Raw genomic sequence first — 109,382 nt, forward strand, 5'->3', positions numbered from 1 at the left:
GTTTTGGTTTTCTCTTTTTTTCCTGGATAATAATGTAACAAGCTAAAATATGGGATTCCATCACTAAAGTTAAGAGGGGTAGAATGGATATTCAGGGATAAATAGCAGTCTCTAAAATTATATTACCCAGGAATGTCTTGTTTTTTTTGAGACAGAGTCTTACTCTATCACCCAGGCTGGAGTGCAGTGGCACAGTCTCAGCTCACTGCAACCTCTGCCTCCCGGTTCAGGCGATTCTTGTGCCTCAGCCTCCCAAGTAGCTGGGACTACAGGCGCCTGCCACTGCACCTGGCTAATTTTTGTATTTTTAGTAGAGACGGGGTTTTGCCGTGTTGGCAAGGCTGTTCTCGAACTCCTGACCTCAAGTGACCTGCCTGCCTCGGCCTCCCAAAGTGCTGGAATTACAGGCATAGCCACCACGCCCGGCCCCAGAAATGTTTTGATTCCATGTTAATGCAAGATGTCTACGTTCCAGAGGTGAAAATGGAGACATAAAAAGACATATTCCCAAATCATTTAATATATCTTTTCATTCCCCAAAAAATTAAAAGGAAAAACAAAATTAGAAGAATGCAATTACTTTTTCTTTACAAACCTACATATTTTCAGTCCTCTATTTAATGCAGCAAATAAACATGCATTTATGCCCACCAAAAACCCATCAAAGTCAACAGACAGAAGCATAAAGTTTATTTACTTAAATCATTTCACAACTATTATATTGATAATGGACAATCATTTATTTAAAATAATATCCTAAATACTTACAAAAATAAATCAAATATTGGTTTAATTTTTCAAGTGTCAAAGTCTTTGCCATAGAAAATAGAAAGGACCTTTTATAAGCTAAACATTGCATTTGTGCTACATCATTTAATAACTCCACACTCTTTTATGGTTTGTGCTTTACAAATTTCCAAACTACTTCTTCACAATGTACAGGTGCACAATAAGAATGTATGCATACATTCATATACACACATTTTTACATAGGAATGTTTCTCATTAAATACACATTTAGTGAACTTAACACAGACACTACTGTGGCCTAAAAGCCATCCCCAAGCCCCAGGGTCAGATGTGCCCTGGAAAGAAATAGGTATAGATGTGGAAACATTATCTAACATTCAAATTAGCACTCTAATTATCAGAAATGATGACATAATGAGGAATACTCACTTTAATATTTCTAAAAAAGATGTCATTAATCTATACTAAATCATTTGACAGCCTTATTCATTGAAAAAATAAACTTCAAATTTTCCTCAATATGTAAGTTAATCTCAACATAGACATCACTGCCATACGTACACACCCTTAACCTTAAAAAGAAAAGGAATTTTAATCTTAGAGCAAGTGCTTAACATTGAAGATCATTTGCAAATTGGTCTGTGGTTTTACTTTATAATCACTAGGACATTTAATTCCTTATCAAATAGACAAATGCTGAATATCTCTTCATTGGTATATGTACTCAAGCCTCCCTTATAACACAGATGTGTATAAATCATGGTTCAAGATGAAATGTTTATAATGCTTTACCACCCACAGGGTGTCAACTCACTACATTAACCAGATGTGGAAAAGAATCTCACTTCTGATCAGTTCCTGAATTTCTGTATGATTAATCACAATAATACAGAACTTTAAATTACATTAGTCTTATATAAATACTTACATATCAAACGTTTTGAATCCTACTTATCAACTAGAAAAGTGATAAATCAGAAATTTCCTTTTTCTCTATTAAGAAAAATGAATCTAGCCTTATGTCCTTATTCAGAAATTGCATGATTTAGAAATTCCAGGTATAATGATCTGATCTGTGAAAACACTAATTTATTAAAGTTAATGTTTTACAATAAATTCCTTTAAAACGGAGTTTGAAGGGCTTGTAAAATCTCAATCATAAGCAAGTAGAAACACCAAAGGGGCAGATGTCTTCACTGACTAAAATATGTCAAAATGCCATAATATTTAGAAAATGTTAAATACCATGCTAAAATATTTTCAAAGGCTTATTTTATTTTACCAGAAGTCACAGGCAAGCAGACACTATAAGAATATATGAAAATGAAACTCAACAATATAACTGTATCAAAATCTAAGAGGTAGTCAACAGAAGTAACCCTGATAGAACAAAATATCCTGACAGGTGCTCCCTAATCTCGGAGATGCAAATGCAGTATGAAATTCTTGTATTTTCAGTAAAAAGTTACCAGGCAAGAATCTAAAAACCAGGTATCTAAAAAATAATAATACTGTAAATGGAACAATACTCACACTGTATTTGCAAAGAAAGTCTATGAATAAAATTTAGACCACAGCTCTACGGCATGCAAGCCAAATCTGGCCTACCGCCTGTCTTTGTAAATAAAGTTTTACTGAAATACAGCTATGCCCATTTTGTTTATATATTGTGTATGGCTGCTTTAACTCTATAATGGCAGAGTTGAGTACTTGCAACAAAGATCATGTAGGCCACAAAGCCTAAGACATTTACTAAAGCATTTACTCTTTGTCCATTCACAGAAAGTTTGCTGACCCCTGGTCTAAACACACTGCTGATAGGTATGTATGTTGAACAGCATTGAAATGATTAACTATGGTTGTCACAGCATAAGGTATTCAACTGTATGGAATGTAAGATGCTAATTATGTCACAATTCAGTTCCTTTTTATATCTGAAATAGTCCTAACATTTTTCTTCTTTTTGTGGTCTAACATCTAATATCAAATAGTATTTCCAAGTTACTATAAAAAGATTATGGTGCTATCCAATAGAACTTTCTGCAATGATGGAAATATTCTATAGCTGCCCTGTCCAATATGGTACCCACTAGCCACATGTAGCTATTGAGCATCTGAAATGTGGCTGGTGCAACCAAGAGACTGAGTTTATAATTAATTAAATTTAAATTGTCATATATGGCTCATGGCTATGATATACGACAGCACATATTTAACACAACTAAAATTCAAAAGTGCTAACTTTTAAAAATGACCCCAAAAGTTCAAAAGTAACACCTTTGAAAACAAGAGCTTTGGGCAGAAACGAACTGAATACCACAAACTGAGCCCAAGATAAACTCCTTAATAAGTAAACAAAATCAAACTGATCCCACCTTGTTTCATCACTGCAACATCCCTTTTCAATGAAGCAAAATTATTATATGATACAATTTTTCAGCAGAAGCTAAATACAATTTTATGCTTAAAAGCAATAACTGAAATCTTCATTAATTACCTTAAAAAGTATATAGACATTTCACAAAAAGTGTATATATATATATATATTTTGCTTGCTTTCCATCAGAAAGTCACCTATTACAAATGTCAGTTTATTTCTTATGCTTAACATTTTAAACATGATGTCCAGAAGCCCTTATTTGCCATAGGTACAAATTAGAACTATGAGATTAGATTTTCAGAATATGCAAAATTTCCAATTAGTCAATTTTATTACTCCAAAGTCATTCCAATTGTCAGATCTTCCAAATGTTGTATCTTCCATGACATGACAAGGTAGAGGTACACATTCAATGGAAGAATTAGGGGACAGAAGTAAAGCCTTGTATATATTAAGTCAAAGAAATCACCCTTGCATAGTTCTCCATGTCCCTGCCTCAAGACTGTTTTCATATAAATCAACAAAAAACAAAAAAAGATTAAACAAATCCAGTTAATGTTCTAAGATTAAGTATTACTGAATAGCTATTGAAAATTAATTAAGTTACTAATACAACTGAAAACATTTAACTAAAATATACAAGGCCAATTTGAAATTATAATACTCTCAAAAGACAAATGTTTGTTTGAAATGTGTGTATAACTGCATCTTCAATTATTCAAATGTGCTCCCTCAGAGAGATGGCTAATTCTATAATTTGTTTTTAAAGTCAACTGGCAAGATTAATTTGATGCATGTTGATTTTAAAATACCTGATATCCCACATCATAAACTCTTTTTCAATCTGGTAGTTAGTTGAAAGGTACAAAATATTTTAAGGACACTTCTATTTTATGTGGTTTTTTTTGTTTTTGTTTTTGTTTTTTTTGCAGTTTAATCAGATGTTGTAGCAGGGACTTTAACAGAGAGATTTCTTCTGGTGTTGGTGATGTGCCGTTGCTGTGCTAAGAAAGACCGCGCAGGAGTGCATGCACCAGTGTCACTGCAGGCACCACCACCGCTCACAAGTCTAGATTCCATCCCCAGTTTCTGGAATGCTAGACTCTGAAAAAAAAATACATATATTTTTTATTTAACATGACTAAACAGAGTTTGCCAAGTGCTTCTCACATAAAGACACTTAATCCTTAAAACCAACCTATAAAGCTAAGGCTTTCCTCATTTTTATAGAAAATAAGGGTTCAGAAGCTGATTAATCTATGAAATGGTAATGCTAGTAAGAAGGCACAAAATCCATTTTCTCTATTTAATCCACTAAATTTAAAATTATTTAAAACAGTAACTTAAAAGAATGGCCTGGAATTAGACTTAATTGTAACAAATTTTTGTGTTTGGGCCATCACTGTACCACCTATGAGCAGACATGTCACAATAGAATGGCTTAGATCAAAGGTTCTTGAAGGGTGGTCCCCGGATTAACAAGATTAGCATCCCTGGGAATTTGTTAAAAATACAAATTTAGGGGCCTTACCCAGACCTACTGAATCAGAAGTTCTGCCAGTGCGTCTAGCAATTTGTGTTTTAACAAGTCTTCTGAGGCAAGTTAATGTTTAAGAACCACCAGTATAGATTAAATTTACTATAGTCTATCTCAATATTGATACCTGATAAATTACCATATTTTGGCTGTTGAGTTTCTTATAAGGGAAGTCATTACTCTCCCACTAGACCACATAACACAATTTTACTGAACTTAGCATCACTAGTAACTAGTACAGTACATGGATATTAGATGCTCAACAAATATAGGCTGAAAAAAATGAATCAATCATGGACTACCTGGCTACAATATCTTCACTGATTTATGTATCAAGAGGTCATGGAAGAACAAATAAATAATACACAGTCACTGATCTCAACTAGGATGACTGACTCATGAGAGAAAGTTCTGAGAATACCTCACACATAATTTCCTTCAGGGCCCTTTAAGCAATATTTTACCCAACAGAAGAAAGGAAAGAGCTCAGATGAAAAGCATGGTGTCATGAAAGCATGAGCCATGTTTCAGGAAGAATAACTAGTGCTTTCTGGTGGAGCACAGCATTCACACATGGGAAGTTTATAAAGTGATATGCCTTTGTATAAATAAGAGATAAAAGTAGATAATAGCCTATTCTGGCTGACTAGAATAATGCAAAAGAACCATATACATCATGAAATGCTACTCTTGAAAATATCCTACTGATACTACCAATGACAAAATAAAACACATTTCAAACTATGCTATTTTCTCCTTGGTAGGACAAAGAGACAAATAGGAAGAGTAACCCCTGGATAAAAAAAATAAAGTAATAAATACAGTAAAGGACACACTGAGGCTTTAGAGGATGTTAAAATAAATACTGAGTAACTAGAAGCATTTAATTTTGCATTACACAGATCTTCATATTTCTTCAGAAACCTTTTATGGGCAAAAATTGAATTTTCCAGCTCAAATAAGGCAATTTTAAAAAGGTTTATGAATTATTACACCTGTGCTTCATACGTATCAGCTAAAGGCTGATGAGTCACAATATCAAGTTAGTGGATTAGAATCAACATTAAAGGAGAATATGACAAAATATCTGAGTGCAATACACAGGGTAACTTTTGTTTCAGTCATATACATAAACATGCTATGTCTTGGTTTATGGTATAAAATAAAATATATTTTCTTATGTTGTACTTGGTCAAAAAAAAGTTTGCTTAAACACCATTCTCATCCAATCATTTGCTGAACTTCAGCTCACCTTATTATACCAGGCAGAAACAATGAGTTTTTCTTCATAATCACGGAATTTTGCTACTTTGCATTCACTCTGGAAAAAAGATATGAGAACAATTAAAATCCCAGAAATTACCCCAAATTACTAAAGATAGAATAATTTCTTCACTATGTTCATTATTGAGAGAATCTAAAGATTGCACTTGTGAGGCACACAATGTAGTCAAATGTAAACTGAATCAAGCACAAATGCATGCCCAACACCTTTAGGAAAGAATAAGGTTTGTGACTAATAAACCTTTATTTCAAGAAATTTACAGGTAGAAGAGAATGATTTAAACATACGTATACACAACTAGTGATTTTAAGGCTACTGCCCACCATATCTAGAGAAAAAAGTAACAAGTGGCTTAGGTAAACGAAACAGAGCTGCACCTGTGGAGGGGTCAAACCTAAGGAGAAAGAGGACATAGTCAAAAATACCTGGAAAAATCTTTTTAAGTTGCCTATAAAGTTTAATACAAGTTTTTCTCTCTTAATTGTTGGTGGCCTGTGTACTAGATTCCATAGCCATATTTATGTGCCATCACAGAGACTGACATACTTTTCTTGAGTACCAGATATAGTTTGGTTTATATAAGTACTATTATCTTGATACATAGGATGTTCATGATACAAAAAGTATATATGAACCAAGCCCAAAAGAGAGGTGATGCCCTTCTTCAGACTCACATTCACTCCAGGCACAGAATTCCCAAGAGGGATGGCAGATAGAACAGCCTCTGCTATTTACATTACATTTCTCCTTTTTACTTTTTGCAGTGTGTGTCTAGATGAATACACACAAATTAAATGCCCATGTGCTGTGACTTAACCTAAGCTTTTCCTCAGAGTCTTATAGTTACAGGGACTATTTTCGCATCATATCTGTTGGGGATGTACATTTCAAACATCAACGATGGTGTATATTTTCACTGACTTTCACTGGGACGTAAACAGAGTAACTTAGATGTCAGCGATTATCCAATCCCAGTCTCACCATTTTATAGATGAGAAGATGGCGAGCCAGAGAGGAGAAGTAACTATTTAAAGACAAGAAGTTACTAATAATGCTGCAACCCTGGCCTCTGATTTATGTAATATTTAATGTTAGGGGTACAGAGATAAAAGATAGGCTTTGCCCTCAAGACACGTCCACATGTACCAAAAAGAAAACCAATGCTGTTGTGGAATAAATTCATGAGTTTGAAGTACATGGACTCAGTGTGGAGAGTGAGACAGTATTAAACTTCCCCTAAGGAATACAGGGAAAGTTTAATAAAGAGATATTTGACTTAGAATTTCAAGAATAGCATTTCTTCAGACAGATCTCCCTACCCAGTGCTTTTGAGAACACACAACATAGCCTGGACAAGCATTGATAGCAAGGGCGTATCGGGTTGGTGTCGTACTATGGATGTAGGAAGAATGGTGTTGTACTATGGATGTAGGGAGGAGGGGGTGTTAAAGTCTTTAAGTCTTTAAATAAAAATATTTCTACCACAGTTCATACCTACTTGCTCAAATACCAAGAAAAAGGCACATAAATAGAGTGCATTTCTTTGAAATATAACATTCCTAGATGATTTAAAAAGAAACTGAATACAGCTAGGTGCGGTGGCTTATGTCTGTAATCCCAGCATTTTGGAAGGCTGAGGAGAGCGGATCACTTGAGGTGAGGAGTTCCAGACCAGCCTGGCCAACGTGGCAAAACCCTATCTCTACAAAAAATACAAAAATTAGCTGGGCGTGGTGGCATGCACCTGTAATCCCAGCTACTAGGGAGGCTGAGGCAAGAGAATTGCTTGAACCTGGGAGGCGGAGGTTGCAGTGAGCCGAGATTACGCCACTGCACCCCAGCCTGGGCGACAGAGCAAGACTCCATATCAAAAGAAAAAAAAAAAAGAAACTGAGTACCATTTATGAGAATTTCAAGGCCAGTATGTAGAATTCAATATGGCTCTGCAATTATGCATATGTTATTAAAAGGAAGTATATATTTACTTCAAGAATAGCATCAAATCTCACTACAGTATTAAATACAGTAGCTTTGTAAAACACTTTGCAAAGGAAACCAGAACGTGCTCAATTATAAATCTAAGAATACAGAATTCCATAGTGACATACTTACCTAAGGCTCATAAAAATAATATAACCACTAACACAAAAATATATTTAAAATGTAAAGACTCAGCTAATTAATGAGAGCCTGCCATTACTAATATAATTTTGCATGATTAATAACTAAGAATTCCACTTTAGTTCAGGAGTTCACTGGAATTCTGTGAGTACTTCCTTCTCCCAGAAATTCCACTATTAATAAGTTTGTTTAGGTTCAGGTGAGAAACGGCTGAAGACAAGAAAAATGTGATTGACTGAATCAACAGAGTATCTTTTTTAAACGGTAAAGGTCAGGTTTATATCCCCCAGATGAAATCATATTTGCATAATTTTAAAAGAAACATTATAGCAGGTCTCTATTAGAAAGTCAGGGATAGCCATATAATGCCTGTTATTGACAAGAAGAGCTACAACTACAACGCTTCATATAAACAGGGTATATGAGCTACACACAGAGCATCTATTGGGCGGCCAGTGAGATGCTTTGTAATAAACACACTGGGTGCTAAAACATGACATTTTTAACTTATTGCAAAACTTGATCATTAATGACAAATATATGACAGCAGTTAATTACCAGGATTCTACAAAATAATTAAGAGATGAGTAAATATAAAAGTTTTACCTCCAGAATCTCAATTCTTCTCTCTTTCTCTGCCAACTGCTTTCTTAGTAGCATTATTTCAGCTGATGCTGGATTTAACTTGGGATCCAAAGTTTTTATTACCTGTTTAAAGAAAAAAATACTATGTTCACTTTATATTTTAAAGTATTAAAACATATAGAACATATCTTACAAAAACTGTGTAAGTAAGGTGGAAAATAATCCACAAAGTCATCCAAGAGCTAACTGTAGCTTGTTTTACAATCCTAATTGGGATAACAAAAATAACTCATTCTATATACAAGAAACAGTACAAAAATTCAGTACAAAAATATAAATGTCCCCATTCCAAAAACAAATTTCCCTTCTCCAAGGCTCAGTACATGGAAATAGTTATTTAGCCTTTTCAATACTCAAACTTTAGGCATTAAAGTCTTGAAATAATCCTTTCTATATTTATTTGACTTGAGAATTTTTAAAAAAATCAAAATGAATTCAATAACTCTAAGGAAACATTGATTTTATAAAGTAAGAACAACACACAGAAGAAATTCTTAGCAATAATCTTTTTTACTATTATTATCCAGTCAAGTGTAATTCAATATATAAGATCAATATAATAAATGCTGGTGATTTTATTTGCAAAAGGTAGGGTGCTGAATCGCATTTATGTTATTACTAAAAGTTGAGATATGTTTGACCAGAATGTAGTAAAGAGATTCAGCTAAACTATGGAGATAGCAATCTGTTAGAAAACCAATTCAGAAATGTCAAGAATATATTTCAAGCAAAAACCATAAATTTCAAACAGGGACATCTGCATGATGTAATTATAAAACTATTAAAAATATTTAAAATTATTTAATGAGTTAGGAAAATTTCATCTACATTTATAGAGGAAAAAGAAGAAGACTGGATGGTAAAATACCAAAATACTATTGTGGCTCCTTCATTCATCCAAAAATCATTTATTGAGTGACAACTGTGTGGTAGATACTGGCAGATGAGGATTCAGCAATTTATGGGAGACATGGTGCCTGCCCTCATGGAATGCACACCATAAAAGCAGAATACATTGAATAATTTATATCAATTTAATTACAAAGAGCAAATCATAGTTTATTATCTCTAAGTGATAAATGGTTGTGATTTGTATATTTTCTGAATTTTCTACAAGGACATGTTATTACTTTAGCCAGTATCTTAACCATTATTTAAACCTCTTGCCCCAAATAAGGTAATGGGAAAAAAAATCATATTTATGAAAGCAAGCAACTGTCTTTTAAATGATATTAATCAATGGTGGCAAAAATGTGGTATTCATTGTCATGGTTTTGTTCAATTAGTTATAGTCCTCTTAAAATGTCATTTAGAAATACATATCAAGCATCTTATGGTCTTATCCTATGACCCAATACTTCCATTTCTAGGAAATAAGGTTAAGATAATAAACCAAAATAAAGAGAAAGCTTTCTGTATAATTATGTTGACTATAGTCTTATTTATAGGAGCAAAAAAGGAAAAGGAAATGAATACAGATTATTTCCAATAGTAGGATAATGCTTAAGTAAACTCTGTTATATCCCACACAACTAAGTATTATGTAGGCATTATTTTACTTTTGCAAAGTCTGTTCCATAAATGTAGTGTGGTCACATGCCTGCGCTCCAAAGTGGGAGTGAAAGTGATTTATGCTGTTTTCAGGCCTCGCCCATTACATATCTCCTATGCAATCTAGGCTGTCTTTCTTCATTTGACCTAGTTGGACAAGGTCAAGTGAACCTGGGATCCCTATGCTGAAGAAGGCAGAGCCTCTGTCAGCTTAGGACTCTGAATGACTACATGGAGAAGTGCCCCTTCCCCATTTATGATTGGACTCAATGTGACTATGAAGTAAACCTCTACCTTTTTAAACCTTGAGTGTGATGAACATTTGAAAAGCGTTTAACTATCTAATCTCAAACTAAATGCTACAACAATTTCAAATACATTTAAAAAGCTAAAGTTTTACAAAAGATAAAATATCCATTTTGCTGTTTCTAGAAAAATTGTATTCTTAGAGAATTTGCAAAGATTCTAGCAAATAAGAATTCTGGGCTTATTTTGCCAAGAACTAAAGATTCCATACATTATAGCCATCACTCTCTCTGACATCACAACAGTCTGTCTAAACAGTCCCTATTAGCTATGGCCTATTTTATCTGACACTGATGAGTGAGACTAAGAGTATGAGAACTGATTGGGAAATACTACGGAAACCTGACAGGTAAGGCAATACAGTTAAGAGAGAAGTGATTAGATACAGATACAAGAATGGCAGAAAAATCTGGTGAAATGAGCCTTGCTAAAACACAGGCCACAAAGTCTTGACCTCCGAAAGATAAGTCACTCACATTTCTGGCTTTCTCCAAGTACATTTTATATCTTTCCTCCATTGCTTTCATATCTTCATCTTTCTTCTGAAGAGCAGCTTCAAGTTCATTGATCTTTTGTACTATTAGTAAAAATAAAATGAAACATAATCAGTTATTAATATTTACTACCTATTAAAATACTTCATCCTCACACAAAATTATATTTATAATATTTATTTTCTAAAGACTGATAAGATAACTTAAAAGAAAAGCCTGTTATTTATTCTTTGTAGTGAATTCTTATCTAAAAGTTTTGAAATACAACCAACACATTCTCAATCATTTATTATTTGACCCTTAAAAATATCTACAATCTGCTTTATTTAGTTCTTTTTCTCCTTTCTATCAAGTATAAATAGCAAATATACCTTACAGTAAGCACAACCACAAGAAAAATAAAGCATTTCTACACAATGTTTTAAAGTTTATATCAATCTGATTTGAAATCATTTTTACCCACATTTCCAGATTAATCTTATTTTTTAATGTTTGATACTCCCATATATCCACCAATTCATTTTATTAGATTTTTTGCTTTAATAATATATCATTTATTAATGACTTCAGCACTAAAAATTATCATAGTCCTTATTTACAATATATGTATCTACACATTGTGCAAAAACTTACACATAGACCTTGCATCCTTCAATAAAAAAGGGTAAGTCCTTAGATATACTGTTGTCTGATCCAAGTTTTCACAGATACCTACCATTTTGATTTATATCTGGCTGAAGATCTTCAATGAGTTCTTGTTTCTTCTGTAATTCTTCATGAACCTCTGTGAGTTTTTCCCTAAGTGGTAGAAAAAGCATGGAGACTGGTCTCTGCCATATAACATTTGTGGACCTTGGGCAAGTTGCTTTCTGACCCTTGGTTCCTCATCTGTGAAATGGGAATACTATCTGCCTGACTGCAGGGGTTGTCATGAGGATGTAAACAGTCAGGCAACATGGCAGGTGCCAAAAAGGTTAAATTGTTTCCCTTGCCACCCTTGCTTCCTAAGAAAGTAAAATATTTTATAGGTTTAACATCCCATATAATCTAGTTGTGATAGTTAATCTGTTTTTTTTAAACTTTTCAAATGATATTAACAACGGAAAGATGTAGGAGTTTGGGATGGGGGTAGTAGGGAGGCTGAATCTTTAGCATGCTTTTCACTTTTGCAGCAGGTGTATCAATTAGCATCAGGATATTTGCTTTTCTAGACAAAATCCGAAAAGGAGATTAACTTTAGAGGCTTTTACAACCCCTCCCTTCTCATATTTGAAAAGAAATATCAGTTTTACTTACATATGAGCTTCCAACTTCTGCTTTAATTTGCTGGACTATAAAATTTAAAAAAAAATGCTGTAAGATGACTATCTTGACAAAGGTCAATTTTCCAGACATCGAAATCTCTTTACCTCCTTTTGAAGGTGTACCAGGCAAAATTATAAATATTTTTAAAATTTGTATTTCCAATAACACACTTTAAGAAGCATAAACTTTTTAGGTTCTTTTTTTACTTCAAAAAGGAAAGGAAAAATAGAAAATGAAATATAAAAAGGTACAAAAACAGAAAGAAAAATGCCTCATGTTTCTGAATGTAATAAAAATTAAATCTGAACTTGAAAAACACCAAATGCAAGCTGAATGTGATATACTGAGGAGTATCAAACATTAAAATATTTTAAAAATCATTTATTCAGAATAAAAATTTTAAGATTTTGGGCCTCTTATGAGGAACAAACTTAAAGATCTAAAATAATTATCTTTATAATAAAATTTTATTATAGTTGTAAATACTTTAATAACACCAAAATGAAGCAACTGAATATTGTTAAAAAGCAAAATTTTAAACATACAATTTCCTCTTTTAAAAAACAGTACTTTAAATTGCAATAGTCGTTCTGCATCTATTGTATAGGTGAAGTATTTAAAATATATACTCTGAAATACAAGTTGGATACCAATATATTAAAATAATAAAGACATTTATCTTTAAAACACTGCCAGCCAAAATGTGCTCCCCGCAAAATACCTCATTTTAAAAGTATTCTCTAGTATGGCTTAAAATAATATTTGTATTAGAGAAGTTACAATACCGTATATATGCACATATGAGATGCCGCCATGCATGAGACGATTTCTATTTTCCAAGCCCCCAGGGAAAAAAAAAGAAAATAATATAAAGCACATAAAAGACAGAAAGAAAATGCAACTCTTTCAATTTTCCTTTTCATCGCTTTACTCTGCAAAGTTTCCTCCCCCATCAACACAGGTATAATCACCTAGCATTTTATCTAATCTCAATCAATCAAGATATCCCTAACACATATCTAGTCCTTTTTTCTTGTTATTTTTAATTAAGTACAACAACCCCTCAATCATTACTTCTTTTTCTCTTCACATAAAAAGATCAAACTATAGAAAAGTTGCTAGGTATAGTCAGATTTTGGCTAAGTTTGATCTCTTTTAAATCCTCTTATCTCTGCTCTCACAATAGCTGCTGTCAAAATCCATCAGAAAACGGTAAGGCCATGAATCATTAAGGAAGGAGAAAGAAATGAGTGATGCCTCCAAGGCTGCATTAAAGTTTCTGTCCTTCAGAGACGGGTATAATCCATTTTTGGCATGCTCTTTAGGTAGAAATCATTTTCCCATTCTCTCTTTTCCTATTAGAAGGTTTCCTCAATTCTGACTGCTAATTACTCTCATTTGGATTTTTCTCAGGCCAGCCCTGTTGGAATTCCAGCAGAACTATGAAGGCCTCAATTGTAGTATGCTCTCAATCAAGAATCATCATGAACTTTGGTATAGCTGCTAAATGATGTTGAATGATGATTAAGAATCATCACAAACTTTGGTATAGCTGTTGAAGCAGGACAGACAGAAATCACCTTCCAATGTAGATGATCAACTGACAGGCTCCAAGTTGGCAAAATCACTGCATCTATTATGCAGATATATACGGTATTTAAGGGTATTCTCAATGATAAGGGCTGTACTTTCCAATACAAGATTAATTTGGGCATCATGATCTATTAAAGAAAAGCCATACACAGCAGAATTATTATAATTTCTAAGTTACTTACACTTTCGCCTTCAGACTTGGAACCTTGTTCCTGTAAAGATTTCTGGAGGTCCTCAATCTGCTGCTGCAATTCTCTAATACGCTCTTTGCTCAGCCTATTGTAAGATGGGTCATAAGCATTTACTTGTATTGAAAGTCAAAGCAGTTAAGGATCTACAAAGGTACATTCAGTTAGCAATTTAAGTAAAAAATATTTTTATAGCAATGACAAATGTGGAATAATTATCTGTGCCTAGGTACAATATGAAGTAGGGCAGGCTACTTCTAAGAAAATACTTTTTAAAAGAAAACTTTTTTCCTGAAAGTATATATGCCTACATTTAAAATTTTAAGGAACTTAAATGTCGGTGGCAAAAACATTTCTACACTGTACTCACTGGTAGAAAAATCAGAAAACCAGCTCAATTTTTCTACAGTTGTATTTTTAATGAATGAAAACTAGATTTCCATCTTCTGTTTCAGATTTCACAGCGTATTGGAAGAGGAAGGTCACCATTTTCCAATCATTTCCACAAGTTTTTTTAAATTTAAATTAAAGGGACTGCCACTAGCAACTAACTCAGATTCTAACGTGGCAAAATCTCATTCTTTAAAACTGTGCTTAAGAGTTACTTCCACTGGAAGTTACTAGCAAGAGTTAGTATCTCCCTCTCCCTCTATGTGTATCCACACATACACACTCACCTGCCTGCTATAATATTCCACTGTTGCAGTTATCACATAATATAGCAATTATCTATTTACATGTCTGCTTTCCTATGTTAATTCCTTAAAAGCTTAAATGATTTCCCCAGTGCTAACAACTTGTATTGAACTGAATAAGATAGTAATATGTAATGGTCTCTTCAGAAAAGTGTTAACAACTGGTATTGAACTGAGTAAGATGATAATATTTAATGGTCTCTTCAGAAACGTGCTAACAACTGGTATTGAACTGAATAAAATAGTAATATTTAATGGTCTCTTTAGAAAACTAAATTGTTATTCTTCTTTTAACCACCGTTTATGTAACCTTATACACACAAGTTACACACAAGTTTGAGAAAGGTAAGATTCAAGTATGTCTAAAATTTCTGTTGGTGTCTAGGATTCAATAAAGGTTAAATAAATCCAAATACCCTTAGAGTAAGTACACCATTTATAACAGGGAAGTTACCATAGTAGTTAGGAGTAAAGACTCAGTAATCAGATTGACAGAGAGTTCATTATGGAGGATCCAGAACTACTAGGTGTATAACTTTAGGTATGTTATTTAACTTCTCTGTATCCATATTCCTTATCCATAGAAAAAGAGCTATTGGTTACTACATGGTTACTACATGGTTACTATTTCATAGAGTTATGAGGATTTACTGAGTTAATAGCAAAAAAGTACTTAGAAAAGCATATTATAATAAGTTTTGAGCACTTCATTGATACCACATAAGCACATCATTTGCTTTAAGCTCATTATCTGTAGTCTTCCTAACAACTTGTATTTACACCTGAAGACACTGAGTGTAAGTTTAAGTAACTTGTCCAGAAACAGTTAATAAGTTAAATTAGAAGTGGGATTTAAATTTGATTCCACAATCTAGATCTTATCTATGCACTAGACTTCAGTAGAAAGCCAAACTGTCATTTATTCATTTGTCAAACTTTCTGAATTGTGAACATATCTAAATGAAATTCAAGAATAAGTAGCCTGGTGGGCCAGACACAGTGGCTCATGTTTGTAATCCCAGCAACTTTGGAAGGCTGAGGCAGGTGGATTACATGAGGTCAGGAGTTTGAGACCAGCCCAGCCAACATGGTGAAGCCCCATCTCTACTAACAGTACAAAAATTGGCCAGGCATGGTGGCTCACGCCTGTAATCCCAGCACTTTGGGAGGCCAGGGTGGGTGGATCATGAGGTCAGGAGATTGAGACGAGCCTGGTCAACATGGTGAAACCCCATCTCTACTAAAAATACAAAAAAAAATTAGCCAGGTGTAGTGGCGTGTGCCTATAGTCCCATCTACTTGGGAGGGTGAGGCAGGAGAATCGCTTGAACCCGTGAGACGGAAGTTGCAGTGTGCCGAGATCGCGCTACTGCACTCTAGCCTGGGTGACAGAGCAAGACTCTGTCTCAAAAAAAAAAAGAAAGAGAAGAAAACAAATACAAAAACCATCGAAGCATGGTGGTGCATGTCTCTAATTGCAGCTATTCAGGAGGCTGAGGCATGAGAATCACTTGAACTGGGAAGGTGGAAGCTGCAATGAACAAAGATCGCGCCACTGTACTCCAGCCTGGGCGACAGAGGGAGACCCTGTCTCAAAAAGAATAAAAAGAATAAGTAGCCTGGTTAACCAAGAATGCTGAAATTAATGGATTATCCATATATTTTATAAATATAACTGAAATGAATCACCTGACTTCTTTCACAGAGTGAAGCTTATAGTGATGAAAGACTACTAACAAAAATATTAAACTATTTCTAGGTAATTCTAATTACTTTAGCTACAATAATATTTTCCATTTCTGTGAATCAAGATTTTATGGCTCGGTAATAAAATCACCAAGATTTTCAATTACTAAGGAGCATATCACCTCTGCTCAGTTTCCAGTTCATTCATTTTACGGTGTTTCTGTTCTAGCTGCTCCTGAAGTTCCTCAATACGTTCATTCTCAGAGCCTTCTTGCTGTAAGCGAAGCATCTTATTTTCATGTTGCAGTCGAATAAACACCTCCCTGATGTTACAAAGCAAAATCTTTTTAATTTTTAAAAATATGAGTCATTATATTCTTTAGTTAAAAAAAGGAAATTCCTGTCCACTCAATAGCTACCAATAGCAGGACCAGCTAGCACAGCAGGTAGGGTATGAAACTCTTAAACTCCAATAAAAGCTTCTGAAAGTGTTTAAGAAAAAATTATGTAAACTGCAAGACTGTGCCTTTAAAAAAAAAGCAGTCAAATTTTATAGGTACCATATAGGATTATGCTATAAATCATTAAATTGTTATTATGCCATTCCTGAAGAGATAATAGAAATTATATTACTTTGGTAATTTAGAAACTATTTGCTAAAGGAAACAAATAGTATATGCTTAGAAAACACATAAAAGAAAAGCAATAGATTTAAGAAACTATAGTTTGAGCAAAATTTTTATATCTTATAATGGCAATAAGGAAGTTTCTAGATCTTTTGTTTCTGAAAAAAATTTTATTAAAGATTTACATGTACTTTTAAAAAATGCAACTTTTTATTAATATTATTGATGTTAATATTATTTGTATTAAATAGGGAAGTAATACTCTCCCTTAGTTGTTCCCCTGCCAAATCCCATTCTTCAAAAGCAACTAATTTCAATTAATCTCAATTTTTGTTCTTCTGAATGCCAATAGTATAACTCTAAAAAAAAAGCTCATATAGCTATTTTTTAAATTACTAATTTTAAGTTAATGATTGACTCCCCACTAAGCAAGATAAGTAACTTTTCTCCCTTTATACATTTACCACTTCTCCCATCAAAGGCTTGTGAAATCATATTGATTTTTGTTTTCTAATAATTTCCTAACTTTAAAGTATATACTTAAATCTCCCTAGTTAAAGCAATTATAACATAGCACATGGGGGTCATGTCATATTATAAAAACTAAAATATGTTATTCAACGGGTTTGTGAAATTTTACTTCTGATAAAATTTTAAATTGTTGTGGTAGCAATAATAATCTGATTTAGAAAGTTTAAGTAGATCAAACAGTAATTTTCAGCTCTATGAGTCATAAAATAAGTTTTTAAAGGCCAAGACATTTACAAAAAACAAAAAAAATATAATATTAAATATATTTCTATCAAATTATGAAACAAATTTACCTATATTCCACTGGCATAATCTCAGCAGCAAGATTCTCATAACTTTTTGTAGCAGATGCATCTAAAAAATAACAAAAAATAAATTAGCATTTCAGTATTTCAACTATTTTAAAAAACCCTCCCTCCTTCCCCCTCTCCCTCCCTTTGTTTTTCTTTCTTTCGATAGGGTCCCTCTCTGTCCAAAAACCCAATCCGCCGCTCCCCTCCCCTCCCCTCCCCCCTCCTCTCCTTTCCTTTCCTTCCTTTCCCTCCCTCCCGTGCTCCTTCCTTCCTTCCTTCCTTCCCTCCTTCTTTCTTTCCTTTCTCTCTTTCTCTCTTTTTCTCTTTCACACCAAGCCTGGAGTGCAGCGGTACAATCATAGCTCACTGCAACTTCAAACTCCTAGGCTCAAGTGATCCTCCTGCCTCAGCCTCCCAGAGCTAGGACTATAGGCATGCGCCACCATGACAGGTTAAGTTTTTATTTTTTGTCGAATGGAGTCCCACTATGCTGCCCAAGCTGAAACTTTTCTAAATCTAACAAAATTAACCTGTTTGGTTTAGGTGGTCCTGTTGTACTTGTGAACATCGAAGCTCTTCATTCGTTTCTTTCAAAGTATCACGCTGCTCAATTAGTCTCTGAAAAGAATTGTTGATATCAGCAAAGTATTTAATTCTGCCTATAAACAATGTACTTTATGCTTACAATTTATCTTAACTAGTTTAATAGTTGTTGCTTAATTTTAAGTGACAATGTTTTAGTTTTAAGAAGCTCATTTTCTATTAAGTTACATAAATAGTATGTGTCTTTATACATGGTTTTGACTTCCCCATCAGATAGCTTATCTTTGAACAAAATGAATGCAATTATGTAACAAAGGACAGATATGCAACGGGTAATAAAAAAGCATGGACTTTGGAGGCATAAAGACCATGGTTTGAATACCAATTTCACCACTTCCTAGCTATATTGTCTTAGGCAACTTATATAACTCTTCGGCTTTAGTATCCATAACTTCAAAATAGGAATACCGATACATAAACTGTTGCAAAGGTGTTCTGAATAACAAAGGTGGTATTAGTCAAGGATCTAGAATATAGGTTGGTGTGTAAGAGACGCTGGAGACTAGTTACTACTTTTTACCACTGTTGTGAAACTCAACTGGAAGAAGTGGTAAGTAGTATCCTCGAGATACACATTGGCGGAAAAACACCATTTCCCAAGGACAGCAAGCTGGTACTTCATATCATTGACTATTTTATTTTAGAGCCTACACCAATGACAAACTTCTAGGTTACGAACAGAACGCTCATGTTTAAATCATTTTCCCAGAACTTGAAAAGTACTACTGAATATAAAATCATGTGTTAAATGCTGTTATGTTCCAAGTCAATAAACAAAGCCCTAATTAGTCCATTACGTGTTTCAAATCAATTTAGCAGTAAACTGGTAACTGATTCAAGGGGTCCGTAGGTGCCTTAAGGATCTCTGAACCCTAAAGTTGGAAATCTAGCAGGAGCAGGCACAAAGACCTCTGTAAATCTGTTCCTCCGTTAACGTAATGCACACACTAGCACATTTGTCATTATCAACTATTTCAGAATTCTGGGAATAAACCAAAGGCCTACAACAGTCTGGTGAGCATTTATTAAAGTAAACCTGCTAAACCTTGGTTAGAAGAGCAAGCTTTTTGCTCTTTTAACTTTTCTAACTACGATTCCCGTCTCCCCAGCTCTGCAGTAACCTTGAAAACAAGCAGCCTTTCAATTGCTGTAGCTGTGAAAACCAGCAGCTCTAGCAGCCACCAGAATGGGCACAGACTGGATGGATATGGGGCTCCCTTAAAAAGCCCCATCCACAGAGAATTGTCACTGTTTAACCTGTCTTGCAGCTTCCTAAATCCCATTTGTAGGGACTCTTCATGATTTGACCTGATTCACTGCTTGCTCTGCAGGAAATATTTCCGAGACATTTGGCAAATAGAATCATCAGCAACTGTTTGCCACCACAGGTACTGAAGGCTGTGATAATGGCTATGGTACACAAGAGCCTGGCCAAAAATTTGCAAGAAAGATCTGAGAAATAAGACGCCCATAGGAATCTTTAAAAAGCTCTGACATGTTCCCGGAGATCTCGAAGGTCAGCCAAGTACAGCCAAGCACATGCCCAGAAAAGACATGAGAGGGCCCGCATTGTCTCAGCACTGGATAAACATGAGGCCCTGAGCAAACAAGAAGGCAAAGGCAGAATTTCAAACTGCCTAAGCACTGAAGGTGTTTTATAACACACATAATGTCACAGCCTTTACCAAAGACTCAAGGCATCTATGGTAATCTCTGACCAATCATGAACTAACCACTGTGGTAACTGAGCAGAGACTTCAGTGGCTACACAACATAAAGAATGTGGGCTTTACAGAATTAGTCCCAAAAAGTCACTTAAAAAAACAAACAGCAACAACAATAAACCCTAAGAATGGAAAAAGTCTGATTTCCGATTTGAAATTTTATATTATTTTAAATGTCAGATTTTCAACAAAAATACAAAATATACAAACAGAATAGCCTATACACAGGGTGAAAAAAAAAAAGTCAACAGAAACAGCCAGTGAGAGTGCCAGTGGGTAGACAGACTAGACTAAGACAGAGAGAGCTATTCTAAGTATGTTCAAAGAACTAAAGCAAACCATTTGTAAAGAATTAAATTATAGCAATGTCTCACCAAAGAGAGTATAAGAGAATTTATTAAAAAGAAATAACTAGAAATTTTGAGTTGAAAAGAACAATAAATGATATGAAAAATTCACTATAGGGGCTGGTTGTGGTAGCTCATGCCTGGAATCCCAGTACTTTAAGAGCTAAGGTAAAAGGATTGTTTGAGGCAAGGAGTTCAAGACCAACCTGGCCAACATAGTGAGTCCCCATGTCTAAAAAAAAAAAAAGCAAAGCAAAACAAACAAACAAACAAACAATTCACTATGGGAGGCTGAGGTGGGCAGATTCCCAGAAGCTTGACCAGCTTGGGCAACATGGCAAACCCTGTCTCTACAAAAAAAAATATATATATATATATAAAAATTAGCTAGGTATGGTGGAGTGTGCTTATAGTCCCAACTACTAGGGAGACTGAGGCAAGAAGACTGCTTGATGCCCAAGGGGTTGAGGCTTCAATGAGCCGTGACTGCGCCACTGCACTCCAGCCTGGATGACAGAGCGAGACCATGTCTCAAAAAAAATAAACTAAAATAACTAGATGGGCTCAGTGCAGACTTCAGCAGAGGAGTATCAGAGAGCTGTAGGACTCCACCAAGTATGCCAATATACACATAACAGGAAACCCAGAAGAAGAGAAAAATTGCTAAAAACTTGCCAAATTTTATGAAAAGTTATAAAATTTCCTTATTCTTTAAAAGTAGCACATGCATGCAAATGTTTACTGCAGAACTATTCATAAGAGCAAAATCATGGAATCAGTCTAAATGCCCATTAATGACAGATTGGATAAAGAAAATGTGGTACATATACACCATGGAATACTACGCAGCCATAAAAAAGAGCAAGATCATGTCTTTTGCAGGAACATGGATGGAGGTGGAGGCTATTATCCTTAGCAAACTAACACAGGAACAGAAAACCAAATACCACGTGTTCTCACAAGTGGAAGCTAAATGATGAGAACTCAAGAACACAAAGAAGGGAGCAATAGACACTGGGGTTTACTTGAGAGCAGAGGGTTGGTGGAGAGAGAGGAGCAGAAAAGATAACTATTGGGTACTGGGCTTAATACCTGGTTGAGGAAACAATCTTTACAACAAATCCCCATGGCATGAGTTGACCTACATAACAAAACTTCATATGTATCCCTGAACCTAAAATAAAGTTGTTTTTTTGTTTTTGTTTAAAAGAAAAATAAAAGGTTTGCTTTAGTTCTTAGAACATACTTAGAATAGCTCTCTCTGTGTTAGTCTAGTATATCCACCCATTAGGACACCTCACTGTCTGTTTCTGTTGACTGCTTGTTGTCGTTGTTTTACCATGTATAGGCTACCCTGTTTCTTTGTATATCTTGCATTTTTGTTGAAAACCTGACATTTAAATAATATAATATTTCAAATCTGGAAATCAAATTTTTTCCAACCTTGGATCATCAATCTACAGTTCTAAGAAATTCAACAAATTCAAAGTACAATGAACTAAAAAGGATCCACACACCTGGATATATCAAAGTCAAACTGCTGAAAGCCAAGGGCAAAGCGAAAATCTTGAAAGCAGCAAAAGAAAAAGGATTCATCATATAAAAGGAGCCTTAATAAGATTAACAGCAGATTTCTCATCAAATAATGGAGGCCATAACACAGTAGGATGACATAAAATGCTAAAAGAAAAAGACTGTCAAACAAGAATTTTATATCTAGCAATACATCTTTTGAATATGAAAGATGAACTGAAATTTTTCCAAGAGTAAAAAAAAAAAAAACAGAGAATGTATCATTAGCAGACTTTCTCTATAGAAAAATACTAAAAGGAGTCCTTCAGGTTGAAATAAAAGGACACTACTGAGAAATTGCCAAAGAAACACCACCAACAGAGGTAACTATATACACAAATATATTTTAATGGCTGGGCGCGGTGGCTTATGCCTGTAATCCCAGCACTTTGGGAGGTCGAGGCAGGTGGGTCACAAGGTCAGGAGTTTGAGACCAGCCTGACCAACATGGTGAAACCCCGTCTCTATTAAAAATACAAAAATTAGTCAGGCATGGTGGCATGCGCCTGTAATCCCAGCTACTCAGGAGACTCACGCAGGAGAATCGCTTGAACCCAGGAGGCAGAGGTTGTAGTGAGCCAAAATCGTGTCACTGCACTCCAGCCTGGGCAACAGAGGGAGACTCCGTCTCAAAAAAAAAAAAAAAAAAATATATATATATATATATATATATTTAAGATTAATGTATTTTTAACTCTTTTAGTCTACAATTTGATTTAAAAGACAATAGTATAAAGCATTAATTATAAAACAGTATTAATGAGTTTATAATGTATAAAGATGTAACAGCATAAAGCAGAGGGGAGGAAAAGTTTTTATTTTGGAGTAGTTTTCAGTATACTATTGAAATTAGGTTTACCATTTACTCTAAATGGATTGTTTCAAGGTAAGATGCTAATTGTAATCCCCCATAACAACCATCAGAAAATAGCTTTTAAAAACTTGTAAAAGAAACTAAGGAACTAAACTGGTGTATTGAAAATGTCTAACACAAAAGGCAGTAGTAGAAAAATGGAGGAGAAAAAAAGACATACAGAAAACAAAATAAAATGGTAGACCTAAATGCTATTTTTATCGGTAATTACATTAAATGTAAATGGATTCCAAACTCCAATTGAAAAGCAAATACTGGCAGAATCGATTAAAAATGATCCAAGTAAATGCTAGGTGAAAGAAATAGATCTTAGTATAAAAGACACAAATATAGTTTGAAAATAAAAGGGTGAAAAAAATGATGCAAACAGTAACCAAAAGAAAGATACAGGGCTATACTAATATTAAACAAAACAGACTTTAAGATAAATATTGTAACCAGAAAAAAGACAGACATTAGAAAAATCAATCTATCAGGAAGATATAACAATTACAAACATAAATGAACCTCACAGACCTAAAATACATGAGGTAAAAACTGACGGAATTAAAGGGAAAAAGAGATGATATAACAACAATTGGAAATATCAGTATCCTACTTTCAATAATAGATAGAACTATACACAACGATTCAAGGTAGAATACTTGAACAATACTATAAACCAACTAGACCTAACTGACATATATAGAATACTTTACCCAACAGTAGAATACACATTTTTAAAAAATCCACATGGAACACTCTGCAGAACAGACCATATGCTAGGCCATAATACAGGGCTCAATAAATTTAAAAGGACTGAATGCACACAAAGTATGTTCTCTGACCACAACGGAATTAAATAAATCAATGACACAAGGAGATTTAGGATATTCACAAATATGTGAAAACTGAGCAAGATACTCATAAGTAACCAATGTGTCAAAGAAGAAATCATAAGGGAAAAAAATTCAAAAAGAATTAAACGAAAATGCAATATGCCAAAACACAGGATGTAGCAAAATAAATCCTGAGGTAAATTTACAGCTGTATCTATATTTAAAAAAATCAAGAAAAATTCCAAATCAATAACTTAACTTTCTATCTTAACTAGGAAAAAAAAAACTTATATACAAAGGAATTTGTGTTCCTTTACCAATGAATTATTAAAGATTAGAGTAAAAATAAATAAAATAGAGAATAGAAAACAAATTTTAAAACCACAAGTTAGTTATTTGAAAAGATCAACAAAATTGACAAATCTTTAGCTAAACTAACCAAGAAAAAAAAAACAGAGAAATTCAAATTACAAAAATCACAAATAAAGGAGAGGATATCACTACTTAGCAAAATTCTCTTGTTTCTCACAGAAATAAAGAAGAAACAACAATAAACAACTGTATGCCAATAAATTAAATAAATTGACAAATCTCTAGAAAGAAACAAACTAGTAACGCTAGCTCAAGAAGTCATAGAATAGCTGAATAGACCTAGAGCAACTAAAAAGATTGGATTAGTAATTTATTAACTTCCTACAAATAAAGCTCAGGCCCAGAAAACTGAACTCCACAAAACATTTAAAGAAGAATTAATACCAATTTTCATGAACTTTCCCAAAACGTAAAAAAGCAGGGAAAATTTCTCAACTCACTCTATGTGGCCAGTGATACCAAAACCAGGTATGACCTCACAAGAACATTACAAACCAATATCCCTTATAATACCAATGGAAAAATCTTCAATGAAATATTTGCAAACTGAATCTGGCAATATACTTTTTAAAGTATATATTATGAACAAGTAGAATTTATCTCAATAATGCAAGATCGGTTTAACATGAAAAAAATCAATGTAATACATCATATTAATATAATAAAGTACAAATACTACATATCATCTCACTGATCCAGAAAAAGCATCTGACAAAATCCGATACTCTTTTAGGATAACAGCATGCAACAAACTACGAATAGAAGGAAAATTCTTCAAACTTGTAGAGGGCATCCAAAAACAAAAACGAAAACAAAGAACTCACAGCTAGTATCATACATAATGGTGAAAAATTCAATGTTTTTCCCCTAAGATCAGAACCTAAAGAATGATATCTGTTCATGCCACTTTTATTTAACATTGTACTGACAATTCTAGCCAGTACAACTTAGCAAGAAAAATAAAAATTATCAGAATTGCAAATAAAGAAGTAAAATCAATTCTATTTGCAGAGGTCGTAATCTTACACATAGATAATCCTGAGAAACTTACCAAAAAACTATAACTAGTAAACAAATTCAAAAAGGCTGGAAGATTCATGATCAATGCACAAAACTCCATCAAATTTCTACATATTAGCAGTTAACAAATCTAAAAATTATATTGATAATTTTATTTAAAATAACAACAAAAAGAATGAAACACTTAGGAATACATGTTTAAAAGGTGCTAGTCTTGCACACTGAAAACTACAAAACATTGTTGAAAGACACTTAAGATCTAAATAAATGAAATGATAGCCCACATTCATGGATCAGAAAATTAATACTGTTAAGTGGCAACATTTCTAAATTAATCTATAGATCAAGAAGTTCTTATAAAAATCTCAGCTGCCTTTTTTTTTGCAAGAATTGACAAGCTGATTTCAAGATTCACATGAAAATGCTAGGGAATCAGAATAACAAAAACAGCCTTGAAGAAGAATAAAGTTTGAAAACTCACCCTTTCCAATTTCAAAACTTAACTACAAAACTACAGTAATCAATAATCAATATATAAGTGTGGTACTAGCATAAGATTAGACATAGAGACCAGTAGTAAACCATTAAAAGACCACAAATAAACCCTTGCATTTATGGTCAAATGAATTTTTAAACCTTTTTAATTATTAATGGAGGTTATTTTCTGAGCAGTTTTAGGTTTTTGGAAAAACTGAGCAGAAAATACAGAGTTCTTTTACATTCCTCCTACCCTCTTCTCACTCTCAGTCTCCCCTATTATTACTATCTTGCATTTGTGTGGTAATTTGTTAGAATTGATGAGCCAATGCTGATACACTGTTATTAACTAAAGTCCATCATTTATATTGCAGTTTACTCTTTTTGTTATACACCCTATGGATTTTCACGAATGTATAATGACATGTATACACCATTAAAGTATCATGGCCAAGTGATTTTTAATAAGAATACCAAATAATTCAATGTAGTAAGAATAGTTTTATCAACTGGTGGTACTAGTACAACTGGATATCAACATACAAAAGAATAAAGCCAGATGCCTACCTCACACCATATACAAAATGGATCACAGACTAAATATATGAGCTAAAACCATAAAACTGTTTAAATGAAAAACACAGGGTAAATCTTTGTACCTTAGGTTACACAGTGGTTTTTTTAGAAACATCACCAAAAAAAGACAAGCAACAAAAGGAAAAACAAGTAACTCTGATCTCATCAAAATGTAATACTTGGTGCTGCAAACTATTTCATCAAGAAAGTGAGATGATAACACACAGAATAGAAAAAAAAACTGCAAATCATATACCTGACAAGGAACTTGTATCTAGAATATATAAAAAACTATTCCAATTCAATAATTAAAAAGCATATAACCTAAGTAAAACATTGGCAAAGGATTTGAAGAGACATTTTTCCAAGGAAGATATACAAATGGCTAATAAGTACATAAAAGATGCTCAACAACATTAGTCAGTAGACAAACGCTAATCAAAAACACAATGACATGCCAATTTATATCCACTAGGATAGCTAAAATCAAAAAGATAATAGGTGATGATAAGGATGTGAAGTTAAACATGGTTACCATATGAACCATCAATACCATTTCTGCATATATGCTCAAGAAAAATGAAAACATATCTAAATAAAAATTTGTACATAAACATTCATAGCATTATTCATAACAGCCAAAAAGTAGAAACAACCCAAATGTTCATAAACTGGTGAATGGATAAACAAAATGCCGTATATCCATACAATGGGGCATTATTCGGCAATAAAAAGGATACAGCACTGATATATGCTACAACACGGATGAACCCTGCAACAGTCAGTCACAAAAATCACCAAGTGTATGATTACATATTGCAGAAAGACTAGGAAAATCTGTAGATAGCAAGTAGATTACCAGTTATTAAGAGTAGGGCTGAGAGGATTAGAGTGCAGGGTAAACGGTGATGGGCATGAGGTTTCTTTTTAGAGTGATGGCAGTGTTCTAAAGTATGATTATGATGATGGTAGTATAACTCTGTGAATATATTAAAAACCAATGACTTGTGAAAACCACCTTAGGTGAAATTTACGGTAAGTAAATTAAATCTTAATAAAGCCATCGCAAAATTATTATCTATGGTCCTTGATCCCAAGCAACTGACAGTCTAGAATTAGAAAATATTCATTGAGACTTATGACCTTGGCTCTACCATTTCATCTAACATTGTGAAGAAAACTAAAAAAATTGAAAGAAGATGTAAGTCATTTTTACAAGACACTTTTATGTCAAAAAATTCAATCTGGAGGAAGAGAGAACTGGTAGACATCACCACGATTATAGAAACAGCAAGGGCATTACAAAACTAAAAGAACAATGAAATATTCCTTATCAATTATATCTATGTTTACCTCTTTTTCCTTAAGTAAAGCTTCGTGTTTTTCTTCAAGCCGCTTCATTTCAAACGCTAGTGTGTCTGCCCTCTTGGATTCGGAGGAAAGTTTAACATGAAGATCTTGAACCTAATGTCAGAAACAAAAGGAAAAAAAGTCCTTAAAAGTATGTAAGTGTATAAATCTCAATAGTCTTTCAGAATTGAGTAAATGAAAAACTGATTAGGAATAAATATCTACACTAAAATTGCAGTCTAATTCTAAATACTTGTGGAAAATAACATATAGATAAGAATTAACATAAAATTAAAAATATTCAAATAATAGTTTTGCCAAAGAAATTAAAAGTCAGCCTCCTAATGCTATTTAGTAAACAGCAAAACAGAATTTAGGTTACGGCTCCATTCTCTAAGGCATTACCCTGCTTACCAGAAATGCTAATAAACAATAAAATCTCAAAAGAAAAAATAATTTCAGGAGGCAGTAAAAAGGTAAAAGACCCAGATAACTCAAACTCAATTATCAATTCTTGAATTAAAATTAAAGAAAGAAATTCATCAGAATAAGTTCATAGCTTATTACATGCAATGCTTCTCAATTTCTTTACCATCCTTAAGAAATCAAAAGGAATAACAAAGTTAAACTCTTACAATTTTATCAATTAAAAATTAAGATGTTTCTTACCTGCCTTTTGTATGTTTCTAATTGTGTACGTGCTGCATTTGCTTTTTTTAATTCTTCTTCTAAGCTGACTGTATTATGCATATACATCATGTTGGTTTCCTGTAAAGTTTTCACCTGCTTGCGAAGGTCATTCAGATCTTGTAGCTTCTGACGATATATCTCAACTGTTGACTCCAGTTTATTTGCTTTATCAGAGGTAGCCCTATAATCATAAAGACTAAGCATTACTGTATAAAAACCAGTATATACTCATAATTTTACTCTGGCTATAAAATGAATCTTCCAAACTATCACAAAAAAGAAAAAAGAAAAGTAAATGTGAGTGAGTGAGAAGAGGAAATTGTAAACTTTGTAAGAACTTTGGAAACAGACTCTAGCCTAAATCCATTTAAAGTTCAACCTATTTGGTATAAAGCCATCAAAATAAAAATGCTTCAAATCTGACACACTAATTTATCAAACTGTTTCATATATTAGCACAATGAATAAAAAATAATGATTTGTACATAAAATTAAACAACTCAGCTGCTCTGCAGCTTACAGGCCAACCTTCCTTTGTGTATAACATTCAGCATAGTTTCCTTCCAAGTATTTGACTCAACTGTATTTAGGACGTTGATTAAATTTATAAACTTGTCAGGCAAAGCACTTCCCTTTGGAGTTGTGCTTACCTGACTTAAATATATAAATAAACGAACAAACAAATAAACCAAATCACTTCGCTATCGCAAGCAGATCCAAATTAATGGTTACACAAATTTTGTTTCAAATGAGTATTAAGAACTACAAAAAATAATTAAGAAAAATTAACAAAAAAATAAAGATCACGTGGACAGACTGTTCACTGAGTAACATTTCACATGAAAAAAGTAAATATAAACTTTATATTGCCAAATGACAATCCTCCCCCCAAAGAAGTTAGGATTCTTGCCTATATTTGATCTATAGTTTATCAAATGTCAAAATATGGATTGACATTTCCTTACACAAAAATTTCCTTACACAAACATTTCACAAAATATGATAGGTACAGGGAGGTCAAGTTAAATGTATCTATAAGTACTCCATTTATAAAATTTTAATTAAAGGTATCATTTTGGGTTTATGGGTTCTAATGTGAAAATGTCCTAATAAAAATTGAGTATTATCCATGAACTGCAAGCCCAAACAACAAACATAAAAGAAGTTAAAACTATCAGCCTGGATTAAAAACTGATCAATACTTGATATACAGGAATAATCCTATGAATCCCTGATTAAAATATGAAATACTCAAATTGACTAAATAGCTCAGAAATGGCATAATTATATTTTTTAAGACATGCCATACCTAAGAACATCTATTTCATCTTTCAGGGCTCTTGTTTCTTCTGCAAGACTAGTCAATTCATCGTTCCTATGCTGGAATTCGATTAGCTGCTTTTCAAGTTCTTCACAGTGAACACGGTAATCATCTTTTGCAGCTTCAAGCCTTGAACAAATAAAAAAGTAAGTATTTATAACTTCCATGATTTGTTATAATTATATAATTATAACTTGCATGACTATATATGCAAATGCATATATAACACTCAACACAATAAAATATATGATGAATAAAATATGTATCAATAAATGCCAAAAGACTGAAATATCATGGAACATGTTCTCTAATAATAAAGGTTAATTAAATTAGAAATCAGTCGCAATAAGAAGTCTAGAAAAGCTTTAAATCTTTGTAAATTAAACAACACATTCCTAAATAACCCACAAGTCAAGAAAAAAAATCACAACAGAATTTAGAAAAAGTTTCAAACTAAACAATAACAAAAAGACAAGCAATCAAATTTGGGGGACAACAGTAAACCAGTGCCTCTCAGTTTTAAAGGTTTATGTTAGAAAGAAAGAAAGAATGAGAGAGAGAGAGGGAGGGAGGGAGGAGGGAGGGAGGGAGGGAGGAAGGAAGGAAGGAAGGAAGGGAGGAAGGAAGGGAGGAAGGAAGGAAGGAAAAGGAAGGAAGGAAGAAAGGGAGGGAGGGGAAGGAAGGATTAAAATCAATGATCTAAGTTTCAACTTTAAGAGGCTAGAAAAAGAAGAGAAATTTAAATCCAAAGTTAAGTATAAAGAAAGAAATCTAAAACTAATAATATAGAAGGCCAATAAAGGATGTTTGAAAAGATTAAGAAAACTGATGAACCTCTAGCAAGAGTGATCAAGAAAAATGAAAGAAAACCCAAGCAATATCAGGAATGTAAAAGGGTATATCATCACATCTGCCAGAATCATTATAACGATAAAAAAAGAATATTATGAACAACTTCATGTCGATAAATTCAACAACTTAAATAACCATAGACACTGAGTTTTAAGGATAAGAAGAGAATATTATGAACAACTTCATGTCAATAAGTTCAACAACTTAAATAAACATATACACTGAAAAATACAACTTACCAAACTGAACACAAGATGAAATAGGAAATCTGAAAAGCCCTATGACCATTAAAGAAATTAAATTTGTCAGGAAAAACCCACTCACAAAGAAAACCATAGGTCCAAACTGTGTTACTGATAAACTGTATCAAAATTTAAGAAAGAAATAACATTTTTACATAAACTCTTTCAGAAAACAGAAGAACAGAGAATATGCCTCAGTTATTCTATGAGACTAGTAGAACTCCGATAACAAATCCTGAACAAGACATTACAAGAGACAAAATTTAGACCAATATCTATTATAAAGACAGTTATAAAAATTCTTTCAAATTATTAACTGAATCTAGTCACATATACAGGATAATAAAGTATGAACAAAGTGGTTTATCTCCAGAATGTAGGTTTTTAACATTCAAAAATCAATCAATATATTACAAGAATGAAAAAGAAAAGCTACACCATCTTTTCAAGATGCAGAAAAATCATCTGACAAAAATCAACAGCTAATCATGATTGAAAAAAAAACAAAAACAAAAAACTTTTAGCAGGGTGGAAACAAGGGGAATTTCCTCAATCTGACAGAAAGCACATCGAACAACTCTACAGCTAGCATCATACTTGATGGATCCTAATTGCACATGATCCCTCTAAGACCAGGAAAAAAGCAATGACAGCTGCTCTTGCAACAAGGCAAGGAAAATAAATACAAGACAGAAATAATGAAAGGAAGATGTAAAGTTCTATTAATAGATGAAATGACTGTAGATTCCATAGTCTGTGTTCCTCTAAAATTCATGTTGAAACCTAATCCCCATTGTGGTGGTATTAAGAGGTGGGGCCGTTTGGGAAGTGATTAAGTTATGAGGGCTCTGTCCCCTTGAATGGGATTAGTGCTCTTATGAAAGAGGTTAAAGGGACCCAAGGATTCAGCAAGAGGAAGCCATCTTGGAGGCAGACAGCAATCCCTCAAACAGACACTGAATCTGCTGGTACCTTGATTTTGGAGTTCCCAGTCTTCAGAATTGTGAGTGGTAGATTTCTATTGTTCATAAATTACCCTGTCTAAGGTATTTTGTTAAAGCAGCAGGAATGGACTACGGATTTCTTTTTTAAATCTAAACAAACTACCAGCTCAATAAGTGAATTTAGAAACTTTGCAAGATATAAAAGTTTCAATATATTTAAGAATCAAGTTTCAAGGTGTAAGATCAAAGTTTCAATATATAATTGTAAATCTATCTACAGATTAGCAGCAAATTTTCACAATAATTCTGAATTTGCATTTGCAATAGCATCAAAAACAAAATACTTGGGTAAAAAATTAACAAAAGACATACAAGACTTCTATGCTAGAAACAATACAGCACTGCCGAGTGAAATTAAATATTTAAATAAATGAGACTACATTCATAGATAGGAATTCTCTATATAGTTAAGATATCAATTATACAATCCAAATCATAATCCTGAAAAGGTTTTTAATAGAAACTGATCAGCTGATTCTCAATTTTATGGGAAAATGCTAAAGACTTAGAATAGCCAAAACAAATTTTGAAAAAGAAAGAACAAAATTGGAATACTTACACTACCAGATCTCAAGAGTCATACTCTAAAACCATAGTAATTACTATAGTGTCATACAGGCATAAATTTACTAACAGAAATGAAATGAGAGTCCAGAAAAAGATCCCAATTTTAATGGTTATATCATTTTTCACAATAATGTGAAAATAACGTGGCTTATAAGAGAATGTCCTCATTCTTAGGAAATATGCACTGAAATATACAGGAGTAAAGAGACATGTGTCCAACTTTCTCTCAAATGGTTCAGATAAAAATATGAAAATTATATGACTATATACAGAGACTGCTAAAGCAAATGGAGAAAACTGTAAAATAATTGTTGAATCTGAGTAAAAGGTGTAAAGAAGTTCCTTGTAGTATTCTTGCAACATTCTTAGGGAGTTTGAAGTTATATCAAAATTAAGTAACAAAAAAATATGTATAGTACAATTAGAGTGCCTGTCCTCAAGGTCTTATAGTTCATGGCTGAGTGGTAAGCACACAAAAGATAATCAATGTTTATTAAAGGTAAGAATACATGACTTTGTTAAAGAAATATACAAGTTAAAATGAAAAGCACCTACTTGGCTTACGATTTACATTTTTTTCCATTTATTACAGGGTTACCTATCTTATTTGAGAAACTCCTTGTTCTCCCCAGGTTTCAGCAATCACTGCCTTGAACTCCTATTGGCTGTCCTATGGCCTTGATTTGGTCCTTAACACATATTTAAATGGTTTTGTTTTTATGTGTATCTCCCACTTCCTAACTGGATGTTAGCCCTGTGATAACAGGAACCACTTATACCATCTGGTATTTTCAGGAGCTTAATCAGTATCCTAAAGATGCTTAACAATGCTTAGTAATTAGCTGTTAATACTGTGACTTTTTGCTACTGGTGTAATAGACAGAACTCCATAAAATGATTTCCATTAAAAATGCTACCTGAAGTTTTCTTCCTGTAATTGTTCTAGTTGTAATTGTGCATGAAAATACTTTTTTGCAACCACTGTGTTTGGATCATCAAAAGAGCCATCCAACTGGTCAAGTTTTTCATTCATCATCTCATTTTCAGAAACCAGTGAATTCTTTTCATCTTGAAGTGTAGTCACCTAAGAAACAAATACACATACATAAGCACCAGTAGAAAAAAACAAAAAAATAAAAATTCTTATTAGAGTCTAGAGTTCTGGATTCTAGATCTGACTAAGCCATTAAATAGCTTGGTCTGTCATACTAGATGAGTTCTAAGGATCCTTCCGAATGCAGAATTCAGAGTCTAGGAGATGTAAGTCAAAGAAAAGAAATCAAATCAATACACATATGGAGAAAATAGAGTAACTATATCTTTAAAATGCTATGCCTGCCTTTGTTTGGGGAAGAAAATGTTTTCAAGTCTCTAAAATTTGATGCACAAATGAAACTTCAAAAAATTAATTTGTCTCCTCTTTCAGGTATAAACTAATTTTTAGAATGATGTCACCTGCTAAGCCAAAATATACACACATATGTTCAAAGTTATCATGATAGGTTGAGAGTATAAAATTATCAGTCACATATCACATACTCAAGAAATAAGCACATTTGGTTAATGAATCAATAACAAAAAGCTAAGCTGTTTCCATTTGTACATTTAAACTATTTGCTTATGATTTAAAACAAATAAAAACATGTTAGTGTAGAACCACATCATTATCAGTACCTGGAGCAATTTTTTTTACTCATATTTTTAAAACATGCATGATTTTCTCTCCTGGTTCTACTTCTTTTCCATTTAAAAACATCTTTAAAAATGTATAGGTAAGGCTGTGTCTTTTGATAAGGCCAGAACTTTTACATATGATTAAGAATTAGTTTGAAAAACCGTTGATTAACCTATTCTGATTTCCAGTGCATTACTGAGTAAGTTTGCTATCCATATTTTCAAAACATGTAATTCAATCCAGTTATGTAAATATGACTACACATTGACACAAAGAACTAATAGGAAATTAACATCAAGTGATTGCCCTGAACACGGTATATAGGCAAGTTACTGTCTTCTAAATGAGAACTACAAAGTCTGGGAAACTGTCCCTGGGCAGACAATATAATGAAATAACTTTCTATTCCCAAATTCAATGCATGCATCCATGCCTATTATGTAAGCTGTTTAGTGACTACTATTACCTGTCATGCATAATAATTCTAAGTGATTCAGATACAAAAAAGAATAAAGAGTTTCTGCCCCCAAGACCCTTACAGTAGAAATGTAAACAATTATGTAAAAGATGTTGAAGGTGCTTTGATAGAAGTACACTATAGGGTAAGGGTAGGGCACAAAGAAAAGAATATCTCATTCTAGCTTGAGTGTAGGGGCTGTCAAAAAATGACAGAGGAAAAACAACACCCTCAGGCATCAAAACTGGGTAGGATTCCTCTAAAAAAGAATAGGACCAAGGGCAAATTTTAGTTTTGAACACCTGGTGAATAACCAATCTTGCTCCTATCCATATGCTTCAACGTGGCTTCAGAGCCATCTCTGGCACAGACATGAGTAAGAAGGGTGCGAGACAGGCACATTCCTTGTTCCCACCCCAGAACCGTGACTTGGAACACTGGGTGGTGGTTCCAGGCATCTCCTTCAACAAGCTCTCATGGTGATAAGTTCAATCTGCACCTGTCTCTGTCTCTCTCTGTTTGGGATTTCTGCACTTTTCACCTAAAACCAGATCATATATCCTTTATTATTTGTTACAAACACATAAATCTTTAAATGTAGAATTTTGTGTTCTTTATTGAATAAGAGTTTCTCAGAAGACTGCACCTAGATCCTACAAGAGAATGGTAATACCTGAATGGCTCAATCTTCTGTTTTTCCTACAAGGTATTTTACAGGGTGAATATGATCCCATTTAAAATGAACACATTTCAGGTACTTTGCATGTGTCTGAAGGTGTATGTTACAATATGTAGTTAGGAAAGGTACGAAGGAGAACAGATTAAATTTCCCTTACTTGAGACACTTACTTCGTTCAAATACAGAGGACTGGTTTTTACAGATGAAGTTAGAAGACCTGAATTCTAGTGCTCCCACTGCCCTAAGCGACTAGTCACCCTAACCAAGTCTTTTCCTTTTCTTTATTTCCAAATGCTTAAGGGTTAGAAGCATTATCTAGCCCTGTCATTTTAGATATTTACTTCCTCTAGCAAGGATAATGCTACCACACCTTTGCTCCTTGCCCTTACACTTTTCAGAGAATCAACTACAAATTTAGCTCATTATTCAAACAAAAAAATGCCATTTACATACAGCATATTATGAAGGTACACTTAACCTTCTGTACACCTTTTTCTAGACTAATTGCATAATATGCACATTTGTATTTTGATGTAACAGTAACATCATATGCAAACAATAAACACAGCACTTCTGTGCCAGGCTCTAAGTGCTATATATATGAACTCATTTAACCCTCACGACCACTCTGGGAGATATATGCTATCATCACTCCATTTCTCAAAAGAGAAAACTGAAGTAAAGGATAATTAAGTAATGTGCCTGGAGCATATAACCAGCTAGTAATATGCCAGGTTCTGAATGTAGGTAGCCTGGTTTAACAATCTAACCTCTTAACCATTAACTATTGTTGCTCATGCCAAGTTCATTTTAACATACATGTGCATATGAATACAAGACTATATACACACGTTTATATATACATACATGTTAGCAAAAATTTGCCATAAGAGACTACATACATAAATATGAACATGTACTTGAATTTATTGGGGGGGAAGTGTCAGGTACCACTTAATAATTCCATAAATTACCTCTATTTAATATTCACATACACAATATGAAGTAGAAACTTTAACTTTCCCATTTTACAAAAATGAAAATTGAGTTCTTATCTAAATAATTGAAATTTTAAAATTAGTAGAGTGATTTTCTCAAAGAAAGTTAAGCCAGCAAATTTCAACTATCAGAGAAAAATATTTATGAAATTCATACTTGAATATTCAAGCCTATAAGAAATCCTTTTAATGTTACCTCCATGAAGTTAAACCTAATCTACAAAACGTAGTGCTAACTAATTAATTACAATAAAAATCTTCTGTAAACTTAAAGAGGAAGTTTTTCTCAGCTCAGGGTTTTTTCCCGTACCTGCATATCCAATTCTTCACATCTTTGCCTCAGCTCTTCTTTTTCTGCTAGTGCTTCCTGAAGTTCTTCCAAGGCTCTTTTAAGCTGAAATACAAAATGTCCTAAATCTTAGTAAATCGTGTTTTGACACAAATATAGAAAAATAGAAAAATATACTCTTCTCACAACACACATATACACTGATATGGGAAATTATTTTTTGAATTTACCTAATAAGAAATGAGTCTTACAACCAAAAAAAGAGAATTTTAGGCCAATATCCCTGAACATCGATGTGAGAATCCCCAATAAAATACTGGCAAACCGAATCCAGCAGCACTCAAAAAGCTTATCCACCACGATCAAGTTGGCTTCATCCCTGGGATGCAAGGCTGGTTCAACATACACAAATCAATAAATGTAATCCATCACATAAACAGAACCAATGACAAAAACCACATGATTATCTCAATAGATGCAGCAAAGTCCTTCGACAAAATTCAACAGCCTTTCATGCTAAAAACTCTCAAAAAACTAGGTATCAATGGAACGTATCTAAACATAATAAGAGCTATTTATGACAAAACCACAGCCAATATCATACTGAATGGGCAAAAACTGGAAGCATTCCCTTTGAAAACTGGCACAAGACAAGGATGCCCTCTCTCACCGCTCCTATTCAATACAGTATTGGAAGTTCTGGCCAGGGCAATTAGGCAAGAGAAAGCAATAAAGCCTATTCAAATAGGAAGAGAGGAAGCCAAATTGTCTGTTTGCAGATGACATGATTGTATATTTAGAAAACCCCATCATACCAGCCCAAAATCTCCTTAAGCTGATAAACAACTTCAGCAAAGTCTCAGGATACAAAATCAATGTGCAAAAATCACAAGCATTCCTATACACCAATAACAGACAGAGAGCCAAATCATGGGTGAACTCCCATTCACAATTGCTACTAAGAGAACAAAATACTAAGAATACAACTTACAAGGGATGTGAAGGACCTCTTCAAGGGGAACTACAAACCACTGCTCAATGAAATAAAAGAGGACACAAACAAATGGAGGAACATTCCATGCTCATGGGTAGGAAGAATCAATATTGTGAAAATGGCCATACTGCCCAAGGTAATTTATAGATTCAATGCTATCCCCATCAAGCTACCACTGACTTTCTTCACAGAATTGGAAACAACTACTTTAATCTTCATATGGAACCAAAAAAGAGCCCACATAGCCAAGGCAATTGTGTGCAAGAAGAACAAAGCTGGAGGCATCACATTACCTGACTTCAAACTTTACTACAAGGCTACAGTAACAAAAACAGCGTGGTACTGGTACCAAAACAGACATATAGACCAATGGAACAGAACAGAGTCCTCAGAAATAACACCACACATCTACCACCATCTGATCTTTGATAAACCTGACACACACAAGTAATGGGGAAAAGATTCCCTACTTAATAAATGGTGTTGGGAAAACTGGCTAGCCATATGCAGAAAACTGAAACTGGACCCCTTCCTCACACCTTATACAAAAATCAACTCAAGATGGATCAAAGACTTAAATGTAAGACGTAGGACCATAAAAATCCTAGAAGAAAACCTGGGCAATGCCATTCAGGACAGAAGCATGGGCAAAGACTTCATGTCTAAAACCCAAAAGCAATGGCAACAAAAGCCAAAATTGACAAATGGGATCTAATTAAACTAAAGAGCTTCTGCACAGCAAAAGAAACTATCATCAGAGTGAACAGGCAACCTACAGAATGGGAAAAAAATTTTGCAATCTATCCATCTGACAAAGGGCTAATATCCAGAATCTACAAAGAACTTAAACAAATTTACAAGAAAAAAGCAAAAAACCCCATCAAAAAACGGGCAAAGTGTCTCAAAAGAAGACACTTCTCAAAAGAAGACATTTATGCAGCGAATGGACATATGAAAAAATGCTCATCATCACAGGTCATTAGAGAAATGCAAATCAAAACCACAATGAGATACTATCTCACACCAGTTAGAATGGCGAACATTAAAAAGTCAGGAAACAACAGTACTGGAGAGGCTGTGGAAAAATAGGAACGCTTTTACACTGTTGTTGGGAGCATAAATTAGTTCAACCATTGTGGAAGACAGTGTGGCAATTCCTCAAGGATCTAGAACTAGAAATACCATTTGACCCAGCAATCCCATTACTGGGCATATACCCAAAGGATTATAAATCATTCTACTACAAAGACAAATGCACACATATTTTTATTACAGCACTATTCACAATAGCAAAGACTTGGAACCAACCCAAATGTCCATCAAAGATGGACTGGATTAAGAAAATGTGGCACATATACACCATGGAATACTATGCAGCCATAAAAAAGGATGAGTTCATGTCCTTTGCAGGGACATGGATGAAGCTGGAAACAATCATTCTCAGCAAACTATCTCAAGACCAGAAAACCAACCACCACATGTTCTCACTCATAAGTGGGAGTTGAACAATAAGAATACATGGACACAAGGAGGGGAGCATCACACACCAGGGCCTGTGGGGGGTGGGGGGCTAGGAAAGGGATAACATTAGGAGAAATACCTAATGTAGGTAACGGGTTGACGGGTGCAGCAAACCATCATGCCACGTGTATACCTATGTAACAAAACTTCATGTTCTGCACATGTAACCCAGAACTTAAAGTATAATAATAATAAAAAAAATTGCTGTCTTTGTTTTACATGACCTCATTAACATTGAAGGCTACAGTCCCACAGAACTACATTTTATGTAAATCCCTGCAAAATATTTTTACAAGTATTAGAGAAGGCATTGTTTAGTTTTATTACAGAAGAATGTTTAGGAAAAAACACAGCATGTTTACATTTAAATAAATTATTTCTTTAAACATTTTCTTTTGAAATACTTCTTGAGATGACTGGCGACACTCATAAAAGAAGAAGTGTTTAAAAATATAACAGAAAAAGTACTTAATGCATTTGCCTCTCCTTTTACCCTTTACTCTATAACCCAGATTGGGTTATAAATGGGAGAAGAGTGTCTTTTCCCCCTGTAAAACAGTCCTGAAGGAAAGGAGCCTTGAGTACAGGGCCTTTGAGCTATTTCTTCAATATCAAGTGAGAGGATAGCAACAGTGAAAAAAATTACATTATTAAATAAATTAAAACTTAGCAGAGTTTGTTTTTAATTGTCCTCTATTTCACTGTGTTACCATACAGCATGGTCCAAATATACAAGTGTCAGAAGGAATGTTCAATGCCACTCAACTCTTTCAACATGATCACAGAAATCTCTGGAGACCAACACCGCTGCCATTCAATTGGGATCATGCAGAAGAATAAACCAAATTTCACGGAAAAAAATATTATTGTATATGCTATCTTTGTAAGCCTTATGAGAGTAATTGGCAAAGAAACCCTAACATTGCTTTCAACATTTTTCTTCCATACTAAAATACTCACCTGTTGCTCCAATTCTCCAACAGCATCATTTGGAGGAGAGCTCAATATTTCTTTACTCATCAACTAGGAAATTAAAATAATAAAATTAAGTATAACAATGTGATGTTTATGAAGTAAAATATATTTTCTTGAAAGGACAGTAAAATGATTTATATTTAGCTTTTCCTTGCCTTAATTTGAGGATCCTTAGAACACTATTCAGATAAAAACTTTATTAGAGCCTTAACTTAATAACACAAATTCAAGCATATTAGTGAGGACACTATAAGTAAATTGTGCTTTAAATACATAGATATATTCAAAATACTTGTGTACTGACAAATTTCAATACAAGTCCTAAAAGACATATTACTGATGAAGAGTGAACACATTAAATAATTTTCAAAGGGATTTGTATACATTATAAGTTAATACTTTTTTAATGCAGCCTTTTTGAGAAGTCATTTTAAAAGTAGGAGTTACGATTATATGAAAAAAAGATCCTGTAAAATAACTCTGAGATGAAAGGCAGATTTACTTATGTACAGGGATGCTCTGAATCCAAACCAACAATGCAAACTCAGGGAGTACAGACTACAAAAGTCCTGTATGATGTCTCCCTCTAAGTCATGCCCCTTCCAAAGTCTGCTTTTCCTGAAGTCTCCTCTGCAATCCATCTCAGCCTTTTAGGCTGATATTAAGAATCAACACTGCACCACATTAATTCTGAATCCTTCCTGGCTCAACTTAGATAACTAGACTAGCTTTAATCCAACTTACCTGGTAAAACTAAACCTAAGTACCACCATATTTGCTCACAGATCTAACATTTTGAAAATGCATATGGTATATATAAATGAAAAATTCAGGAAAGATTGTTATAACTGGAAGAAAAAAAAGAAAAAAGAAAAACTCCTGTCTGGTCAGAGACTGTTCTGGTCAGAGACTGTTTATCCTGCGTTTCCTGCTTAGTTGAAGTTATTTAAAGGAAGGGTCCCCAACCCCCAGGCCATGGACTGGCACCAGTCCATGGCCTGTTAAAACTGGGCTGCACAGAAGCAAGTGAGTGGCAGGCAAGAGAGCATTATCACCTGGACTCCACCTGCTGACAGATCAGCGGCAGCATTAGATTCTCATAGGAGCAAAAACCCCACTGTGAACGCTTCTTACGTGAATCTAATGCCTGATTATCTGAGGTGGAACAGTTTCATCCCAAAACCTTCCCCCTGCCCGCCACCCCGGGTCTGTGGAAAAATTGTCTTCCACAAAACTGGTCCCTGGTGCCAAAAAGGTTGAGGACCACTGATTTAAAGAGACTTGATAATATTAATTTATTAACCAGCTTTTAAAATGCAGAGGTACTAAAATTGGGCTTAAAGGCCTTTTAAAATATTTTTGGGGGTAAAAAAGGAAGACCCACTAGCTAAGGGGAAGTAAACTTACAACAAAGAGCAAGTTTTTAAAAAAGAAAAGCATAAAGTATGAAAAGTTTTGTATAATTTGGCTTAGGATTTTTATACTCATAGGAACATGATATAACTTACCTCTTGAATAGCAGTCATGACCACATGTTGAACAGACTCTTCCAGTGTCATTATATTTTGAATATGTTCTATGATTTAAAAAAATCAAATCTGAAAAAAATCTACTCTTTACACATAGTACCTTAGCCATCAAATTAATAGACTATAAAAATTCATTTACCCACAGATAATCCTTTATGTAAATACATTATTTGTCCACCAGTATGTCTTCCTTCCTCACCAAGATAAACTGAGTATTGTTAAGCAAATGAATTCATTCTTTCAAGATTGAGATTGTTGCAGTCAGTACCTTGAAATCATTTTAAAAATCAATTCATACAGCAAAATACAAAAGTGTGAAAGCTTTTAAAAAGTTATGTATCTAGGAATTGAATTCCTTTTAAAGCTGGACAAAATTGCTCAATAGTGCTTAGAAGTAAATTATGAAAATATTACATATAATATTAAAATTTTTAGGATGCAACGAAATAATCACTTTAAGGCAAAATTACCACTTAAAATGTAAATTATAGCTTAGAAAAGGAACAGCTGATTAATTCACAAGAAAAACGTATGAGATAAAAGAGGACAACAAAACTAAATAGTAAAAACAAAATAGAATCAAAGCCAAAAGTTGGCTCTTTAAAAAAGACTAACGAAACTTACAAACCTGGTTAAGATTAATTAAGCAAAAATAAGTTACAAATAACCAGCAATGAAAATATTAACAAAGCATTAATCAATGAAAAAATAAAAATAATCATGATTACAACAAAAAATTACTAGATTTATAAATAAATTACTACTTGTCAATTTGTGATTAAATATTTAGAGAAGTTTTAACCTTCCATGAGCAAATGTCCCTGCTTTTATGAAAAACCCAATATACAGATCTTTAACTTTATTTATAACTGAGAAATAAAAGCCTACAGAGAAGTACTGGCTTGTCCTAGAAAAAAACTTCTAGTAAATAGTAGAGATGGACTAATATAAAAATTCTCTGACACCTAGTCACTGTCCTTTTATAATTGATAAACTACAATTAATTTCATGTATTTTGTTTTATTTTTCTCCTTTCAGAGTTTGTAGGTAAATTTATCCCAGCTTATATCCTTTCTTCATTAGTTAGACAATGTTGAATGTTTTCCAAGGCCCTGGCTTGAAGTATTTGCATTTTGCAAACTTAAGCACTCAACATTATTCTTTCATAAAGTTGGTGTACTAAGAACAAGTTTGGATGAATCATGCAAAAAAACATCAGCGTCAAAAGTCTCACCACCCAAACCGATTAAAGCCCTCAAGGGAAGGAGGTCTGGGCCTGTTCAGTTCATCATTCATCATTACATGCAACCAAATATGATCCTTTTGTACTCAGCAAAATATGGATCACTGTGTTTGGATATACCAATATAATGCATCAATTCCATTTATATCATTAGACCACTTATCTGGAGGATATATTGGACAGATATGCTTCTGAAAGGAGCAGAATATTATCTGAAGAAACTTGAATTATAAATTAGTAGCTGAATATTTATTTATGAAAACTGAATCCACATAAGGTTCTTACATGTAAAATAGACATAATGTATCAAATGAATAAGTACAATTTTTATTGAATATCCACTAAATCTTATGTACTGGTTATATTAAACTAATTAAACTAAAATACATTTAATTTAGCCACTGAATATGAATATCAGAATCCAGGTACAAATAGGACACTCAAGGTATGCCACTTTTCAACGACAGAGTTGGGCTAGAATTCAGATCTTCTGGTTTACGTTTCAGGGTGCTTTCTGCCAAGCTTTAATAGTACGATTTAATGCTAGCTTATATAGCAATGTAGAAAGTTTCTAGAAAGTAGAAATCCTCAAATGATTGAAATTCACTTACCTTGCTTCTTTTCACAGTTGATCGCACAACCTAAAATAAGCTGGAGCAACCTCCCAAGCTCCACTGGATCTGAACATTCGGTTATTTGGTTTAAATCAGGGATAAGTGCTTCTGAAATCTGCTGCCCCAAAAACTACAATATTAAAATAAATTAGATCACTCATTTATGTCGGCTGCAAAGAATTTGCTACATTTAATATTACAATGAAAATAAATTATAAATTCACGAAACAACTCAGATAAAATAACAAATGACAAATAAATAATTATTAAAACCAGTTAGCAATGTTCAGGCAACATTCCAAAATTCTGAGTAACCAACCAAAAGCACTATATTTCCTTTTGGTTTCACATCAAATATCCTTTGATTTCACTGTCAGAGAGAAGAATTTAACTTAAGAAGCACTTGGCCTAGTCTACTATGATAAAACTTATGCCTGTCCATTAAATAATAAGCATATGTTAAGCCAAAGAATATTCATAATATTTTCATATATAATCAATTAACAGAGCAACACAATGTAAATCACTGTACTTTTACAAATGAGCAACAAATCTAATGGATTAATTTTTTTTCCTGGTCTTATCTTTCTTTTTCTTATTTTTTAGCTGATTAAAAGGGTTCTTGGCATTAAAACAGCTTCAGAATTAGTTTTAGGTATTGAATAAATTGAAAAATTTTAGAGAATATTAAACATTTTGGGAAGAAATTACAAGTTTAATTGTGTGACGACTTTAAAAAATAGAAACAAAAATTCTTTAATGGAAAAGTCATTCAAAAGCTGCCAATCGTTCAGCAATAAACTCTCTTATATCAAAAACCCTACTAGAGAACTTGTTATGATGCTGAATAAGAAAAAACAAAACTATTTGACTAATGTACTATCTAAAGTGACTTCATAATACTACTTTTATTTTGCATTTTTTCCAATTTACTTGTATGAGCATAATCTCATTTATGTCTTTGCTACTGTTTACGCTGGGAAGAAATGTCAAAATATTGCTTTAAATAGAAAATTATTTCAATTAATTATAAAGTCTACTTTATAGTATTGCACAAAATCAAATATATTAAAGGTGAAGGTAATTCTACTTGAAAATCAATTCGGAGAGTATCAATACCTAAGCAATGTTATCTTACAAATCAATATATCCAAGCTTATTTTCACAAATGAGCATTCTATAAAAATGACAATAAAACATGTTCTAATTATGACTTACATTCCAGTAAAATATTATAAACAAAAAACCAAGTGATTTTTCAGTCTTAAAGTAATTTTCATATCACATGATGCATTTAAACAAAGTCAGATGGTTTTCATACCTCATGATAATAACTCATAATTCCTTGAAGGACCTTCTTTACATTACTGGCCTAATGTGAAAAAAATAAGAGATTCTTATTTCAGATTAATAATGAAAGAAAAGTTATGTCAGCATGAAAGACAATAAAAACTTTCCCCTAATTAAAAAGAACAACAAAAACATTATAATACAGTTCTATAAATACAAACACATGATGCTTTTTAACCATCAGAGATTTAATCAGTGTTTAGTTAAGTAGGGTGATTCTATTTAAAGTGGGTCACAATGAACTCAAGGGCCCACTTTAAAAATTTATACACGGGCATGTCCAGCTGCAGTCATGAGCAAGTTAACTGGGTTTTGATTTTCTCTCCTGTCACTAATAACTAGAAAATAAGACAAAATACATTAAACAATTCTTTGCAAGCTTTAGACAACAAGTAAGTAGTACAGAACTCTGCTTTCTGAAAGAATGAAAACAAACAGAAAATGGGCCCTACACTAGTACAAGCTTTCTGTCTTGAGGCAATTTTCAGACTACAGCATAGGGAGGTGGAAACCAAACACCAAGCCTGATGTTCTCACCGATTGAAGAGATAAGACATTAGAAGTTCAGGAAGGCCTGGGCAGTTTGAATTTGCAGGGCAGACGATGAAAAGATGGGAGCTATGGAATGAGCAAGCTCTGGAGATTTGTGTAAAATGGTTCCTTTGACTCTTTGGCTAAATACCAGTTTGAATGTGGATGGGTGAAACTGAATGTTCTTTCCAAAGAAATAACAATCCAGGGAACTATAAACTGAACCATTCCCAAAGATTATACAGGCCAAAAAATTTTTGAAATTCTCATGAGCCAGAATGAAGACACCATGCTACATGCACAAAACATTCACTAAAGACCCCCAAAAAGGTCACAGCTTAGTAATGAGTCTACCTTAGTCCTAAAGGAAAGAATAACTTTAGTTCTGCCCCCCCACAACAGCCAAAAATAGGCCTTTAAAGGATCAAACTGATTCCAAGTACCTTAACTGCTTGCAAGAAGAAAATTCAACACTCCTCAAAAGAATATACTTAATTGGGAGGCTGAGGCAGTTGGATCACCTGAGGTCAGGAGTTCAAGACCAGCCTGGCCAACATGGCGAAACCCCGCCTCTACTCAAAATACAAAAATTAGCCAGGCATGGTGGCGGGCACCTGTAATCCCAGCTACTTGGGAGGCTGAGGCAGAAGAATCGCTTGAACCTGGGGGGCAGAGGTTGCAGTGAGCTGAGATTGCACCACTTCACTCCAGCCTGGGCGTAAGAGCGAAATTCTGTCTCAGGAAAAAAAAAAAAAAATCAGCATTCAATAATAAAATTCATAATGTTTAGCATCCAATTAAAAAATTACTACACATGTGAAGAAGCAGGAAAATGGGAACCAAAATTAGGAGAAAACTCAGTCAATACACATGGGTTCAGAAATGAAAGATAAAAGAATTGAGACAATGTTAAAACTTCTAGTTTAAAGACATTCAAGGATTTGAACAAAAACATGAATGTAAGAAATAGAAGGTTTTTTACAATAAAGAATCAAATACAGATTGTCAAACTGGATAAAAATGTAAGACCCAACTATTAGGTGTCTACATGAAACACTTTCAATAAAAAGACATAGGCAGATTAAAAGAATGGAAAAAGAAATACTAATGAAAAATACAATCATAAAAAATCTGTAGTGGCTACATTAATATTAGAGCTAATTTGATTTCAAATAAAAGAATATTACCAGGGATAAAGAAAAGCATTTCATAATAAGTGAATCCATTCAAGAACACACAAGAAATATAGTGTGTAATAAACTTAATAACAGAAATTCAAAATACATGAAGTAAAAAGCAAAAAAATGCAAAGGAGAAATCAACAAAATCGAAATCATCATTAGAGATTTAAGGGCTCTCTACAGAGTCTATACTACACTATACACATAGTATAATAAGACAAAATATCAATAAAGATATGGAAAATACCACTATCAACAAATTTAACAAAATCCATATTTATATAACAACTGTAGAATGCATGCTGTTTTCATATACACATGGAACATTCACCAAGACAGACTATAGGTTCGGTCATAAAATAAGACTCAATAAATGTAAAATAACTTCTCAATATAGAGTATTGTCTCAGATCTATTAGAAACCAATAAATAAAAGAAAGGCAACTAGAAAATCCTCAAATATTTTGAATTTGAATTACCTACTTCTAATTTACTCATAGGTCAAAGGAGAAAACTTTACAAGGGAAATTACCAAATATTTTGAACTGAATGAAAATAAAGCAACAGTCTGTCAAAATATGTCAGATGTGGCTAAGATGGTGGTTAATATTAGGGGAAAAAAGGGTTTAAAGTTGATTATTTAAGCTTCCACCTTAAGAAGCAAGAAAAAGAAGAACAGGTTAAGTGAGAGAAAGGAAATAATAAAAATCAGAAAAATCAATGGAATAGAAAACATAAGCTAATTCTTTAAAAAATAAATAAGTAAAATTGAAAAACATCTAGCCAGACTTATCAAGGAAAATAAATTCAAAAGACACAAATAACCAATAGCAGGAAAAGAAAACATCATTAAAGATCAGTTATTAGCACATTATTAGCACAGTAATTCAGTTAAGGACTGTGTATCAACAAATCACACATCCTATATGAAACAAATGTCGTACAAGACACAACAAAACTGACTTAAAAACAGAAAATCAGTTTGGCAGTTTCTTATAAGGTTAAGCACATACTTACACAACTTAGCAATTCCACCCAGAAATTCACCCAAGAGAAATTAAATATGCATCTATCCAAAGATTCATATATGAATGTTTGTAGCTGTTGTATTCATAATAGTCAAAAATGATAAAAATTCAAACATCCATCAACAAGTGAACAGCTAAACAAACCACAAAATATCAGTCTAATGAAATACTACTTAGCAAAAAAAAAATAACTACTAATGCAGGCAACATGAATGAGACTGAAAAATTATACTGAGTGAATGAAGTTAGATAAAAAGAGTACATATTATATGATTCAATTTATACAGAGTTCCAGAAATGAACTCCATAGTAACATAAAACAGATCTATAGCTACCTAGGGCAAGGCTGGGGGTAGGGATTAATAGAGAATGGGCCTGAAGTGCATATTTTTGGTTAATAGGAATATTTTCTATTTAATTATGATGGTAGTTACATGAGAGAATACATGTGTTAAAACTCAAACTGTACACAACAAAAAGTACTATAAGTTAATTTGAAAAACAGATTTGGTTAACTTAGTGCTAACTTTAGGACCACTGTTTGGATCAAGTGCTTCTCCCATTTGTTCTGCATACCTTTATTCTCCAGTTGTCCCCAACATCCTCTTTAATTCGGCTTAACCAAGATTCGTTAAACCAAGCTGCATCACTGAAACAACAACAAAAAAAATACTAAAGATGAAAATGTTTTTATTACACAAAAAATTAAATAGAGCCAACAGAGAAAGTTACTTTATGTCTTAAAGCCTATCCTTAATAACAATACTGAATATTACTTATATAGCAATAATTTATCATATTAAGTTATTTAAGTTATTTGCACCTTCAATTTAACAAACATTTACTAAATATTTAATACTAGGTGCCCTGCTACCAGGAAGATGCAAAAGTCACAACCGTGAAGAGGTAAAAAACCAACGTTTTAATGAGTGTCTACTCTGTATCAAGCACTGTGCTTGATATTGTTCCAAGTTATTTCATTTAAATATGATGGTAACTTGGCAAATACTCCATTATTATTTCCAGTCTTACTATTTAGGGAATTGAGGATGAGAGAGTCTAAGTAATTTGTCCTGAGTGATACTATTAATAGCACATGGCAAGGCCCAAAACTAATCTATTCAACTGAGTAGAATTAAGCAGAATGAGTTTAAATGAGAAGTCTACAAAGACAAGTTTAGTTTTAATGAAAAGCAAAGTCCCATATTGATACTGATGGCCAAGACAAAGAATTGCTATACTAAATTTTTGTGTATTTAATAAGGTTTTGAAGAACAACATTTGACTATATATAGTGAACTACATTAATAAACTTTATTCTAAACAAATATCTAGATGCTTTCTCTGAGTAAGGAATTGAGCAAGATTAATATGAAGATAATTTACCCTTTTGACTCTTAGAGAAGTAGTTATTAAAGGAGAAAAGTAAAAAGCACAAATAACTATACTCGAAGGAGAATGTGATAAATGTTCTAAGGGTAAAACAACTTCAAAATCACAGAATGTTTATGCTGGAAGAGGTCTTAAAGGTCTCATCTAAATTCTTACTTTACAGGTATGCCAACTAAAATACGGGAAAAATTAAAGAGCTTCTTTTCCAAGGTTGTAACTTGAATTTAAGAACGCAAAACTGAAACCTTTCTGCTCATATGTTCTAAAACCGGAAGATAACTCTTCTGGCTATGATAACCAAAAAAAAAAATGGCTTCACTATTTTCAATTCATTTATTTGGAATTTGTAATCATTTTATTTTTATTCATAATCAACATATAATAATTGTACATAACCATTTTCTTTTGAGCAGATTAATATTAGTTGTGCTCAACTATTCCCAGATGCCAAGTCTGCAATTACCGAAACAATTTATCTAAATGTGTAAATGCTACACTGCTAACCAGGTATTTACTTGAAATGACTGAATGAATCGAGTTAATGAGTCAAAACTGTCCAATTCACTTTCTTTTTATATCAGATTAAGTAATAAAAACTCCTAACCAAAAGAGTCACGCCAGTTGTGATGTTTAATGTTATGTGTCAACTTGGCTAGGCCACAGTAACCAGATATTTGGTAAAAACCCATCTGGATGTTGCTGGGAAGATATTTTCTAGATGATATTAACATTTAAATCAGTAGACTTTGAATAAAGCAAACTACCCTCCATAATGTGGGTGGGTCTCATCCAATCAGTTGAAGGCCTTAAGAAAAAGGCTCAACTCCCCCAAAGAAAGAGCAAATTGTGCCAGCAGATGGCTTTCCAACTCTAGCTGCCCTTTGAGTCTCTAGCCTGCTGGCTTACTCTGCAGAATTTAGACTTGTCATCCTCCACAATCACATGAGCCAATTCCTTAAAAAAAAAAATCTTGGGCCAGGTGCATGGCTCATGCCTGTAATCCCAGCGCTTTGGGAGGCCGAGGCAGCCAGATCACCTGAGGTCAGGAGTTTGAGACCAGGCTGACCAACATGGAGAAGCCCGTTCTCTACTGAAAATACAAAAAAATTAGCCAGGCATGGTGGCACATGCCTGTAATCCCAGCTACTCGGGAGGCTGAGGCAGGAGCATCGCTTGAACTCGGGAGACAGAAGTTGCAGTGAGCCAAGATCATGCCTTTGCACTCCAGCCTGGGCAACAAGAGCGAAACTCCGTCTCAAAAAAAGAAAAAGAATCTGCATGTGTGTGCACATGTGTGTATATTGAGACAAAGATTACACACACACTCACCCTCTACTGGTTCTGTTTCTCTGGACAACCCTGACTACCACCCCAGTCTTCTAACTGACCCTAAAAAAATCCAAGTATGTGATTCTATGCTATAATTACCTTTAGAAATTGGATCTAGATGTATTTTTCTCTAGTTTTTCCAAGATAATTCCTTTTGTCTTACATTCCTCCTCATCTTCCTTTCTATCTCAAATCAACTTTAGCCCAGAGAAATACTTTCTAACTTAGTAAAAATGTATCTCCTGCTTTCTTATACACAAATTCACCCTTCTCAAACAACTATAATGGCAGTCAACCTTTTCCACTATTAAACTTGATCTCCAACCTCAGAAATCTCAGGGCATCTCTTTTTTTTTTTCCTTTTGTGCTGCAACCTCTACAACCTCTACATGCCTTAGAGTCTTGGCCCCCAATAATTAGCTCCTTTTCTTATATTTCCCAGAACTTCAATAACACTCAAGGGATATTAGATAAGAAAGGGGACACAGGACTAATGAACCAAAATACGGTCCAATTATTTTCTAATAAAACTAAGTAAGAATTACTACGTTTTAACTCCATCCAGTGTATTTATCTTCCACAGTTTTACCAACTGAATTCAGGTAGTAAGAAATACCTACTAGTTACTATAAACAATATAGTTGTGTCACTTCAATGTATACCCAGAGCCTATTCTTCTTGAAATATCCAGAAATCTTCTCTATTAACCCATTAAACTGTGGTCTATATTTTGGACAGTTGTATATAAAGTATAGATAGATGTTCATGTAAGCATGTCCATGGATAGATGTCCATAGATGGATGTCCATACTTACATGGACATCTATCTATACTGTACACATAACTATCTACACTTTATGTCCATACTTATATGGACATCTATCTATACTTTATACACAACTGACTTTCATTTTATTAATACTCCAAAGTAAAAATCTATTGGGATGGCTTCAATACATTTCAATGATTACAGCTGGTTGGGAGCACTGAACTTGGAGTCAGACCAAACTGATGCAAATCCTAGCTTTGTTATTTACTCATCATTTAACTTCCAAAAGCAATTTCAACTACTTATACCTCTGTCCTCTTGTATAAATTGAAGGTAAAAATAACATCTACCTCACTAAACTAGTAAATTTTAAATGAAAGAAAGTCAAATAAGTTCTATAATGATGCTTTTATTTAGTAAATATTCAGATGTTGGCTATCATGGTTTATCATGTTAAATGCTCAAATATCTGCTAAATGAATAAGCAAATAAATGCATGATTCTTAAGGTCTCTGAATATCCTACATTATCTGCCTCATTCTTCTCCCTCTTACAAAAAAAAAGTTTAGTCAAAGACAATAGGAACAGAGAGGTTAACTGGTGCTTAAAGTGAAGAAGCTAAGCCTTTCTTTTGAAGATATGGCATGCACTATTTACAGTTGTTCTGTACTATCAAAAAAGATATGTTTAAGTCCTAACCCCTGTGAGTGTGATTGAAATAAGGTCTTCATGTATGTAATAAAGGTAAGATCAGGTCATAATGAATTAGGATGGGCCCTAATCCAATATGTCTGGTGCCCTTATAAGAAAAGAGACACAGACAGAGGTAAGATGGCCATGTGAAGACAGAGTAGAGATACACTGCCACAAACCAAAGAATGCCTGCAACTACCAGAAGTTGGAAGAGGCAAAGGAGAATCGTCTCCTAGAAGCTTTGGAGGGAGTATAGCCCAGAAAATAGCTTGATTTAGAACTTCTAGCCTCCAGAAGTGTGAGAGAATTGATTTTTGCTGTTTTAAGCCACCTGGTCTGTGGCACTTTGCTACAGTGGCCCTAGGAAACTAACACAGTTGTATAGTTTTGTCCCATGTGTTTTTAAAATAACTGAAGCTTCTAAATGCATTTGAAAAAGAGAGTTATGTGCTACATATTCAAATTGAAGATAATAATTAAGAAACTGTAGAACCCTAGCAATAACTCCATGACTCTTCATGTCTAAGTTAAACAGTTTAGACACCACTTTATAAAGATATTACTATTTGGAAAAATATCTGCCTCAAGTAAATAGAAAAAAACTATTGGTTAAATTTTGCTGCTTCCTTAAAAAGCAGAATTTCTCTTCTTACCTTCAGTAACAATTTTGATGTGACACGATGTCAGCCACAATAGTCATCAATGCAATATGTTAAAAATTATAACATATTTGAGCTGGGCGCGGTGGCTCACGCCTGTAATCCCAGCACTTTGGGAGGCCAAGGTGGGCGGATCATGAGGTCAGGAGTTTAAGACCTGCCTGACCAACATGGTGAAACCCCATCTCTCCTAACAATACAAAAATTAGCCAGGCGTGGTGGCATGCGCCTGTAATCCCAGCTACTGAGGAGGCTGAGGCAGGAGAATCACTTGAACCCGGTAGGCAGAGGTTGCAGTGGGCCGTGATCGTACCACTGCATTCCAGCCTAGGTGACAGAGCAAGACTCCATCTCAAAAAAAAAAAAAAAAAAAATTGTAACATATTTAAAGTGCTTTGAAATGTTCAAAGACATATGGTAAAATTAACCTTTTAATCGGAATAGGACATACTGGTCCAACTAAGGAAAAATGTATGCTTTATGTCTCACTATCCAGGATCCAGACTTCTGAAAAGTTCCAAAACTGGAAAGGAGTTTAAAAAGAAAATAAATAAAAAGTAGCCCCTGGATGATAAGGAGGCTCAGACACCTAAGAACATATAAAATCAAGTGAATGAAGCAAAGAGAGAACGAGAGAGAAAGAGAGAGATATTTAGGGTTAATTTTAGGGCACTGGCCATTTGTTAATGATGACAGAGAATTTCTGATTGACTATTTTATTGTTACTGCAGAAAAGCTCTTAGAAGACTGTTACAGACAAAAGAAAGAAGAAATAAAGAAAAAGCACAGAGAGGGAAGATCAGCATTAACAGCATAATCCAACAGACCGTGGAAAAATTAGCTAAAATTTACTGACTCTACTCCAAACATCAGGTCCAGTGCTAGAGCATAGGAGGTCAAAGAGCTATATGCATCACATCATGGTAAAAACAGGTTTCTTTTGATTGTATTCTGGCATAAAGCTACCAAAGCCCACCAAAACATATAGAAAGGACAGCTCTGAATGGGACTGTTGAAATGAGTGAATGCATACCAGCCTTACATTCATACCAACCACAATGTTGCTGCATCTACACCAATATTCACAACATAGCATGATGAGAAGAAGCCAAGGCATAAATTCTAGTGACAAAAAACAATGATGACTTTCTCAAATCATGAGAAAAGAACTATGTCCAGAATGTTTGGCTCTGATGAATTAAATCATTTCAAAATCAATTAAGATATAAATAAAATTTTGTTTATTTGTTTTTTGTTTTTTGAGACGGAGTCTTGCTCTGTCGCCCAGGCTGGAGTGCAGTGGCAGGATCTCGGCTCACTGCGAGCTCCGCCTCCCAGGTTCACGCCATTCTCCTGCCTCAGCCTCCCGAGTAGCTGGGACTACAGGCGCCCGCCACCATGCCTGGCTAATTTTTTGTATTTTTAGTAGAGACGGCGTTTCACCATGTTAGCCAGGATGGTCTCGATCTCCTGACCTTGTGATTCGCCCTCCTCGGCCTCCCGAAGTGCTGGGATTACAGGCTTGAGCCACCGCACCCGGCCAATCAAACATTTAAGAAATATTTTTAAGACAGAATGGGAGTAAGGTATATTTTACAATAACTGTCAACCTCCTCAAAAGTTAACATGTTAGTTAAGTTTGTCTTTTAAAGTATTAATCATAAATTAACCATTAAATCAGTCTATTCGCAAGAGATCATTTTGAAGATTCTAAACAAGTAGGATTTTTATATCATTTTAATTGTTTTTCTAAGACAGGCATAGGATTTTTGTTAACCCATCTAAAGGGTTTTCAATGTAAATCATGGCAAATCTTTACAAGATGATGGTGACAAATAATCTGACTATAAAACAGTGAAGACGAGATAGGATTCTGGTCTCAAAGTAAGCTAATATAAAGTTGTTATAATTATTAATTAATAAATTGTGAGTGCAGAATTGGCCTTGTTTGTCCTACTTAGGGTGCAGCTCATATTATAGACTGTAACCCTAACCCTTACACAATGTTGGCAAATATTAGGGGAAAAATGGATTTAGAAACTTTTGATATTATATGATTACATAAAATGGGTCCAGCCTAAACACAACCACTTTATTAAAGTTTCCCAGTACCTGTGACTTCAAATTTCATTCATTCCTCATTTCATTATTGGTGAACTCATAAACTACTATTAATTCAGAAATACATTTTAAAATTTAATTCTTTAAAAATTTTTTCAAAATCCAATATTTTATGCTTCAATAATTTTTAAGATAATAATCTCCATGCACGGATACCTTAAAATGACAACAGTACAACCAAAGAAAACACCATAAGCAATTGTATCATTAACTTGTTTCTTTTATAGTTTTAAAATAGTGTGAACATGCTCATAACAAGTTTAAAATAAGTTAACTTGAATAAATAAGAATCCTGATCACATATCCAGTTAAGATGTATCTCTATGAACAAGCCAGGAATAATGAGGTGGTAAACTTTTTGTTCCCTAGCTGCAAGAATGCCTTGGTGCCATATTCCTGAATATGTCACTGGGTAAGATAAAGTTGCAACAACCTTTGGAATTCAAGTCCAAGTTTTCTTCCTTGGTATGTATTGGGTTTACAATGCTTTTCAGGGAGAGTCTGACCACTACTCACATTTGATGAAGAACTTGTGCCATGGCAACTCCACTAGTCAGCTGTTTGACATCTTGACAAGGTGAGGCAGTATGGAATGTCTGCAGCTAAAATGACATAAAGCAAATGATCTTACTGCTTCTTTATACCTACAAGGTAGCATTACAAAATGCAAACATAAATTGAAAACAGCTAAAAAAAACAAAAAAAAAAAACATGGTCCGGTTTTGTTTAAATGTAGACCCAGACAAACAAATGGAACTATGCTAATATATCTTTATGGCTGTGTAACTTTATAAAAATAAACTAAACATTTCACAAAATCATGCCTAGGACATTAGAACATATTGATGCCATGCATAAGTAATACATAATTTGGAATAATACAAAACCAGGTATATAACTCTAGTCTTGTGTTTTGTCTATATTTAGCAGAACATCAGAAAAAGAACTTAAAGATAACCCAATATTTGCAACTTAAAATTTCACTCATATCATTTGATAGAAAAACAAAGGCTAGAAATGTCAAGTCTAAAGCTACTCACAGTTTATCCATGAGCTCTGAAATAAGACAGGACTTCTGTTTCCTATCTAAAAATTGGCCTTACGTCTTGAAGAATCAAGCCCTATCTATCACGTCAAGTTGTTTCTATCTATTTTGGCTTTAGGTATACTAACTTTTCACATATATCTGTTAAATATTCATGTATATATTGAAGAGAAGTGGAATAATAACCTCTTTTTACAATAAGCAAATATGAGATAGAAAAAAATTTAGAAAGCAAATTACATCAGGGCTAAAATGGATCATAAACTTTCTAGAAAGGTAATCTCAACCTATAAACACCTTAAGTTAAATATACTATGATTCTCTTTTCCCACACATACTCACCCATTTCACTGTTCACTAATAATTTCTTAGTTTACCATTTAACTATCTTAATCCAATAAAATTCTCTCCCGCCATAATTCACTTTTAATGGTTCTGTGCATTTTCAGAGTTGGCAATTGGAGATTCAGACCTCCATTATCTAACACAACACAGATGAATGATAACAGCAAACTAAACCTAGCCAGTCATTTTCAAAACACACAGAGACACTTTACTAAGCTCCTACGCTATGTGAGACACTGTGGTACATGATGGGGCTACAAAGGAAAATCACCAGGTTTCTACCCTTAAAGCTTCAGTCAAAAGTTAAGGAGAGGAGGAAGAGACATAAATCATTTCTAGACAATATGGTAAGTCCCATGATTACAGTATGCACAAAATGTTCTGCAAAAAATGGGTGTCAACTAATCTAATTAGGGCTTGTATTTAGGAAAGGCTTCTCGGAGATGATTTCTGAATGGAAGGTCTAGAGGGAAGAGTAGCATATTTTCTAAGTAAAGAAATAGTCAAGGAAAAAAAGCTTCAGGAAATAGGAATATGATAAAAGTACAGATACATGAGAAGAGATATTATTTTTAGGGAACATGCAGTTCAGTATCACTGCATTTGCAGTGCAAAGAAGGCTGGGGAAGGGGTGACAACCAACAGGGTTAAAGAGACAGGACTCCAAAGGGCCATGACAAGAAGCCTGGACTTATTTTACACTTAATGGCATTATCTACATAATAGGAAACAGTAGAGTAGTTTCTACCTCACAAGATGGTTGGGGAATTAAGTGAAATAGCAAATATACCTATATCAGGGCCTGGCATGTGGCATAAGCTCAACAGCTGTTAGCACATTAGCTATCAGTCAGGGTTTCTCCAAGTATAGAGCCTAGAAACAATATGTATCAGAATCTCTAGACATATTAAATAAGAAAATCCCCAACTGATTCTTAAATATGTCAATTTTGGAGAACCACTGCTCTGGGTGATGAAAAATCACTGAAAAGTAATAAGGAAGAGTGACATTCTTTGGCATATTTTGGAGAGCAGATAGTGACACAGAGTAGCTTTATGCCTGAGTCAGGCAGACCAGTTAGAAGGTTAGAAGGTTCCTGCAATGGCTCTGATGACAAAAATTGAGTAGAGGGAATCAGAGAGGACATGATGAATTAATGGAATATTTAAAATACAAAATAAGAAGGATTTTGCAACTGGGTGGATGTACAGGGAAGAGAAACTCCAAGAATTAGGGCATCTTTAAAAGGAAAATAAACTGTGACTTCCACTTTTCAGCCCTTCCAACTTAAACATTAACTTTTAATGTGTAACTTAGAAGTTACATCATTAACTTTTTACAAAATTGACACAATTCATGATTTTAAAAGGACAATTTCAGAGGCACAGAATACTAGGCAAAATAAGAGGTACACATGCTAAGGGACTACCTCCATGACCACTATGTTCAGATTAAAATCAATTTCCCCTCCTTCCTGCCATGGACATTGGAGTGTCTCTGAGAAGTTCTTAAAATAGCTGCAAAATAAATTAGAAAACAGAATGTAATTTGATTTCACTCAATTAAAAGGCTTACAACCAAGAACAGTGAATTAATTAAAAAGCTTAGTGGGGAGGCTGGGCGCAGTGGCTCATGCCTGTAATTCCAGCAGTTTGGGAGGCCGAGGCAGGTGGATCACTTGAGGTCAGGAGTTCGAGACCAGTCTGGCCAACATGGTGAAACCCTGTCTCTACTAAAAATGCAAAAATTAGCCGGGTGTGGTGGCACATGCCTGTAATCCCAGCTACTAGGGAGGGTGAGGCAGGAGAATCCCTTGAACCCGGGAGATGGAGGTTGCAGTGAGCCGAGATCATGCCACTGCACTATAGCCTAGGCAACAGAGTGAGACTTCGCCTCAAAAAAAAAAAAAAAAAAAATGCTTATTGGGGCGAGTGAGGTCAAAGCAGACAAAAGAAAATGTATTCTTTCTAACTAAAGTCTTTTTAGTGAGTGACCCAAAAAGGACAGACAGGGTTTCCACAGGTGTCTACCGCTAAACACAGTGTTCTGGCAAATAATTACCTTACTCTCTTCTATATTTCTAAATAAAACAAATAATCAGAAATGTGGAAATGCTGTTCCTAAACTACTTTAACATAAATGTCACAGAAATCAAGGAAAATGGGGTTTTCACAACCAACAGCCAACAAAAACTCAATCTTGGATCAACTTTGTTTTCATATTCTCCTCCTCCAGCTCCTCATTACAAAAAAAACAACCATTGCTTTGAGTTTTAAGATCTTCATAAAAATAATTGAGGTTTTAATAATTTTCTAAATTTAGGCATATATTAATTATTACTCCTTCCTTCATCTGCCTGTCAAAGAATGCAAGAACCAAGAAAAACATTTAAATATATTTGGTCCAACCTTCTAATTTTATTGGTGAAAGTAAGGTCAAAAGATATTAAACAAATTTCCAATGTCACAGAACCAAGTAGCAGAATTAAATTTATCTTTATACAAACATTTCTTCAAACTCTCATACATGTCCTCCAACATGCAAATGATGCCCACATTTATACCCTTTTGCCCTGAATTTTCTGCTAAGTAGCAGTACAACATTTCTAAGAGCCAATTATTTTAAGACGGTGAGTTCCAAATCATAAAATGCAATTTTTAAAAAATTGCCACAAGAGGCATTCCTTCACATAACTAACTTTTCTTGATGACTTCTCTAATTCTGTTGATGTTGGCTCCATTCTCCTCCTAGCGCTGAAAGAAGAGTTATTCCCAACTGTCTTATCTCCATGATTTGGCCCCATCATAACTTTTTTTAATCTTCTATCTCTGAGCCAGGGTTATCATGACAAATGTGTGTGTTCCACTATCTCCCTTTAATCTATAGCCAAAGGAGACCATTTGTTTTACTAATAGTGTCTCTTCCCTGTGTCTGGAGAACTAATTTCCACTGATTTCTACTTGCTGAAATCCAACAATCCTCTATGACCCAGTTAAAAATTCACTCCCAAGTATTTATAAAAAACTAAGTTATATCACACTTAATGGTGAAACACTAGTCTCTGAGGTCAGAACCAAGGCAATGATATTTACTATCACCACTTTGATTTGGTGTCTTATTGGCAATAGTTGTCAGTGTTCTCCTAGGGACAGAGCAGAAAATAGGTCATGTAAGAGCTCTGATCCCAAAAGCCAACTGGATTACTTTAGAAAGTACTGTGTTATAGATAAGACAGAAAGAGGTTAACAGGTTACAGTGGGATAAGGGTGGGAGACAAACTTTAGAAATGGTTGTAACAAAGAGTCCCTGAAAAGCAACATCTGACCCAAGACCTGAATGACGGAAGCAGCCAATCACTGGAAGAACTAGAAAGAGAATATTCTAGGTAGAGGGAAAAAAATCCCTGATGCATTAAAACAGCTTAGCTTCTTCAACAAATAGAAAGTCAATGCAGCATGATAGGCTTGAAGAACTGTTGCTTGAGGTGAGTTTGGAGAAAGTCGGGTAGGTGAGGTAAGATCAACAGTGCGGTTGCTGGCAAAGGCAAAAATAATTAGTTAATTAAAAAAAAAGACAGTAAACTTCACTGGAAATCATCTAAAGAGGTAAAGAAAAGGCAACAGACAAGATAACCAGGAACCAAGACAAGATAATTTCACAAAGGAACCATCAAGTAAGAAAATGGTAATATAACACTTAGTGGATTTAGCAAACTGGTAATGAAGTGAAAGTCTTAGAGGAAAGAAACTCAAGGGTAGTGGGTTGAAGACTGAATGAGAGTGAAGCATAAAGGGTGAGAATAAAACAACTCAAATTTTACTGTGAAGGAAAGGGGAAATACAGTATGACTTTAACATGGAATAGTGGCTCTTTGTTCTCTGTTAAAAAAGGGGAATATTTCAGCAAGTTTATACGTACAGAGAAAGGAGCCAATGGAGAGAAAGTAGTTGTAAATACAGAAAGGGAACAAATGATACAATAACGTTTTAAAAGAGGTGGAAGGGATGAAGTCTAAAGCCAGAGCCAAGGATAAGGAGGTGGTCATTTGCCCCAGAGGAAGAAGAGTTGGGGGCTCAGGTAGAATACTGATAAAGGTTTGCTAAGAGGAATGTGAGAGAAACTGTCTGGTTATTCTTAAGTATGGGCAATGTTATGAGAAAAGGTGCGTTTGACAGTAATAGCATTAGTAGAGGCAACAGTTTGCACGGTCATTCAATTTTCTCCACAGTGCTCAGCAGCCCAAGAGAGGACTGAAGAAAACGACCAATTTTACTCTGTTATCTGTGATTCCTTATCATTTGGTTTACAACATATTTGCAGCTTTTACGGAATTTTACCTTCCACTGGAATTACACACAGCTCTGGCTACCACTCCGGTCCTCCCCAGTGCCTAGCTCAACACTGGAAGTCAATAAATTCTGGTTAAAAGAGTGGATACAGTCACATAATATTTTAAAATATTACAACACAAAAGAAAATCCTGTGCTTCTCCACCACCTCACATGTAAGTCAATGACATCATAAAGACTAAGCTTAACACTTCAGTCAATTAGGTTTACAATAATGTAGCAGATTCGGATACACCCTTTAATTAGTCTGTTTTAACAAAACAAATCATTAAAAGTAATGTTGCCTTGTTTCTACGACAGTCTTAAATACAGCACTTCCACCCCAATACCTATTTCAAATGAAAATTCAGCTGAACAGTTAGCTAATTGCTTTTAACTCACAAACCCTAAATATTTGCATTCCACTAAAAGCAAATTTATTTACTTACAAAGTGTAAATGCTTTAAATTATGGCTATTTCCAATAGGCTTCACACATTTCCATAAACCTAGATTTCTCATTCTTTGGAATTAGATGCATTAGATCACTAGGGAATCTCAACCGATTACAGCCTCCTGATCCCGTCTGTTTACATTCCATCTGCACACACTCCCCTACACGCAACTAAACAACTGGTTTGGGATGAGCATCATCAACAGCACCTTGTGGCTCATCAAACACCATCCTTACTCAATATGGGTTAAGAACCACACCTGAATGCCAGCACTGATATCTAAGTAACTCTAAGAGGTGGGATGTCATTTTGCTGACTGGAATATTGAACAATCTGGGGACAGATATGCCTGTCCAGACCCAACACAAATTAACAAAAATCCTAAACACAGATAAATCCTAAAGAAAAATGTCAACTCATTTTCTTTAAAGAAAATGCTGTCCATTTAGAGGAGGAGAGGGCCAGCGAGAAAAAGGGAAAACGACCCCCGACTCCCAACACATCTTTTTCTCCATATGGGAAATACAAACATCTCTTTGAAGCGGCTTCTACAAAATCGGATGTTCTAGAGTCCTGAAGGAGCATTGGTCCGGGAACTAAAACAGCCAGCCACCTCCTGGCCACCTGTGTCCAGGTAGAGCAAGGTAGTTTGAGGATGCAGGGTTAGGTTTCGGAAAGGGTCTTCACGCCCAAGCGGACCAAGGCAAGAGAGTCGGCGATCCAGAAAGTGGAGGGCTCGGGCGCCGTTCAGGGGGAGAAAATGGGGCAGCGGGGAGAAAAGAGGATGGGTGCTTGGTTCATATCCCAGCTGTTAGGGACACCAGGCAGGTCGAATCCTCTGGTTGAGACCAGAGCCTCCACTGTTAGGCTCCTAGAGCTTCCTTTACCCCCACCCCCGGACACCAACCCGCGCCCACACACCTGCCCGTCGACCCGCAGGTGGCACTCTCTCGGTCAAGGGCACGAGGTGAGAAGGGCAGGGCGCGCCGGGACCCTGTGCAGGTAGCCCCAGCTCACCTGGGAGAACCGGGCGCCCCAGGCTCCTCGCCTCGGCCCCCTGGTCCCCTCGCCCTCTCGCCTCCTCGCACTCACCCAGATCATGAGGCTGTCGCACAGGGGCAGCTTAGGCTGCGGCGGCGGCTGCGTCTCCTCCATGGCCGGCGCCGCCGTCGACGACGCCGCGGACACCTTCACCTCCCTCCTCCCGGCTCTCCTCCAGGAGCCGGCGTCCACGACCTGCTAGCCCCCAGGAAAGCTCGGTACCAGGCCCGACCCGCGCAGCTCACGCGCGAACCCTCGCGCTGTCGACGTGTCCGGCGTCACCCCCTCCTCACCCGCCCCGGCCTCGCTCCAGCGTTCGCCCCCTCCCCTTCCTGGGCCCCGGCCGCGCTGCCAGGCACCTGAGCCCCGCCTTCTCCCACCCCTCCCCTCCTCCCACCCGTCCTGCCCACTCCCGCACACCTCCCCCCGCCGCCCTGAGTGACCTGGCCGCGCACCAGTCACAGAGACGGTAGGTACCCGGGAGGGCGGGCGGGGCGGGGCGGGGGCGGGAAGAACCGGGATAGGTTGCGCAGGGGGGATTGCTGATTGGACGTGCCCTCGTGGGCTCTGGCCAATCAACGTGAGACAAGCCTGAGCCTTGGGTAGAGAGTGAGAGTGGGTGGGAAGAGGTTTATGACCTGGCAGGTGCAGTGAGGGCGGGGGTGGGAGGTTGCGCGCGGGAAGCGAGCGCGCGTGCGCGGCGGGGATTGGTAAGGCTGAAGCTTGCACAGCCCCAGTGGCCGAAGAGGCAGAGGGGCAGCAGGGCACCGGCTGGGCTCAGGCGTCTTCCCTCCTTCTTCGCGGTAGCACGCCGCCTCGCTACACCTGTGGAGGGCCCACACTCTGCTTCCACATTGTCTTCAGAAATAGATCCTACCGGCTGGGCGAGGTGGCTCACGCCTGTAATCCTAGCACTTTGGGAGGCTGAGGCGGGTGGATCACCTGAGGTCAGGAGTTCGAGACCCGCCAGGCCAAGATGGCGAAACCCATTCTCTACTAAAAATACAAAGATTAGCCGGGGGTGGTGGCACATGACTGTAATCCCAGCTACTCAGGAGGCTGAGGCAGAAGAATCGCTTGAACCCGGGAGGCACAGGTTGCAGTGAGCCGAGATCATGCCACTGCACCCCAGCCTGGACAAAAATCCGAGACTCTGTCTCCAAAAAACATATAAAACAAAAGAAAGAAAGAAAGAAAGAAATAGATTATACCCATGAATTAAAACTCTTCGAGGAAGGAAGAGCTGATTTCCTCCTAGGCACTCATTGGAGAGGGATGTTTTCATTTGCACACGTGGCAAATATGCCACATTAATAAGGAAAATAAAATCCGTCAGTGCTCCTTAAATAAGCTCTCACGGGACCATAGATCATGAGCAATTTTATTTTACATGGGGCAAAAGGGAAGACCGTTTTCAAGTAGCAAAATAAACGAAATGTTTTGAAAAACATGGAAGATATTAATGTATCCATTTTCCTTTGGCAGTTGAAAATTTGCTTTTTCCGAGAATGTTATGGGGTGGAGGGGGGTCGGGGGAGGTGACCTGAAATTGGAAGCTCTCCAAGGTATTGATAGATGGCTTAGGTGATTGAAAAGGGCTAGACTATTCTTAGTCTTGCTGTCACTTCACTCATTCATAAACTCATCAATTCATGCTCTGAGTAAGAAAACAGCTGGCTTTTTTTTTATATTGCTGCGTTTTTATATTTAGACACTGAAAATTTAAAACTGATGGACGACTGCAATTAAAAGCCCCGAAGGTAAATCAGTCTCATTCTAAAAATACAGTATGTACGTTTGCTATTGACTCCCTTAACATTATTCCAGAACTTTCTTAACGCCTCTGGAGTCACTTTATATGCTGGAACTAGGGACATTGGTAATGTGATTTAATTAAAACTACAAGATTTAGGAATTGAAGACCTGGTCTGAATCTTGACTTTATTCCCCACTGGCTGCTCTCCTATAGCCCCCAACCTCCACATTCCTAAGATCATTGTAATTAAAACGTAAACATACATGGTAAATGTAAACATACATGGTAAATGTAAATTATAAACTTTGTAAATATGAGTTACTATTATCATCTATACATATGGGAACTTCTCAACATATTTATCACTGAGAGCCACAAGTGACCAAATTTCTCAAATAAAATAATTCGTGAGAGTAACTTGGTGGGGGGGCAATTAAGTTATGCTTCTGGACTTTATAGAGAGTAAATTATCAGGGAAGGAAAAATTTAGCAATTTTTATCAAGAAACTTTAAAATATCCATATCATTTAAACCCATGATTCCAATTTATTCTGCGTCAGTCATAAATTCTATTGAAATCATCAGAAGTGCATTTGGAGGCTTTGAACAATGATATGTATGGCAATGCTATGTATTGATCAATTGTATAATCGATTGATACAATGCCCAATAAGCAAGAAAGGCTAAATATTTTACAGCAGATTCAGTGCTCTGGAGAATATTTGATAACTCAGGAAAGTTGTCACAATGTATACTATTAAATAAAATTTAGATGAAAGTATCAGCCATATGACCTCAATATTATAAATATTATGTATGTATTTTAATATATACACAGGAAGAAGACAAAGGAATAATCATAAAACTGTTGTTATATTTATATACAAATGAAAAATGACTATTTTTCTAATCTTCCATATTTTCTAGGCTTTCTACAATTAGCTTATATTACTTTATAATCAGAAAAAAAGACTTTAGAAGAAATGCCAAATACAACATAAGTTATCATTTCCAACTATTAAATTGGCATCAGTTCTTTAGAAGTTGGCATCCATGTTTGGGGAGTTGAGTGAAACTAACTCTTAAACCCTAGCTGTGGGATTATAAATTGGTACAAAGTTTTTTGACAATATATATCAAGAGCCTTTAAAATGTTCAAAGTCTTTAAGCCAGTAAGTTCACTTTCAGAATCTATTCTAAGAAAATAATCATATGCCAACAAAGTTGTTGATTGCAGTACTATTTATCAAGCAAAAAGGAAAAGAAACAGCTATTAAATGTCTGAAAGAGAAGTGATTAAACACAGTAAGTTATATTTAAACAATGAAATGTATCATAGGCATTAAAATATTTTAAAATAAGTTTATTCAGGAAAATGCTTATCACATAATGTTAAGAAAAAAAGCCATTATGCAATCTGTGCATACAGCATAGATCCCAACATATACATAAATATATGGGCCAGGTGCAATGGCTCAAGCCTGTAATGCCGGCACTTTGGGAGGCTGAGGTGGTGGGAGGATCACTTGAGTCCAGGAGTTTGAGATCAGCCTGGGCAACATAGAGAGAACCTGTCATTACCTTGAATAAATAAATAAATAAATGTATGTATGTAAATATATATTTATGTGTGGATCCCTATTTGGGTGTGCCTGGGTGTGTGTATATATACTGTATACATACACCCCCAGAGAGAGAAAAAAAGAAAGAGACTACAGAAAATATACCAAGATGTTGATAGTGATGATGATAATGTCTAGGTATTGGAATAATGGGTGAGTTTTGCCTTCTTTGTAATTTCCAGTGAATTTGAAATTTTCTACCGTGATTTTATTGTCATGAAAAAGGAGTAAAGCCTGAAAATGTTTAAAATTATGAATATGGTAGAATCTCAACTGTGAAGAATATTTATAGGAATACATGCACACATACACACGTGTGCCCACGCATGCGTGCATGCGTATGCATCCATACAGAGGGACATTGAGAAGAGAGTTGGCTAAAATTAAGCCCAAAGTTTAGTGTTATAGAGACCTGATATCACTTCTTATTGCCTGGGTGATCTTGAGCAAATGACAATTTCATGAAAGCTCAGTTTCAGTCTCTCTAAGCTGGGATAATACTAGTATATTTCTGTGTATTTCTGTATTGATTAGGAATTTTTTTGGTGGTAAGTGGGAGAAACCAAACCTGGTAGCTTATTTTTTTTTTTAAATGTTTTTGGAAGAATACAAGAGGGTTCACAGGTTCAGAGGAAGAGCTGAAGAACCCAGCATGGGAAAGTGCAGGTCCCAAAATAGCTCATTGGATCTAGGTAGCAAAAACTATGGGAGTCTTTTCAGGATACCACCACCTGGATGAGTAGGATAAAATGGCTGCTCAGTCTTTCTGAGTCATTCTGTTCAAGATTCCAATTCCAGGGGGAGCATCTGACTGGCCTGTTTTGGGATTTTGTCTAACCCTTTCCCAGAAGAGGATAGAGCACCTAGACTGGCTGCCCCACATAGATTGCAGGCCTAAGGCGAGATCACAGAACTGTTGCCCATTGAAAGGAGGAATGATGCCTGCAGACAAAAACAAAACCAATTCTTTCCACATGACTTCTTACGGTTGTTGTGAGGGTCAAATGTATGTAAAATGCTTAATATAAATCCTAGCTTATAGTAGTTGCTCAATACATTTTAGCTATTCTTTACACCACACACGTGTGTGTGCATGTGTGCACTGAAAAGAAACCTGAAAAAAAATTAAAATATTAGTAAACGTTATTCATGGTAATTAATTATTATCTTTTTGTGTTTTCCAATTTCATCAAAATCGATGAATATTTGTTTTTTACTTAAAACAAACTTTTTTGTGTGTGTTGGGGAGAAAGGATGAGAAAGAGATTTTATGTTCTGAGTTGGTCTGTAAGTAAATAGATAAATGATAAGAGGAGAAAATCCCTAGCTAGGCACTTTAAATAGAACTGCAGTAGGCCCTACTTGTAAAGAAGATATCTGTGTCTTACACATACAAATGATGAAATGAAGAAACTGAGAATTCTAAGGCTTTCCTGCTGATTTCTAGGTAACCCTGAATGTCTCAGAATGGATATCAGCTAGAAGACTCTGACCTGGACAGATGCAGATCTAGACATACAGTTCCTGCAGTCATGCTAGTAGAGAGATCATGTCAGCAGCAAAGAGTGCAATTGGACGTCAGCAGCAAAGCATTCATTCCTGAAGGAAATTATTGAACCCACACACAGAGAATTCTGACAGCATTGTTTAGGTAAAGCTTCCCTTTCCACAGACCCCCAAACACATGTCCTGCAAATGTTGAAGGTAGGAAGGAAAGATGAAGGCATAAAAGAAGGGAGGGAAGAAAGAGGGAGAAAGGAAAGAACTGCAACATAGGCTCAATCTCAGCAACCGAGACAGAGGTAGCCAGAATGATATGAGATCCACCATAGGGATTAGTTTGCTTTTCTGGATGATGCCCACAAGAGTGGTCTGCGATCAAATATGCAAAGAATTATAGCAAATAGCAAACTCAGGCTACCTCAAGTCAATATCAAAGTTCAGAAGAAGTTGAATGCAGCAGCTGTGACAATTTTCAGAATCTAGGAGGTACTTTGGAATAAGTTTCCAGGCCCCGAGGGAGGAGATTTATATGACCTAGGCAGAGTCACAGAAAGAGAGACAGGAATGAAAATTGACGTTTTACAACACCTCCTTGTTCTTAGACCTGTAAACACAGTGGGCACAAATACCTAAGGTGTATTTGAGCTCCATCAAATACCATACTAGGGTTTAGGGAAGCAAGACCAATCCCAGACATTATGGGTAAGATTTAGCTTTCTGTTAATGGAACAACCTTGACCATAATTGACTTGGATCTGAATGTTTAGGTAATGGGACTGGGAAGATAGGGACAAATATCCTATGGATATTTTCAGCCAGCATAACTATTAAGGTAGAGACTGGAGAAAGGTGATCAAGGATGTGGATTCCTTCCCACTGTGTGTAAAAATGAATATTCATTTATTTTTCACACTGGCTTGAAACTCACTCTTGCTATGAAATTAATATTCATTTAGGAACTGTATGAGATACTGGAAATTTTACTTCTAGGGCTGTTGAAGACTTGAGTTACATGGATTTTATATCACTTAATGAAACTGCCTTTTAATGCATTTTACTTCCAAGAGATGTTATTGCCAACCTGTTGGGCTGCCCAAAGAGAGATTACTCTAAGGATTCAATGGAGAAATTGAAGCCAAGTGCAAGTTCAAATTAAGGGAGACAGCATCTCTGTCACTAGAGAATGCGCATCCATAGAGCAAGAGATTTTAAAATTGTACCATAAACAGAAAAAAAAAAACTTCAAGGACTTTTGTTATTGCAGCCTGTTGTAAATTGGATTTTCCAGGAAGTAGACCCTGAGATGGAGATTAGCACGTTGGAGGGTTATTAAGAAATGCTGTTGGGAATAACAGCTGTGAGAGAGGAGGGAAGGAAGAAGTAGTGGGCAGAGGGAGAAAGCAGGTTGTGGTGCAGGCTCAATGAAAGTCTTGACTTATCCCTGGGGAGTGCTGAAGCTGGAATGGTCCTTCCAAGTTGTTCCAAGTTTGAATGAGGGGAGTTGGTCTGTACGCTTCCATGTTGACAAATCATTCATTGCATGTGGGCTGCCCTAGAGAGGTGACGTGGCAGCCTAGGCAATTCACAAAGAAGGCTGATGGCTGATGGCTGTCTGCTGAAAGCACTCCAAGATGCTGGAAATATCCAGGCAGCACACCACAGTATACTCTGTAAGGCAGTAGCACCCACAGTAGCTTTGGGTGGGGATGAGGGTGCCATCACTCAGAATGGGAAAGCGTGGTGTTTAAGTGTGGACAAGTATGACTGAAAGTGTGGCAATAGGTATCATAACCACAAAGTTAAAATAGTCACAGAGGAAGAATGTTGGCATCTTTGGTTCTTGGATTAGAAGCCTCCAAAATGAGGAAGGATTTTAGCCATAGTTATAATTTCACTTAGGGGCTTAGTGTCAAATAACTAAATGAATGACACCTTGGAGGATTTAAGACAGGTTCCTGGGGAAACAAAAGTTACAAAAAAGATATATCACAATACAGAGTAATCTTATCAATTATGTTTTAAACTTACAGGGAAGAGTGTTTAGCTTGCCATTTATTAAGTAAAAATAAATGTAACCATTTCATTTATTAAGCATATGTAAACTCACCCCAAAGCTCTAAATCAAACATAATCGCATGTAATTTATCTTGTCCTTAATAACTCCGATGAGAAAAAATTTAAATAGCAAGGTAAATGTAGCATTTATTTTCAAATACCTAAAAACAACAGTAAAAATAGGCATTTAGTAAAAATGTACCGATAATGTAACCAATCTAAAGTATCATTTAAACGTATAAATCATGGAGTTTATATCTCAGTTTATCTGAGTGAATCACAAGACCTGTCATCATTTTACACTCTGTTAGAAGAGATGATCCATGGTTCTCATTCAGTTGGTGACCTATTTTTTATGTACAAAAATCCTTCTAATCCATGTAAGCAGGTTTTTAAAACAAAGACCAAACAGTGACACATAGTGAGTGTCTAATCATTTCATCCACAGATGTTTGTCTCTAAAAAGCAAGAATTACAGTATAACAAAGGGTACCTCCTATTGGTGTTTGTTTGTTTGTTTTTGAGACAAGGTCTCACTGTGTCACCCTTGAGTGGAGTGGCATGATCCTGGCTCACTGCAGCTTCAAACTCCTGGGCTGAAGTGATCCCCCCCACCTCTCCCTCCTGAGTAGCTGGGACAATGGGCACGTGCCACCATGTTCAGCTAATTTTTTCATTTCTTGTAGTGATGCAGTCTTCTTATGTTGTCCAGGCTGATCTGAAACTCCTGGGCTCAAGCAATCCTCCTGCTTCAGCCTCCCAAGTTCTGGGATTACAGGTATGAGCCACCATGCCTGGCTGCTCCTATTGTTTTTAGGTGTGTTGAAAATTAATATTTTAAAAATTGAAATTATTTAATTACATTATATGTATGGAAAATAGATACAATCACATTCACAAGACTGGTTTCACAGGTTTAATAAGAACATAATGTTTAAGGATGATAGAGATCACTATGTTAGAAATAGTGATTATTTTTTATTATCGCTTGAGAAAAATACATTTGAAACTGTCGTTACAAAATGTGGTATTCTGAAGCCTCTACACGTATATCAGTTGAAAATACATTGAAGTGATATTTGCCTAAGGAGCTAGAATATCTTTCTTTCCCTCCATGTGTTAGATAAGTATAACTTATATATAACATAATACATCTTAAAACGTCAAAATGTTAGAGGGAAGAAGTTTATCCAATCATTTATGGACACTAGAAAAGGGGGCTTCTTAATCATAAGCATTAACAAATTGGGCTATAAGAACAAAGAACAAAAATGTTCTGGAATGCCAGGAAAGATGTGCAAAGGGTTTACTAAACGCTGTTGCAGAAAATTCCTTGAAGCTCATGGCTAGTAAAATGTCTGAAACGATTTAACCCAGTAAATGAGTACTTCCTAATGTGATCTGGGAATATTCCCCAAAGATCTTTAAAACAAAACGACCAAGAAATAATGAAAAACAAAACTACTGGGTAGGACCTAGCCTTATACAGAAAAGAGGGAGCTGCACATTTCATTAAAGGACTTGCCACTATAAAAAGATTTCCTTCCCAGTGCTTTGGGAGGCAGAGGCGGGTGGATCACCTGAGGTCAGGAGTTCAAGACCAGCCCGACCAACATGGAGAAACCCCATCTCTACTAAAAATACAAAATTAGCCAGGCATGGTGGTGCATGCCTGTAATCCCAGCTACTCGGGAGGCCAAGGCAGGAGAATCGCTTGAACCTGGGAGACAGAACTTGTGGTGAGCCGAGATCATGCCATTGCACTCCAGCCTGGGCAGCAAGAGCAAAACTCCGTCTGAAAGAAGAAAAAAAAAAAGTTTCCTGGCCAAGCGCGGTGGCTCACGCCTGTAATCCCAGCACTTTGGAAGGCCAAGGCAGGAGGATCATGAGGTCAAGAGATCGAGACCATCCTGGCCTGGTGAAACCCCGTCTCTACATCTCTACTAAAAATACAAAAATTAGCCAGGTGTGGTGCCGCGTGCCTGTAGTCCCAGCTACTCAGGAGGCTGAGGCATGAGAATCACTTGAACCCGGGAGGCAGAGGTTGCAGTGAGCCAAGATCATGCCACTGCACTCCAGCCTGGCAACAGAGCGAGACTCCATCTCAAAAAAAAAAAAAAGTTTTGTATGAACACAATTGGTGACTGAGAACATATCCAATCATAAAGCTATAAAAAAAAAAACAATAACAGCTAAAACATGCAGCACTTATTAGGTGCTGTGCACTATTCAATGTACTTCACTTACACTAATTCATTTATCCTTAACAACCTGATAAAGTAAGTAATATTTTTCAACTTTATCTTACTGATGAGGGAACTGATGCATCAAGAGGCACCCAAGCTCATACAACTAATAAATTGCATACCTCATAAAACCTCTTTCCAGATGAGAAGAAGAGATTCATCCTTGGGGAGATCAGAGCTGATTTTTAAACACAATCATTGCAAATAAAACATAACATATACAATCCTTCTTCAATCATTGCAGTTTCTGTATTTTCCCTTGTTACTGAAATAGTTCTTCAGGGAGTCAGCATTGTTTTTGTTCAACACAGTGAAACAAGAAAATCCATTGTGTCTAGATGAGTGAAATTAATGATTACCTATTGAAGAATCTACTGACTGAAGGTTCATGACTACAGTAAATGAGTCAGGGCCCTTGAATATGCTAAGCTTTTGGCATTTTGTATCTGAAGATGAGCTTGAATTATTTTTACCCATTTTTTTATATAAACCTCAAATTTTTCTGAAGAATAATTAAGTTGGCCATTCAGATTAAATAACTGGCCTACCTGTGAGGCTGTATTTTTTTAATGTACAAAGTCCATTTTTAGGTTATAATTACCACATTGATAGCGAGATAAAGAGAGAGAGGGATGCATATAAATAATTCAAGAGTAACAGAAATAATTACTGTTAGCCCTTGAATACTTCAGTATATATCTCTGAAGAATAAGAACATTCTCTTATCTAATTACATAGAATTATATAGTTGGGAAAATTAACAGTGACATAATAGTATTGTATAATTTGCACTCCTTTAAATTTACCTAATTGTCCACAATTATTTTTTTCTTTCTCTTTTTTTCTGGGACTCAAAGTCAAAGAATCAGGATTATGCATTTTATTTGACATGTTGCTTCAGTCTCCTCTGATCTAGGTCAGTTCTCCACTCTGTGTGTGTGTGTGTGTGTGTGTGTGTGTGTGTGTGTGTGTGTGCATGTGTGTGTGTGTGTGTGAGAGAGAGAGAGATCTTTCATGACAGCAACATTTTTGAAGAGTCTAGTAGATTTGTTGGATTGTTTCTTGGTGATCAGATTTGGTTCAACTATTTTTGGAAGAGATTATATTGTGAGCTTAGTGTATTACATTAGCAATAACATGGTACTAGGTTGTCTAATTACTAAGGACATTAAATTTTACCATTTGATTAGAATGATGTCCACTAGATCTCTCCATTGTAAAGATATTTTTCCATTGTTATTACTAAATAATCTGAGAATGTGTGTGTATATTTTTACCCCCAATTTTTCACTCAATGCCTTTGGCATCCATTAATAATTATTATCAGAATCAAGTATTACTATGGTGTGTAAAAGGGTGGTGGTTTTCTATTTCCACCATTCCTTCTATATCTATTAGTTGGCATTATTCTACAAAAATAGCTTTTCCTCTTTCTTCATATCCACCTTTAATTTTTTTAAGTGAAAATATGGACTATAAATATATGTTTATTCAGCATGTTATAATCCATTCCTGACATGAGTCATTTTAATCATCAGTCCCTCAGAAGTTCAGCCTGTGGGAATGCCTTCACATTGGCTTCTGCATCTTTTTTGAATAATCCATTGTTTTTTTGTGTACTTCTAGGCACAGGATATTACAGGATCATTTTGTACTTTCATTGACCCTGTCTTGGACTCAGCCATTTCTCCAAGGATCCCTGGTTCCATGTTGTAGGGAAGGATGTTTAGTAAGCCTGGATGTCCATGAGCAAAGCTGGCTCCATTTCATAATTTCATTCCTTGAAAATGAGATTTTGGTCACCTGTTAAAATAGGGTACTCCTGTAAAAACTATAATATTGAACCTAATAGTCATTTAGGCTTTAGGGTGAACATATTTATCAGCCTATTTATTTCATAAGGGGTAATGGTGGCAATGCTGAAGTTAGAGGGCCCATGGAGGAAGAAAGAAAGCTAACATCAATTTCTTCTATTCCAGGCACCATCACATACATGATTGACATTAATCCTCATAAAAATCTTAGTTTTGCAAGTGAGGGAGTAACTTGTTCAAAGTTACTGTTTGTGTTATAGATATCCCAAAATTAAAACCCTTATTTGTTTGATCCTAAAAACTTCATCTGTGACTTCTACTACCAAAGGCCATTCTCCAAGCCAAGCAAGTAGGTCTGAGGGCTGAGAAGACACAGTTCACCCACTTCAAGTTTCAAGAAGGGCAAACTTTGGTCATGCTGTCTTCTGTGTTTCACTTGAAGTTGTTCAGCACGATCTGCATGCACAGCCACCCTCTCATTGTCCTTCGGCTGAGAATAGGGTTCAAATGTTTTTCCCTATTGCTCAGGAAGTCTGTGGGAAACAATTTCCTATTTCATTTGCTTTCAGTGTTTATTCAAAAAGAACAGATAGAATCTCAAACTGAATGCTGTTTCAGTTGGATTATTCATTACAAGTACTATCTGTTGCCAGAAGTTAGTGCTGGTGGTGGGAAAGCTTGTTGTAGGCTTGTAAGAGATAACTGAAACAAGCTGCCTGAGAAACAATGTTGGGTACAAAGCACAGAAGAACATGTTTTTGTCCCCTCTTCATTATGATCTTGGTCAAGTTCCTGAACTCTCTTGGCTCTCAGTTTTCTCACTGTAAATGGAGACAATAAAAGTTTGCCTGCCTGAAGAAATGAGGTAAGCTGTATAGTACAAAATCAACAACCACATATTGAATATCTTCTACAATAGAGAGTTTCCTTTGACATTAGAAATGTGGAGAAATATAAGGCAGAGTTTCTACTCCTATTATGCTTAACATCCAGTTGAAGTTGCAGGACTTGCATCTTAAAAGGACAAATAAATAACACGGAGACATATTTGTAACACAGTATGTGAGTGTCAAAGACAAGGGAAAGGATTAATCACCAATAACATTATAAGCTTCTCAACTTAAAAGAATGCTTTTCTCTTTTTTAAAAAAATATAAGTTTAGGAATAGATGTGCAGGATATGCAGGTTTTTTACATAGGTAAACGGGTACCATGGTGGTTTACTGCACAGATCATCCCATCACCCAAGTATTAAACCCAGAATCCATTAGCTATTTTTCCTGATGCTCTCCTCACCCCACAGGTGCCCAGTGTGTGTTGTTCCCCTCCATATGTCTATGAGTTCTCATCATTCAGCTCCCACATATAAGTGAGAACATGCAGTGTTTGGTTTTCTGTTCCTGTGTTACTTTGCTGAGGATAATGGCTTCTAACTCCATCCATGTCCCTGCAAAGGATATGATCCCATTCCTTTTTATGGCTGCATAGTATTCCATGGCATATATGTACCACATTTTCTTTATGCAATCTATCATTGATGGACATTTAGGTTGATTCCATGACTTTGCTACTGCAAATAGTGCTGCAATGAACATATGCATGCATGTATCTTTATAACTGAATGATTTATATGCCTTTGGGTACATACCCAGTAATGGGATTGCTGGGTCAAATGGTATTTCTGCATTTAGGTTTTTGAATAATCGCCACACCGTCTTCCACAGTGATTGAACTAATTTACACTCCCACCAACAGTGTAAAAACATTCCTTTTTCTTCATAACCACTGCAGCATCTGTTGTTTTTTGACTTTTTAATAGTAGCCATTCTAACTGGTGTGAGATGGTATCTCATTGTGGTTTTGATTTGCATTTCTCTAATGATCAGTGATGTTGAGCTTTTTTTCATATGTTTGTTGGCCATATGTATGTCTTCCTTTGAGAAGGATCTGTTCATGTTCACTTTTTAATGTCCGCTTTTTAATGGGGTTGTTTATTTTTTTCTTGTAAATTTGTTTAAGTTACTTGTGGATTCTGGATATTAGATCTTTGTTAGGTAGGTAGGTAGATAGATAGATAGGTAGATAGCAAAATTTTTCTCCCATTCTGTAGGTTGTCTGTTCACTCTGATAATAGTTTCTTTTGTTGTGCAGAAGCTCTTTAGTTTAATTAGATCCCATTTGTCAATTTTTGCTTTTATTGCAATTGCTTTTGATATTTTTGTTGTGAAATTTTTGCTTGCGTCCTGAATGGTATTGTCTAGAGTGTCGTCTAGGATTTTTATAGTTTTGGGTTTTACATTTAAGTCTTTAATCCATTTTGAGTTAATTTTTGTATATGGTATAAGGAGGGGGTCCAGTTTCAATTTTCTGCATACTGCTAGCCAGTTCTCCTAGCACCATTTATTAAATAGGGGATCCTTTCCCCATTGTTTGTTTTTGTTAGGTTTGTCAAAGATCAGATGGTTGCAGATGTGTGGTCTCATTTCTGATTTCTCTATTCTGATTCATTAGTCTATGTGTCTGTTCTTGTACTAGTACCATGCTGTTTTGGTTACTGTAGCCTTGTAGTACAGTTTGAAGTCAGGTAGCATGATTCTCATTAAATTACCATTGACCTTCTTTAGAGAATTATAAAAAACTATCTTAAAATTCATATAGAACAAAAAAAAAGGGCCCAAATAGCCAAGTCAATCCTAAGCAAAAAGCACTTTTCTCTTTTCTCCTACCTATGTTTTAAACAAGAAAATAAGGAATAAGGAAGGAAAGAATAAAGGTACTACAAAACAAATGAAAAATTAAAAAGAAAAGGAAAAAATACAAAAAAAGCAGTAAAAGTAGATATGAAGATAAATATAAAAGTCACTATTAATGTCTTTTCAGTTTATAAACCTCACTTTTTCTTATGTGATTTAAATCCAATTGCATAATACAAAAATTATAAATCTATGTTTATAAATACAAAGCATATAAAGATATCATTTGTGACAATAAAAACATAAAGAGAGGGATGGAGCTGTGTAAATGCAAACATTTTGTATACAATTGAAACTAACTTGAATTGAAACTAGATTGCTATAAATGAAAATGTTAATTGTAATCCTCAGGGCAACCACTAAGAATACAACTTTAAAATGTGTAGAAAAAGAAAAGAGAAAGTAATCAAAAAGGTATACTAGAAAATATGTATTTAATACAAAAGAAGGCAGTAACAAAGGAATTAAAGAGCAAAAAAAAAAAAACATATAGAAAGCAAATAGCAAAATGGCAAAAATCCTACCTTATCAGTAATTACATTAAAAATAAATGGATGAAAGCTCTAATGAAAAGGCAAATGTTGGCAGTAAAGATTGAAAAACATGATCTAATTGTATGCTGTCTATAAGAGACTTGCTTTAGATTCAAAGTCAAAATAAGTTGAAAGCTAAGAAATGGAAGAAGCTCCTTCATGAAAACACTAATTAAAAGACAGCTGGAGTAAATATATGACTATCAGACAAAATAGAGTTTAAGAAAAAAATTATGCCTGGTGCAGTAGCTCATGCCTGTAATCCCAAGACTTTGGTAAGCCAAGGAGGGAAAATCACTTGAGCCTAGGAGTTCAAGACCAGCCTGGGCAACATAGGGAACCCCCATCTCAAAAGAGAGAGGAGGGGGGGGGAGAGAGAGAGGGAGAGAGAGAGGGAGAGAGAGAGAGAGAGAGAGGAAAGAAAGAGAGAGAGAGAGGAAAGAAAGAGAGAGAGAGAAGGAAGGAAGGAAAAAGAAAGAGAAAGAAAGAAGAAAAGAAAGAAAGAAAGAAGAAAAGAAAGAAAGAAAGAAAGGAAATAAAGACATTAGCTGGGCTTAGTTGTATTTACCTGTGGTCCCAGCTATTTGAGAGACTGAGGTGGGAGGCAGGCTTGGGCCCAGGAGGTTGAGACTATAGTAAGATGTGATTGTACCACTGTACTACTCCAACCTGAGCAATAGAACAAGACCCTATCTCAAAAAAGAAAAAAGAAAAAAATTGTTACAACAGACAAATCAGGATATTACATAATAATAAAGGGTCAATCCATCAAGAACATATATCAATTATAAACCTATAAACAGAGCCCCAAATATATGAAGCAAAGATGGGCAATTAAAGACAGAAGTAGGCAGTTCAACAATAAGAGTCGGACAGTTGCATATTCCACTTTCAATAATGAATAAGTCAACTAGGCAGATCATCAACAAGGACATAGAGGACTTGAATAACACTATAAGCCAACTATACCTAAGAGACATGTACAGGACACTTCATTCAACAACTGCAGAATACACATTCTTCTCAAGCACACACGGATAATTCTCCAAGATGAACCATATGTTAAACTTCTAAACAAATCTCAATAAATTTTAAAATATTGAAATCATAACAAGTGTCTTTGGAATGAAATTAGAAATCTATAACAGAAGGGAAACTGGAAAATTCACAAATATGTGGAAATTAAACAACATACTCTTAAATAACCAATGGGCCAAAGAAGAAATCACAAGGGGATTTAGAAAATAGAGATGTATGAACATGAAAACACAACGTACCAAAATCTATGAGATACAATGAAAGCAGTGCTCAGAGGGAAATTTATACTTTTAAATGCCTACGTTAAAAAAAAAATCTTATATAAATAACCTAACCTTCCTAAGTGACTAGCAAAAAAAAAAAAAAAAAAAAAAAAAGGCAGACTAAGCCCACAACAAACAGAAGGGCTGAAATAATAAAGATTTGAGCAGAGGTAAATGAAATAAAACATAGAAAAACAATAAAGAGAATTAATGAAACTAAACTTTGTTCTTTGAAAAGATCAACAAAATTGCCAAACTTTTACCTCAACTGATGAAGACCAAAAGAAGATTCAAATAAAAAATGAAAGTGGTAATATTACTATTAGCCTTATGACAATAAAAAGAATTATAGAGAGTGCTATAAACATTTCTATGTGAAAAAAAATCATATAACCTAAACAAAATGAACAACTTCCTAGAAACACACAAACTACACACACAAACTATCAAAATTGACTCAAGATGAAATCTGAATAGACTTAAAACAAGTAAGGATATTGAATCAGTAATCAAAAATTCTAACAGAAAAAAGATCATGACTGGGTGGCTTCACTGGCAAAGTCTACCAAATATTTGATGAAGCAGAGTAATTCTTTTCAAACTTCCAAAAAGTAGAAGGGGAGGAAATACTTCCCAACTCATTCTATGAGGCCAGCATTACCCTGATACCAAAGCCAGACAAAGATATGACAAGGAGAGAAAACTGCATGCCAGTATCCCTTATGAATATAGATGCAAAAATTTTCAACACAATACTAGCAAACAAAATTCAACACTAGATTAAAAGGATTATACCTTATGACTAATTTTTTCCAGGGATGCAAGGGTGGTTCAACATATGAAAAGAAGTCAAATCGACATATTACAACATTTATGAAAGAAAGAGTAAAACCCCACACATTCATCTTAACTGATGACGAAAAGCATTTGACAAAATTCAACAGTCTTTCATGATGGGAACACTCAGTAAAGTAGAAATAGAAGGCAGCATTCTCAACATGATAAAGGCCATCTGGAAAATTCCATAGCTAACATCAAACTCTATGTAAAAGACCAAAGCTTTCCCTGTAATATCAGGCACAAGACAAGAATTTTCATTCTTGCCACTTCCATTCAACATTATACTGAACGTTCTAGCCAGGTCAACAAGGTAAGAAAAAGAAATAAAAGGCATCTATATTAGAAAGGCAGAGGTAAAACTATTTCTAGTCACAGATGACATGATTTTATATCAAACAAAAAACTACTAAAGCTATGCATTACTCTGTTTTGCGTTGCTATAAAGGAATTCCTGAGACTGGGTAATTTATAAAGAGTTTTCTTTGGCTCGCAGTTCTGCAGGTTGTACAACCATGACACCAGGATCTGCTTGGCTTCTGGTGAAGCCTCAGGAAGCTTATACTCACGGCAGAAGGAAGGGGGAGCAGGCATGTGACATTGTGAGAGAGGGAACAAGAGAGAAGCCACCAAGAGGCCCCAGGCTCTTCTAAACAACCAGCTTTTATATGAACTAATAGAGTAAGAACTCATTACTGTGAGGAGAGCACCAAGCCATTCTTGAGGGATCTGTTCCCATGACCCAAACACCTCTCTCTAGGCAAACCTTCAACAATAGAGTTCATACTTCAACATGAGATTTGGAGGGGCCACACATCCGGACTATAGCAAGCTAATAAAGGAATTTAGCCAAGTTGCAGAATATAATATCAAAACTCCATGTATTTCTACAATGGATGTCTGTATTGTATATAAAACCCCATTGTATTTATATATACAAGCAATGAACAATCTGAAAAAGAAATCATAAAACAATTTCATTTAAAATAACATCAGGCCCAGTGTGGTGGCTCACACCTGTAATCCCAGTGCTTTGGGAGGCTGAGGCAGGCAGGTCAGTTGAGGTCAGGAGTTCAAAACCAGCCTGGCCAACATGGCAAAACCCTGTCTCTACTAAAAATACAAAATTGGCTGAGTGTGATGGTGCATGCCTGTAGTCCCAGCTACTCAGGAGGCCGAGGCAGGAGAATCACTTGAACCTGGGAGGCAGAGGTTGCAGGGAGCTGTGATCATGCCACTGCACTCCAGCCTGGGTGACAGAGTGAGACTCTGTCTCAAAAACAAACAAATGAAACAAAAACAAACAGAAAAATAAAAATAAAGTAACATCAAAACAGTAAAATATTTAGGAATATATTTAACCAGGGAATTGTAACACTTGTGCACTGAACACTATAAAATTTTGCTGAAAGAGATTAAAGAGAACCTTAATAAGTAGAAAGAGATTTCATGTTCATGGATTGGAAGATATAATGTTAAGATGACAATACTCCACAAATTGATCTACGGATTCAGTGCAAGCTCTATCAAAATTTCAACTTCTTTTTTGAACAAATAGAGAAGCTGATTCTAAAATTCATATGGAATTGCAAGAGATGCAGGACATCCAAAATCCTGAAAAAGAAAGCAAAAAGAACTTAAACCCATACTTCAAAACTTACTACAAAGTTACAAAAATCAAAACAGTGTACTATTGGAATAAGGGTAGATATATAGGTCACTGGAGTATAATTGAGAGTCCAGAAAGAAATCAATACATCTATGGATAATTTATTTCTAATAAGGATGTCAAGACCATTCAACGGGGGAAAGAATTGTCTTTTCAAAAAATGATGCTTGGACAAACAAATGTCTACATGGCAAAGAATGGATTTGGATCTTTACCTCATAATACATACATAAATTAATTCAAAACAGATTTAAAAATTCAAATGTAAAAGCTAAAACTATACAACTCTTGAAAGGAAACATAGGTGTAACTCTTCATGACCTTAGATTAAGCAATAGTTTCTTAGCTTAAGGTATCAAGAGCACAAGCAACAAAAGAAAAAATAGATAACATAAACTTCATTAAAATTAAAAACAAAAAAATTAATTGAAATAGTCATAATTATACATACTTAGTGGGTACAGAGTGACATTTCAATACATGCATACAATGTGTATTGATCAATCAGGGTAATTAGCATATCCATCATCTCAAACATCCATCATTTCTTTGTGTTGGGAACATTCAACATCCTCCTTTTAGCTATCTGAAATGTTATAATATATTACTGTTGACTGTAGTCTTCCCACAGGTGTATAAAACACTAGAACGTATTCCTCCTATCAGCTGTAAGTTTGTATCCTTTAACTAACTTCTCTAACTCCCTCTTTTACCTACCCTTTTCTGGTAACCACAATTCTACTCTCTGCTTCTATGAGCTCAGCATTTCTAGTTTCCTCATTATGAGTGAGAACATGTGGTATTTATCATTCTGTGTCTGACTTATTTCACTTAACATAATATCTCCTAGGATCATCCATGTTGCTGCAAATGACAGAATTTTATTCTTTTTTATGGTTGAATAATATTTCATTGTGATATATATATATCACATATATATATATGACATTTTCTTTATCCATTCATCTACTGATGGGCATGTAGGTTGATTCAATATCTTGCCTATTGTGAATAGTGCCACAATAAACACAGGGATGCAGATCACAATTCAGCATATGGTTTTCGGGATGCAGATCACAATTCAGCATATGGTTTTCCTTTCCTTTGGATACATAACCAATAGTGGAATTGCTAGATCATATGGTAGTTCTATTTTCATTTTTTTTTTGAAGAAATTCCATGCTGTTTTACATAATGGCTATACTAATTTACATTCCCACTAACAGAATATAAGAGTTCCCTTTTCTCTGCATTTTTGCCGGTATTTTTGTGTGTGTGCTTTTAATAATAGCTAGTCTAACTAGATGAGATGATATCTCATTATGGTTTTGATGTAAATTTTCTTAATGGTTTGTGATGTTGAGCACTTTTGCATATACATTGCCATTTGTATGTCTTTTTAAAAAATAAATGTCTATTTTGATCATTTGCCCATTTTTAAATCAGATTTTTTTTTTGCTGTTGAATTATTTGAGTTCCTTCTGTATTCTGGATATTAATCCCTTGCCTCTTTATTCTCTTGATTGTTTCCTTTGCTATAGTGAAGCTTTTGAGTTTGATATAATCCCATTTGTCATTTTTACTTTTGTTGCCTGTGCTCTTGAAGTCTCATCATTAAATCTTTGCTCAGAAGTGTTTCTCCTATGTTTTCTTCTGGTGGTTTTATGGTTTTGTGTCTTACATTGAAGTCTTTAATCCATTTCAAGTTGATTTTTATATATGGTGAGAAGTAGAGGGTCTAATTTTATTCTTCTGCATATAGATATCCAGTTTTACCAGCACCATTTTTTGAAGAGTCTGTCCTTTCCCCAGTGGATATTCTTGTCACCTTTGTCAATCAGTGGGCCATAAGTACATTAATTCATTTTTCTGTTTTCTGTTCTTTGCCATGGTCTATCTGTCTGTTTTTATGCTAGTACCATGCTATTTTGGTTAGTATAGCTTTGTATTATAATTTGAAAGCAGGAACTATAATGGCTTCAGCTTTGTTCCTTTTATTCAGAATTAGTTTGGCTATTTGGGGTCTTTTGTGATTTCATACAAATTTTAGGGTTTTTTTTTCATTTCTGTGAAGAATGCCATTGGCATTTTGATATGGATTAAATTGAATCTGTACATTGCTTTGGGTTATGTGGGCATTTTGACAATATTAATTATTCCAATCCATAAACATGGAATTTTTTTTTCATTTTTTTCTCTTCAATTATTTTCATCAGTGTTTTGTGGTTTTCATTGTAAAAATTTTTAACCTCTTTGGCTAAATTTATTCCTAGGTGTCGTTTTTGTAACTATCATAAATAGGATTGTTTTCTTGATTTCCTCTTCAGCTAGTTTGTTATTGGTGTGTGGAAACATTACTGATTTTCCTATGGTGATTTTTTAAATCATGCAATGTTAAGAGTTTTTAAAATAGTTCTAAGAGTTTTTGGTGGAGTTTTCAGGTTTTTCTCTATATGAGATCATGTCATCTGCAAACAAGGACATTTTGACATTCTCTTTTCCAATTTGGATGCATTTTATTTCCTTCTCTTGCCTAATTGCTCAGGCTAAGACTTCCCATGCTAGTTGAACAAGAGTGTTGAAAATGGGGATCCTTGTCTTGTTCGATTTCTTTGAGGAAAAGTTTTTCATTTTTTCCCATTTAGTATGATATTAGTTGTGAGTTTGTCACATAGCCTTTATTGTGTTGAGGTATGTTCCTTGTATACCTAATTTGTTTAGAGTTTTTATCATGAAGGCATACTGAATTTTGTCAAATACTTTTTCTGTGTCTATTGAGATGATTCTGTGTCTATTTAGACATTTTATGTCTTTCATTCTGTTGATGTGATATATCACATTTATTGCTTTGCATATGTTGGACCATCCTTGCATCCCTGAAATAAATCCCCCTTGATCATAGTGTATAATCATTTTGCTGTGCTGTTAGATTTAGTTTGCTTGTATTTTATTGAGGATTTTTGCATCTATGTTCATTACAGACATTGGCCTGTAGTCTTCATTTTTGTTTTGTTCTGTTCTGGTTTGTGTATCAGCATAAGACTGGCATTATATAATAAATTTGGAAGAGTTCCCTCCTCTTTAACTTTTTTGAAATAGTTTGAGAAGAATTGTTGCTAGTTCTCTTTTAAAATATTGATATAATTGAGCAGTGAAGTCGTCTGGTCCTGAGCTTTTCTTTGTTGGGAGATGCTTATTACTTGCCATTTGTCTGTTCGATTTTCTGCTTCTTCTTGGTTCAGTCTTGGTAGATTTTATGTGTACTACAACTTACACACTTCCTCTAGGTTTTCCTGTTTGTTGGCAAATTGGAATGATTATTTGTATTTCCATGGCATTTGTTTTAAGGTCTCCATTTTAATTTCTGATTTTATTTATTTGGATCTTCTTTTTCTCTTAGTCTCTTTTCAAAAAATCAACTGTTTGTTTTGTTTGTCAATCTTTTGTATTTTTGTCTCTATTTCATTAAGTCTGCTTTAATCTTTATTATTTGTTTTCTTCTGTTAATATGAGGCTTGGTTTGTTCTTATCTAATTTTTTGAGGTGTTATGTTAGTGAAGTTTTTTTTTTTTTTTAAACTTCCTGCTTTTTTGATGTAGTCATTTATTGCTTTGAACTTCCCTGGTAGAACTGCTTTTGCTATCTCCCATAGGTTTTGGTATATTGTGTTTCTATTTTCATTTGTTTCAAAAGTTTTTTTAAATTCTCTTCCTAATTTCTTCATTGCACCATTGATCATTCAGAAGCATGTTATTTAACTTCTAGATACTTACACAGTTTCAAAAGTTCATCTTGTTATTGACTTCTAGCTTTATTCGATTGTGATCTAAAGAAAATCTTAATATGATCTCAATTTTCTTAAGTTTATTGAGGCTTGTTTTGTGGCGTAAGTTTATTGAGGCTTGTTTTGTGGTCTATCCTGGAGAGTGTTGCATATACTGATGAGAAGAATGTGTATTCTGCATCTGTTGGTTAAAACGTTTGGTAGATGTCTGTTGGGTCTATTTGGTCTATAATGCAGTTTAAGTCCTACGTTTTTTGTTGATTTTCAGTATAGATTATCTGTCCAGTGCTAGGAGTGGAGTGTTGAAGTCTCCACCTATTGATATATTGCAGTGTATCTCGCCCTTTAACTATATATTTACTTTATATATCCGAGTGCTGTTTTGTTGGATGCATATATATTTAGAATTTATATCCTCTTATGGAATTAATCCCTTTATCCTTATGTAATGACCCTCTTTGTCTCTTTTTTATGTATTTAGACTTAAATTTAATCTATTTTGTTTGATATAAGTAATTATAGCTACTTCTGCTCAGTTTTGTTTTTTGTTTATGTGGAATCTTTTCCCATTCTTTTACTTCAGTCTATGTGTATCTTTACAGGTGAAGTGAGTTTCTTGTAGACAAAATATAGTTTGATCTTGTTTTGTTTTTATCCTTTCAGCTAATCCATGTCTTTTAATTGGAGAATCCAAACTAATTACATTCACAGTTTTTATTGATAGGTATGGATTTACTTCTGTCATTTTCTTAATTAATTACTGGTTGTTTTTTACATTTTTTGTCCCTGTCTTTCTCTCTTATTGTTTCTTATGGTTTGGTTGTTTTGTAATAATGTTTGATTCCTTTCTCTTTCTTCTTTGTGTGTCTGCTCTACTAGTGAGCTTTATATTTCATGAATTTTCATGTTGGTAGGTATCGTCTTTTCACTTCCAGATTTAGGACTCCCTCAAGCATTTTTTGTATGGCCTGTCTAGTGGTGATAAATTTCCTCTTTTTTTGCTTATCTGTGAAAAACTTTATTTCTCTTTCATTTCTGAAGGGTATAATTGCTGGGTGTAGTATTATTGGCTGGCAATTTTTTTTTCTTTCGGTACTTTGAATATATCATCCCATTCTCCCTGGCCTATAAGGTTTCTGCTGAAAACTTTTCCGTTGGTCTGACAAGGTTTTCCTTATATGTGACTTGACACTTTTCTCTTGCTCTTTTTAGAATTCTCTTTGTTTTGATTTTTGACAGTTTGACTACAATTTACCTTGAAGAGGGGCCTTTTGTGTTGGATCTATTTGGGAATCTCTGAGCTTCCTGGGTCACATTGTCCCTATCTCTTTCAAGATATGAGAAGTTTTCAGCTGTTATTTATTTAAATATATTTTCAATGTCTTTTCCTATTTATCCACCTTCTAGAACTTACATAATCTGAATACTTGTTCATTTAATGTCTCAGAAGTCTTGCATGCCTCTTCATTCTCTTTAATTCTTTTTTTCTTTTGTTGTCTTACTGGGTTATTTCAAAAGACCTGTCTTCAAGTTCAGAAATTCTTTCTTCTTGATCCAGTCAGTAGTTGAAGCTTTTGCTTGTAATCTTTATTTTATTCATTGAAATCTTCAGTTCCAATATTTCTGTTTGGTTCCATTTTATAATACCTATCTCTGTTGAATTTCTTATTGTGATGATAATTGTTTTCCTGAATTCATTGAATGGTCTATTTGTATTCTCTTATATCTCACTGAGTTTTTTTAAGATAATTATTTTGAGTTCATTTTTAGGCATTTCATAGATTTTCTTTTTTGGAGTCTGCTACTGGAAAGTTATTATGTTCCTTTGGAGGTGTCATGTTTCCTTGCTTTTTCATACATCTTGTGTCCTTATGTTGCTATCTGCACATCTGGTGTAGCAGTTGTCTTGTCTCATTTTATCGAGCAACTTTCATAAAGAAATAATTTTTCCTGTAGATTTGTCCTTTAGTGTTGGTTGGGTAGAGTTTTGGCTTTGGGTCCAGGTGGGTGCAATAGTGTAGTCTCTGTGTGATTCTGTTTGGTGTATTCAGTGTTAGCAGTGTCTGCAAGTGCCTCAGCGGCCTAGGCTGCAAGAGTTTGTGGAGGCTATGGTGCAGCTTTGCAAAGTGTAGTGGGCCCCCAGTGGGCCAGATCTCTGGCCCCTGAGAGGGCTATAGGCCTTTGGTAGCTCTGTTTCTGAGTGGGTGAGGTTTCCAGAGGTGGCAGACTCTGAGTGGGCCAGTCCTTAGGTCTTGGGGGTTGCACAGATGTTCAGTGGCTTGGCCACTGGAGTGGGTGAGGTTGCCACCAGTGGCAGGCCTTGGGTGGGCCAGTCCTCTGGCCTCTGGGTGAGGTGTGTAGTGACTCAGCTGCTGGAATGAACAGGGTCACTGGCAGTGGATCCTGGAATGGGCTGGTGCTTGGGCCCCTGATGAGGCGTGTGTGAGCACATGGTGGCTATGTCACTGGAGTGGGTGATTTATCAAAAAACATAGACAACTTACAGAATGGGAGAAAATATTTGCCTATTATAGATCTGATGAGACTTATATCCAGAATTTATACAGAACTCTTACAATTCGATAACAAAAGACAACCTAATTCAAAAATGGGCAATGGATCTGAATAGTCATTTCTCTAAGGAAAATATACAGATGGCCAGTAAGCACATAAAAAGATAGTCAGCATCATCAGTCATTAGGGAAATACAAAGGAAAACCACAATGAGATACTTCACACTCGCTAGGATGGGAAAAAGTAAACAAAACAAAACAATACAAAACAAAACAAAACAAAACAGAATGTGATGAATATTGGTGAGGTGTGGAGAAACTGGAACGTTCATATATGGCTGGTGGGAATGTAAAACGGTGCAGCCAACGTGAAAAAAAATAGTTTGGTGGTTCCTCAAAAAGTTAAACCTAGTGTTATCATAAGACCCAACAATGCTACTCCTAGGTGTATTCATTTGTTCTCATGCTGCTATGAAGAAATACCCAAGACTGGGTAATTTATAAAGAAAAAGAGGTTTAATGGACTCACAGTTCCCCATGGCTGGGAAGAGCTCACAATCATGGCGGAAGGTGAAGGAGGAGCAAAGGCACATCTTACATGGTGGCAGGAAAGACAGCATTTGCAGAACTGCCCTTTATAAAACCATCAGACCTCATGAGACTTATTCACCATCACAAGAACAGACCAGGAAAAACCAGACACCGGGATTCCATTACCTGCCACCAGGTCGCTCCCACAACACGTGGGGATTATAGGAGCTACAATTCAAGATGAGGTTTGGGGGGGGACACAGGCAAACCATATCATTAGGTATATAGTTAAGATAATTGAAAAGAAGAGTTCAGACAAATCTTCTACACAAATATGGAGGCAGCCCTATTCTCAATAGCTAAAATGTAGAAACAGCCCACTGTCCTCCAACTCATAAATAGATTAACAAGATGTGGCATATGCATACAATGGGATGTTATTCATCTATGAAAAGGAATAAAGTACTGATTCATGCTATAACAAGGAAGAACCTCAAAAATATTATGCTAACTGAAAGAAGCCAGACACAAATGGCTACATATTGTATGGCTGTATTTATATAAAGTGTCCAGAAGAGGCATAGAGACAGAAAGCAAATTAGTGGTTGTCGCGTGCTGGAGGAGTCGGGGTAAATGGAAAGGCCAGTGACTACTCAATGGGCACAGGGTTTCTTTTTGGATGATAAAGATATTCTAGAATTAGGTAGTGGTAATGGTTGAAAACATTGTGAGTGTACTAAACACCACTGAATTGTACACTTTAAAATGTACTAAAAAATTGTACACTTTAAAATGACTAAAAGGGTGGATTTTATGTTATATGAATTTTACCTTAATTTTAAAAATACACGAAGAGAGCAGAAACATTTTAATTCTTATTTTACGTGCAGCATTATGCTAGTCATTTTCCTTTTCTTATTGATTCAAGTGGATATTTGTCCATAAACACGTCATGACTTAATTGAAAGAAAATTTCCAAACTGGACTTTAAACTTTTGAATTTGCTCGGATTCTACCTCTTCTATGAAGGCTTTTTTGAGCTCTCCTAAGACAGAACAAATGGCTCCATTTTATGTAATATTTCTTTACCTTTTTCAGGCTTCCATTATTATGCTTTGGCTTTATTATTTACATTTGTAATTTGTTTTTGCCTTGTAACATGTTTGTTGTTTTCTTTTACTAGTTTATGAGCTCTTCAAGATTGGGTCTTGCCCTTTGTGTTTTCACTTCTGGAGCCTGGAATATCACTCAGCACAAAGTATATACTCAGTAAAGGTTTTCCTGGCCAGGTGGGTTTACATATTTGGTTTCTATAAGCACTACATTAATGGCTCCTAAAATAGCTATGTCTGTTTGACTTGTCTGTACAACACTCAGCATTCATTTCCCAGAAGGAAACTAGGTCACGTTTGGGACACATGAAAAGTTTTAAGAAGAGTTGTGTTTGAAATACAAAACCCTGAAGTGTACACCAAAGATAACCTGATCATGCCAAAAAATTACAACTGATAAAAATTTTATTTCATTATTACATTTTTGGTCTTTGCTCTTTTACTTCTTTATTAAGTTTATAGTAACAGAATGATTTACACATGTTGAAAAACAAAGCAGGATGAAAAAGGCAAAAGGTAAAGCAAAACATTTTACTTTATGAGTCTCTTACTTTGTGAATTCTCTCGTATGCTGGTTATTTTGTTTGGTTCTGAGGACAGCTTGTGCACAAAAAATCCAAGACATCTCCATTCTCCTGTAAAAAACAAAACAAACAAAAAGCTTGTGCTCAAAAGAGAAATTTAAAAATTTTTTAAATATCTGATGCTTTTATGAGGGTTTTCTGCTTTCTCTATAAAGAGGATCTGAGTGAAAGGGTCTCTCCTGACAACAATAACAAGTAGAATACTTTTTGTAAACAAGAAAGGCATTTTGAATATCTCACTTTGTTGGTTTCCAGGACCAACAACAGAATTTGCTGGATACCCATGAACCTTTCACTGTGCCTGTGCTAGACACTGTGAATAATATACTTTGGGGGCACTGGTTACTTTATTGTTAAAGTCATTCTTCAACTTGATCTTTTCTTGTGAAAACAAGGTAAAATTTCTTTTCTGAGGGAATAGCATTTGAAAATTGCAAATCATGCAAAAAAATGGTTAGGCATGTAAGAAAAATGGCCATTCCATTAATTATGTTCATGTCTGCTCACTTCCACTCTACACCCAAGTTTACAAAATGACAAGTGAAAAATCATGTACTTGCCTTTTACTGTACTATTTTCCTTTAAATCTTACTTAAACCTAGAATAGTATTTTATGTCTTCCATACATACTAGCATTGTTGTTGTTTTCCAGGCTTGCTGAGTTGAACAGACAATCCTCATTGTCTCTCTTTCTTCTGTTCACATTCCAGATTTGGGAAATGGGATCATCTGACGCAAAGGATCTGAATCTTGTGTCTCAGATTTTTGTGAAATCTGCTTTACCTTGTCTTATTCCCTTTTCTTCAAATTTATCAGCATTTATTGAATATCCACGATAAAGATGCCTGCCTCTGTGCAGGGCCTGTAGTAGGGGTTTAATAATGAGACTCTATTTTCTCCAACTTCTTCCATTTTATAAATATTCATTTTATCAATCAGTCAGATTGATTTTATCAAACTAGTCAGAAAGAGAGTGCACACCCATAGCTGACAGCATGGAAGGTGATATGGTATGGCTCTGTGTCCCCACCTAAGTCTCATCTTGAATTATACTCCCATAATTCTCACATGATGTGGGAGGGAACTGGTGGGCATTTTCCCCATACTGTTCTCATGGGAGTGAATAAGTCTCATGAGATCTGATGGTTTTATCAGGGGTTTCCACTTTTGTGTCTTCCTCATTCTCTCTTAGCCTGCTGCCATCCATGTAAGATGAGAATTGCTCCTCCTTGCCTTTTACCATGATTGTGAGGCTTCCCCACACACGTGGAACTGTAAATCCAATTAAACCTCTTTCTTTTGTATATTGTCCAGTCTCAGATATATCTTTATCAGCAACATGGAAACAGATTAATATAGTAAATTGGTACCAGTAGAGTGGGGCGTTGCTGAAAAGATACCCAAAAATATGGAAGCAACTTTGAAACTGGGTAACAAGCAGAGGTTGGAACAGTTTGGAAGACTCAGAAGAAGAGAGGAAGATGTGGGAAAATTTGGAACTTCCTAGAGACTTGTTGAATGGCTTTGCCAAAAATGCTGATAGTGATATGAACAATAAGGTCCAGGCTGAGGTGGTCTCAGATGAAAATGAGGAACTTGTTGGGAACTGGAGCAACAGTGACTCTTGTTTTGTTTCAGCAAAGAGACTGGCAGCATTATGCCCCTCCTCTAGAGATCTGTGGAACTTTGAACTTGAGAGAGATGACTTATGGTATTTGGTGGAAGAAATTTCTAAGTAGCAAAGCATTCAAGAAGTGATTTGTGTGCTGTTTAAGGCATTCAGTTTTAAAAGGGAAACAGCGTAAAAGTTTGAAAAATTTGCAGCCTGACAATGTGATAGAAAAGAAAATCCCATTTTCTGAGGAGAAATTCAAGATGGCTGCAGAAATTTGCATAAGTAATGAGGATACAAATGTTAATCCCCAAGACAATGGGGAAAATGTCTCTAGGGCATGTCAGAGGTCCTTATGGCAGCTCCTCCCATCGCAGGCCCAGAGGCCTAGGAGGAAAAAGTGGTGTTATGGGCTGGGCCCAGTGTCCCTGAACTATGTGCATTACCTAGGGACTTGATGCCCTAAGTTCCAGCCACTCCAGCCATGGCTGAAAGGGGCCATCGTAGAGCTTGGGCCATGGCTTCAGATGGTGCAAGCCCAAGCTTTGGCAGCTTCCACATGGTGTTATGCCTGTGGGTGCATAGAAGTCAAGAATTGAGGTTTGGGAACCTCTGCCTAGATGTCAGAAGATGTATACTAGGGCAGTGTGGAAGGGACCTCTGCTAGAGCAGTGTGGAAGGGAAATGTGGGGGCTAGAGTCCCTTCTGGGGCACCACCTAGTGGAGCTGTGAGAAGAGGGCCACCGACCTTCAGACCCCAGAATGGTAGATCCACCAACAGCTTGCACCATGCACCTGAAAAGCCACAGACACTCAACGCCAACCCATGAAAGCAGCCAGGAGCAGGGCTACACCCTGTAAGGCCACAGGGGTGGAGCTGCCCAAGGCCATGGGAACCCACCTCTTGCATCAGCATGACCTGGATGTGAGACATGAAGTCAAAGGAGATCATTTTGGAGCTTTAAGATTTGACTGCCCTGCTGGACTGCAGACTTGCATGGGGCCTGTAGCCCCTTTGTTTTGATCAATTTCTCCCATTTGGAATGGTTGTATTTACCCAATGTCTGTACCCCCACTGTATCTAGGAAATAACTAGCTTGCTTTTGATTTTACAGGCTCATAGGTGGAAAGGACTTGCCTTGTCCCAGATGAAACTTTGGACCATGGGCTTACGAGTTGATGCTGAAATGAGTTAAGACTTTGGGGGACTATTGCGAAGGTGTGATTGGTTTTGAAATGTGAGGACATGAGATTTGGCAGGGGCCAGGTGTGGAATGATATGGTTTGGCTCTGTGTCCCCACCCAAATCTCATCTTGAATTGTATTCCCATAATTCCCACGTGTTGTGGGAGGGACCCAGTGGGAGATAATTAAATCATTGGGGCAGTCTACCCCATACTGTTTTCGTGGCAATGAATAAATCTCCCGAGATCTGATGGTTTTATCAGGGGTTTCTGCTTTTGGAACTTCCTCATTCTCTCTTTGCCTGCTGCTATTCTTGTAAGATGGGACTTGACTTGCTCCTCTTTGCCTTCCGCCATGATTATGAGGCTCCCCAGGCCACATGGAACTGTAAGTTCAATTAAAGCTCTTTCTTTTGTAAATTTCTCAGTCTCTGGTATGTCTTTATTGGCAGCATGAAAATGGACTAATACATAAGGCAACTGCCCATCAGGAGTTGTAGTCATAAAAAGAGCAGCTACAGTTAGACAGTTGGTATTGAGGCAGTGGGAAGGGAGTACCTCTTGTTGGCTGAACCAAATAGAAAGCCAGAGGGCAATGGGAGCCTGGGTGGCACAGTTTTTAGGGTCAACCTCCCAGGACAGGAAGTAGGACAGAAAAGCAAGGCAAATGGATCTAGGTGACCAAACAAAAAATAAAGAGCATATTTACTTCTTTGTTTATTTCAAAACAATTCATGAAGCAGCATTATTATCCACATTTTGCAAATGAAGATATTGAAGTAGTCAAGTTTAAATAACTTGCTGAAAGTCACCTAGCTCCTAAATGGCAGACCTAGGATTTAAATTCATGTCTTCTAGGTCCACTTACATTCTTTTATGCCAGAATGTCTGTCTTATATTTTACGTATAGGACCTGCCTTATATTTAAGACAGCCCGAATCTTGTAAATGATCATGCCTTCCACTTTCAATTAGACTATCAGGAAACTTAGAGTCAAATTCTAAGTCCCCTTTCCTAAGTGTGCAGGATTTTATAGCTTGTATTTCTTAGTGGCGTTGTCTTAATTTTTTATTTTACTTTCCCATTGCCCTGATTTCTTTATCACTGTATATTACCTATATTTTCTTCCGTATCATTTTTGATGAAGTGAATGATAAACAAATGAATAAATAGTTCTGTAACCTTGAGCCTATGCTTAATCAGCCTTTTCTGTAATAGAGAGCCATTACTGTCACTATATAGGGGTTGTGAACCCCCCAGTTCCACCCCTAAACACATATATCCATGATCTCTGCTTTAGAGTTTGTTTACAATCACAGCCTTTTTGTAACCCAGCAGCCACTACCAATCAATTAGTATTGGCAGAAGAATTAAAACCAATTTGATATGCTTGGTGTAATATGACCAGTAAATTAACTGATAATATTGTAGGATCTTTAATATGGTAATGCCCTATGGAGAGCAGCTACTGTGTTTAATAGAGGACATTCAGAAAGCTTTTAACCCAAGCTCCTTGTATGTGATGAGCATCATTATAGTCTGAATGCTTCCCAAACTTCAAGTACTTAAGTAAATGGCAAATTGAGCAATATGTGAATGCACTCTGTCCTCTAATAATTATTTTTTCTCCCCCAGACTTAAATTTGTGGCATTATTCCAAGGATATCTCAATGGTTGTTTTTTTTTAAGTGCTATACTATTTGGTTCTTTCATCCTAGATAAAGACCTATTTGGCCTCATTAATATGATTAGCTCCAATAAAGCTGTAGGGTCACAATTCCATTATCTAATATCCTGAAGCAGCACTACAACACCATTCAGGAGAGTGGAATTAATTTAAGCAATTCAAGACTTGGATTCTATTCAAGACCATTTAGTGAAGGTTTCCAAAGAACAATTTAAAGAAGCTTTGCCCATAAGATTATAATGACATGAGTCACTATAGTTATCAAAATGTTACTGATGTATAAGTTTCTTATAGTTTTATAAATATTTATAGAGTATGTGTTTTCACATATATTTTCTCATAACTCAAGATAAAGCTTTAACAAGTTTCCTTTTAACATACATATCTCCCTATGTGTGTATAAATATATAATCAAGAGTTTGATTCTGTGGGGGAAGCATCAAAACTGGCTGATGTGCATCATTAAGATATTCTTTAAGCAAACCGGTCACCTTCTATTCTGTTGTGTGAAATTCAGGTGCATTGGTCTGTGAGCCTTGCTTAAGCTGACAGCCTGGCACTTTCTGTTTCTCCCCAAGTTGAGTATATGAGACTCTGACATTGACACAGATATGGCTATTTCAGCTTCAGAAACATTCTATTCTTTGACATATTTTAGAATTAAAATTAAGAAAATGTTCAAGATTCTGACCCCTTTCAATCTATTATCTTCCTTGATTTTGTTCTTTTCCATGTTCTTTCCACTGTTCCAATTGTTTCAAAGATGAACAACAAACATTTGATGATGTTTTTACATTTTAAAGTTTGCTCCTTTATCACCTCATTATATTTCCATTATCATTCTGTGTAGTGCTATCAAGACTCACATTTTCCCAATGAAAATATTAATGTTCTGACATTCAGAACCAGACATGCTCCAGGAGGACTGGCAGACCCAATGGTGCCATGCTTATTGGTGTTCACCATTTATTATAGATTCAAAAATATCTGTGGACAACCCATTCCTGATATTGTGAGGAATACAAAGATATACAGAACACTTCAGTAAATGTCCTCTATGCTCCAGGAGTAATTTGAAGGCACCATACTTCTTACTTCCAAGGCCCTCCCAGGTGCTATTTTCTCTGCTTAGAAGACTTGTGGGGCACAGTGGCTCATGCCTGTAATCTCACTGCTTTGGGAGGCTGAGGCAGGATTATTGCTTGAGCCCAGGAGTTCAAGACCAGCCTGGGCAACATAGTGAGACCCTGTCTGTACAAAAAAATTTAAAGATTAGCCAGGTGTGGTGGCCTGTGCCTATGGTCCCAGCTACTTGGGAGGCAGAAGCAGGAGGATTGCATGAACCTGGGAGATCAAGGCTGCAGTGAGCTGTAACTGCACTACTGCACTCCAGCCTGGGTGACAGAGTGAGACACTGTCTCTAAAAATAAAAATAAAAAAAGACTCACTCTAACTTTTCTGAACTCTTCTTCACTTCTCTAAACTCCATGAAGTGAGTATCAGCTCTGCATTAACTACTGTATTCCCTGTAACTAGCAAAGTACATTGGTAAATGCTCATTTAGTATTTTTTGAATGATTGAATTCAGCCTATTATCTTGTTGCCTCTTGCTGCCCCTGTAGTAATTATATTTCACTGCTGTCTTTGTAATTATAGCACACATTTCTTTTGCACTTGGAGTCCATACTATTGTTTCTGCTTGACTCTGAAACAAACTCTTCAAAAACAGAAGACACAGAAGATCTCAAGAGTGTTTCCCCATGACAATTTATATTAAAACTCTGTCTGGGCCCACTGTCAGTTCGAAATAAGAAGAATCAATAAGAGACAACACTGGGAACTAAACATAAAACCTGTTGGAATTCACTGGTTAAATAAAATTAGGTTGGGCATGGTGGCCCATGCTTATAATCCCAGTACTTTGGGAGGCCAAGGCAGGGGGATTGCTTGAGGCCAGCAGTTTGAAGCTGCTGTGAGCCATGATCATGCCATTGCACTCCAGCCAGGGCAACAGAGTGAGCCCTGTCTTGAAGAAAAAAAATTAACCAGTTTCTGGCTTTTCTAACTAGAAATAATAGAATTATATATTGTATCCTGTTTACAAGATTTTCAACTACATTGTTTAATTAGTTACATTCAGTATATAATATCTATGACAAAGTTAGAATAAAGTTATTACTTCTAAAATGAGCAAAATATAATCAAAAGCCTTAATGGGAAGAAATATCGTAACTGTATTATATATTCATGTTGTTATGTTGGTGTAAGATGTGTACATTTTAAACCTATGAAACAGTGACATAATCATCTTCATAATCTTCTATTCAAACATTTGCACATTTCTGGCATGAGCACAGTGCCGGGCATAGAGTGGGTGTTTGACAAATGTTTTTGAAATAAGTGAAGACATATACTATTACCGATATTTGACAAGAACTTTATGGTGTGCAAAGCCATTGTTTCATTTGAACCTCATAACAACCCAGTGAGTTGGGTAGAGAAGTTATTACCACCAACTCTACCTTAAAATTGAAAAAAAGAGCGACCCAAAGGGATTAATTAATTTGTCCAAGTTCACACACAGCTAGTATGTGGTATGGCTGCATTTCAGATCCAAGTCTTGGGTATCTAAGTCTCAAGTCTATTCTGACTTCACTTCCAAACTTAAATTTATGTATGGTGAAAAAACTAAGAATTCCTTAACATTTTAAATGGCATTCAGTATATTTCTAAAATATCAAAATAAAATTGCTCTAATTTTATTAAAATTAGAGAATCATATATCTACATAGAATAGACACTATTAAAACAAATTTAGCACCTGAAAGTAATTGAATAATTTTTCTTAGGACTAAAATGAGAGGAAAGCACAGAATATGTGAAGCAAAAGCAATCATCTTGTTAGTGAACTGTCAGCATCTCTTAGTACCAATGAGTGAATAATTATCACAAAAGGAAAGAAAAAATAAATCATTATCAAGCCTGCCTGTAATAGTGTTCCTCTGGGGATAATTATTTGTCTTTATTGCATTCTATTAGTACTACTTTACATATTATATAAAACCCTTCTATTTTTATTTTTATATTTGATCCATTCTTTTAAAAATCCATGCTTTTAATAAACAAATTGTTTTCTTAATGTGTTTTGAACTTAGTAGAACAACAGACCATTGTTTATTCATTTGGTTCTACAATCAATAAACATTTAATAACTGTACAGTAATTAGAGCTGTTCAGAAAAAACCAGAGCAACCTCAGGGGTTCCTTGTTACCAGAATCCTCATGCTGAGGCTGTTACTGGTGTTAAAGAGAAAAGTCCTTTATCAAGTGGTGGAAAATACTTCTTCTTTTTTTTTTTTTTGCTAATTTTTAAAAATGGCAAAACTGTTCTAATTTCAAAAAATCTTCAATTAGCTTACAATAAAAGTACTGGCATAGTAAAATAATTCTAGCATACTATAAAGGCAACTAATCAATGAAGGGGAAGGCAAGAACTATTTTATCATGATTTCATAGCTGAGGAAAATACAATTGTGTGTATATTAAATGTAGTCATGAGCTCCTTGGCAGCTGAGGAATAGATGGAAACACTGTTCTTAATATTTAGTAGATCCTGGAGTTCTGGGAGGCACCAGATATAGTTCCTAGAAAAGACTGAGTGAATGAACAAATAATGTAAATGACAGCAAATTTTATAATAAAAGTATACAAATATTTTTCATATAAGTCATTTTATAGTTGTGGCCTGGTGAAATCTAAAGTCCAGAAAGATAAGACTCTAGTGTAGACCAGAGTGAGGTGGCCAACTGTAAAGCTTCCTGGAGATGGGTGCCTGCAGGGAAAAGCTTATGGGTGGTGGGGTGGGGATTGAGGAGCTGAGGAAATTGAGGAGGTTTCTACTTTACATGATTCTACAACTCTATGTGAAGTAGAATGCACCTCCCTCCTCTTTTAAAAACCCTTCAGTGGCATTCCATTACACTCATGACAACATCTGAACTCCTTATCATGGCCTTCAAGGTCTTATGTGATCCAGCCTTGGCCCCCTTGTGGTCACGTATCCCCTGGATCATTCCACTCTCACCACGATGGACTTCATCCAACTCTTCAAACATTTTGAGCACTTGCTATTTAGTGTTCTTTTAAATGATGGTTTTTCTACCTGTAATGCTGTCTCTCTGCCCTTTCACTTGGCTAATTCCTAGTCATTCAACAGATTTCACCTTAAGTATTTAACTGCAGAGAAGACCATCTTGACTTCTACCTAACCCCATTTGTATTAAATCATATCTATACCCCTTTTATAAAGAATCTGGTATTTTCCTTCATAGCATTTATAACAACCCATTTGTGCTTTCATTTATTCGAAGTCTTTTTATGTATATATACATGGGTTAGTATATATACATACATGTATTTTCTATCTTTTTCCACTGAGAGAAACTAGAAGCACTTCCGGCACCCAGATCTTGGTTTCTGATACCATTCTCCGATAAAAGGAACCAGTGTTCTTTGGAGAAATCGCTGATTCTAGGGCAGGGGTGGGAAAATCCAAGATAAGCCTGGAGCATTTTGTAGTGACAGAATGCAAGGAAGGGCTCAACAAAATGGGGACATGTGAAAAGGGCACAGTAGTCAACCTTGAAAAGCTCCCATTGGCCAAAGCTAGGCAGTGGGAGCTCTAACTTGTTGCCCCAGTTAGGGAAACAAAATAAATGTCAGTATTGGAATATAACCTAAAAAATAAAATGAATATTCATGAATGTTTACTGGGTGATAAATGATGGAATAAATAAATAAATGGAGGAGAAAGGATAAATATTTCCTGCCAAATTCCAAATGATAAACGTAGTTGCTGCCTCCTCCATGAGGTAGAGCTTAACTCTGCTTCCCTTGTGAGGGCTGGACTTAGTACTCACTTCTAACTAACAGATTATGAAAAGGGAAAAATAGAAACTTAACAGCAGAGAAATCTTCCATGTATCACCTTAACTAAATTAATAAGGTTAACATCATCAATGATGTTATCATCAATGATAGCTCACGTTTATAGCTTGTATCCTTGATGTGATGTGGTGAGAAGGGCACTTTGCCAATGTGTCATTTGTCCAAAATATTCAGAACTCTAGTCTACTTATATGAACACATCAGACAAACCCAAATGGGGGGACTTTCTCCAAAATGCCTAACCAATCCTTTTTTTTTTTTTTTTTAGATGGTGTTTCGCTCTTGTCACCCAGGCTGGAGTGCAATGGTGTGATCTCGGCTCACTGCAACCTCCGCCTCCTGGGTTCAAGTAATTTTCCTCCTCAGCCTCCCTAGTAGCTGGGAGTACAGGTGCCCGCCACCATGCCCAGCTAATTTTTGTATTTTTAGTAGAGACAGGGTTTCAACATGTTGGCCAGGCTGGTCTCAAACTCCTGACCTCAGGTGATCCACCCACCTCAGCCTCCCAAAGTGCTGATATTACAGGCGTAAGCCACCAGGCCTGGCCCTAATCAATAATTTACAAAGGTGTCAAGGTCACAAAAAACAAAGAAAGTCTGAGAAACTAAAGAGAGATGATGATTCAATGAAACATGGTGCCCTGGATTGGATCCTGGAAAAGGAAAACATTAATCAAAAAATTGGTGAAATTTGGTTAGAGTTTGTAATTTAGTTAGTAGCATCGTACCAATGAAAGTTTCTTAGTATTGATAAATACTGTATGGTTGTGTGAGTTGCTAACATTAGGGGAAGCAATGTGAAGGGTATATGGAACTCTCTATTGTTTGCAAGTCTTCTGTAAAACTAAAATTATTACAAAATGAAAATTTAAAAATGTCTTCTTCTACTAAACTTTGTTGCTCACTACTGTATATTCATTTTTGGAACAGTGATGTATGGTGGGTAAAACTGTGGTTTCTGGAGGCTGGATGCATGTTTGATTTCTGGCCCTGCTATTTATGAACTATGGGAGTGGCAAGTTTCTCAAGGACTTCTTGTCTCAGTTTCCTCATCTATAGAAGAGGCATAAGGTTGTTGCGAGAATTGGAGGGCTTAATATATATAAAACACATACAACAATGCAAGGTTAGTTATTATGGGTATAATTTCCATTTAATATGTCATTGTTGAATGAGTGAATAAATGATTCAGGGCTTTTTGCTAAGTGTGAATCAGGATTGAATTCAAGTCAGAGAGAATATTTGAAGAAGAGGCAGGACATACAGTAGTTTGTTTACAGTGGAATGGAGGCTCTATAAGGCATAGCTGGTAGGTTGGCACAAGGATGGCAGAAGGATAAGGAAAAATTGTGGGGCATGTAAGCCAGGAGTGATACTGTTATGGAAGTGTGTATGAGGGCTTTGTGTTTGGAGCAGTGGTGAAGGTTGACAAACAAGGGCAATTGGTCTCTCCTGGGCATATTGCCTTCAAATTGGTTCTTCACTTTCTCTTGCTCCGCTCTGTATTTCAGGGGACTGACCCTTGAATTCTGCATATTTGGCCAGTGGGAGGCACTGGTGGGACATTAGAGGGAGGGAAGAGGGGAGAAGTTGGAATATTTCTCCCCTCCCTCTCTGTCTTGGGCAGCAACTTCACAGCAGCGCCATCTCCAGAACAGTCCTGCCAGGATGCCAGCTTCGCCCAGGGGCCAGTAACACTGCCTCCTCCTCTGTCCCTCTGGCCTAGGGTCTTAGTGGTTCCCTTCAGTTATGATTCTCTGGGTTGCCTCACTGCCCCATGCTTGGCTCTCAGTTCCTCCACTTCTGTGTAATTAATTCCCAGTTTTTAAATCCCTGTTATGAATAGTCAGCTGGCAGCTATTTCCTGCTTTGCCTCTGACAGAAACAAAAGGCACGATGGAATTCCCTGTCTTGCAGCCTGACTTAAACTCAGGCGAAAATATTTTCCATTGCTACCATAGACAGAAACGCTGGCTGCTTTCCCAATTGCTGGTTATAGGGTCCGTGTGCTGTGACCTGGCCTGGGCTTCAGATCATTGCAAAGCTTAGAAGGAGGAGGTGCTGATGAGAGCCCATTTAGGCGTATATCATGCACCACTGCCTTATGGAGAGTCCTGGACAGAACTGGACCTGATGGAAGGGAAAGATCTGATGGGAGGAGAAGGTCCTGGAATCTCAGTGATGCAACAGCCAGACCCAGTGTCACATCCATTGGGGGTTATGTGGGCTGAAGAGCTCCTTCTGCCTAAGTGTGCCAAGTATTGGAGTCAGGGGTATCCACATTACTCCAGCCCCTTTAAGTACACCTGGCATACTCGCTGGACTTCATACAAAAAGACACTACTATCATCAGCATTTTGTCTGGAAGATGATAGTGAGGCAGCCATATGAACTACCTCTCACTTGAGTTCTTGCTTTCTGTCTTCCTCACCTGGGCTCCATACCTTACATCCATTGCTCACCTGGCCCATTGGAAGAACAATCTGGCTTGGCCAGCTGTCTTGCCTTTGACCTCAGTATCCCTTGCAGGTATAATTCCAGCATTTATTTTTCAGCTTCTTATGCTTCCACCATAGTGAGGTAGGACTCTACTTCCACACACCCACTTAGCACATACCCAGGGACCTCCTCTTATTTTATTTTATCCTTAAAATATAGGAGACCAAATGAAAGATGGGATTGGCGAGTCTAAGATGAGACTGGCAGCAATAGTCAGGCAGAGGGATGGAGGCAAAAAGGCTAGCCAAGAAGCTGTTAGATGTGGTAAGAACCTAGACTCCAAGAGTGGAAGAGGTGAAGGTGTATGGGAAGATGCCACCCTAGATTTAGATGCAGGGTGGAAGGATTTGGCTGAATATATTTGCAGAATATATGATTTGATGACTAGTATCTTGCAGAGTTATCTAATGGGTATGTATAAATTAAATATGTTCATATTTAAGGACTACTCATGGATATATACACACATATTAATCCACTGTAATCAAAATTTTTTGATACCAAGAGATGTCTTTTAAAGGTAAAGAAGGGTAATATTTAATTACAATCACAAATTATAGCTGCAGAGGAGCCAATTCATTCCTTTCAACCCCAATCAGATGGTTACATAAACATCTTTGCCTGTCTGAGGGACAGTAGCAGTGACAAGAAGTAGATTAAGGGTGGGGGCTTTAGTTCCTCCACAATTTCTGCTGACTTTACCTCTCAATTCTCTGATCTAAACAGTTCACATTTCCTATGCAAAGGGCTTTGTAAAAGCAGTTTTATTACAAGTTGGCTAGCTTCTCCTTTCCACCATATTAAGTCCCCTAAGCAATTCCTTTATAGAAATTCTAGATTCTCTACCGAAAGTAGTATTTTGTAGTCATAAAATATTGATCCCTTCCCTTACAATTTGTAGTTTATTTTAAAATGCTGACATTAGGTAATGGTTCTAACAACCAGTAGTCATTTGCAGTACTCTCAAGTAAGTCTCAGTCACCTCTGTCTTCTACACCTCTCCTGTAAAAGCAGCCTTGGCAGTATTCACGTCGCCAGAGGTGGCTGTTTGATGAAGAGTAATGAAAAATGCATCACCACACGCTGATACTGAACAGTTATCTGCTCAACCTACACAGCAGCCTGTTCTTAGCTAAGACTCAGGAAGAAGATGTACCTGGCATGCAGCATGGTGAAGAGCATGGATTTTGCATTTGTGCAGACCTAGTACGAGTCTTGGCTTCACTATTTACTGGCTCTGAGACCACTGGTAATTTACTTATTTAACATCTTGGTTAAATAAATAACAAAGTATTCATCTACAAAAATGAGGATAACAGTATATTCCTTACAGTGTTTCTTTAGGAGATTAAATTAAGTAGTAGGATCTGATCTGGTATGTCTGGCATTCCATGACTTGCTATGGTTGGTGATGGTGTTTTTAGGTGCATTTCCTGAAGGATGTTCCCGCTCATTCCTGTTCCACAGGGCCTCCTCCCACAGGTAGCATGAGGTTAAAGCCATCATCAGATTTAGTGTTTTTTTTTTTAACGTCACCTGCATGTTAGAATCACTTGGGGAGCTTTTCAAACATACCAATGCCAGGTCACATCCCGGAACAATTCAGTCAGAATCTCTACAGGTAAAGCACAGGCTCACCAGGTGATTCCAATATGCAGCTAGGGGTGAGAATCCTTAGGTTAGAGGCACTATGGATCTAAACTTGGATGGCAACTATGATGATTCCTTGTGCCCTTCAAATTTGAGAAAACTGCCTTTTATTCTTCCTTTCTGGTGAGGAACATGGATTCCTCTAAAGAAAATTATAGTTTGATATCACTGTAAATTTAGATGCAGGTGGAACGATTTGGCTGAACATATTTGCAGAATATCTAATTTGATGAGCCGTATGTTGCAGAATTATCTAGTGGGTAAGTATAAATTATATTGATATTTAGGGACCACTCATGAATGTTTATACATATATAAACACACACATATATTTATCCATTGTAGTCATAGTTTTTTGATACAAAATTGTCTGCCTTTGGTCAGTGGAAGATCCTTCAACTTGGCCCTAATGTTATTTTAGTGTGATGCAATGGTCTTTGATGGCTTCTTTGCTCTCACTTACAACGAGATATCCCAGGCTTATCTTGCACATTTCTCATCTTCAGTATGGTGCTGGCAGTTTCTACAGGGGAACTCGATTTTTTTGATATTTAGACACTAACATCTTTACCCTTTGATTGCTAATTGATATTGGCCTGTCAATGCTTCTATGTATTCTTGGTGAAAAGAGCTAGCAATTTTACAAAAAAAAAAAAAACAACAAAAAATTGATACTGGTATTTCCTATTCAAATTAAAGATTATAGTGTTTTAACTTTTTATATTTGTATGCCTTTTATTTCAGGCTAAAAATCTTGATTTCTAAAGACATAAACATTTGCTTTATGAAAAATATATCCTAGTATATTTTTAAATATGAATACTAATATTATTACTAAGAATAAGATTATTAAATGTATTTAATTGCATCCTTGGTATATATCCTATGAGGTGTGGGAAGATAAAAGTACAGTTTTGAAAACTGAAGGAATTATGTTCTTTGTTGTTATGCCACAACTTAGTATAAATTTAAGAATACTGTACCTTGATAATGAAAAGTAGCCAGATAGGATCTGTTACCTATGGCGAAGGGAATTTTGACATCACAGAGTTGAGGGCTGTGAAAGTAGAAAAATGAAACCATTTAATGAATATACCACATCAAGTTCAGACTGATTGATACACATGTTAAACTCATTTTAAAAAGGAAAAAAGCAAAAAACCGAGGGCAGAAAATTGATGGAGAATTGAAAGAGAGCTTGGGACAGTTAAATCCACATGTGTCTTCTGTCTGGAGATAAAAATACAGTGTTCGCTTGGTCATTCATTATAAGTGCCAAACTCCATTATTACTGAGTCTTCTTCTGCTTCAAATCATACATTTATTTGGGAGTTGTAAAACATTATAATTCCCAAAGTCACGCTCCTTTCCATCTGGTTCATATCTAGTGCCCCGAAAGCTACTAAAAGGAACTTCCCCACTGCCTTGCTGTTTGCACTACACTTATGAGAATGCCAATGACTGCACTTAGGGGACTGGTCCTCAATATTCCCAAAGCCACCACCCCAGATGCCACAGCAGAGGCTGGCACACTACAGCCCACAGGCCACATTGCAGGACCACCTGTTTTTGTAAATAAGGCTTTATTAGAACACAGCTCTGCCCATTCATTCACATATTGTCTGTGACTGCCTTCTTGTTACAATGGCAGAGTTAAGCAGTAGCGAATGAGATCAAATAATATGAAAGGCCAAAAGATATTTACTATCTAGCCCTTTCCTAAAATACATTTGCTGTCTGTATAGCAGTGCAGCTTGTGTCTGGAGTATAAAGAGTTAAAAACATAGCCCCTCTAGCAGTAAATCTTCACTCTTTCTGAGCATTTTTTAAGTGTCGAAAGGGGACTATATACTAATAGCATCACCAAGCATTCTTTTTATTTTGATTTTTATTTCATGAGACTTCAGCTTTTCCCGCCTCTCCTCTCCTAGTCGTAGGACACCACTGCCATGTAGTTTAAATGGGGCATCACATCGTCTATCTCCTACCACTGATATTTTTAAAATCTCAGCTCCACCTCAGCCCCAGTTATCTTTTGACACTTATAGGAGGTGGTTTAATGCCACTTACCAGTGTGTGACCTTGAGCAAGTAATTTCATGTCTTGGGACCTCAGTTTCTTCTTCAATAGAACAGGATATTATTTACTCTTGGGGCTATGCAGATGTAATGAAATAATGAAAGTTCTTGGAACATAATTTGCATCCTAGAAAGGTGGTTATTATTATTGTTGCTGTTGATTAGTGTAAGGTAATGGTTAAGAACTTCAGCTGGACATCTTGGGTGATCTTGGGCAAGTTATTTAATTGCTCTGTGCTTCGTTTTTCTCATCTGCAAAATATAAATAACAGTGCTGATCATTTCTGTTTGTTATGAAGATTAAGTGGGATCAGGCATAGACCAGAGCCTGCCCATGGTGAGCACTTATCCACTGTTAGCTACTATTATTATTAGTTGTTCTTATTGGTATATTAACTGTTTATTCTTAAAACTAGAGTTGTGATTATAGTATGAGAAACAATATTTTTTAAACACTGAGTTAAGTTTTTGTACAAACGTAAAAGGGTTTTGGGGAGAGTAAAATAATCAGAAAAAAACGAAAAGAGTAACACATTGTTATCTCATTCTACACTTACAGTCGTAAAGGTTTATTTTTTAACCACTTCCTTACCAACTCAGTCACCTTGTAACAAAATCGACATTGTATTTATTTCCTGTAGATTCCATAACCTCCCAGAGTCTCTTTGTAAGTCTCTCTACAAAAAGAGCAGGTGAAATCAAGGCCAAATACATGTTCCTGATATAAATAGCAGGAAGTCGATGAAATGTTTATTGTAAAAAGAGTCGGATTGAAACATATGCTTGAATACATATAAGCACAATACGTTCTCCAGCTCTGTGTAGCACCTGTGTAGAACAGCTAAGCCATATGTTTCAGAAATTGTACTTTAAAAATTACTATGTAGATGTAAAAAAGGAAAATGCACATTTATACAAAAAATAAACATGTTTACTGTTAAAATAACTTCATGGTTCCTTCAAATCCTTTTTAATTGTAACAAGTTTTTATCTTGTAGTGTATGCAGAAACTTCTTACAAAACCATTAAAGTAAATAAACAGCTTAGAAGTATATTGTCAAAATGATATTAAAATATCTATACAAGGTTGAAATTTAAATCAGCACAACTTTAATGGAACTCATGACATTTAGTATTAAGAACTCATGTCACAAAATAGCTAATGTTAGCTACACTATCCTTTAGTATTTGCTTGATCTTAAGGAAATAACTTTTTACTCTTTTTAGCAAAAGACCTAATAATATGTTAATGTTGTCTGTGTTGTATGTATGGTTTAGGGTGAGGGTGTGCACAAGGAGGGGAAGTAAGTTGGAGAGGCGTGATATTCTTGGCCTGATATACATTACTAGGGAGTTTCCTACATGGAATATAGGATAGAGAAGGAAGACTTCAAAGTTAGAATGGATGGAAATACTAAATTTAAAAATATAACAAAGAAATGCATGATTGTATTATTAGTTAATAATTAGTTATTAGTTAATAATTAGTTAATGTGACACTTGCTATCCCATTAGTTTGACCCATGGTCTGGAGCTACAATTTAATTTAACTGAAGGGACAACTTTCAGTTGAAACTTCTTATATTTCCAAGTAGAGGTCTTTTTGAGCCTATTTCTAATGACTAGCTTAAACATTGATAATTAGCAACATTCATTCGTAAGGCAATAATTTATATAGTAGTGAATATCATTTTAATTCTGTAATTAGATAACCAAAATTTTAATAATAGGAGCTATCAATTTGCTGAATAAACCTTCCAACAGATAACATGAAAGAAAAACATCTATACAACTCAGGTGAAAACATGATGATTTGGTTAATTAACCTTCGAAATACTGTGGTTGTTCCATTATGTGCAATAAAATGCTTTGTAAAAAACTTGTCTAAAGGAGTAAGTCTGGGAAATGCTTCACAGGTAATTTTTCTGTAGGAAGCTCACAATGCACATGACTATATTACAAGATTAGTATAAGATATTCTCTAGTAACAAGACATATTTAACTCAGTGTTTCCCAAACTTAGTTGGCCATGGCTCTTTTTTAAAAATGAAATCTAGTGTTATTTTGGTAAATAGTGTTAGCTGCTTACACAAAAGCCATTCCCTCCCTCCCTTTTTAACAGAACCATGATTTCATTGGAACAGCAGTATGCCCAGTCCCGGAGAAGGCATCATGAGTTCTCTATGCCAGTTTTAGCAATCCATAGTGGCTGGAGTGTGATGCAGAATCTGGCCAATGAAACCTAAGGAGAAGTCTGCTGGGAGGTTCTTCCTTGATCAGGAAAAACAACAACAACAACAACAACAACAACAAAACAAAACAAAACAAAACAAAAAAAGGATGGCATAGAAGATTCTCGTGTTTTGGATGCTGTGAAAATAAGATGCCTTTAGAGATGTCAGCATCTTGTAATCAGAAGTAACAAACCTGAGGTCAATTGCTAGCTGATGGAGACTGGAGGAATAGGAAGATAAAAAGGGCTTGGCTCTTTGATGGAACTGTTGAATCCTCAAGTTGACTTGATGGCTGCCTGTCCCTGTAAATAACAATTATCTTATCATATCAATTTAGCTGTCAGATGGGTTATTATTACTTGCACCTAAACACCATTCCCACTAATAAACCTTCTCTTGGGAAACCCTAGCATAGAATAAGAGAGTGCTCTCCTGACTTGTGAGATTGGGAGCACAACACATGCTAGTCAGGAAAGGGAGCGTAATGGAGTTGTTCAGAGTTGGGACTAGAGGGATCCACTTAACTGCAAATTTTGCCCCAAGCAAGACTGAGACAGCTGTTCTGATCCTAGCAAATTTAGCTTCCATATAGGTCAGTGTGGCCCTCATGGCATGAGGTACATCAGTTAGGATAGGATAGATTATGCTGAGGCAAGAAACAAACTTAAAACCTCAGTGTTTTCAACAAACAAAAGTGTATGTCTCACCAAGACACATGTTCACTGTGCACTGGTTAGGGGCTCTGCTCACAGCCATCCTCTCTCTGGAACCCACGCTGAGGGAGAATCCCCATGTGGAACATTTGCTGGTTGTTGTGTAGGAGAAAAGAAAGCTCTGAGGATTCTCACACTGACAATCGAAGACTTTGTCCGGAAATAACACACATAATTTCTCACAGCTCATTAAACAGATTGGTCACAAGATCCTTAAACCACAAGGAGACCAAAGAATGAAATATTATTTCATGCCGTGGATCAGGAAGCATTCAGAGAACATCTTCAATAGCTGTCACTCACATCAAGAGTGGTTGGCACAGGAGTTTCTAAACACAAAGTATGGTTTAAGGCTCTTGGATTTTTCTCTGGGAGGTCTGCCTGGGTTAAAACAATGCCCAAGTTGGAGGCCGGAGAATTATAGGGAACTGGATTTGGCCCCTGGGGGAGATAGCTGATAAAAGCTAGATAACATATCACGATTCCATTTAGATAGCCTTTCACTTAACATTTGGCCCTAGCAGGGAAACTGGAGGGCAAATCAGATATGTACGGGTCAGTTCTTTGCTGGGTGTAGGTAGATAAGCCCTCCAAATGGTTTAACTTGAGATAGGGCTTTCTGGGCCGGACAGGATGGGAGAAATAACTTATAAGTCAGACTAGCATAAAGGAAAATTTAACCTATGCTTAAAGGACAGCCAAGGTTCTACCCAGAGATACAGTTTCAAAAGTCAAATTTGAAGGAAGTGGTGAGCCAGAAATGAGATCAGTACATGAGGCCTGAATCTGGGAGGGTTTCAAACAGAATGAAATGTAATGTGAGGAATACACTTTGACAAATGGCTTAGAAATAATGCAGCAAACCAAGGGAGAAGAATCAATATTTACTTTTCTTTGTGCCTAGTGTAAGGATAGTGTGGCAGTATCAAGGGGTTCAAACCAGCCTGGGCAAACATGTCTGTACTTTCGGGGAGAAAGCTGCCATTTGGTGTGGCCCCAGGTGCTCAGGGCTTCATGGCAGAAAGACGAATTCCAGTCCTACTGGCTGGGAAGGGTTGAGGCTGGTCTGAACTGCATGTTCCATACTGCCTGCCTCAGGCTAGGTTTCCTCTAGATGGAATAACACTGAAGCTGCTGACAAAAGACTTTGAGTACCTTCAGCTTAGCAGAGCTGAGAAAGGTGGGGCTGGACATGTTTCAGCCTTCATTATTTCCACATGAGCCATTCCACACACACCTATCAGTGGTGGTATTCAGTGGGCCACTGACACAAGATTTCCATGGTTCTCAGTTCTTTATATATGTTCCCTCCGTCTTCAACCCAATGCTGGCCCCTGTGTGCGCCATGCAACAGGGACCATTCCGGCACTCTTGACATAGTAAGAGCTCAGTAACGGTTGGTGTTGTTGATGGAACACAGACGTTTACCTGTAGAAACTGGATATAAAGTGGTCCAACTTGACTGGAAGCCATACTTCTAGAAGTTCTATATAATAAATGTGTATTAGTTGAGGAGAAAAATTGATATTTGTTACACTTCTACTTTATGTCAGGTACTATGCCAGGCACTTTGCATATTTTCCCATTTAATCCTCACATTAACCATGAGGCAGATTTGATTTTCTCCCACTTGATAGATAAGAAACAAAGACTAACAGGTTAACTGGCATGGATTAATTCATAAACTGTGTAAAGTAGTAAGTAATGAAGCTGTGACTTGAATGCAGGACTCAATGATTCCATGGCTCAAGGCTTTGTCACTTTACCTTTGCTTGCCAATAGAAATAATTCAGTACTTTGATCAACCAATGAGTTTCAAAAGGGGCCTCCTAGATATTTATATATCATGTTAATGAAGGGAAGCAGGGAAGAGAGAGTAATTAGGAAACTAATGAATCATCTGCTGTTGCACAAATAAGCTAATTTAATTTATTTAGGAAGAAGCAGCGGAGTGGTTCTGCATCTGTGTTCCAGCTACGCAATCTTGGACCAGTCACTTAAACTCTAGGAGATGTGGTTTGGGTATTTGTAAACTGGGATCCCACTTTGTCAGGCCTACCCCACCAATTTATTATAAGGGGCAGATGAGATAATGTATGTGCAATCAATAGGGAAACTGTAAAGAAGTATTCAAATGGAAGGCATCCCTATTGATTTTGCCTAAATAACAGACACTAATAAATAAATCATTTTCTATTTCAAATGTGTTTACAATTATGCAGTAGGGAGGCAGGCTCACTCTAGATTTTAATAAGGAAGCACTTCTAATCATGGCTTAAGGCAGGACTTAAATAAAAATTAGGTCTTTAGAAAACACTTATGCTAGTATGTAGTTTTAAATGATTTTCTGTGCATAATGAAACGTGACCACAAAATTAATGGGCAAGTTAATGCTAAATTGAGAAGTCGGGGTTTATTAGCAGAAGTCTTTGCTTTTAAAGTTACTTTAGTTTTACAAATTTTATAGGATTGTCAAATATTCAGAAGTACTGGGAGAAACATCTTTTTTAAAAACATAATTGTTCTTTTAA

The 109,382-nt window shown here is 35.7% G+C and overlaps 1 protein-coding gene and 1 long non-coding RNA gene across 3 annotated transcripts; both read right to left on the reverse strand.

Moving 5' to 3' along the window:
- Positions 1-675: 675 nt before the first annotated feature.
- HOOK1 (hook microtubule tethering protein 1) lies at positions 676-61,977 on the reverse strand. Of its 2 annotated transcripts, none has more exons than XM_004025882.5 (22): positions 61,687-61,977; positions 54,939-55,024; positions 48,036-48,108; positions 44,691-44,741; positions 43,367-43,499; positions 41,492-41,559; positions 39,969-40,031; positions 36,515-36,598; positions 33,313-33,479; positions 29,719-29,859; positions 28,389-28,590; positions 27,723-27,833; positions 18,517-18,604; positions 17,987-18,047; positions 16,719-16,859; positions 14,150-14,243; positions 12,366-12,400; positions 11,785-11,867; positions 11,052-11,152; positions 8,680-8,781; positions 5,920-5,988; positions 676-4,234 (listed from the first exon to the last, which is right to left on the reverse strand). In XM_004025882.5, the coding sequence occupies exons 1-22, from the start codon at positions 61,747-61,749 to the stop codon at positions 4,064-4,066; spliced, it is 2,187 nt and encodes a 728-aa protein (XP_004025931.3). In that variant the 5' UTR covers positions 61,750-61,977; the 3' UTR covers positions 676-4,063. The 2 variants fall into 2 exon arrangements, with proteins under 2 accessions (XP_004025931.3, XP_004025932.3); XM_004025883.5 differs by lacking the exon at positions 61,687-61,977 and adding an exon at positions 60,150-60,174.
- A 26,108-nt stretch (positions 61,978-88,085) lies between these two features.
- Positions 88,086-106,574, reverse strand: LOC109029201 (uncharacterized). Its single transcript, XR_008671215.2, has 5 exons — positions 106,332-106,574; positions 103,897-104,156; positions 102,810-102,883; positions 88,879-89,110; positions 88,086-88,299 (listed from the first exon to the last, which is right to left on the reverse strand). It is a non-coding gene; the product is annotated as an uncharacterized lncRNA (long non-coding RNA).
- Positions 106,575-109,382: the final 2,808 nt, after the last annotated feature.

Source organism: Gorilla gorilla, chromosome 1, assembly GCF_029281585.2.
Source record: "Gorilla gorilla gorilla isolate KB3781 chromosome 1, NHGRI_mGorGor1-v2.1_pri, whole genome shotgun sequence".
Classification (NCBI taxonomy): Eukaryota; Metazoa; Chordata; class Mammalia; order Primates; family Hominidae; genus Gorilla; species Gorilla gorilla.

Excerpts from the sequence above, each read along its gene's own strand:
- HOOK1 (XM_004025882.5), bottom strand. The coding sequence starts at position 61,749 with ATGGAGGAGACGCAGCCGCCGCCGCAGCCTAAGCTGCCCCTGTGCGAC. Across the intron at positions 43,500-44,690 it reads TTATGAGTTATTATCATGAG|TTTTTGGGGCAGCAGATTTC; the intron begins GTATGAAAACCA and ends TTAATATTGTAG. Across the intron at positions 5,989-8,679 it reads GAAGAATTGAGATTCTGGAG|AGTGAATGCAAAGTAGCAAA; the intron begins GTAAAACTTTTA and ends TCTTTTTTCCAG.